The 109,044-nt window shown below is 38.7% G+C and overlaps 1 protein-coding gene across 2 annotated transcripts; it reads right to left on the bottom strand.

The window, feature by feature from the left end:
* Nucleotides 1-24,270: 24,270 nt before the first annotated feature.
* Nucleotides 24,271-107,157, bottom strand: PARVA (parvin alpha). Of its 2 annotated transcripts, none has more exons than XR_015697002.1 (14): nucleotides 106,276-106,522; nucleotides 54,814-54,903; nucleotides 54,644-54,714; nucleotides 52,182-52,284; nucleotides 51,331-51,471; nucleotides 49,222-49,337; nucleotides 46,182-46,240; nucleotides 45,679-45,698; nucleotides 45,220-45,281; nucleotides 42,325-42,393; nucleotides 38,831-38,932; nucleotides 38,512-38,584; nucleotides 30,022-33,029; nucleotides 24,271-25,214 (listed from the first exon to the last, which is right to left on the bottom strand). XR_015697002.1 is itself a non-coding variant. In XM_087718142.1 (14 exons), the coding sequence occupies exons 2-14, from the start codon at nucleotides 106,409-106,411 to the stop codon at nucleotides 32,953-32,955; spliced, it is 1,119 nt and encodes a 372-aa protein (XP_087574268.1). In that variant the 5' UTR covers nucleotides 106,412-106,485; nucleotides 107,068-107,157; the 3' UTR covers nucleotides 29,072-32,952. The 2 variants fall into 2 exon arrangements, 1 of the variants encoding a protein (XP_087574268.1); XM_087718142.1 differs by lacking the exon at nucleotides 24,271-25,214 and adding an exon at nucleotides 107,068-107,157 and having other exon boundaries at nucleotides 29,072-33,029; nucleotides 106,276-106,485.
* Nucleotides 107,158-109,044: the final 1,887 nt, after the last annotated feature.

Here is a 109,044-nt window from a genome sequence, read left to right as displayed (position 1 = left end):
GGACTGAAAGAATCTACTATTTTTGGAAATATATTTCCCGAATTGTCATGTTGAGGAATTCTATGAAAAATAATAGCACTATCTTTCTTTTTCTGATAGTTTTCCCTCAAATAAGTTAATCCTAAAAGTTGTTTGAATCTGGGTATTATTTCAGGGACTAGGCATTTAAAGCCTATGTGGGCAGAGATTATGAAGAGCCAGAAGTGTGGGAAGGCCAGCTGGTTTTTCTATAAAACAACAGTTGGAGACCCCCCACACATGAATGAAAAACAACATCCAAAAGAGTGACTATAAACATTTTTGTTCTCTAATTTTGTTCTTGTTTTAGGCACACATAGAAACACAAGATTCTGAAAGAGCCCATTTACATAGCAGCCATTAGATAAATCAATGTAGCGTGTAGGATTAAGGCCATTTTTAATCATGATATTCATGGGGGGAAATGCATTATATTAATTTTAATTTTTCAGTGCAACCGGATCAATTTCTAGGGAGGACCTATTTAAAGGTAGCTGGAAAAAAACAGAACTACAGAACGCAACTAGTGCAGAGGTGGGTTGTTACCGGTTCACACCAGTTTAGGCAATCCGGTAGTGGTATTTTGGCCTGGGTCGCAGAACCAGCAGCGACCCAGGCTGGCCACACCCCCAAACAGGTTTTAGTAAATTTTTCATGTTCTGCGCATGCACAGAACAATTTATAGTCAACTGGGCATGCATGCAGCAAAGCGCACACTAAGCAAACCGGCAGCAAACCACTCTTGACTAGTGGCCATTAACAGCTCATCACTCAAGTCATTCAAATACCTCATTAATAAGCTACAACATATACTGTACAAAAATACTAGAGTTTCTCATGATCTCTTATATACAGACCATCACACAACCTGAAACCAATACCCACACACGACAAGAAACAGTGGTACAATAATAGGAATCAGACCAGTGGTGGGTTCCGGATCCCGTTCCAACCAATATGGTTGGAACGGGCCAGGCATTGTCCACATGGACGTGCGCAGTGCACGCGCACACACATGCATGCATCTTACCACTTCCGCGAACCTCCGGAACACTTCAGCCGCTCAGCGGAGCATCGCACAGGCCCTGTATGTGCTGTGCACGGAAGTGCCAAAGACTTAAAAGACCGGTAAGGCGCTCAGGTAAGCAGGCGGGCCCTCCAGAGCACCGTACTGGAACGGCATCCGGTGCTCCGGGCAGGCTCTGGTACACCCATACTGGGGCATACTGCCTGCAACCCACCACTGAATCAGACCCTGAGATAAACCTGATGTCTACTTTGTGTCAACATGTCATAAACTGAAACAACTTTATAGACAAGATTAGAGGCACCTTTGTATATATTCCTCCTTCAATATGATATAGGTATTCCTTACTTAACAGTGATTTAAAGTTACAACAGTATTGAATGAGGGATAGTTATGGTACATTCTTATGGTTGTAGCTGTCATAATATCTTTGCGGTCAGGTGCTCACAATTCAGGTGCTGAGTGACCAACTCACAATTCATTGTTGCAGTATTTTGTGGTTACTTGCTCACTATTTGCAACCTTCACTCTGGCTTGCAGATCCACTCAGTTTTGCCAGGTTACAACTGAAGTTTTCCCCATATAGACCCTCACAGCCTTCACATATGAGGATCAGATATTCATGGCATAGCTTAATTCACCAAGGATGGATATCTCTATCTCTATCTCTATCTCTATCTCTATCTCTATCTCTATCTCTATCTCTATCTCTATCTCTATCTCTATCTCTATCTCTATCTCTATCTCTATCTCTATCTCTACATACATACATACATACACACACACACACACACACACACACACATATATAGTGTTTTTTTATTTGTGCTGATAAATAAATAAAGGGAGACTAGTATAGATCTATTTCAAGCTATTTAGCTCTCATCAGCTAGCCATACCCTTACTGGGATTTGAACCTGGGCTATATTACATACTAGGCAGACATCTTAGCCATTAGGCCACAGGCTCTTATCCGTTATCAGCGAAGCCAGGGTGAAAGGTATCTATTAGATTTTTACAACCCCTGGTAAGCCCCAATTATGGGAGGAAGCTAACTGCTTCCATCATCTGTCAATCGGCTCGTCACAAGAGTCCATCACGACAGAAACCCAATATTTTTACTGTTGCCTTTGTTATATTTTGTGTTTTTTTATTTGTGCTGATAAATAAATAAAGGGAGACTATATTATATATATATATAATTGGGTACTATCAGCTTCCTGATGATATCTCACCCCGTGGTAATAGAGGAGCTCATGCAGGAGCTTCATGAAAATATTAAAAAGGAGAAGAGACAGCACCAAATTCTATGGCATCTCACATAAGAGATACATAAGAGTTGAGAGCTAAACCTCTCCTTCTCAATCATCACCAGTTGGAATCAACTCCAAAGAAAAGAGGCAAACCAGCACAACACAGCACCATGCCACACAACCCCAATCCTCTGAGCCAATCCAGAAGGATACATGGCTGATGGTATTGAAATGCTGAGAGGTCAAATAGTGCAAGGTAGATGCACTACCACCATCATGCTCTAGCCAGAAGGTCATCCAAAAGCATGACCCATGCCATTTCTGTCCTATAGCCAGGACTGAATCCAGATTGAAAAGAATCCATATAATCCTCTTCCTCTAAGATCCTTTGAAACTGTTGTGCACCTTCTACATCAACTTCCCCAAGAATAGAAGATGAGATATTGGATGAAAATTGTCCACTATGGTAGGATCCAGTGGTGGTTTCTTGAGAAGGGGGCCAACCAAAGCCTCTTTAAGAAATAAAAGAGTTTAGGAATTTAAAACTTGTTAGTCTGTAAATTACCTGTGTCCTATCATCTGTCAGTAATCCCCTTCTGGATTCTATGTAGAACAAACACATCAGACTTCATACAAAAGATTCGGTGGGGACAAGTTTGACATTGTGGCTCAAAGCAAAGACAGAGAAATATCAAGAGGATTTTATCTGATTACATATTTCAAAGTTTCCATGCTAGAAGAAAGTAAGTGTGACACCTTCATAGAGTGACAGATTATGGAACTCGGCTATGTCAACAGGCTTTAGCCTATCTCAGAAAGTCTTAACAAACACAGTGAGTTTTAAACACGTTTTTTTGTTTCTGTGTGCCTTCAGGTCAGTCTTGACTGTTGGTTGAATGTCTGGATATGTCCCAGCACATATTTGGTAACATTTTCAGAAGTATTCTGCTATTGTCTTCTTCCTTTGGCTGAGAGTGACTGGCCCAAAGTCTCCCAACTGGCTTCTTGTGTAAGGCAGGACTAGAATTCACAGTCTCCTGGTTTCAAATTTAGCACCTTTAACCACTATATCAAACTGGCTCACTTTTAACACATAGCAATTGCTAATTAATGAAGTACTTGAAATTTGCAATAACATCCTTTCTTCTTCCCCCCTTGCCTCCTCATCTCTTCAAATGCTACATCACTTTAACCATTCTATACATCTTATGAAGAATGTGACTTATGCTTTTTAATAATAAGCATTAGTTGGAAAAGATGTTAACGGAATTCTGATTTTTATTACATTTATTAAAAAACATCATCTGAACAATAAATAACAAATTTTATTTGGGCCCAGGGTGTGTTCTTGCACTACAAGTGGGGGAGACCTGAGTTCAAATCTACTCTAAGTCATGGAAGTTCACTGTGACCAGTTCTAAGCCCAGCCAATCTTACAGAGTTGAGGGGGAAAATAGGAAGTGGGAAAGCAATGCATGTACTTTTGAATTCTTAGAAGAAAAACGAGATATTAATCTAACGAATAAATAAATAATAGCAATAGCACTTAGACTTAGGGATTTCATAGTGCTTTACAGCCCTCTCTAAGCAGTTTACAGAGACAGCAGATTGCCCCCAACAATTTGGCTCCTCATTTTACTGACCTCAGAAGGACAGAAGGCTGAATCAACCTGGAGGCGGTGAGAATTGAACAGCTGGCAGTGGGCAGAATTAACCTGCAATGCTACATTCTAACCACTGAGCCACCATGACTCTTAAATACATTTCATGAAGTTCAAAACCAGCTTAAATAGCTGTCCATTCAATGAACTGAAGAAGGTCAGTTTCCCCATAAGAATCAAATATGACAGTCATGGCTAACCGTTTTCGGATAGCATGCCAAAAAGTAGAGGAAGCGCAGGGGGGGGCATGCGTGGGCATGCTCACACCCACAATGCTATGCACGTGACACCCCACCCTCTTCCCGCTTTTGGCATGCAATGGACCATTTTTCGCCCTCCCCAGGCTCCAGAGGCTTTCTAGAAGCATGGGGAGGTGGAACAGCCTCCCCTGCCCCCCCCAGGCTCTCCGGAGCCTTCAGGAGGTTTCCCTGAAGCCTCCAGAAAATGAAAAACAGCTCTTTGGGCAACCCAGAAGTTTAGGAACAGTGACTTCCGGTTTGCCTGTAGGCCTATTTATCATTCTCCGGAGTCTTCAGAGAAGCCTCCTAAAGGCTCCGGAGAGCAAAAAATAACTGAAAAAGAAGGCCAAAGTCAGCTGGCCAGTGAACACATGCGTGCTGTAACTGATGGGGCAACACCTCGCGTGCCCTCACAAATGGCTCCACGTGCCACCTGTGTCACACGTGCCATAGGTTCGCCATCACGGAAGTAGGAGGTGCTTATTACAATACCATTCTAATACAGTATATGGATATAGGCAATATTTTCTCTCCAGGGGGCTTGATATCCATATCCAGGGTATTTTACCCTATTAATCTTTCTGATATAAGTTCAGCACATTCACAGATGTCGCATTAGGACAACATTTGCTGTTTGAGTGCTATGGAATTAATGTCCATATGGCTCATGGAGGGAACCATATTGGAAAGAATGAATTCAGTATTTGTAATCAGAGCCAATTTTGTTCTCCAGAACCTCTGGAAGGGGAGCTAGAGTTTGGGAAGAAGACTTCTGATTACCAGATAACTCTTGATACTTTTATTAGGCTACCTTCTTTTGTGGTAAGCAGTGCTATACAAAACACAGAAAAAGAATGAAAGGAAGCAGTCAAAAGCAATTATAAGCAGAAGTGATGCCAAGAGTTGGGTAAGGAGACAATCAAGACTTTAATCCATTGTCTGGAAATTTGAAACAACAGAACTTGTCAGTCTCTACTTCCAAATCCTGGTTTCATCTCCTGAATGAAAGCCCCATTAGCAAAGAAAATATACTGGACACCATAAGCTGATTATGATTAATTACAGACCCTGACTTGGGCATTATGCAGATTTATGAATATTGGACATACTTCATTATTTATTCATCCATTCACGAAAATGGATACACTTTATCAAGTATGAGTTCTTCAGCCAACAGCCCTATTAATTAACTTAAGGATTAAACTGCTAGCAGAAGCAATAGCCACCACTGGATTTAAAAAATAATAATCTGATCCCTCTGCTGGTAAAGAAGATAGACTAACCCTTTTTGCTTGTGGGCTTGTTTGTTTCAGAGTGGGAGTGACAGCATTATCTGCCACAGTAACTGATGCACCTTCATTGCTCTTGCCAATGATTGAGATCATAATGGGGCTGTTATCCTCTGTGACAGAAAAAAAAAAGCATGCAGGAAATCAGAGAATGAGGAGAACAGTCAAATGGAGGCTGAATATTTATGTCTTTTTATTTGATGGCCTGCTTGCTTCACTGGAAGTTGAAAGGTTGTCTGCTGTTCTAATAGAAAAGTGTCTCTTTTGTTGAAGTTAAATAATCTCTACAACATGAACTCTCTAGTCAGAAATAAGCATCCCTGGATATAATGGAGTTTGCTCTAAGGTAACTATGCCTTAGAATGCTGTATATAAAATGTGGCCGAGTTCACATATTGCCTTAAAACAAAGTGTGTATTTTGTTATATGTATAGATTTTAAGGCCTCTGGCTGACTACTGATGATGGCTAAAGGCTATAATAAACTGATCAGCATCTGATCTAGCATGGCTTACTCAAGTTCATTATAAGAACCATAGATGCATATAGGGAAGAGGTTAAGGCTCTGGTGCAATAAAAGTAACCTGGTTCTAAATATTAATAAAACAAAGGAGGTCATCGTAGATTTTAGAAAGAGCCAGCATAGTATACTCCACTCAGTATTAAGGATGCAGCTATAGAGGTGATCAACAGTATTAAGTATCTGGGGATGCAGCTAACTAACAATATGAATTGGTCTCTCCACATGTCATTCTTAGTGAAGCATGCAAACCAGCATTTGCATTTCCTGTGTCAGATGTGGAGAGCACATCTTTCTCCTTCTGCCCTGGCCACTTGTTACAGAGGCACAATTGATAGTGTTTTAACAAACTGCATCACTGTTTGGTTTGGTGGCTGCAGTGCCTCAGATAGAAAGTCCATACAGAGAGTGGTGAAGACAGCTGAGAAGATTATAGGAAGCTTGCTTCTGTCATTCAGGATACTGTTTATAAGTGCTGTGTACTGTAATAATGTTCAAAGCATTATTAAAGACCACACACCCACCCACTTCACGGTCTGTTTTTGTTGCTTCCCTCTGGGAGAAGGTTTCAAAGCATTTCTAGCAGGACTACCAGATTCTGTAACAGCTTTGTGTATATTAGAGGTGGAGACTCTTTAAGAGCTGTATGCAATGAAATTTCATTTTAATGTATGGCAATTAGTGTACATTCAAAGTGGCAATAAAGTTATTCTATGTCTCTAAGATGTCTGATACATACCCTTATACATCACAAGCATGACCACATTATTATAGGGGTGATCTCATTTGTTCCTTCCTGCTTTCCCACTGGGGAGGTCCATGCTTAGAAGTAAGAAAAAGAATCAAAAAGATAATCCTTCTCAAACTTATATAGCGTATACACCATGCTTGATACAACAAATTGAGAAATTATGTCAGGGTTATTTCCCCCCTTTCAATTATAGTAATAATGAGCTGTGTTAAATATGTATGGTCATAAAGGCATCAGTAAAATTTGTTTCAGAAACACTAGATTTAACATTGAAAAAAGGAGCTTATTTGTCAGTACATTACCTAGATGATTAAATATTTACTAACATAAATAAGGAAATAATAGTTATGGGAACCCTTATTCAATTGAAACACAGCATGAAAATTCAGGCTCTTAAAAACTATGCTGGCAATGTAATTTTATACAAAAGCTGGAAGCAGACAAAGAAATCAAATCACTTCTGACAGAGAAATGAAAAATGTTAACTTGAAGGCAGCCCACAACTCTCAACCTTGTATAAACATCATTGCAAGAATCTGAATGAGCATAAAATAATTTATTGTCATCTTTTATTTCCTGTCACATAATAGCCGCAAGTGTGGAAGTGTGTGTGTGTGTGTGTGTGTGTGTGTGTGTGTGTGTGTGTGTGTGTATCTATCGGGCTAGCTATAAACACAGACACACACACCAAACACGTCTAATCAAAAAGACATTTGATCCATGTCTAGAGATAGAGAAGAAGGAACAAGGAAAACTTTATGGTAAACTATTGTTCATTTTTTCTCCAGAGTCTGTCATGCAAAAGTACTTTATGGAAGGAAACACACCCTGTTACATCAGATACCTGATCATGTCCCTACAAATATTTCTTTTGAAATACTTGGGCATGCCACAAGTATTGCCATCAATATCATAGCATGTCTTGTTTCAAAATTTTACACATCCATAATTAGTTTTCTTGGTTAGCCCTTAGAATATTGGGGGGATCCAGCCATAGCTTATGGAATAAGGATGCTCCCAAGATCTAGGTGGCTTCCTCCTGCTGACATTTTAGAGGGGCTTTGTAAGTCCTGACTCTTTGCCAAGGTTTTTGGCTGGCGGGGAAGGGTGAAGCCCTTTCTAAGAAGTATTTCCCATTTTTGCCATTTTTCCTTTTTAAAAATATTCATTGGGTTTTTTTTTCTGTCTTTTACTTTGTAGACCACTATGAGAGTGCTGTAAAGCATTAAAGGGCAATATATAAATCTGTGACAAATAGCTATTCAGCCTCTACTTGAACACATCTTAGAAATGGGAAATCTACTGCTCAGGTAATTATTTCCACGGTTAAGGTGCTCCTATTTTTTCCTAAAATTTACCTAGAACTGTTTGTAATTTAAACTGTATATGTATATATGTATATGTATATGTATATGTACGTGTACGTGTACGTGTATCCAGTCTATGTGTCTATGCACCTATCCAAGAAACTCAGTGGGTAGTGAACAACAAACAGTTACATTAAAACATCCAAACATAAAAAGCAACTAAAATTACATTAAGGCTCAATAAAAACACAAAGCACCAGACAATACACCCATCCCATGGTTCCAAAATGAACATTCGGCCCATAATACCTAGGGGAAGAGTCTTCACAGTCTTGTAAAAGGCCAATAGTGTAGGAACTGTTCATATTCTGGAATAGTCTCCTGACTATTAATAGCATGTTAAAAACATTAGTAGAACTAAACAATACATTCATACATTAAATACATTCTGCACCAAGAAACAGGCAAGAGTAAAATATAAAAAAGCAAAGGACATATGAGAACGTACTTTTAAGAACTACAAACTTAGTTCTTAGCCTTCCTGTTCCAGTTCCAGAAACTGTTCCAGTTTCTGCATCCTTTCTAACATTTGAACACAGTACATGAGACGGAAAGCCAACAAATGCAGAGTTGGAAATATTAATTACTTGCTTCCTGTGATTTAGAAACAATATCTGTATTGATGCGGTCTAAAAATGCACATGCTTTTTCTCAACCAAATCACAGTTCTGACTAATATTCAGATTACAACAAATAAATATTCAGATTACATCAAACAAAAATGCTGTCTCTGTAAAGCTCACTGAGCGAGCAAATAGAGAAAACAAACAAGTTTGCCTGGGAAATTCAGCAGAAGAAAGACGCGGAAGAAAGAGGAGGAAGAAGACGAAGAAAGGAGCAAGGAAGGAAAGAGTCTGTTGACTGATTAGAGCTGCTGACTTGCTTCCTGAGTGCTGCTGATTAGCCATTGAATATGACTAGAGCATTCGTTTGTCCTAACTTCCTTGAAGGTGCACCAGGGGATATATAAGGAAGCCAGCTCCTCAGAAAGCAAACGCACAGAATGAGCAAACAGAGAAAGCACACAAGGGTTTTTCATGACAGTTCAAGGAAGAGACACTCTATTTGCTGTTATGATTGATGTTGTTTATTATCAGAAGAACATGCAGATGGAACAAACTGCTCTCATGACTGCAGACGTGACATGTTTTTATTTTCCTCCTTGAAGAAAATAAGACATACACTTTCTATACAGGCTGGCTGAAGGTGAAAGGACCTGAGGCAAATCTGCTTACCGCCCAACTTTTCAGAGAAGATGGGGAATTCCTTGATCGAACACAGGGTGTTCTTGTATAAAAGCCGCCCAGAAGAAAGAAGGCAGTCAGATGGAAGGAGTGAAGAGATTGAGGAATGTGACACAAAGAACCAAGCCAAGTTTTGTTCCTGGACTTTCAAAATTGATTCCATGGGCTACTTGCCAATAACGTTGTTGGATAAAAAGCAGTTAGCACAAGCCTCATGGACTGGGGATCAGGACGCAGCATCAACAATCTAAATCTTTCTATTGAGAGGGACCAAAGCAGTAGCCTGTTGTCCAGACAATCTACTAAGATGTGTGGAGTACACATTCAGGATGTGATAGAAAGACTACATTAATTCTGTTAGGTCACTGACAAATTTTCCTTCCTAATGCTACACTAGACACAACCCTGAAAATGACACAGAGCACTATGAAGCACTTGACAGGAGGAGGAAGATATATAGCTGAAGAAAAAAGTGAAGAGAACTGCAAGGGTTCTTTTCTCTATGCAGATGGTGCCAGTGAGAACAGTTAAGAAGTTCTGATAATGGGATACATTTCTGAAATGAGGGATTCTGCAAGAGATGGGTTGCACCTCATAAGAACTGAGGGGAATCTGTTTGGAAGGAACCTGACAAATCTAATCCAGAAAGCCTTAAACTGACTTCTGTGGTGGGGGAGAAGAAAGTTGACGAAATATTGTGACACCGAATACTGGGAACAATACTGGGAAAGATATGCAGAACATGGAGGTATCCAAAAATTATCATATAAAATTCAACAAAAAATGGGTCAACTACATGGATAGAAACTATCCTTGGACTGCAAGACAACCAAACCGGTCAGTCCTAAAGGAGATCAACCCTGACTGCTCTTTGGAAGGCCAGATCCTGAAGATGAAACTCAAATACTTTGGCCACTTAATGAGAAGGAAGGTCTCACTGGAGAAAAGCCTAATGCTGGAAAAGATTGAGGGTAAAAGAAGAAGGAGACAACAGAGAATGAGGTTGCTGGATGGAGTCACTGAAGCAGTAGGCGTGAACTTAAATGGACTCCAGGAGATGGTAGAGGATAGGAAGGCCTGGAGGAACATTGTCCATGGGGTCGCGATGAGTCAGATACAACTTTGCAACTAACAACAACATGGATGGGTATTCATATATATATATATATATATATATATATATATATATATATATATATATATATATATATATATATATATATATATATATATATTAATAATAAAAATAACAGAAATAAGAAAACAATACATATGAGATTATATAGTAAAAGAATAAGAATCATAGTAAATTGAAAGAGGAAAAAACATAACAAAATTTAATAGAGAATATTAATATATTTAGAACATCATCTTTAAATCATAAGAAGTGTATTTAGCATTTCTTAAAACCTAGGCCCGATTTTCCAAAATCAAATATACCAATTCTTTGTTCCACAAATCTAAATATTATCGACATTAACCTTCTTTTAAAAAATAAAAATAGTTAAGTTTATTTCAAATGCAACTTCTCTTAAACATTACAGTATTTTCGATGTCTGCTACAGCATTTCAACCATATTGTTTTGATAGTACATGTTTAAATCATAGGTAATACAAGGCATGTGATTCAAGTCACTCACCTTCTTTACATAATCTCCCAAAGCATTGAAAACACCCATTGCTAATTAATTGATTCAAGATAGTAATACTTCCTTCCTTTCTTATAGAAAACATTTATCCCCATCTTCAAACACCCACCCACCCACCCCCAATATCCCATAGCATCTATGTCTTAAGTTTATCTGGGTCAAATTTTAGTTGCTTCCCATTAATGTTCAAATACATTGAGCAGTTTTCAAGGATTCCTGTGTCAGATACACAAAATATGGGGAATTAACAGGAAAAATTAAAAATCTTAATGCAGGAGAGGACTGACTAACAATCATAACCAACAAGTGTACTTTGCTGATTCTATGTTAAGCAGGAAAGAAGTATCACATTATATTCTCTGTGCTCTTCCAGATATTTAAGTCATTGTTCTATTTTGCTCAAGCCTCACCTTATCTATTGCTCAAGCCTCACCTTATCAAAAACCTTGCATCTGGGGCCCAGATTTTAGGAAATATATTGATAATGTTTCCAGAAGAGAGCTAAGAAAATGATAACGGGCCTGAAATGAAAATACTTTTGAGAGATTGGGTACTGAGTAGCTTTGTCGTGTTAAAGAAAAAACTGTAGGGAGCCAAGATAAACTATCTTCAAGAATCTCAAAGACTGTCATGTGGAAATTGGAGAAAAAATGTTCTGTTTCTCCCCCCAGAAAACAGGAAAGAAACAATGTGCTTAAATGACAAGGCTATTTCTGTTGGACATCAAACAATGTTTGATAAATAAAGCTGTTCAACAGTAGAATTGATGGCTTTGGGAGATAGTATATTTTCCTTTCCTAGAAATGTTTAAATATTTACATTAAACAAATTGTAGTTAGCAGAATGCTTTGGACAGGTCAAAGAATTAAGGGACTATATGAATGGCAAATATTGTATACATTGAATGTATACACAGCGCAGTCCCAGCTCTTTGAATTGCTCATTTACAATGAAGATACTTTAAAGTGTATATTTAATATTGTTATGCTTGAAGCATCCCTATGTAATCTGGATTCTCGTATGGTAACAATTTATAAATGTACGTGTTTATATTGTCCATTGTTCAGGACAGTTTAGGGAGTACACTGATTTTCTCCCAAAACAATAACATGAAGTTGGTAGATTTGGAATGTATTCAGGTAAGCTAAAATATTTCCACAACTCTCTTTTGATCCTTCAAGGATCTATTAATAGAACAATCCTATTTATTCAGAGCATTCTGGCGAATGTTTTAGTGAAACAGATAATGTTGTTGTAGCTTCTGGTTGGGTAAAAATTCCCCCCATTGCTCACAGCAGGCATGAATTAATTTAGATCAGTCCAAGGATGAACAGCAAAATAACTTATACAGAATTACTGTCTGAACAGCACATGTGAAAGCAGCAGATGCTGATTATGTCAGAACAAGGCAACTAAAGTTTAATGATGTACTGTATCAAAAATACATTGAGCAATTAGAGGGGAGGGGACCTAGGAATGCCACCTCCAAATGGCATGTATGATGCCATATTTTAACAAAAGAATAGAAACGTATATCAACCCACAATCTCCTCTATTTTTGCGATCCTCTATTGTCTGAAGTGTCATATCCTTGGCCAGTGGTATCATCAGACTTCAAACATGTGGAATGGTGCCCATCCATTATTTGCAGGAGTTCATTTTTTATTTATATCTGCATATAAATGGGGACAACAGGCAAAGAATCTGGTCCATTGCTTCTGTCTCCAGAGATTTGATGTCATATTAGTATGTATTTTCTAGATATATTCCATATGGGTTTTACTTTTTCTCTTCTCTCCTCTCCTGTCCTCTTTTTTCCACCTTTTTTGATGCTGTTGCTTTCCTGCATGATTTCAGTCTCAATAACAGGCAGAGATTCAAGGAAATGTCATAGTTTTTTCTTTATCATTCCAAATCTTGCTGTTTTATTTAGATGGCAGTTCATACTTATAGAGACAAATGTTTAGCTTCACTTAAGCTGCAAACAGTCCTCTTAGCACTCAAATTGTTGCAAAACACCCTGGAGATACTGTGTCTTTAGCACTTCAAAATTGATTTCAGTATAAAAACACATGCTTATTGTGCCTATTGCATTTTTTAAAATCATGGAAAAGCAAAGAACAATAAAAGGCACAACCAATAATGTTATATGAGTACAATTGTTTTGGATAACATTTTATTCTTTATGACTTGATATGCTAAAATCAATCTAAAACATGCAGTCACATCTGCTATTGCCATCTAGTGGAGAGGTAAATTAAGAATACATTAGCCTGAAACAAATTCCAGAGGCTCTTCAGAATTCAATAAATATGCATTTTGACCTGATGTTAAACAATTTCTTATATCCAACTCCCACTTTTTTCCTTCATAGAAGAGATAATGTGGTCCCTAAAGCATTCCCTGATAATCACATTGCTTGTTTCTTCTTAACAAAGAATGCCATTTGCAGTCCCTCAGACTTCACTGGCACAATGGCAGGAATGTCATTTGCCAATGGTTTGGAATGGCAAACCTCTCATAATGTAAAATAGAAATAAGCCTGGGGAATGGGTTGCAAAATTAATCTGATTCTTTGCCACCCAGCTCTATTATGCCTTACAGTGACTGGATTGTTTTGGACTTGGAGGATTTTGTCTGACTATTATGCCTATTATCATGAATCAGTGAAGAACACTTTGATGTGGCTAGTCCGGGAAAAGTTAGTGGCAGTGGGAAACTTGTGCCTGGAAGTTGTCGTGCATTGCTTCACCAGGGCTATGTTGCTCTCCTCGCTGTCAGAGGCAGGAAAGAGTGGGTGTTATTTTGGCCTTGCTGAAATGGATTTTGTCATCTGGAGAGCCTGAGGATTGCATTAGGACTGTATCATGGATGGCAGATGGCTCCCCTCCTGTGGAAGGAGCTGTTTCTTCTTCCCAGGTGAGACCCAGTTGGGGGCAGCAGTAGAAGGGTGTGGGTGATGACTCTTAGCTAGCTGGTGAGAGTGGCTGGCATGGAGGGGAGAATGGATGGACAGATAATAAGAGGTGGTGATCAGAGTTCCTGGTGGTGTTGAGAATGGTGGCGGGAGTATCTGTGGATCTGGATACGCCACCCCCTTTGGTTATATGGCTACGGAGTTTGATGTGGGGATCTCAACTTTGGAACCTGGGAGGCCTGGATTGGGGGTGATGGGGATGGGGTAGTATGACGGAAAACAGAGGCAGCTTGTTCTCGGGAAATGTGATCCAGATGTCTTATGCCAGTTTGCATTCTGGCCCTCTGTACTCAATCCCATTACCTGCTACAAAGACCTAAACAGTTCTATTACAAAATCTGGAAGTCCTTTGTACTTGTGGTTGTGGTCAGGAGGGCGCCTCTGCACAGCATCATGTTGTGCACCTGTTGCGTCCTTTCCTGGATCATGTGGCTCTACTCTCTGTCACCCATGCCATAATCACCTCCAGAATAGACTGCAACAATGCACTTTGCACGGGACTTCCCTTGAATAATATTTGGAAACTTCAGATGTTGCAAAACACAATGGTGCAGACAGTTGTGGGTGCTCCAAGATCTACACACATTACAATTTTGCCATGTGAGCAGCATTGGTTATCACTTTGCTTCCAGGCCCAATTCAAGGTGCTGGTGATGACCCTTAACGCTCTACATGGCTTGGGACCAGGTTACTTGAGGGACTGTCTCCTCTCCATTACATCTACCTGCCCCATCAGGATGGGCATATTGCAGCCAAGAAACTTCATTGGAGGGAGGGGCAGAAGGACAGCCTTTTCTGTCATGGTGCTTTAGAACATCATTTCCCCTGAGGTGAGGTCCGGAAGGCCCTCCAAACTTGTTTTTTTGCCATGGTTATCTGAGGAACCCATGGAAGAGTGGAACATGTTAAATGGTTGGTATAAACTAATTGTTCTCTTCCCTGTATTTTTGTTATCATAGTTTTCTAATTGTTTTAACGGATAAATTATATTGTTTAACTTTTGTTTTGATTGTGTGCGCCATCAGTCGCATGCAAGTAAGTTGTGTAAATTCAAGTAAGTACATGCATACATACAATGTTTGATGCTAGCATGTCTCTGCTTCCTGCAACACAGCATTAGTGTAATGGTTGTCAGAGTGAAAAGAAATCTGCATGTCTTGTTAGTTTTCCTTAAACAAAACTATACCTGCAGTGGTGGAAGATGTTTTAATACATAAAACCACACTATTATCCTTCCCCCAACTGGATGAGTTTCAGATATATTAGACCACAACTTCCATCATCCCCAGATGTCTGAAAATGCCTTAGTGTTGGGAATCTATCAGCTGGGCTGGAAGGAGGGGTCAAATGAGGACCTAGCTTAGAGTCCTTGCACAGTTGCAAGTGGCATAAGTTTCAGCTCCACTGAGATCTCTATGAAACCTTATTTGGTTGTTTCCAGGAGAAGGCAAGCCGCCAGGGAGATTCTTGTAACTAAATAAAGCTGCTTACTTTAGTTATTGATAAATTGCTCTGGTTTCTTGTATTTGACAATTGGTAAAGGGAACCAAACTTTTTTATATGTACCCTTAAAAAAGATTAAAACTGATTGCTGAATCTTCAGTATTAACTAATGCTTGACCTGATCATCTTTCCCCCATGAAAGTGTGTGTGTGTGTGTGTGTGTCTTACATGTCAGGTACATATATTTTAAGTCACATTTTAAAAAAGAAAAATCCTTCTGTTTATAGCTTGAAGTTATAAAACTTTGTGGGTTCAGACTGCAAGTAACACAGAGATGTGTTGTGTGTGTGTGTGTGTGTCCAATGGGGATGCTTGTGAAATCCTAATAGGACATCTGTCTTGGTAACCGAGCCCTCCACAAAAGTATCAAGACTCATTAGTCATCTCCCCTATAAAGAGGATTCTTGATGGCATTCAACAATAAATAAGACAACCAGTACAGAAGCAATAAAAATCTAAACATCACAATAATAAATAGCATAAAACAAAAATACGGAGAGAAGGGAGTATAAAAATGGTTTTCCCTCAGCAATGAAATCTTTGGGACAAAACTCTAGTCCCCTGGGAGCTCCAGGCCTGGAAGCATAACAAGGTTCTGAGGGCCTTATGGAAAATCAAAAGGGATGGGGCCAATTTAATTTCAGGAAGATGTTGCTGATCATGGTCACTGGACTGAAACTGCAATCATAATATGTCTTGGGTGTTGGGTTTGTCTGAAAGATTGAAAATGGTATACTTCATAGTTATTTTGAAGCTTTATAAAGGCTCTTTGCACACAAGAAATGGAAAGAATTTACAGTAGTGTATACCACTATTCTTTGTGTACACAATCTGGTATCATTTTGAAAAAAAGTAGCCTTAGATGTGAGGGCAGCATTTCTCAACCATAACAAACTAAGCCATGTGGACTTCATTTCCCAGAACTTCCCAGCCAGCATAATTGACTGAAGAATTCTGGGAGTTGAAATCCATACATCGTGAAGTTGCCGAGGTTGAGAAACTTTGCATGAGGGGGGGAAATAGCAGAAAAACAGCAGCAGGCATTTGTTTTTCTAGGTGTGCTTTCCAAAGTAAATGAGATTTCCATCCACAGACTGGGCATTTTAAAGGAAGATTTGAATCATTTTCAGGGCATCCTAGAACGCCCCTCCATCTTTGCTTTTCATGTCTCCCATGCTCTATTCAACCTCTCAGCAACAGTTTTCCCATAAGAATGTGGTCATTTGCCAAGTATTCTCATGAACAGTTCATTAAACTTCTTGGCGCTAGTACAAACAAGGAACAGCAGCAATTTTCTCTCTCAGAAAATACGCAAAGATGTGATTTTTCTATCCTTTGCCTCTCCTCTCCCAGTTTTCAGTACTTAAATTCAGAAAATTGCTTTTATTAGAGTAGGGGAGCATGACCTGAAACTAACCAAGACCCCCCCCCTCCCCAATTGTATGCACCTCCTGCCAAAGCCTTGAATACAATTCTACCGAATTCCCAAAGTTGCTGCCAAAATGCACTATACGTTTGAAAACAACAAAATACAATCATTAAATACATCAGGCATAATCAGAGCAAGAAGATTTAAACACTTTAACCTTGTGCTGGCTCTGCCCAGTTTTGGGGACGTGACTCAGAGTCCTCAAGGAGAAAAACAGGTGGTCTTCCTTCCCTGTGGCAAAGGAGCAAAATGTTTTTTTGATTGAAAGTATTGATTGTCTGCCATCTCAAACCACTTGACATAGCAGAATATTGTTGATATTTTGAAAGTCAATGGGGCACTTCCCTTGTGCATATTTTTTATATAAAAAAAAATCAAATGATCTTTTAAAAAGTGCTTGGGCCTTAGGTGCTATTTATATCATCAGTCAGCGCATGGGCATGCATGAAGGCAGAGGTAAATATATCAGTACAGCCTACTCTGCAGCAACTATGCTGAACTTTTGGGTTTGATTGATTGGTTAAGATATTTTCTTTTATAGAGGATACATTGAGTTTAAGCATGAAAACCTAATTTTAAAGATATTTGCCACTGAAAAGTCAATCCCGAAATCCTGCATAAGATCAAAAACATTTAGCAGAGCTATAAGGATGAGGATCAGGAAAAATAAGGGGTCTGGGGGTTTGGTCAGCCCTAAGACAGGGCATAAGAATGAGGTGAGATCCATTTTTTAAAAAAGTAAGGTATCTTTTTGAAAACATTTTTGTAGAATTAAACAGCATTTAACCTGAATTTCACATTTTAAAAACATGGGAGGTGGTTTGATTTCTTTTTGCCAAAGGAAAAATTTTCTCCTCACTTAGGATGGACAAAAAAGACTCCCATTTTTAATACTATAACATTGGGAGAACAGTTACCCTGAGTATATTACACTGAGATGTAAATCTCACTAAATTCAAGGCTGTTCTCAGGTTCAGGAATGAAGATTTACAGCAGTCCTTATTTTAAGTTAGCAGATATTTTGGATTGGAGGCTGATAGAACAGCTAAAAAATATTCCTTCCTACAACAGATCTTCCTTTTTACAAAGCCTGAGATTCTAAGAATCTGAAAACGAAGAATCAGATTTCTCTTTTAGGTAGATGTGAATAACTTTCCCAAATCTGATGCGAGCTGAACAAAAAGCAATCAATATACTCTGTCCTGTGAGTCATTTGGTGCCATTTAATCATTGATTTAAACTGAGAGCTTTGCTTCAATATCAATGAAACAATGCTGCTCTTAAAAAATGGTTAGGACAATAGAACAATTAAAAGAAGAGGAATGAGGCAACAATAGTGTTTTCTAAATGTTTACATATAAAATGACAGCCTAAAAGAAATTGCTTTTTTTTTTTTTTTACTATAGCTAGCAATCTTCAACTACCATTCAGAAAGCAGTCTCTTTCACTTGTGACATATTATCAGTCAGAAAGCAGAGTTGATATTTAGATTAGAGCCCATTTCAAGGATGGTATGCTAATATATTAGCTATTCACAACTTTTACTGTACAAAAAAATATCTCTTAACTTCAAGCCTGGCACATTTAAAAAAACAAGTGGGGGGCGAGAAAAGTCTTTTATTTTAACGAAAACATACTTAGTAAGCAGTACCTAATGTATCCTGGCCCCAAGGACATAATGGTTTGCCACATGAAGTTCAATATCCTGAAATAGTTGAAATGCTATCATGTTCTGAAGAGGAGTGTCAATTATATTTCTTTTTCTACCACAAACTTCCTGAGAGCAATCTTAGAATGACATTATTATGATTTATTCTGGTGGTTCTCAGTCTTTTCTTCACCATGGACTCCCTTTCAATATCTTTTGTGGCCATGGACCAGGGCCACGGACCCCCAAGGCTTAACTCAAGATTTAAATCACAACATTCCTTCACGCCTTCATGGATCCCCTTTGGTGACATTGCGGGCCCCCCCGGGGATTCATGGACCACAAGTAAAGAACCACTGATTCACTGTACTTTACTATAGATAATATGTGTGAAAAAGGAGACAGAACCTTCACCAACAGAGCCATAATCACTACTAGGTTTAATTCTCCAAGAGTAGATTCAAAGACATTTCCTTCTAAAGATTTAGACTTTATTGCAGAGATACCTGCTGAAGTATTTAGTTATCCATAAGGAGATAAATACAACTTTGATTACTATTTGTTACTATTAACTGGGCTAATTCAAATGCCTGGTTTCTTAGTTTTTCTGGTTTCCAAAGGATTCCTAGTTTCTTTACTTAGCATTAAAGCAGAAAAATGCAAGACCAACACAAGCACACATTGATACAGAGATATAATGGAAGGGACAGTTGCAACAGAAAGGTGTCAAGCAGTGGTGGGTTGCCAATTTTTTTACTACTGGTTCAGGTGTGCATTTATATTCCTTTTAGAATTTTGGCCTGCCACACTTTCTCTTATTTCATTATGCTGTTTCTTTAAGTATAGTCAATAGGAGGGAGGATTAGAAGGAGTAGAATTTTGGAATGTATTGTTTTTCATTCTTTGCTGGAAGCCAAGGTCATCCTTTGTCTCCACACCAGTACACCTGACCGGAAGAAGCTGGGCATGGACGCCAGCGTGGAAGAAGGAGATTGGACCATATGATGGATTGTGGGTGTGTGGACATGAACTTTTAACTGGGTGGGATTCTGATGTAACTTCCAGAGTTGGGATCACACAGCTATGTGCCAACATGCCTGCTTTATTAAATTGGAACTTTAAGCATAGTTTTGCCTTCGATTCTGATTTGATTCTACATGGTATTTGGAACGCTGACACATGTGCAGAAGCATCCAGGTGGGTGAGCGGAGCCTCCCAGGGCCGCTACTACCAGTTTGCCCGATTCAGGCTGAACTGGGAGCAACCCACCTCTGGTGCCAAGCCATGGGGGTCCCTGATTTAAATCAAAAACATCTTTGTTCCAGCCCAGCTTCAGTAGTTAGCCAGTTAGTATGTAAGTCACAAGAGAAGGCATTTCTACCCTTAACCACTTCTCATTTTTCTTTTCTACCTAGCAAATTACATGCGAATAATATAACTGGATCAAACAAATCCATTATACTGAAGTTGTTCGTTTCAGTTGTTTTCTATTTTTAGTGAGTGGGAAATGTGTTAGTGGCAATTTGATCAATACAATGGAGAATTATGCTGCTGGTTTTGATTAGGGGCATACTCATGGAATCTAATTGCAACATTGACTGTTGCGGCCTCATGTTTTCAATTCTGTTTCAGTATGTTTTCAACAAGAGCTCATAAAACTCCTTGGAAAGCTACAACTTGTCTAATAGCTTTTGTTTGTAAAAAGTGCTTTTGTCCAAGCCAAGCTAATTAAAACTAACTAGTGAGGTAGAGTGATATGTATGTTTATGCACACAACGTGTGTGAGACAGATAGACAAACAATTTGGACACCATAACTTAAGATGTAAATCAAAAGTTAATTATTACTAGAATGCTAAAAGGACAATATGTTCAACAGATTGCATTGCATGTCTAATGCATACAGTTCTATATTTAGAAATTTTTATGTTCCTTTTCTCTTCATTTTCAAAGGACTAAAATATATACCCTTTTTCAGAAAATAAGACCTAGCATATTTTCATGTGTGCGCCTAATAGAAGCCATACCCGCCTCCCTCAAATAAGTCCTACTTAAGGGCCTGCGCAGCTGCCCAGCTACTCATTCCATTTAGTTGCTCGCAGTGCTAGGGCCACACTGCGAGACACAATGGTGGTGGAGCTGCCCCACATGCCCTGCATAGGCTTACCTCAGGCCCTGTTACCTCAGGCCCACTTCTGCTTGTTCGCAGCCGCAACAGAGCAGGAGGCCAAGGGGTGTGCTGGTATCATGGCTGAGAAGAAAGGGAGGTGTCAGGGCGTGAATGGCCCAGCTATGGAGGGCCTGAGGTGAGCTGATGTGGGGCACATGGGGCAGTTTAATTGCCCCCTCATGGCTGCAGCGCACTACACAGCCTCCTGCCTCACTGTGAGCAAGCAGAAGTGGGCCTCCATTACATGGAATGAGACACTCTCCCCCAAATAAGCCCTAGTGCTTTTTGGGGGTCCCAAAATAAAATAAGATCCAGTTCTATTTTTGGGGAAACACTGGTAGTACTGTTAATGGTATGATTAATAAATAGAATTAAGGTTTTAAAAATTAAATAGAAAAAGATCAGGGCTGTCATGCTCAGTATTGTAGCATAAAGAGGGGAGTTTAAGATGCTCTTCCCCAGATCATCTTCTCTTTAACTACCATCCTCAGGGCAGCCATCTTTCACAAGCATCAACCAGAATATTTTTCTGCTCTCGTTCTTCATAGCTGTCTGGTATATGGGAGACAAGGGGACGAGGAGAGTATTACTAAAATTACACCTGAGGAAGGTTTACATTCCTACTGTCCAAGAACTGATCACATAGATCTGGTTCAATCATTACACCAAACTGTAAAGAGGTTTGTTTGGTTTTAGCATAACATCACATGGATCCAGCTACTACCATTGATACACAATAGCAGACTTATATATTGCTTTACAGCCCTCTCTAAGCAGTTTACAGAGTCAGCATATTGCCCCCAACAATTTGGATCCTCATTTTACCCACCTTGGAAGGATGGAAGGCTGAGTCAACCTTGAGCTGGTGAGATTTGAAGTACCAAATTGCAGGCAGCTGGCAGGCAGCCTGCAGTACTGCATTGTAACCACTGCACCACTGTGGCTCAGTAATCTTAGAATATGCATGGATTAATGGATCTCATGGGGAGAAAAAAAAGGTGTGTTCTTCAGTATTCCAGAGTATAGAATATGCAGTCATGGATGGGAGTATAGATTTAGTTCCGTGATGGCACGCAGAGCCATTTTTCTGGGCACAGGAGCTGTCGCCCAACTCACCTGTGCATGCATGCATGCCCCAGCTGGTGTTCGGTGCACATGCACACAATTCAGGGGACCCAGCTGGCCTTTAGAGCTCTCCTGCAAATGCACACACATTTGCATGTGAGAGTACTTGTGCACAGCGCAGGAATGTACAGACAGAATTTGTGCACATGCATTGCGTGCATGAAAACCATGCACACGTACAGATGGTGCAGTTGTACATGCAACGCACAGGGGAAATGCTGCATGTTAGCATGTATAGCACGTGCATTTGCAGAGCGCATACCTGTTTGGCACTTGGGGAGTAAAAGGTTTGCCACCACTGATCTAATTGAATGTTAGGGGGAAAAAATCTCCCCAAACAATCTGACAATAGAACTAATTATCCAGGCAGGTAGTGGGCTTCCCTTCACTGGATGTTCTTAAGCAAAGGCTAGACAGCCATCTGCTAGGAACGCTTTAATTTGGATCCCTGCCCTGAGCAGCGGGTTAGATTGAGGGCTTAAATGACCCCTGCCAACTTTTGCTTCTGACCTTTTACTTACAAAGCTTGTATTTTGCTACTGAACTCTAGCCATGTATCTTCTGTGGCTCTTATTCATTGGAAGTAAAAGAGGGCTTCTCAAGCATCCTTTCCAATTTACAAATAAGAATTAAAAACAAAAGGCAATTTTGTGGATATGATGGAAGCAAGGATGGTTGAATGATAAAAAATGTAAGAGCTACAAATTGTGCAAGTGGAAACTAGATTTAGCAATGTTTTCTTCTCTGTTTCCTATCTTTTATTTATTATTTATTAACACTTCTCTGTATTTTACATAAGGTTGCCTATTCTGAAAAGGAATAACATACAGTATATGGGAATATAGAAATGACAAGCTTCATGACAATTTTTCCAAAGATGATAAATAAATATCATAGGCTTAGGGAATTTTAAGCTGCTGAAAAACAGCTGAAGCTTCATTTGAGCTGTCTTCTTACTCTCTTCATAATCTCCCTTGACAACTTCTATTTTGTCTTGTCCTTCATAATCAGTGACACCACTAAACGGTGTGCATAGAAAAAATCCAATATTGATAGAACTCTTAGTGGTCTATTTTAACTGATACACTTCTGATCATTTCAAATGTTGAACCATATGCTTGTGTGTATATATATATATATGTCTGTGTGTGTATATATACATATACATATACATATACATATACATATATACCGTATTTTCACGACTATAAGCCGCACTGAAAATCCTAAAATTTGATCCAAAATCGGCAGTGCGGCTTATAACCCGGTGCGCTTTATATGTGGAAAAAGATCTCCCAGCTGCTTTGCTCCTCGCGACTGCAATAGATGTCCAGAAGCGGCTTTTGGGGCTAATGGGGATTGGATTTCCAGCTCGATAGCTTCTGGACGTCTATTGCAGTTGTGAGGAGCCGAGGAGAGTGTGGAGAAGAGCGCGCGACGGTTCTTGGCGCTCCGGGAAGCGGGAGAGGCGCGCGGTTTGGTTTCTCCTCCCTGGACGTCGCAGCAGCAGCCCCAAGCGCACCGATCTCTGTGTTTTTCGCATCGGGGTGTGCTGCAAGAGTGTGTGTGTGTTTTATTTGTGCTGATAAATAAGCACAGGTTCGAATCCCAGTAATGGTATGGCTAGCTGATGAGAGCTAAATAGCTTGTAATAGATCTATACTAGTCTCCCTTTATTTATTTATCAGCACAAATAAAACACACACACACACACACACACACACACATATATTTTCTGAGACAATTTTAAGTAAAATGTTGACTTAAAGGAATTCCAAATTTTTAAAAAATCTACAGACTACATTTTAAAAATCTTCATCTGAATACATTGTGAAGAATTGTAGCTCAGCAATGACCAAAGTTGGTAGCTCAAAAATATCACCAATAATATGAAATGGGAGGTGTTCATTCCAAGATACCATTACTTATGATATCAAAACATATAGACGATAGTTAGGAGACAAAATATGGTCATGTTCAATATTTCTCTATTACAGTTACCTCTGGAAGGATATATTAAGTCTGATTTTGTCTTCAGCCTCCTTTTGGGGTATTTATAAATATCCCAGAAAAAGTTATACTTCTTTAAACGTTTACTTTAGGCTTTTTTTAGTTTAATAAAGCAAAAGCAAAATCTCAGAGGGTAACAAACATGCATTTCAGCAAGGAACATTCAGTCAAATTTCTGTGCTCTCTTTGAACACATATTCCATATCATTTAACACATCATCTTAGAACCTTCTCGTTTAAAAAAAGAAAAAAGTTGCTATGTGGCACAAGTGATCTATTTTTATAAGAAAAATCTCAAGCAGGCTTGAGTATGGGGGCAAAGGGCTAGATCTGCAGCAAAGTTAACTATTTTTACATTAGTTATTAATATTCTATTAAATAAGAACCACACATTTTATTTCAGAAATATGTATTTAAATAACTATTTTTCCTATGAATAATTCCACACATATAGCCACCAATTACAATTACTAGATTATGATTATGTATGCTGAAACAGTCTTAAAAATACATTATTGTTTCACAGTATATATAACAGATTAAAAAATGTTACTCAAGTAGCAATTGAAGGTGATTTATTAGACATAATTATTGAAAAACATCATTTTAAATTATCTAGATGACAGAGAATGATTTATAAAAATTAAAATGCACAGGAACAGGAGGTGTTAGATGATCATTAACATTATAGAAAACAATTCCTGCAGTTCTCACGTTATTTACTGAATGTATTTCCAGCACCAGCTCATTCCCCTGCCACATCAAACAAATTTTAAAATGTATTGAAATCTAGAGTTAGAAGAATTTTGCCAATTTGTAATTGACTTCAAACGAGTATTAAATTAACACACATACACAGTAGCAGCAGTTACCACAGTGCTTGCTAGTTTAGTTCAGTGGGTTCAATGCTTATTGATTATACCCCACGTAGTGCACAGGAGGGGATGTTAAATACTTGCTTCAAATTCCTGATTCTAACCTCTCAGCCTCATTAGATGACTTCTGAAAGAATGGAAGCATTTAGGTATGCTAGTTTACCTGTAACAGGAAAGGGCAGCCCATTAAAAAAAAAACACAATTATAACTGTTAGAATGCTGTAGTTTTTAAAGTTTTCATAATACAATCTGAATATTGCTATTCATAAAGAAACTTTGTTAAATTGATGTGATTTGTTCCTTACAATAACAAACCCTTTTGGTGAGGAAGCTTCATCAAAAGAAACAACAACCGAAGTTGGCCATAATGTGTTTTCAAAACACACCATGACATTCTGGCTACTGTGGTGAAATACAATGTATTTGCAATGTAGCAGGCTAATGCTGTACAAATAAAAGGCTGAAAAAGATCAAATAATAATAATTTGGAACATTAATGAAAAGGTAAGTTTTTAAAATAGTCCAAGATCAATTACACTGATTAAGTGTCTTTTATCTTAATATATAATACAACCATAATTGATTAGCAAATCAGGCTCATAAGCTTGCTGTATCAAAATCACTACGTGTGTATGTGTGTCTTTCTCATCTATATCTACTTATACCTACCTACCTACGTACCCATTTATCTCTCTCTCTCTCTCTTTCTGTATAAGTATGTGTGTATGTGTATTTGTTTTAGATTTTCAAGGGTGTAGGTATGCTGGTCTTGTTGTATTCGAGTCTTCTCCTGTTTTTAGATTGAGATTGTCTTGGCAACGTTTCGTCGAGGTCCCACTCGCCATCTTCAGGCTGGTGTTTTCGGCTTCGTGCTTGTGTGAGTAAAGCGTGATCGGAGCTGCCGTCTTTCTATATATCTTGGTGTGTGTGTGTGGAGTGCTGGCTTTGTCACTGTAAGTGGGTTGATTGGCTGTGTAGTTGCATCCTGATTGGTAGATGGAGTTGATGTTTGTAGATTGGTCAGCTGTTTCGTATCATCCTGTGTGGCTGAGGTGCTGGCTGTGTCCGTTGTTCTTTTGTGTTGTAACGACCTGGGTGGTGGGTGGAGCTCATTTGTTGACTAGGGCAGGTTTTCAGATGTCTGGTAGGCGGGAGATATCATCACGTTTATTCATATTGTGGGGGTGTTTCTCTATTTCGATAGCTTCCATAATTATTCTCTTGTTGAAATGTTCAGTTTTGGAGATTAATTTGGTTCCTTCAAAATCAATTTCATGTCCTGTTGCTTTAAGGTATGTGTGTGTGTGTATATGTGTGTGTGTATGTATGTGTGTATGTGTGTGTATGTTTTTATGTATGTATGTATGTGTGTATATATATATATATATATATATATATATATATATATATATATATATATATATATATATATACATACATACATACATATATACATATATACATATATACATATATACATATATACATACATACATACATACATACATACATATATATATATATATATATAATCAGCACAAATACAATATATATATATATATACACATACATACATACATACATACATATACATACATACATACATACATACATACATACATACATACACATACACACAATATATACAATACAAATGTAACAAAGGCAACGTAAAAAATTGCTTTCTGCCTGGATGGCTCCTAGGGTGAGTCGAAAGACAGAAAAGGAGAGCAGTATGTTCCCTCCCATATTTGGGCATACCAGGGGTTGTGACACAATACATATATATATATACATACACACACACACACACACACACATATCACAAGATGAACAGTACTGGCAAATTATTGTGGCAGAACAACAGTTGGAAAAATAGGATAAATACACAAGCCCGTAACTCGGCTAATTTAGAGCATTTTCATACTGTTCCAATTTTTCAGGCCCAATCCTCAAAAGCAGGTTCTGGCAATTTTGCAAGCCTGAGGCAGAGGGAACAGTCACTGTCCTCGAACAAAATACTCTCAACTCTCTTTCCACAGAAAATGATAAAATGAAATTTACATAATTTTCCTCAGGTTGGCTATATTCGTCGTGTAAAATAGGCTTGAGTGAATATTCTGAGGGGGGGTGCACAAGTATCAAGTCACCCTTCTCTTCAAAAGATCTGCAAAGGCTGTTGAAGCCCAACCGTCGGGAAGAGGTTTGAGGCTCTATGGAAGCTTAATCGAGCTGTAGCATTTTAAAGAAAATGTTAGGTTTACAGCAGTTTCAAACACCCTCTGAGCCAGAAATCAATTGGCTTAGTTCTCAAGCCCAATGAAAATTATACTAGCACAGATGTTCAGGAGTGCTTTCAAACTGGAACAATATTCTTGTCAGGAAGTTTCTTTAGCCTATCTGATTTATTTATTTATTTATATGATTTATAGGACTGCCCATCTTGCACTAGTAACCCTGGGAAGCGAACCAAGTTAAAACAACACAGCCATGACACCTGAGCTTAAAACAATAAACCTAAGTCATAAAAGCAGCATTACCAGCAGGGCTCACCTAACCTAGCCCAAATGCCTGGGGAAACAGCCTGGTCTTCACTGCCTTACAAAAAGCTAACAGGTTTGGAGCCATCTGGGCCTCTGCAGGGATGCTGTTCCATAGGATAGGCACTACCAGATGGAAGGCATGGCTCCTGGGTCCAAAAAGATGACAACTCTTGATGAGAGGGACTTGGAGCCCATCCTCCTTGGCACAAAGGACAAAGCATCATACACAGTAGCTTTCTCAAAACTAGTGCCTCTTGCACAGCAGCAGTGTTATATAGGTGAAATAAGAAATACCAAATTTAATTGTGCCACTGCATTCCAGACCAGTTGCAGCTGCTGAAAATTCTTCAAGGGTGGTCCCATATAGACCATGTTACACAGGAAGTGACTAAGGCATGAATCACTGGGATCCAAGAATGAGTATAACTGTTGCAGAAGAAAAAACTGTGAAGACATCTCCATAGACATAACTGAGTCCAAAAGGACACCCAAATTTTCTGAACTACTCCATCTGGGGAAATGCATTGCCAGGCAGAGTTAAAGACATGAGATCTTCAGTCTTAGATGCTTAAACCCAGTAGCCACTTAAGTCTTGCCAGGTCTGAGCCAAAGCCTATTTCTCCCATCCAGATCCTCACAGCCTTCAGATGCTGGGTTTAGGCCACTGGGAAAGGATGACAGCAGAATCACTTGGTTGGCCTGAGGTTGAAAGATATAATTAGGTATCATTAGCATACTAATAATATGAACCCCAAAATGGCATGACCTCACCCAGTGGCTTCTGGTAGATGTTAAATAGGAGTGGGAGGAGAGGAAAGTCCTGAGGCCTGCCACAGAGAGAGGTCTCAAGTTCAACTTCTACACTCCAACACCATTGACTGGAAACAGCCCAGGAGAAAGAAGAACCACTGTAATACAGTACTTGTCACTCCCAATCCCCTGGAGATAGCAGTGAAGGTTACTGAAATTAAGGAGGACCAGGATGAATGTACCACCTCATTCCAAATCTACTTGAGATCATCAACAAGGTCAATCAATGTTGCCTCAGTACTGGGTCTGATTGAACCTGCTTACAAAATTTAGCATTTTTCAGATAATGGGCATTAGATAAATGAAAATAGCAGCAGAGGAGTCAAGCACAAGACTCAAATAGATAAGCTGACTTTACTGCAGATGCCAAAGAAGCCCTTATAGTGAAGATCAGCTACTGCAGAATCTAGCTATATTTATTCAGTTCTAGTGTCTCCTCTGCCCTTACGTGATAACAGACTTTTTGACACTCATTTCTCAGCCTTGGTGTCAAGGGCACTTTCACAGTGTTCTCTGATCTATGACTCTTCACTTCTGTTATGATTGGCTGAAAACGTTCCTCCCACCACCAAACAATCAGAGAATCTGCAGCAAAGAAATTCTGAAATCACTGCATCATCAAAAGCAAAAGTGCAGTTTGCTGTTAACTTTATGTTCTGGTGTATTGCTTGTCTGTGCTCCTGGGGGTGGTGATAGGCAAGCCACCAGAATATAAAGCTGACAGCACACTGTACTCCTTACTAGCACTGATGATGTTACCTAGTTTAGGTAATGAAATGTCTGCAAGAAAACAAGCAAGCTCAGAGAGTACCAAAGAGCAATCACATTTTCAAAGGAATGTGCAAACTGTGGCGTTCATAGATCCCCCTTCTGTGCAGAGGCACCAGTTCAAAAATTTCTACTCCATAAGGCATGAGTCCACATAAGCTAAACATGGTCCCATAGGCATGGAGTTCACTAAGTAGGAAAGAGAAGCTGCAAACCAAAAAACCATCCATGACCATTTACAGAACTTCAGCGGTTCTTATTTCATCTTCTCTTTCTTCCCATCAGCTTTTTGGCCTATGGTTTTCAAAACCCAGAGAGTTTGCTAATCTTACACATAAGTACACTATATTTAATATATTTATCTCACTGAACAGCAAGAAAACTAATTGATATCATAGATTAGGCAGGGTTGGCCCAAAAGCTTTCATTAATTTCAATAACAATTAAAGGGACAGATCCTATATAAAACAGATCTTCAATTATCAGAGAAACATAGCAAATACATGCATTTAGGTAAACATGAATTTTAATAGATCTGAAACCTATATTTGATACAGAAATGAAGCTGTTAGCATAATAGTATATTTTTCCTATATTTTTTCAAATGCAATAAATATTAGATATAATCTATAGGTTCTGTTGCATATTAGCTTCATAGCAATGATATATCTCCATGAGAAATATAAGAAAGGTTCAATTTATGTAAGCTAATGCTTGGGTATGAATATTATCAAACAACTGCATGTTCATAATATATATTTTTATAATATAGAAATAGCTCTTCAGTTAAAACATAACTTGCTAGAAATATATTCACACATTTTGCAAAATCAGAGAAAGCACCTTCAATTGTCAACCACTTGTAGATTTGAAAATGGAAGGAACTCAGTATCCGTGAGTCATTTGTTGATCACATACCTAGTGTGTAATTTTGATCAAAATGCACTTCAAAAACTTCATTTTGTGGTTTGACAAGTTCATAAGAAAACACAATTAACAAAATCACGATTTGCAGAAAGCACTTTAAAGTTAGGCAATGCACTTGGGATGTTCAAGCATGGATATTATGGATATATAGGCTTCCTCCCTCCCGTATCACAGGGGCCTGTTGGCCAGGAACATATAGCTATATATCTAGCCCTCTACCTTGAACTAAGAGGAAAACATAACTCTTGTTTGATGAGAAACCAGGTTCATTTGTGCTATGTATTCTCCTTTCAGAAATACAATTGACGAAACTTCTTCAGCAATATATCTGGGAAAACAAAGTACATGAATAGAGTGGGTTGAATTCCACTTCACTTTCTTAATCCATCATATATGTAGATTAAGCTGCTGCAATTTTGCACAACTGAAAGTTCTGCTTTCACTTAGAAACTCAAATTACAATATAATACTATTTCCACACATACACACACCAACTACTGTTTTCTACGTGGCCTGATTAGAAACAGAAAGATGCTTTTTTTTGGTATAATTTTGCTGGTTTTACTTTTTGTTGACTAAGTAATCATTTTTCAAGAATTTGTCCCTTTAGTGGATAAAACACAAACCTTATTTATAAAACTAAACAGTTAAGCTATACCCAATAACAACAAGGGATGCTTATTGTTTCATCTTTACATGTTATTCTATTATGAGAGAATTGATTTTTTTTTTTAAATCGCTTGTTTGCATTTTGTGTAAGTTGGCTAGATTGCCATAAGAGTTCAAGCTTGTCAGTGTTGTGTTTTTCTCTCTCTCTCTTTTTTAAAGGATCATAAATGGTTGGCATAATGTAACTTCCCCCTTCTCCCTTCTTTAGCATAAATAATGATTTGATGAGGAATTGTTGCTTTTCTTGGCAATCACCAACTATTCCAACCTTTTCCCCCTCACAATATTAACTTTGATTTTGCAGTGTAAGCAGTCAGCATCCAGCTTTTCCCTGGAGCTTTTACATATGGCGAAACATGTTGCTGTTCAAGGAGGTTAAATCAAACTGAACATAAATCCAGAATCCAATATCCAAATTTTTTTTAGAGAATGGTCACTTGCTGAGCTAGGGTCTACTCAATATCTCTGAGCCTTAAACATAAAATCCTGTCTCTTGACAATGGGCAAAGTTCAAGGATCAAGAATTCACAGGGAACTAGTACCTTGAACATACCATAAAATAATTTAGACACATTTTATATATCATCTATATCACAATGGCATGTAACAAATCACATTCAAATATATGAACAAAGGTTTTACTTGGGCATATAACCATTAAAAACAATTTTTATAGCAACTTGAACAAGTTATAAACCCTATAAAATATCTCATGGCAAATTTACTACAAGTGAAGTTTTGGATTAAATTAGATTTGGGCTCTTGAATACTTATAGCACTGTCTCAGCTTCTGGAAGGCAAAAGGCATGACCTTATAACACACGGACAGTTTTCTTTGGCCTATGAAAACAAAGTTACTGTGTAAATACCTAAAGACACTAAATGAAAGATCTATTTAAAATCAGAATCTAACTTTATAAAATATGTAGAGATTATTATTTTACATTTATCATTTTCCATAGAGAATACACTTTTAAACTGCTCTAAAATTTCAGTACAAAGTAAGTGTAAATCAAGTTGAATAAAAATATATTATACTAAAAATTTATACTTTATCTGTATACAGGCTAATTCTGGTGCTCAAAACCAACAGTACAGCATTGTCTGGTTTTCTTTAAATGTTTAAAATTTCTCATTCATCTGAGGTATTCAGAAAACAAGTTAAACATAAACACTTCTCTTTCTGTGTTTTTGTTATTTCTTTTGTATTTTTTAAACCTTCTATCTTACTATTATCAAATATATTTTCCTTTTCATTATCATTAAGTAAACAAAGCTTATTTTTATTTTCTTTCAGTACCCTGGCAGAACTAAACCAAGTTATATCTCCAACGTTTATAGCACCGTACTGACTTTCTTGCTGTATATTTTCCACACTTTTAAAGTATGTACATATTTCGTACCTCAGTCTTTGCAAGTAAACAAGAGTCTTTTACCACAAAAGATACTATAGTGTATGTTATTTGAAGTGCACAGTTGCATATATTCATGCAGACTTTATAGGAATGAAAAAATATGTGGAATGTATATAACGGGAACAAAATGTTGGCCCCTTATAGTGACACAAGTTGTTTCATTTGCAATATCAAACTATACATGATCTTTCTATCTCTCCTTTCCCCTCCTTTCTTCCCTTCATATCCTTTGAATCATAAATAAAATGAATCATTTGTCCCAAATAAACATTTCACATGTGGGGTGGAGGGAGAGAGAAAGAGAATGTACAGTAGAATCTATAAATTAATTAAACTAGCAAATTTCAACTTATATCATTCTATGGACCATCTACACCTTAAAGAGCAATTTGTGGCATGAATGCTAAACGTTTTTGGGTGCTGTAAGAAGGGCATTGCTGCTATCAGTCATGACCTCTGTGGCTATAAGGGAAAGTAGAATAGACTAGAACTCTGTTTCAGCTCCAGTATTGATGAAAAAGCCCAATGTGATCAGAGTCTGGGTTTCCAATTATGTCTTTAGTGTGGCAGGGAGGAAACCTATGATGAAACGAGAAACACTAGAGAAGCTTGGGCAAATGAAATGGTGCCTTGCACAAGTAAACAGACCCTTCACAGATATATAAAAACAGTGTGCATGAGGTTTTCTCCAAATAGCTCATTGGAGCAAATTCTTATTTCTTTTGGCAGTAATTTAGCTTAGCTTGGTTGTGGATCAGGATTTGTGCCTGGTGCTTATTCTCTATTAAAAGACAGTTAAAACCAAGAGTTAATTCATATAGCAACCTGCTTTTTCCCAATCAAACCTATGACCTTCCAGCAGATTTCACTTTCTAATATTTCTGAATTCAAATTGTCCTAATAAAAATATTTAAATGTAACCACAAAGAACATTCCAAGAAACAGTGTCCTTTCTTTTCAAGAAAGCGTAGTGTAAATTGAGAATGACTGCAAAGAAAAGAGAGCTTTTTTGTTGTTGTTGTTCGGTTCCAATTTTGCCACCCGTGGTTTCCTGATGTGCTTTTCTTCATTCCAAGTTTCTGTATTTGGTGAACAGATTGTAGAGCACTCTCAGCGTTGACTTCAAGTCACAGTTGACAATGTCTAAAAAGGAGGAGAAGTGGGGGAAGGAAGGAAAGGTGAGCTTTTTAAATAGTCTGAAATCACAGTGAGCAAATCAAAAGGCCCACATTGGGAAGAAACATAACCACACATTCACATTTATAGGCCAAGACTGCAGTTTTTCCATGTAGTAAGAATATTGAAAGCTATTTGATTTTAATAGAGTTTTTGCACCAACCTACAGGATTATAATAAAAGCTGGCTACAAGTGACTAGTGCATTCCTTTGGAACAGGCCTGTGCAGCTTTGGACCCATGAAACCAAATGCAACCCACCCACTGTCTAATTACGGCTCATTAAGTGGGCGATAGACCTTCTGGTTTTGCTGCTCACATGGGATTACAAGCATATGGGATGATCAGGCACTTGGCAGGCTACAAGTGGTTCAAAAGATGTGTTAGACTCAGTTGGTCAAGTTGCTCTTAGCTCTGATTTTGTTAGTACAGCTGAAGCTGAAAACCTAGAAGCACAAACATTTCTCAGGCTTCTGCGTAGCCTAGGAGGACTTTTTGACTAAGCCCCAACACTGGGAGTTTTTAAGAAGCGATTGGATAGCCATTTGTCTGGAATAGTATAGGACTCCCAGTTGAGCAGAGGTTGGACTAGAAGACCTCTGAGATTCCTTCAAACCAGTGGTGGGATTCAAAAAGATTTATTACCAGTTCTGTGGGCATGGCGAGGCTTGGTGGGCTCTAGCTGGACTCCCACCATCCAGTGACCAAAACCAGACGTTTAGATTTAACATGTCTTTCATAAGCCATGCCATTCATTTTCTTGCTGCAACAGCAAAAAAGACATTGTCAGGGCCCTCCAAAGCATTTGCCAGCTCTCTCATTGAGCTTTCAGTGTGTGGTTTTGGCCAAACATGGCTCTCTGCAATGGTCACCCAACTCAATACTTCTTACTAAGAATTCCTCAGAGCTGTGCATTGGAGAGCAGGCTGCCACCAAAGGCTGCTCTGAAAAGTCTGACCTAAGTATGGAGTTAGTTGTTCCTGGCAGTGGGTTTCCAACCTGCCATTCTTGGTTTGCCCACTGAGGCTGGGATGTATGCTGAATGTGAGTCAGTCCTGCAACTTGTCTCAAGCTTTATCTTATCTCAGTGAATGTCCATTTGATTCTGAATGTCAATACTGAACACAGGATTTCTAAAACGACTAGCAAGTCCTTTTATGCTCTTTGGGATAATAACAATGTACTTTTCAAGAATGATAGAATCATAGAATCTAAACTTAAGAGCACTGACTTTGCAAATCAGACAACTGTCCTCAGTGTCAGTCTTTTGGCAAACCATACAGAGTAGTTTACATTCCTCCAGGAATGTAATGTCTCAATGTGCCAGTCTCACCCAAAGGACTAACTAGGTCTGCCCAAGTTTAGGCTTCTGAGATAGATTAAATTCAATTGGGTTTGCTGCTCAAAAACACAGGTAGCATTAAAACCAAGAAGCATTTAGGCTTATATATCGTTCCATAACACTTTAAAGCACTCTCTTGGCAGTTTACAATGCAGAATCCTTATTTGCATATTGCAAATATGGGTCCTCATTTTAGCAGGCTCAGATGGATAGAAGTCTGAGTCAACCTTGAACCCTTTCAGGATTCAACTCCGGGCTGTGGGCAGAGTTAGCCTGCAATATTGCACTTTAACCACTGCGCCGCCACCACGGATAATGCCTAGATTTAGTTTATTTTTGGTTTTACTCCAGCCTCATACCCTCATGATGAGTAGGCTAATCACTTCCCAAATTCCCAGAGATGTCCAGGGCTAACTGAGTATTCTGGAACCCTCAATCCAATTTCATCACAGCAGGTGGGCAAGCATGAAAAGCAAATGCTAGTTTGAAAACCATCACTATTTTTTTTTTCTCTCTTTGGGTTCCATCCACACTACAACATATTCATACTATGCATCGGGCTGGTACTAGGGAAAGATTCCAATTTATTGTGTGTTGTCTTTGGCAAATACATTCTTTATTAAGACATTAAGAAGAAATGAATATGAGATTGGATCTGCTGCCTGTGATGGCTTTCGAGACTGCTTATGTGTTTAGAAGGAACACAGATTAATACAACATTTGATTTATTCTGTCAGTTGTAGGTGCACAGAAGGCATTTTAAAATCGTTTGTTAAATGACCTTTATAACTTCAGGTTATTTAAATATTGGTTATTTCAAAAACCTTGACAATGAGATCCCAAGAGCAGCTTGTGGAGACTTCAATGTGGCTTCCCCCGACCATTTGTTATGCCTGTCAGGCTTTCTGCATTATCAGATTATCTTTTTCTTTTAATCATCATTTTCTCAATGAGAAATGGTAGAATGAAATGCTCCAAAGCAAAAATGCAACCCTTCGGCATTCCTCATCCCCTTCCGCTACCCGAATGCTTCTGTTCCCCATAAAAATGAGAATGAATGTGTGAAGAACAGTCCAATGCCTATCTTTGAGAATTGGTGTCCATGAAGGGGGAGATGGTGCAATGGACTACAGTGAAGCAGCAGTTTCCCAGGAAGTGAGGAACACATTCCAGAAAGGAGGGTAAGACAAGAGGCGGCACAGCCTGGAGCTGGTTGGAGACAGAGGAAGAGAATAAGGATAGCCACTACCCAGAATTTTTCAGAGTATATCAGTTAGGGCACAGATGTCAAACTCACACCGTCACATTGCCGTCACATGACAACATTGCAACTTTTTCCCCTTTCGCAGACCTGGGATAGGCGTGGCCTGCACGTGATGCTTCCGGCCCGTGGGTCACCAGTTTGACACCCCTGAGTTAGGGCAAGAGTAGAATTTGGCAAGATTCTGTCTATTGTGTTGTTGGAAACTAAAGAACTAAATTATGGCTGAATTACTCTTCATTGTTCTTATGCTTAAGTTGACATAAAAAGGACACATGTAAGGCAAACTAGGAGCACAGAGAAGCATTTAATAGTTTGGATACACACACATCCACACACACACATCCACACACACTAGCTTTGTAACTGCTTATACCAACAATTTCAACGTGTGAAGGGCAACCCTCCTGCTGCAAACATTTTATAAGAATGGCCAACACACTCTTAAATGTCCCACTGGTCCAAAGAGGCCAAGGGCTATGCTTTTGTCAATCATTCTTGGTAGAAAGGACAACATTACAGCCTTGAGGAAAGGTATTGCTAGATATTGAGTGGCAGTAAAAATAAATGTTTTTTTTTTACACAGCACTCAGGAAAAAACCTTTGCTGAACTTGCCTCTTTATTTATAAGAATTTGCCTCTTTAAAGCTGCTTGAAAGCTGGGAGAAGAACATTTTGTTTCATTGGTGACAAAGGTGTCGGTTCTAGTATACGCAAAAGATCTGATATCCAATTTCTTATTCTGTTCTTGTACCTAACTATTTTTCATTCAGAAAAACAAGAATTTAAAAGCTATTTTATGTGCGCTCCGCAATTATTAAAATGCTTTTCAGTGCACGGGTGCTTGCTGGAAAATTTAAGCATAGGCATTGTGCCCAGATGTAACAACATATAAAACAGATGTGTTTTTCCATTCATATTGAGCAGGAAATTTCATATTAAGCATGTTAATAATTGTACATGAATGCTGAAATGTCTCTACAGTTTGATTTATAACAGAGGGGGAAAAATCAACCATTTCTCTAAGCAGTAAATATCTGAAAAACTGAAATGTTGTAATAACATTAATGGGCCATAAGGGATAGGGAATCGTAATGTTTCTCCATTTTCAGCCGAACTCTACACTTCCCACTCTATCTTCACTCAGTTGGACTGATGCCACAAGGCAAAACTTGAATCCATAAGTAAATAGTTAACACAAAGTAACTTCTGCTAATCTTAACTCACAGCTCTTCTATTACTTGTTTAGGGCATTTTAAAAAATCTAATTCCCTCTCCCCAACACCTTTTAAAGGAAAAAGTGATTTAGGGTGAAAGAGTATTAAAACAGCAAATCCTAGATGACAGGTAATTTTATTTGTCAGAGAAAATGGAGTGAATTGTTGTAAGTTATTCCTATGACAAAATACTACAGCAATTACATTAATGTAAGTGATACATACATATGTTGTTACTTGTCCCTTCTTGCCCCTCTTCTACAAACTGTCATGTCCAGATGGGAAATAGTATATTCAGGGTATTCCCTATTCTATGCCTGGACTTGCTAACAAATTGTAACATTTCCATGGCTATCAACAAAGTCATTGAATCCTAATCTGAGCTGATGTTGAACTTCATAGAATCCCACAATCCAAAATGTGATTTCAGTCATATTAGAGAGATGCACAAGGATGAGCAGAACACCCCCCTGCACACACAAAATCCCCACAATTTCAGGAATTGCCACCTATCTGTTTGGCATTAAATTCGGCAGTGGAGCTCTTGGTAGATTCAGGAAAATAATTATTTCAACCACCTATATTTTGAATGTATAGGTCGTCCTCAAGTTAATACTATAACAGAGTCTGCCCAATAATTAAGTGATGATGGCTGTAAAGCAGGTTGATCATGTGACCAACCCTATTTTATGACCTTTGTTGTGCAGTCATTAAGCAAACAGCAATAGCACTTAGACTTATATACTGCTTCACAGTGCTTTACAGCCGTCTCTAAGCAGTTTCCAGGGTCAGCATATTGCCCCCAACAATCTGGGTCCTCATTTTACCCACCTCGGAAGGATGGAAGGCTGAGTCAACCTTGAGCTGTTGAGACTCGAACTGCCAAACTGCTGGCAGCCACCAGTCAGCAGAATTAGCTGCAGTGCTGCATTCTAACCACTGCGCCACATGCTGCAGTTGTTAAGCAAATGCCATACTTGTTAAGTGAATCGATACTTTGGCACCAATTTTACTAAAAATCAGAAATATAACTGCTTCTTTTGACAAAACAGTCGTAAAACATGGTCACGTAATTGCACCACCCTATAAATGGCCATCAATGGGGCCTGGTTGTTCAGCATCTGAAGTGCAGTCATGGAATCATCAGAACATGGAATATGGATTAGACTCCAGGTAGGTCCATTCGAACTTTGAATGGTCACTAAGCAATCAACTGTAAATTGAGGACTACCTGCATCTGTTACCTGTGGGAAATCTTGTGATTATGGTAGCATTATGATAAGTAAATTTCCTTTTAAAATAAAATCTGCATTTACAGAAAGAAGATCATTGATCATTGATACTATTTCAAAGCTATTCTAAACATCAACTCTGAAAATTATTAAATTTCCTCTGGGCTGAAAAAAAAGAAACTTTTAAGATTTACAGTATATCTACGTAAGATATTAGAATTTCATTTTTTTGTGTTTCTAAGAACGTAACAAACAGCAGTGGAAAATTAAGTAAAAAACTAATCTTCATAATTAGGAGACTATCAAATGAAAATAGGCATTTATTTCTTATGAATCTTTCCCTAAAATTTCAGGCGGCTTTACCAATGAAATGCATCTTCAAGACATTCAACAAATACCTTCTGGCCTTGGTTTTGGTTTTTCCAGCCCTCCATCTTGCATTAACTCAAATGCAAATGAGACATTGAGTACCTGATGGGTTAATTAAGAGAAAGCAATTACTCATAATTCTAGACTTGTTTACTGATACTACATAGCATAATGAAGCAGAATAATACCGTACTTTAAAAATAGAAGAGTGACATTTATTTAATCTTTATTTAAATCAAGTGTTATTGAGGTTTTTTTTTTGTGCAGTGCTATGAACTCTTTTAGGGTGATGACCAGTATAAACATAAACAGCCAAATTAATTCTTCTTTAAATGCATAAAAGTTTACCTTTTGTTCAAAACTGTCAGGAGTTAGGAAAAAGCTGTGAAGAGGTACAAAATAACCTTCAAGAAGACCCATCAGCAGCACCAGGTATACACCATCTGCAAACTTTTAAAAATAATACTTTTTTAGATCTAATCTTGTAAATATCACTCTTTGACATGATAAAAAAGTAATTTCTTGATTTTAAAGTTTTATTAAGTATAAACAGTTACGCAACACAGAAGTTCCTGTCATTAAGAATGGCAGGACTCAGGTGCTTATAAGTGGTTCAGAGGAACTGAAGTACCTGGCCCAGGGAAGCTCAATCATATTATAAATATCTGGTCTATATGACTTCAAGCAAACCAGGATTCTGTTGTCCACGTTACATAAAAAGTATTAACATACTGCATGTGGCATCCCTAGCAAAAGATTAAAAAAATAGCTTCCTTTGAGCTGAATTTGATTTCAAATGACTTCTGCAGACACATCCATACAATTCTCTTGTTCGCTTGGTATGAAAATGGCTTGTCATCACCTTTTTTCATTTTTTTTCCTTTGCAAATTTAGTCGCTAGCCCTGGATTTCCCAGGACACCTCCTATAAAATAGTAAGTAGGAATATTCCTGTTTTCTAGATCAGCCTAGGTCCATTATCAAGTGCTACCATTTGCTCAAACAGCAATTCTACCTGAAAACATTTTTAATACACAAGACAAATCACTGCAGTTTTGCTGGCATCCTTAAATCAGGGGTGTCAAACTCAAGGCCCGGAGTGCTTAGATCTGACCCGCAAGGCCGCCCTGGAAACAGCCCATTTTCACTGGCAGAGCTCTCAGGCCACCACAGGGACCCCATGATGTATAACTGGCCACCCCCACCCTGCTTCCCGAGGTCAATCACAACGCTGATACGGCCCTCAATGAAATTGAGTTTGGTTCCACCACAAAATCGCGGAGGACAAAATCGCGCTCGACGAAAGCGCGCATTTGACGTCATCACAGCGCGACGAAAACATCGCACTGTGATCGAAAAATGTAAAAATAAAGGTAAAACCTTACCCTAACCCCCCAAACCTAACCCTAAACCTAACCCTAAACCTAACCCTAAATCTAACCCTAAACCTAACCGTTAACGTAACGCTAAACCTAACGCTAACCCTTAACCTAACGCTAACGCTCTAAACCTAACCCTAACCCTTAACCTAACCCTAAACCTAACCCTAAACCTAACCTTTACCTTTATGTGAATCGGCTTGCTTTAATTTTAATTTTATTTCAATTTTTAATTTTTTTCATCGCGCTGTGATGACGTCACATGCGCACTTTTGTCGAGCGCGATTTTGTCCTCCGCGCTTTTGACGGGTCACGATTGAGTTTGACACCCCTGCCTTAGATTGTTTTTATTCTGCTTTTATTATTTTTATAAATAACTCAAGGTGGTGAACGTATCTAATGATCCTTCTTCCTCATATTTTCCTGACAGAATTCAGAATTTTCCTGAATTCACTATAAACTGAATTCACTGCCATTCAAAAGTCAAGGAATCTTTTTTTAAAAAAAATACCATACATGTATTGTTTTTTTCTATATTTAATAGAAAGGGAAGATACAAGACCCTCTTTCCTTTAATTCAAAAGGAGCAGAAATAGGGGGAAAACCCCTTTGTTGCATTTTAATATACAATAAATTGGCTTGGACCACATGATAAACCAGGGTTCAGGGTAATGCTCAAACTATGTGTTATATTAGCATAGTCATTTTCATTTTAGCATCATCTAACTCTCCCTAATGCTTCCCTTCATCAGTTTAACCTCCTTTAGTCAGACCTTAATTATTTCATTCCTCTGCCACAAATCCTCTTTCATTTTAAATCCCCATTATTTGAAACACTGCCTTTCAGATGTTATTGACCCTTAGCCTCTGGCAACGCAATCCATCTCTCTGTTCGGCTGATGCTACTTTCAATAGCATATTTTGGGGGACTTCCAGTAGATGTTGAGTCAGAAAATGACAATTGGGTAAACAATGCGACATGTCAGCCATCAAAACAAAGAAACATTATTCTTTTCCCATTTGAATATCACAATATTGTAATCTTCCTCGGTATCTTATTTTTTCTCCTCCTCCTCCTAAATGCAATTCCTGCCAAGGCTTCCTTCCTATCACCAGCTTTCACGCAGATGAGATGGTTTATGGGAAAAACTTGAGGGGGGGGTGGAATCAGTGAAGACAATAAAAACTATGCAAAATAGAATATGGCTGATGGACTTTTCACTGGGGTATTCAAGAAAAGGGGCCATTTCTAGATTTCTAAATTGGATCAAAGGCACTATTGTTTCTTAAGAGACAAACATTTTACTGCTTTTATTTTAAAGCAGGGCATAAAAAACCCTACAATACACAGTAGCTCTATGATACTCTCAACTTTGCCAGCATAGATTTATGCTCTGGTTAAAAATGGCATTTTCTTTTCCATAGGAATTTTCAAAACTTTAACTCCAATTATTTTTTGTTTTATGGAGAAATCAAGTGTAGATACAGTGGATTTTCTAGCAAATGCAAACAAAACAAGATCTTTCTGATTCTATGAGTTTTCTTTTGATAGAGTGATGAAAAAAGGTGTTCTGTATTAAGGAATATTAATACAAATACACATCATAACCAAAGGTGGGTTGCTCCTGGTTCGACCCGGATCGGGCGAACCAGTAGTAGTGGTGGGAGGCTCCGCACAAGCAAACGGGTAGTAAAAAAAAATGGAAACCTACCACATGATCACAAAATGTGATCATGACACATTTTCTCCTGGAATGTTCACAGAACCTGGAGAATCAAACAGCCCCAGTCCATTATTGCTAATAATGGGTTCCAGTTTAGCCATTCCATACTTAGTCAGATGGGTTCTGTCATCTAGCCGTCAAACATATCGAAAGTTTCCTGACTTTTTTTATATGGATGGCTTAGCTCTTATTTAATCTATTATTACCACAAATGTTTCAGTCATTCTATTATGTATCATGTTATAGCTTTGTTATTAACCAACAGGAGCCCAATTTGATTGTATCCTTCTACAAATTTAATAAATGAAAAAATAGCAGCAATAACAATAGCAGTTAGACTTATATACCGCTTCATAGGGCTTTCAGCCCTCTCTAAGCGGTTTACAGAGTCAGCATATTGCCCCCAACAACAATCCGGGTCCTCATTTTACCCACCTCGGAAGGATGGAAGGCTGAGTCAACCCTGAGCTGGTGAGATTTGAACAGCCGAACTGCAGAACTGCAGTCAGCTGAAGTAGCCTGCATGCTGCATTTAACCATGGCTATCAATAACCACAGTTTCAGCTAGTAAACATGATTTTTGTTTTGTACACATGATATAATTGTTAAAAAATTAAGGCTGGGTGAGAAAATAAAAGATAATGTTCCAATACATTTTCACCTCCACTGATTACATGGTACAAATTGGAATAATGTTAAGAAACAGTTCTATTTTTCTAAATACATCTATATAATCCTACCTGGGTTTCTAGTTCCGTAACTTCCAAATTCAGCTTATTGAGGTGCTTATTCACAAAAGTAATGAGAGTCTAGAAATTAAGAACATAAGCTTTAAAGTTTTTAAAAACATGCAATCTGAGCTTTAAAATAATTTAGCATTTAGTAAATCCACTTGTTTGTTGGCTTTTGAAAAAGAGGAAAATGCTATGGAACTCCCTCCCAAACACTGAATAAAGAATGACTACATATTGCTGGGAAATATTTATCTCTCACACACATACACATATATAGTATTGCTGCCATAGGATAATGCTGCAGCAGGATAACTGAGGAAAGAAAATAACATTTCAGCCACAAATAAGCTGTTGTAAAGTGGAATGCCACTGTTTTCTCTTCAAGGAAGCTGTGCTGATCTAGATCAACTGGAGATCATATAATACAAATGTGTGAAATGGCAATTTCGGTATTTCACTCCTTTTCTATACCACCTTTTACTAGAAATAATGTAGAGAAATGCATTTGTATTTATATTATGATACCCGTATTTTATGTACAGGGGAAAACTGGCAAAACATCTCAGATTTCCATCAAGTGCTCTTTCATATGGCTTTTTTTTTATACACTACCTCCAGTGCATACTCATAAGGATCAATGAAAAGCCAGAAAGCCAAGAGAGAATTGAAGTACTTGTACAGAGGGAGATGCAAGAGGCACACAGTTTCCAGGGGAAGATTGGAAAACTGGAGCCAAGTATTTCCTAAGCCCAGATCCTAAGTACCAGAATGTTGAAGGCTTTGACCTGAAACTGACATTGCTGAATGGCACATCCACATGTAGTATGATCACTTCCTCTACATATGAAGGAGAAAGTACATCTGTAATGTGTTGCTGAAATCTAGTTGGGCACAGATGGTGGAGGGAGTCCCTTTGTCTAAGATGTACCTAGTTATATATAATGCTGAGCAGATGCTGTTCTGCACATATAACTGGAGGAGAGAGTGCATGTCTATGTAATTTAGCACCAGAGATAACTTTTACTGCCTAGCACCCTCCCTGCTTAAGCTGTTTGACATGGCTGACACATGGCTGATTTGCCTTGATTTTTGGCTCTGGGATTCTAATATCCTTGACTTGAAGGTAGGTTTGGGATTACATGATTTCTATAAAGTATATAAACAGAAGGCACTGAATTAGCCTTTATTTAAAGAAGTAGGAATGTGATCTGAAAATCAAAGATATTACTCCCAGTTTTTTGCTCAGTCGCCTCATTTCCAGTCGGTACCAAGGATTAAGATTGCAATGTTGTGCGTGGGGAACAGATGAGGAGCCAGATTCCAGCAATACTGTTTATTCAAGATAAAAGCAGACTATAAACCAACGTGCAACTTCCAGCTGACAGCCCCTTTTATGGGAAGCTGTCAGCCATTAACCAATAACTTTAAAATACGTCCTGCACTTGCACGGCAGAAGGAAAAGCCTCTGCTCATGCCTGCATGGACATAACAAAGATAGTCAGCCACAGACACGGTATGGATACTAGTGGAGTAATAGCAATTGCTGGGAATTTTCTGAAAAGTTTGGATAGCAGTCCAACTATGCGCTCAGTCAATCAGCTTCTACAAAATGCAGAGATTATTCCAACTGCTGTAATTTGAGAGTTTATCCTTTAGAGCTAGAGGAGCTGTTTGGTTTATCATGAAACTTCATTATCTAATGATCCTTCAGCTCTGTATGGTAGTAGTAAGGTCCGAAAAAGTGTCAGTACTTTCCACCCTTAATGCACCTGTGGATTGCTATCTAGCAGTCTTACCAGATAGTAGTTACCATTTCCTTTTGCAGGGTTTTGGTCAGAAAAGCTTCCCTATACTTTTTTGCAAGATATTTTGTAGCCCAAATACTTTTGAATTAGATGCCACATAAACAGAATCCAGTGAGATGACAGAAGCAGTATCTTGTGAACATATCTTGGACAGTGGTGCGCTGCTGCCGGTTTGTACGAGTTCAGGTGAACCAGTAGTTCCAACAATCAGCTGGTCCCACCCACCCACCCCCGTCCTAATCTGTCCTATGTTTCCCTCTTTCTGCCTCAACTGATTCATGTGGCACAGCTGATTTCTGCGCCTCCGCTGTTCTACTTACCAGGACTGCCTTAGCAGGTAAGCAGCTGAACTCAAACTTGTTGTACTTTGAACACTGTACACAAGCACGTTAGGAGTGCACACATGAAGCACGCGATCACCAAACCAGTTGTTCAACCGGTTGCAGCCTACCACTGATCTTGGATTTACTCAAAATATAAATAGCGATAGCATTTAGACATATACCACTTCACAGTGCTTTACAGCCCCTCTAAGTGGTTTACAGAGTCAGCCTATTGCCCCTGACAATCTGGGTCCTCGTTTTATCCACCTCGGAAGGATGGAATGCTGAGTCAACTTTGAGCCTGGTGAGATTCGATCTGCCAAACTGCTGGCAGCTGGTGATCAGCAGAAGTAGCCTCCAGTACTGCACTCTAACCACTGCGCCACCGCGGTTCTATTAAATATTAAAGAAGTGGACAATGTTCTTGATTACAGAGCTCTCTCACTTTTGGAACTGATGCCTGCCTACCCAGTGCAAATTGGGGATTGGGTTCAAGGTATTGTGAAAGTTTTTTGAAGAGGGGTAATGCCATGTACCTTGAAATACATATATGGTGATGTATTGTTCATCAAGAGACCATCCTCTTGGCCTCAAGTTAAGGAACTTGCAAAGTACATACTTTGCTCTGTATCTAGATGACACACTGCAATTAAAAGCATACAACAAACACTAACATGTGCAATGTCTTGGCAACATCAAAGTTTAGTTCTAATTAAATTCACTGAGTTTCTAAGACAGTTAAATAGCACATGTCAAAAACACTTTTGACTCACCTTTTTAACAACATTGAGTTTGTCTGGAGCATGGTCAAATAGGGTGTCAAATGCATCTCGTTCTGCAATACAGTTGATGAGAATAACCTGTTAAACACTACATTACTGAAGGGTAGGAATTCCAAAACCAGAAGGTCATCGACAGTCATTTACATTTAATAAGGAATATTTGGTCTACCCAAATAATTCTTGGCCATTATTTACCAAATGCACATTCACATCAATCTATTTTGAAATCTATTGTTCTCTAGCCATGCAGGTTAGAAAGTATAACAAAGCATTGATTTAAGAAATGTAATTATTTTCTAACTATTAAGAAAATATTCTTCCTTGGAAGAAATGTACATTTACAGATCAATTCAGAAAATTCAGAATGTGAACTTTGAATTATATAATATTATTAGCTGGAGAAATAATTTACAAACATCTAGAAAATGTTGACAATCAATGTGTACTTACCATGTCGTCCTGACATTGCCCTATAGAAAAGAAATAATGCAATTAATTGTATGAGTCCTCTTAAGAGTCATTTAATACATTTTATTCAATGCAGAAATAGGCAAAGCAAATTAAAGATGCATCTGCCAATTACGTGCAAAAGACAAAAGATTGACTCTGAAAATTCCATTAAAACAAGCCACAGAAGGTGCTGTCTGAATGACCAAGGAGGTCTATAAATCTGGTGCCACTAAAAAGCCCTTGTTTCTAATTGGACTTCTCTCTAAGATGGTACACAGAAAAACTCCTTAAAACATATATGGGAAAATTACCTTCTTGTTTAAGGAATTACTTGATTTTAAAGCGACCTACATTGAGAACATCTCCATATCTCCACATCTTTACTTTATTTCTATTCTTTATTATTTGGAATGAAGCCTGTTTGAAATTTCCATTAGTGGAACCTGTAATCTACAAGGAAGATTTGGTAAAGCTGGTAGGTCTTAAACCTTGACTTGACTTACTCAGTATTGCCAGTTATTTCCTCTTGGATCTGTCGGGACTGGAGGATTCCTTCTCGTTTCTGAAAAAAATAACAATTAGCCATAAAATTGACTGTATTTAAATGGTAAGATTATGTCTTCTCTAGTTTGTTTCCTTATTTATACTTTTATTAACTATTAATTCGAAGATGGGAATCTTCCTGTATGAACCCTGACTCATGTATATAAGAATAGCTCAACAGCAATTTTTATAAGTTAATGGCAAGCATTCCTTATGGCTGAATATTCATGTTATTCTTATACCTATTCTAGGGGAAGGTCAGAAATTTTAAATTGGAAATAGAAGGCAGGAAAAGATCCTTAATAAAAGATGGAGCAAGAAGAGACTAGATGGAGACTTATATTTTAACCTCATGGAAACTCTTTTACCTGGTCATTACTCTAAATGCATTCATAACTCTTCTTCCATTTCCACATTAATAACTGCTTTTAATTACAAAAAAAAATTCTACATAAACATTCACATTTAAATACATTTTTTTTCTCAAAACCTGGAATTTCTTACATGCTTTCTGTCAAAGTAAGCACTTCCAAGTAAATGTCAAAATAATAATTGGAAATTGGTTTGAAAATCGGAATAAGCATTTTGATTTAGTTTTGAAATAAGAACAACCAATTCCAACAGACAGCCACATTCTATTCTGCATTTCCCCACTGGAAGGTACAGTTCACGCCTTGTGGAAATGTACAAGAAGCTTTACATATTCCTAAACCAGTGCTTCTCAACTATGGCCTATTCCAGATCTGGCGATTTCAGTTCAAAAGAGCGTTGATTGCCAAGAATTCTGTGAGCTGCATACCACAACCCTGCCAGTTGCTAACTCTGTCCTACCCTTTTAAGGATGCCAGTGGTGAAAAGGGAGATTCTCCAGAAGCAAAATTCAGAAGAAAAGCCAGTTAAATATCTAAATAAGAGAATTTATAAGGCTGACTGAAATAGTCTGAATACATGTGCAGCTTCTAAAAAGAAACAGTCCAAAGCCAAGGAACTACAGTAGTTTATTAAGATGGCCTTGGGGGCAAGGGAAAGACATGCTGCCTAGAGAACAATCAGGAGAGAGGGGTGGGGGGAGGGAGGGAAGGAGGGAAGGTGAGAGAGAGAGATGCAGTCACTTAACTGTCAGAGAAAGAAATTTAGGAAGGACTAGGCCTAATTGCTGAGATGGTTAAAAATGGCAGTGGGAAGATTGGCAAGTTTCTGTTAATGTAGCCTTACAATAAAGTGGAATTAGTTCATCTTGCTTTGTTTCCTGTCTTGTTTATTTGGGAGGGCTGACAGAAATGTTCTCAACACACTGAGAAGCAATAGCAGCGAGAAACAGAGCTCATTCCATAGCCGAACAATCAATACTTATGTCTGTATATATTGAATGCATTTATCTACAGTGCAGTGAATAAATAAAAAATTGTGGCCCGGCATGACAAAATCAGGATCTTGACAGTAAGCAGGAATCTTGCTATCACCAGAGTTATGACTGAAATTCCCAGTTTGCTTCCATGTGGCTTTGAAACTGTCCTCTGCCTTTTATGGAAAGAAGGACTTCAAAGTAGGGTGATTATTCACTATGGCATAAGGATAATAATGGAAGCTGGTTCTTTTACTCCTAGTGTAATTCTACAAATGTGGTATATTGTCCTACTCATTTGGTGATGTATTCTCATATTTCTTAAGTCTTAACTACAAGAATCAAAAGGTATTCCCCCTTCCACTTGAAGTAATTATCGAATAAATCCCAGGGAACCAATTTCAAGCAGGTATCTCACTTGTGTATGGTTACTTATACGAATTAAAGTTTGTTCTGCCTGCTATTTTAAGGAGACAGAAAACAGCTGTCCTTAGAAATATTTATCACAGAAGCTAGAATTTTCACAGGCTCATTCTCCAGAAAAAAAAAATCTGAAGAACTGATAAGAGCAAATTCAGTAAAAATAATAATTTTAAGAAGTGAATTTGAAATTGTAGGCAGGTCATATGACTGGCAGGCATTCACAAGCTGATAGAAAAATCTATATTATTTGCCAGATTGAACATGTAATATCAAAAGAAGCATTTATTAAACTTGTGTTCAGTGAGCAAATACAAATATTTGAAGTAGAAAGTAGAGCCATGCAAATCCTTTGAGGCAAATGCTTTGAACTCAAAGGAGCATATACAAAGCATCTCTTCAAATTACAAAGCAGACGCCTCTGTTTCCTGGCTTTTACAAGCTGCTTTCTACATGTGTTTGCATAAGTTGCCACTTTATTTCACGTTTCACGTATCAGTGGTGGGTTCCTGATCCCGTTGCAACCGCTACGGTGCAATAGGGCCCGGCATCCACCACATGAACGCGTGCAGCATGCATGCACATGTGTTCTTACCTCCTGCAATGCCTCCACAACTCTCCAGCTGCTCAGTGGAGCGTCGCGCAGGAGCCGTACGCTCCGTGTGCGGAAGCACCGAAGAACTCAAATGCAGGTAAAGAGGGCGGGCAGGTGGGATCTCCAGAGCACTGTACTGGAACAGTACCCAGTGCTCCCGGCAGGCACCAATATGCCTGTACCGGGGCATACCGCCTGCAACCCACCACTGACACATATGCAGAGAGAGCTGGGAGCAGGTTCTGAAGCAGCAATATAAACCTGGAAATTGGCACACTCTTTCATGATTTGAAAATTTGATTTGTGTGCATATTCTTTCAGAAGATTTGTATAGTCCCAATAGAATGACACAACATGGAGCAAGATAAACAGAAAGGTGAAAAATATTAACTTTAGGACTCTTGCATGACAACCTCAGAGTTACAATTTGCCAAAATCTGATTTAACCTTTACTATATTAATGTTACCGTTCCGCTGTTATGCTATCAGTAATGACAACAGTGCACTCAGCTCTAAAAAAGAAATGCTGTGCTTTTGCCTTTTTTTTTTTTTCTCACTGAAGAAAGATCAACCGGAAACATGCCTTTTTTTCTTATACTTTCTCTGGTTCAAAAGGATACAGAAATACATTCATTCATACCTGGACAACCACAACTTGAATAGACACATGATCTGGCAGCCTGATGGGGGCCCGAAAATACTGCGACAATGCAACCAAAAGATGCAGTATTGCAACCAGGCTTTTTGCATGGACAGCTGAAAGAGAGGAACTGAAATATTTACTTCCCAACTGCTATCAATATGCAAAATTTATCTTTTAACAACTTTGCCCACTAGAGATTAATACAAGAGTATTTCCTCTGTTTCTCTTTCCTGCCATAAATCAATGGATCTTATAAAAACAACTAAATCAACATTATTCCAGTGGGTTAGGTGTTGCATGCTTCTTGTGATTTAAAACATTTCGGCGGCTGAATTAAGTGCTATCTATGGATACCTCGGTGACATTCCTTTATCTGCACTATTCCAATGTTAATTTATAAAATATGAGGATATTTTTTAATTCATAACACACACTTAATTTAGTTTTAAGTATCATAATGTCTGCTGGAAGATGAATGAGTCCATTTAGCTAGTACCCTTGAGCAATAACTTACTAAACAGAATGACTCAAACATTCCTCACAAACTTGTTAAGAGGCCTTTCACAGTAGGCTTTGTATATGTACTCAACACTAACAGGGCTGCAAGGTATCAAAAGACTTATTATAGTAAATTTCTAATATGCAACTATCAAAAGAAATAATTCATAATGACATTCTAGCACTATTATCATTATTATCATTATTATTCATTTAACTTGGGATATCCATGAATACCATGTCAAAGTATTTGATGTTAATCATGCTTCATTTTAACATTACCCAAATATTATTGAACAACAATGTAATAGTACTAATGAACTATTCAATTGTATTGTTTGTCTATGTTTGATAAAAGGCGTTTTGTAAAGGTACATTCCAAACAATAGATTTTTTTAAGGCTACCTATAGGACAAACATGCTTAAGCAAAACAACCTAATGTATAAAAGGGTATTTTAAATCTTTATGGACAATGATCCAGCACAATATTTAGGATAAAGCATGGAGTATTGTCTCACATACAGGAAGTCCTTGGCTTACAACCATAGTGAACCCAAATTTGTGTTATATGTCATGATGGTTGGAAGCTGAGGCACCCAAATGATTTTTTTTTGCAGCAATAAATGAAAACCAGAACAAAACACTGGTTTCTGGCAAAAATGTTGTAAAATATAATTATATGATTATGGGATGCTACAAATGGCCATAAATGTGGGTCAGCTGTCAAGCACCCAAAAGTCAATCAAATGGCTGAGAGGACAGGCAACGGCTGCCATTGGAACTTCAAATTTGGGTCTTAAGTATCTTTTGGGGATGGGGGAGAATCCATCATAACTTAAAATGGTATTAAGTAACTGGTCTAAGTTGAAGATTCTTCTGTACTTGATTTGGATGAAAGAATTCTAGTGTTAGATATTATTTTAGCCAGGAATACTCCTGGGAAGATCTTTTTTTTTTCAACCTAATTCAGTTAACTGGGAATTGAAAGGAATAAATTCTGCAAAGAATTTACAATCATGTCCAAGAATTTAAGGAGGAAAATGTATTACAGGATTTGCTCCAAAATTTGTGAGAAAATTCTCTGTGCAAGAGACAATACGAAAAATAACAACTTTACATAAACTAGACTTTTTATTTTCCTGTGAACCAACTCCTTTGGATTTTCTCAGCTATAAGTCTTTTTCACACTTATTATTCTTCAAAGCCCCACAGCGAATTATATCAGAAATCAGAAAAAAGACCTCTCCAGTTTTGAAGAAAATATTCCTTGATGAATGCAACACTTTGCCTTCATTTGTGAATGCTACGTGGCACGCTCAATTGGAATTTAAACTTATCAACCTTTTAATTGCCGATTCTTTGCAATTACAAGCTTCTTTTTTTTTTTGCTCTCTCAGTATGTCTGTGTATGTATGTATGTATGTATATGCTTTTAAATGTATCTAAAACACTCATAAACATGCACAAATTCATGTCTTCATACACATACCCCGCCAAATTGGCTTCTGGTTACAAAACATTTCTGGCGTTTTTTCTTATTTAATAAATGTAACACAATTTTAATGCAATATGTACAATACAAATTGTACTGTAAATAAATAACTCACAGTCCACATTCCATTTGATGCTTCTTGGAGGAAGCTTAAGGGTTTCATTGATCTTTTCAAGGACTGTCTGTAGCTTCTGTTTCTGAGCTATTTCAGACTGTGTGACTTCAGCCACATTGAGTTTCTCACTCTCAAGCTTTTCTGAAGTGATAATGGAAGAAAAAAACAAGTCTTTGTCTCAACTCCATGTACCAAGTCAATGTGAAGACATTCTGTCCCACAGATTCCAAAATGGATTTTCTATAGAGAAACTAATTTAAAACTTCAAAAGTAACTGTTGACAATCCACCAAGCAAATCTAAGTACAGTAAGGAAAACCTTTCCTTCTATTGCAGATTTCAATACTTTTAATAAAGCACAGTGATTTCAATACATTTTACATTTATTTCTTCTAAACATTATAACTGACAGTATTGAATAATGAGATTCCTGGATAAAACAATCTAGAATATTTTACTAATGTTAATTATTAGTAACACTTTTTCAAAGCTTTATAATAGTTTTTCTCAAAAACCACCTATAAATCTGGATATCATAATTAAATATGGTCGCACTACTGAAAGACAAATTTCACAATATATCTGAAGTTTTCAAGTGTCAAACTTCAGAGAGATGTCTAATTTAAGATGCTGAGTAAAAATAATTTAAAATATAAAACAAATATAAAGGAAATGGTTATTTGCTGTTTAGACATTGTGACCATTCATTGGATAAAATCTGTGAAAAATAGGAAGAAACTATTAGGAAACAGAAGGAACCTATATTTTCTTATTTCTTGGGTGTTTTTTTAACCCATCTATATAAAAGCAAAATTTCATCACACTATGCATGAAAATAAAACTAGTTCTTACCAAAGAGTTTTTGCAGTACTTGTCCATCATACATGTCTTCAGCCAGATCTTTTACAATTATTCTTTCTCCTACTAACACATCGTTAATCCAGTCTATTAATACCTTTGTTAAGAGACCAAGATTTAGCAATATTAGCCATGCATCATTGCAAATGTGTATTATACTAAACACAGTATGATGTTTCAAACAATAGGAAAAAAACACAACATAATTCACCAAAGATGCAGTGTATCAAGTTAAATACAAGGATTAAAATCTTGATATTGAAATATTAATATTTATGACCGGTTCATGTTATGTTGCATCAAATATGTTAAGCTACACCATTAAAAAAAGCTATTTTTCAGTTTCATAAATATTGAAGTTACTTTATAGCAGAATCATATTTTTCTAATCAATTATCAGTAGACATTACAACTACTTAATGATGATTGCTGGATGATAAGTTACTGGGTAAGACTTAAAATATAAATTATTGCAATTCAATAGTTAAATTCAATGGAACTTAAAATATAATTATTATAATTCAGTAAAATTCAATGGTATTTAAGCACAAGGTAAAAGGTAAAGACATCCTCGAGTCATATTCAGCTCATAGTAATAACATGAACACAATTATGAAGGGGTTTTTTTTGGAAATGATTAAGAAGGGAGAAACAACATCAATTTTTTTCAGTTCTCCAATCAGTACTGAAGATTAATATACTTAATATACATGAAGTAAACAATGAAATTTTAAAGAAGGTTCTTCACATTCCAATATTTGCTCTCAGCAAATAAATCATTTACAGTAAATTTTATTTTTAGCTTTTTTTTGTTCATAGAAGAAAACGTTGGACTCAAACTCTAAATTTTCAAGGAGATACATTTTCCACTATTAAAAATCTATATGTGAGTTTTCAATAGCATACACAAAGTGGACATGGAAGTGTCTTTGAAATTATCTCAGTAGTGAGAACTTTTGGAATAGTTTGAGTTTGTTCTTAAACATATTGTTAGAAAAATATTAATTGCATAGAATTATTAGAACTATCATCTCTAATTTAATCAGTGCTAGAAGTTTAGCTGATCTTTCTTTTTTTAATCTTCAAAAATCACTAATATTGGATTCAGATGAAAGGTAGGTGGTCCATTGATTTTATTAAATTCCTATCAGGCTTTCAACTCACCAAAAAAACCTACCACTTGTCACATGAATTACTGTTTAGAAATTACAGTGGGAACTCGGGTCACAAACGGGTCGGGTCACACGACCAAATCGGGTGCCAACCAAAAAATCTGCTAAATGTTTCAGTCTGTTCATGAACACATCCTCAGGTGGTGATCACACAGTCACAGCGATTTTCCCTGCTGTGGCAATTTCCCCTTCCACACCTTTTTTGTGTGTGCGTGCGCATGCAGAGTCTGGTCATGATGCCGACCGAAGCCCTGGAATGGATTATGGTCGTGACCCGAGGTCCCACTGTATGGTAAAAACTCCCTTTGGTCAACTAAATTAACTAAATCTTATTTAAGCTCACAAAATGGGCACTCCATACTGGTTAATTTAAGGGAAAGATGATTTTCAGGAATTTCAACTATCTTTTGTAATCCTCCAAAAATCTGTTCTAGAAACTTGAGGGTTCCCAGGAGCATATGGGAGGGACTGCAGAGAGTAGGAAAAAAATGTTTCTCTTCTTTCCTTCTTTTAGTGAATTAAAATTAAATGATATTCCACTGAGGGAATATTCCTTTTTCAATTTCAGTTTATACTGGGGAATTCCCATTAAATTAAAAAATTACTTATTGTTTCTTTTAAAAACTTCAAATATGTCTGGTTTTAAATAAGTTAGTATAATCTTCATTGTCATTGTACTTAAATACAATGAAATTGGTTTGAAGTTGACATTCAAACCTGGGAAAAATACTCATCTCTGAGGAAATGAAACTGCAATACGCTCTTTTCTTCCCACATGCTAAAGAATATTAATTTCACAAGTCTTTAGTGCCTATGACTAAGATTTAAAAAATGCATATTGTTGATATTCAGTCACTTGGTATATTTTTAGTTCTGCTGTAAATTATTCCATTTTTATTCAGCTATCATCTGTTGTATTTCAAATTATTTATTTGTTTATATCTTGGAAAGTCTAACAGAGTTAAATAGCAAGATTAAAACTATTTAAAACAAATATCTAATTCATTTAGAAAATAAAATGTGGGAGAGCAATCAATGTTAAAGCTAAAATCGGCAAACTATTTTCTGCTAAAGAATCCAGTGATTCACAAACCATTTGTCTTAAACACAGGAAATGTTTTACAATGAGTAGTCTTGAGTAAATGGTGGTAGGAGAAGGCTGGATGCGATCCAGTGCCACAAAAGTAAAGTTAAGTTCAAGAGAATGAAACACAGCTCATTTTATTTTGCCTGAATTTTATAGACTACTTTCAAAGTGTTTGAAGGTGAAAGAACAAGTATTACCTTCATTAGCTCCTGTAGTTTTGGGTCACTTCTTGAATTGGGATCAATCATTGTTCGAACTTCATTTTCCTCTTTGAAAAAAAATGGAGAGAAATGAAGAAGGAATATTCCTCAATATAAAAAAGACATACTTATGACCAGTTTAAAGGGGGGAAAGTATTTCAAATTACCTAGCATAGTATCCTCAGGATCTAATTCAAAAGGAATTGGACTTAGTGGTAAATTTATGGCATTTATTCCTTCTTCTTGTAGTTCAGATACTGAAAGGAAAGGGAAAAAAAGGTTAGTGATTTTTTTTTAATGTTACAATGCCTTTTGGTAGCAATAAGGACGTGCACTTTATGTTCTTATCCAATGTTGAGAGATAACAGTAAAGTGAAGTGAACAGGAAACAAAATGCAAAACTGAGAAATAACAGTAAAAAGCAAAAATCATGGGTCATTGAGGACCTGACACCACTGCAACTTTCTGCTAGTTTCCAACAAGTAATGATAGTGGGGATGGAAGTTGTAAATCCTGGACAACTTGCAAGCAGGCCAGGGGACTTGTGGGTAATGGCCACTCACAAAACAGTTCTATTGCAATAATCATGCAAAGAATGCATGCACCCATTAAATCATTCAAAACAATATGTTTTATATGAGTGTTTTAAAAACTGAAACTTCACCACAACACTCCCTCCTCAACCCACATCCACCCATGTGGCACCACAACCTCTTCCTAGCCTGAACCAACTCCCCACAACATCTCTCTGCCTTACCCTGCAGCAGAGGTGGTATTCAGCAGGTTCTGACCAGTTCTGGAGAAATGGTAGCGGAAATTTTGAGTTATTCAGAGAACTGGTAAATACCAGCTCTGACTGGCCCCGCCCCCATCTATTCCCTGCCTCCCAAGTCCCAGCTTATTGGGAAGAATGGGGATTTTGCAGTATTCTTCCCCTGGAGTGGGTTGGGAATGGAGATTTTGCAGTATCCTTCCCCTGCCACGCCCACCAAGCCATGCCCACAGAACCAGTAGTAAAAAATTTTGAATCACACCACTGCCCTGCAGCACTCACAAGTCCTCTGAGGTGTTGTGAGGAGTTGGTTCAGGCTAGGAAGAGGTTGTGGTGCCACATGGGTGGATATGGGTTGAGGAGGGAGTGTTGTGGTGAAGATTCAGTTTTTAAAACACTCAAAACATATTGTTTTGAATGATTTAATAGGGTGCATGCATTCTTTGCATGATTATTGCAATAGAACTGTTTTGTGAGTGGCCATTACCCACAAGTCCCCTGGCCTGCTTGCAAGTTGTCCAGGATTTACAACTTCCATCCCCACTATCATTACTTGTTGGAAACTAGCAGAAAGTTGCAGTTATGTCAGGTCCTCAACGACCCATGATTTTTGCTTAACAATGGCAACAGGGAGTGTGGGATTGCAAGCAGGTAAGAGTTGTTAAGCAACGTGGTCATGTGATATATCATTTTATCATTATTTAGCTGCATAACTTAGCAATGGCAGTTGGGTTCCCAATTACTTTTGTTAAGTGAGGACTACCTTAAATGTTGCACATCTAAGATGCCAGTGGCCAGCTCAACGTCAGTCGTGTCAGGGCACCTGTAGTGGCCAAATGCTAATGCAGGATTTCCCTGAGACACTTCCTCACTCTCATTATAATCTATCTCCTTCCTTCCTTCTTTCCCCTTTCCTTATTTTTCCTTCCTTGTTCTCTTCCCATCTGTCCTTCTTTTTCTTTCTCTTTCCTCTTTCCGTTTCTCCTTTCTTGTCCCTTCTTGTATGCCCAAATGCAAAAAAGGAAATATTTCTCCTTTTGTTTTGTTTTTAATTTGTTTTGCTAGCCCTCTGCCGGTGAAAATGGAGCGGGGGGGGGCATGCTGGCAGAGGCACTGCAGGTTGGTCCTTCGCTGTTTCCAGGCTGACCCCCCGGGCTGAATCCGGCCCACAGGCCTTGATTTTGACACCCCTGTTTTGAAGGAATACCAATTCTCTTGCTCCCTTATATCTGTGGAACTCTTCGTATTTATGGAATTAAATCTCTAACCTAATAATATTCAGCAGCAAAACTATCCCCAATTTGAAGAACCTGACACAAAAATCAACAATGAAAAATACATTCCTGTCCATCACTAATCTAGAAGCAGCTTTATTTCCCCAAATAAAAGTATATAAATAAATTCTGCCCTTTAAAATCCCTAGAAACTGATGAATCTATCGGAAGGCATAAATAGCAGTGCCTGCAAGGTTTAAATTAGCTTAATTTCTTTAGTATATGCAGGCATGTCCTCCATGCTGTGCCTTATTAGACTTTTTCATGTCTTTTGATACCTATTTATATTTTCTTTCATTAGTGATTTCAAACATTCCATCTTGAAGGCTTCCTACTACTTTATTTCAGATTATAGGAAAGGGGGGAAAAAGGAGAAGCTGCTACTAACTGTTAACAACACACTGTGCTGCACAACAGTTACAGTTATTGTTTTTTAAAGCCTGGGAAAGTGGGGGGAAAAGTCTTTGTTTGCTTTGGCAAGCAATTACTGATCTTTCCTAACTAACAAAAAGAGATGAAAGAGGAAGCCACATATATTTTCCCAATTCTTTAAATATAATCCTTATTGTTTAGGCCTTGGGTACAGCAGGCTTGCTGTTTATTTAGCACAATTCTGTACCAATGTATAGTTTAGATTTCCAGGTGCTCCAAAGAAGAGTTAATGTACTTTAATTAGTATATAAGATGGGATTTGTCAAAAGCACATCTGACCAACTGCAACCTACACAAGAATATTGAATCCAGAAGCATCCAAAGATGCACATTGTGGTTTTAGGAACTGTATAACTCCATTCAACATCAGTGGTATTCCATTACTCAAATAATATTATTTCCAATCCAAAGAATGTTTGCTCTCCCTCATCCAAGAACTGAATATGTGCAGCAATTTATGAGTTCCATAGCTTCCAAAGCTAAGAATTAGTGGAAAATAAAGGCAGTGTTGTCTGTAATTCACAAACTGTTGATAATGAGATTCATTATACAAATGGCTTATTTCAGTGGTTTACATTGCTCCATGTGTGCCCATAAACACATCCTCTGAGAATTATCAGCCTGTGGAGTGGAAGTGAATCACCCCAAATTACTTAGATACACAAGTCTCATAATGTGCCTCATAAATCCGAGCCAGAAAGCTATGATAAGGGAACATCATGATCAATACTATCAAACACCACTGAAAAAACATATACGATTATTCTAGCCACATTTATTGATCAGGACATACAAGTCTCCTTTCATCTCTAAAGCAGGACATACAGTAATCTAGGCTGGAGAGATCTAGATAAAATGGTTTCCTCCAAAATTATAAATTATTCTAGCTCATGAACTTTTTGCTAGTCAGCTAACTAAGGTATGTAGGAAGCACACCACAATAGTAGTGGGGGATTTTAACTACCCTGACATCAACTGGGAAACAAACTCTGCACCAAGTGGAAGATCCAACAGGTTCCTAACAAACCTAGCAGACAACTTTGTTTCCCAAAAAGTAGAGAAGGGAACAAGGGAATCAGCCATATTGGACTTAATTCTCACTAACAGAGAGGAAATGATAGAAGGTGTTGAAGCCACAGGAACCCTGGGGGCAAATGACCATGCAATATTGGAATTCAACATTATGCAAACACAAGTAGTAGAACAAAGTGAAACAAGAGTCTTGGACTTTAAGAAAGCTAATTTCAATAAATTTAGAGAGAGCTTGGGAAAAATTCCATGGATGAGAATCCTCAAGGGGAAAACAACTCAAGAAGCTTGGGAAATTTTGAAAAATGAGATTACAAAAGCCCAGTCTAGCACAATACAAATGAAGAAGAAAAATAACAGCTCCCAAAAGAAATCAGCAAGGCTGCATAAAGAACTCTCTGACAAATTGACAAAAAAGATAAGTATAAAAAGTGGAAAGGGGAGGGACATAACTAAGGCAGAATATCAGCAAATAGCCCAAGCATGTAAAGATGAAGTGAGGTAAGCTAAGGCTCACAATGAAGAAAGGCTTGCCACAAAAGTAAAAAATAACAAAAAAGCTTCTTCCAACATGTTAAGAACAAGAAAAAAGTTAAGGGAACAATTAGTCCATTACTGGGAGAAAGTGGCAAGAAGGTGACAAGCAAGAGGGAGAAAGCAGAACTATTTAACTCATGTTTTGCATCTGTCTTTACACAAAGGAATAAAACAGTCCAACCTATCAAAAATAGCACCACAAAAATCAGGTTAGGAACACAAGTTGAAATAAGGAAGAAAATGGTAAGTGAGCACCTATCTACCCTAGACGAATTCAAACCACCAGGACTGTATGGATTACACCCCAGGGTTCTGAAGGAACTGGCAGACGAGATCTCAGAACCACTTTTCTTTCAGAGATCCTGGAGCTGATGTGGTTCCCATCTTCAAAAAAAGGGAAAAAAACAGATCCAGGAGACTACAGACCTATCAGCCTGACCTCAATACCAGGAAAGATTCTGGAAAAGATAATCAAGCAACGAATTAGCGTACACCTAGAAGCAAACAAAGTAATAGCCAAAAGCCAACATGGGTTTGTCAAAAACAGATCACGCCAGACTAATCTTATTGTATTCTTTGATAATATGACAAAATTAGTGAACCAGAGGAATGCCGTCAATATAGTTTACTTGGACTTTAGTAAGGCATTTGATAAGGTAGACCATAACCTACTACTAGATAAAGGAGAAGAATGTGGGTTAGACAGCATCACCACCAGATGGATTTGTAACTGGCTGACCAACTGCACTCAACGTATAGTCCTCAATGGAACTGCATCTTCATGGTGGAAAGTATGCAGTGGAGTACCCAAAGACTCTGTTTTGGATCCAATACTCGTCAACATCTTCATCAATGATTTGGATGAGGGAATAAATAGGGAACTCATTAAATTTGCAGATGACACCAAGCTGGCAGGAATAGCCAAAACTCCAGAAGATACGCTAAAGATACAGAAGGATCTTGACAAACTTGAACATTGTGCACTATCTAATAAAATGAAATTCAATGGTGAAAAGAATAAGGTTCTACATTTAGGCAACAAAAACGAAATGCACAGGTACAGTATAGGTGGTACCTTGCTCAACAGTAATAACTGTGAAAGGGATCTTGAAGTCCTAGTGGACAACCATTTAAATATGAGCCAGCAGTGTGCAGCAGCTGCCAAAAAAGCCAACACAGTTCTAGGCAGCATAAACAGAGGGATAGAATCAAGATCAACACGAGAAGTGTTAATACCACTTCATAATGCCTTGGTAAGGCCACACTTGGAGTACTGCATTCAGTTTTGGTCACCACGATGTAGAAAAGATGTGGAGACTCTAGAAAGAGTGCAGAGAAGAGCAATAAAGATGATTAGGGGACTGGAGACTAAAACATATGAAGAACGGTTGCAGGAACTGGGTATGTCTAGTTTAATAGAAAGAAGGACTAGGGGAGACATGATAGCAGTGTTCCAATATCTCAGGGGTTGCCACAAAGAAGAGGGAGTCAAACTATTCTCCAAGGCACCTGAGCGTAGAACAAGAAGCAATGGGTGGAAACTAATCAAGGAGAGAAGCATTTAGAACTAAGGAGAAATTTCTTGACAGTTAGAACAATTAATCAGTGGAACAGCTTGCCTCCAGAAGTTGTGAATGCCCCAACACTTGAAGTTTTTAAGAAGATGTTGGATAGCCACTTGTCTGAAACGGTATAGGGTTTCCTGCCTAGGCAGGGGGTTGTACTAGAAGACCTCCAAGGTCCCTTCCAGCTCTGCTATTGTATTGTATTGTATAAAGATAGTTATGAATAAATGTTAGGTGACTGTTAGTAAGGATTAGGTATTGGTATTTTATGCACGTTACAATTATTTACTGATTTGGATGCATTTACCTGCATGGTCCAAAGTATCCATAGAAGACAATATACCAGCTGTTTTAATATTGACTTATATTGACTAGCGTATCTGAACATGAATATGTGTAACCCTGTCTAAAAGTGGCATTGCCAATTGGTTACAGTCAGACTGAGTGCATAAAGCCATCAAGTACACCAAATGCATAAAGCCATCAGGTACACAGACTAACTCTGTGAACACTGAACATTGTGGGAAAGAAATGGCATCAATACTGCTTAATTACAGGTATAATATGCCTCAAGTTCCCCCCTCTCCATCTGTGTAAAATACCACCTTCTTTCTTATCCAGTTTTCAGAAACAATTATGCATGCAAAGGTAGAATTTTATTTAATATAGGTGGAACACTGCGGTTTTTTAATCAAGCTTTACAATTATTGTTTATTAATACATGTTTAAAAATAAAATAGGGTGAATAAATGTTGATATTTATTAAAACCAATGTACCATTCTAGTTTCAAAAATAAATATATTGTAAATGTTTCCTACAGTGATTATTTTATTATTATTATTATTATAGACCCATAAAGGGAAATTCATTTAGACCAGTCTCCAAACCATGCATTCTCACTGTGAAATATAGAATTAGTAGGCCAACACATCTACAAAATATCAAATTGGGGAAGTTAATATAAAGCACACTTTTCATTTGTATTGATCCTATTAGTTTTTGTAAGCAATTCAATATTTAAATTTGAAAAATCCCATGGTTCACATCAAAAGGAACAATGAAGATAAATAGAAAAATACTAAGAAAATGCTACATATTTAATTTGCAAGAATACTTGTATGCAAACATTAAATTTCATTTAGCTTGTTATACATAATGTGTAATTTTAAAAATATAAAATACTGACATGCACACAATATAAAAACTGTTTTGAGCTTAGCAACAAAATGCTAACAACTGATAATTAAAGGTGTAAGTGTATTATTGGGAACAAAATATTTATTTCACAACTCCCATAGAAATACATTTGCAATTTCACAGATGGTTGTTTATGAGGTGTTCATTCAAAACAGTGTCTTCAGAATGTAAACCATACATTGTTAACCAACAAAATGTCCATTCATTCTTAAAACACTTGATAAAGGAAGGAAGAGGAGATATGTTTACAACTGAAAATATTTTCCAGAAAACCATCTGTAGCAGAGCTGAGTCCCACATCCATTAATTGCTGACTCCAAGCCAATCACTTCTAAAAGTGAATACAGCATGCAAACAACAAACATCAATATGATGATGCATTACTACCTATTCTCAGAAATGCCCATTTTCCATGGTTGCATAATTTCTCTTTTAAATAAAACATAACTAATAAGAAGTCAGAAAAACAACAGCACAGAATTGTTTGGAATATAATGCAAATTACTATTTTATTCCATCCTTGTTTTGCTCTATCTTCAATTATATGGAGGCAATCAATGTCACAACGATATTGATTAAAGGAAAGAGTAACATAAGATGCCCACTATGTAATTATTCTTCTGGCAAAGATAATTAATTTCATTCTCATTATAACTTCAATACTACTTTTATACTTTACTTTTATAATTGTATTTTCAGCTGAAAAGAGAAAAACAAAATATGACTTGTGTATAGCAACTCTCCTTGTTTCCCAGTAAACATGTTCTCATATTTATTATATTTCTATATTGCTGGATTCAAAAACAACTTCAAGTACACAACATATAACAAAATGTGGATGATTCTTGTAAGACTGCACAATAAAGTACTGACCCAGAGGCTCGAAGGGGGCAGTTTTTAAAATGTCAAACCTTAAAAAGTTCTTTCCGTAAAGATGACCTAAGACATCATGACCATGGAAGAAATTATATTAATTAGAAAATCTGTCAACCATCTTTACACATTCTGAGGTCTCCCAGTTATCCTGGGTTTCAACTAAATTTTCTGCTAAAACAGCCAAGCTGAAGTTTATCTGAAGTTGACTATATCTAGGAAAAGATACTATGTAGAAAAAGTTGAAACTTTTCACCACCCCAGAGTAAAAGGCCAACAAAAAAAAATTGAAACCTGAAATTGGTATGTCAATTTGGGCAGGGGAGGGGAGAAAAATAGTTGATTGATTGATTGATTTACTGACTGACTGACTGACTGACTGACTGATTGGGATAAATACTCCACTTCTATCCAAGTAGTTTATAGCCTCTTGCAGAAAAAATAAAGTAATAAAAGAGAATAACAAAACAGTGGAATTACAATAGCAAAAACAGTAAATTAAAGATTACAAAAAAAAACCAATTGTGAGGCCAACAGAACAACAATATCCAAGCACAAGGCAGAGTGGGGGCTTCCAACTTGTACTAGATTCCCTCTCAGGGCTGCTCACATTGAAGATTTTTACTTTATCCAACTTTTCATTCTGACGAACAAAAGAAGCAGGAGGTGAAAGAGAAATTCAAATGCATTTGCTTGTGTTTTATTTATTTAAACTAGTTGTTTTAATATGCTGTCATGCCTACACCCTATTTTATTTGATCTTAATATATTTTATATTACAAATCACTTTGGGGAAATCACAGTTTTCAAAGGTGGCTAAGAAATCCATCATTAAAAAAAAAGCTTTAGGGGTCTGAGCCCTCAATCCTTGTCTTTCATGACTAGATTCTCAAATGGCAAAACTGGCTGGGTTTGGGTGAATTTTGGGAAGAAGAGAGAAGAAATCCTAAATAACAACATAGAAAAACTTGGTTTATCATTGGTATGCATGTATCTTTTAAACAGAAAACCTAAATCTATAGTGTGCAGATGATGTTTCAATGCTCTTAAATATTAAGATTGAAAGAAGAGCCAGATTCAAAGGTCTAAATATAGATTGGAGTTTTCATTGGGCACATAGATAGCACCTGATATAAAAACTAATATCCAAATACAACTTTTCCTGGGGTTGTGCCTCAACTGTGGAAAGCAGCAGTATGAGCCCAAGAAAAAACACAGCTGGTTTTAAGGTGGCTCCAATAGCTACACATGCATCCGTGTCTTCTGAATCCTAAATGTTTTAGTCTGAAACTCTGACAGTTCTACTAGGTTGTTTCCAGAGTAGTCTTTCTGTGGATGGGAATGCAGGAACAAGAGCCGTACTGAATCAAAGAAGAATTTGATCAATTTTCCTCTTACTCTGCAGCCTTTTGTACCACTTCTCATATTCTCTGGAGGACCACATATCCCTCCAGGTCAGCATTGGAAGAAGATGGGATTGGCAAAGATTACCTTTTCCCATTTCCAGTAGGACAACCCATTTGGGAAGTCAGCTCATGAGGATTTACATTTGACCCCACTGTGATTCTGAAATGATTTGAGCGCATACATTTAGCACATATCATTTAGCCGCCAGAAGTAGGACTGTTATCACTGTCAACTATTCTCTTTCTAGCTAGGAAATTAACTCTTTAAAAACTTCAAATAAAAATACCATAAACATGCATGCACCATGATATTAGTTTATCCAATATATTTTCCTCATTTGTGTGTGTGTGTTAAAGCATGAAGGACACATGCAGCTGTTCACAATATAGAGGCTCTTAAACACATTCAAAGGGATTCCTGATCTTCACATTGAGAAACCTCATCAAACACGTTCAGAAATAATAACACATAACTGTGAGAGGTCATCTGTTTCCAGAATAAAGAGGACCTGAAATTAAAAAGTGCTTTGTGATAATAAAAAAACCACATTGTTATTCTAAAACATAAAGCAATTTTGACAGAGTTGAGAAGGGACTACATTATGAAAAACATCTATTCCCAAGTTTCTTTTGTATGGCCCTGCATTTTAGTTATTGCTGATCTGAAATTGTTGGGAATAATATTCCACATTTCTTTGGAAAGGGACCCCCCCCCATTTTTTCAATTTATTTGAGGTAATTTCATTAAACTGTTGACCTCAATGGCTGTTACTACCACAATATCACAGCAAGGTAATGCAACATAAAAACAATATTAGCTAGCAGAAAAATTTAAATGTAGCAACCGAAAGAAAATATCCAAATCCTTTGGACAGATAATCAGTCACAGCAACAACCCTGGAAAAAAAATCAGCAAGCACTGCAGCATCCCTTACCTTTGAGGCAAAATGCTCCACATCCCATTGTACACTATCCAAGTCATCATTTTAACAGCTAAGTCCTCTTCTTAACCGCTCTCTCTTTTGCTGTCATAGCTGTATTATGCTTCCGAATCCATTTCTTGACAGAACACTCAATGCATATTGCACCTCTAAGCTCAATGCATTATAGAGTTGACTGACTGCCTATATAATTTAATATGATACCACAAGAGACTCGTACACCATCTGCAGAGCAAACAAAGTTTGCCAGTCTCATTTTGGCAAAATTTCATTCTGGAAAGCTGAACGTTTGACATACTGTGCAACATCATTTATCCAACTAGCTTACAAAATTCTTCAGTCATTAAATTTTATTAGGATGAATATTATTATAGCAGCAGTGAAGGCTGGGAGTGCATATATTGAGAAACCAGGGAGCAGCACAAGGTAACCCTCCCTCCTTTTTCCTTCAGTTCTCTTTTCACTGCTTGATCAATATCTACCTCATAATACAACTATCAAAATTATTCATTTTTTCTCTCCTGGATTGCCTGCTTTTTTCTCTCTTGCACCTCCTTTGTTTTTCTCCTCTCCATTTCCTATTTATACTCTCACACAGAAGTTTAAAAGTACCCCATTTTATTTAATAGTTTCAAACCAATCTGCAGGTCTTCACACTGACATCCAGGTAAATATAAGTCAACGACATACTATACATGACTAATTCATGTGCTTTGGTCTAGTGTGATGTTTCAAGCACTCCCCAATGATTTAAATTAGATGTTTATGAAAAATCTGTGCAGCTTCAAGCATCTCTGAGATTTCCCCCTCTTTTCTGTATTTCTCTATTTGCCACACATTACTCTCAACAATGGAGAGATCATGTGATAGGGTCAGCCGAGTCCCCTTTTTTCTTTTTCTGTAATGGTGCCAAAGCGAGATGGTAATCTGTGACAGCCACTGGAGTTAAATGGTTGAGTATGTTTGGGAGGGTTGTGGGATGAAGGTTGTGGAAGGAGCAGAGAGGATCTTTTGGAATTTTCAGTGGCAATTAGCAGGTGTAATTGGCACCTCCATAGCAGTTGGTGAGGAATGGTCCTGTGGGAGACCATTCAAAATTAGAATAAAAAATGGACCAAGAGCTGGAGAGGAAGCTAGAGCTGGAGTTGATTGGCTAGATCCAGAAATCAGTTCTGGTGGTAGCCATAGCAATGATACCAATGACCGTGGAATATGCTGGATTGGAACCATCCATTAGCTGACCAGCCAGATGCTAGCATGGTGGTAGAGAACTTGTCTGGTGGTAGAAGCGTACTTATTATTGGCTGATCCTTGGGGTAATGGAGCTTATCCAGTATATACAACCTCAGTGAGCTGGAGTGCTGGTAGAAAGCAGGGATGGGAGCAAGATCAGGCTAATGTGTGAGAAAACTCTTTTTCTATGTTCTGCCTTTTCCAATGTCTTGCTATATTTCATTTTCCGTTCATATTTTAAGGGATTAAATATATAACAGTACAAGTACTAAACTTCAGTTAAAATCACAGGAGGGCTTTTTTTAAAAGTCTGATTTTACCACTTCCTGAACTACATCATAGCAAATCAATTATATAATCAGTTCCAAAGGTGAAACATCCAGACAATCTCACCTAAAATTTCAGAGGAGTAGAATTACATTTATGATGTTTGAAAAACATTTCAATTTCCTCTATGACATTTATTTAGGGTACCAGATGTTCCTGTGATATCCCTATCTCAGGAAAAAAAACAGTTCTCAGTCTTACATGAAGTCTGTTCTTTCCATTTCTTATATGTTTTTTTCTCCCATCTAATTAGCATCTTAATTAAAAACTGAAATTTTATCAATAAGAAATGAAAACTTTCTGAGATGGTTTTGGTCGTCAGAAGTTCAGAGGTAACATAAAACTAATAGGTTAATTTGTGAAAATTGATGAATACAATATCTGCCATATAGCACTTTTAGCAACATAACAAATAAATATAGAAATAGGACCGGAATGGTTGGTTAAAAGGTTTTGTTCCTTGAATAGGAAATTGAATTAAACCATATAATGCCAATTACTGTCATTACCAATTATATTATGCCTTCCTAGAAATAATGCAGATGCAAGATTCTAAAGTTACCTAGATGTTTGATGTTAATAGGATAAAATTATCTAGGCCATGAGAAAATCCAGATAGTGGTAGAAAGAAAATACATTTCCCCCCAAATTATGTATTTTTCAATTGAATAATTACATACTTCAGAGCACTAATTGCACAAGAAGCAATGTGCCTCCAATGTATACATTAGCAATTTGCCCAGTTAGTATTTTTATTATTATTTTGCAAATAAAAATTATTCTAAAGAAATCTGGCAATTTTTCTCTTTTTGAAATTTATCACAACAAATCAAATTCAGTATTGTATTATGACACTTTTAGCCATAAAATGGTGAAAATAAAAATTATTTTAGGGAGGACATATTTCCCTCCTTCCTTCCTCCATTTTGGAAATACGATTAGTCAATTGATATACTTGTATATAGTTTTTACTATTTCAGTGCAAATAAATTTTATTTCTAGCTATCATGGCTAATAATAAGTTGCTTCTTGTAATGCAAGAAGATCTTTTGGCTTGTTTTCATACGTACCCCTTATCAGAAGATGTAGAAGGGACTACTGGCTAAGACAGATTCTGCATGGATTTATTCAGGTTATCAATGACATATCCTAACAGCTTTATGATATTTCCCAGAAACATTTCTTGGATCATTGTTTGTCAACAGGTTGCTAGATACTGGACTCTGGTCCTGTTCAATTAAAACATTTCATGCATGTTTATTAATTTATGTTATACACCTCAGTTTTTATAAAAACTTTATTAAAAAATTATTAGAATACAGGACTTTTATTCTTGGGTTATCTAAGTTGTATTATTGCAATAAATTGCATAAAAATTCTTCAGCAGATGAAAATTACCATTCAGCCCCAAATTAGAAAGGGCCGATTTGGTCTTTGAATATTATTGTGATGTATCTATCACTTTCCCCAAGGGTTCAAGACAGCTTACACAGCAATTCCTCATCCAATTCTTCTCTACAGCAACCCTGTGAGATAGGCGGGCTGACAGAGAATAACTGTCCTAAAATCACCCAGTGAGCTTCCATTGCTGAAGATAATGGACTATAGTTTATAGTTTAGTTTATAGTTTATTGGAATTTGTAGGCCGCCCTTTTCCCTGAGGGGACTCAGGGCGGCTCACATAAACTAGGAAGGGGGGGGATACAGACAACGAAATAGAGACAAATAGTAAAATGGTAAGCAACATACATCCATCATTCGGGAGGGGTCACTATCCTTATCCCCAGGCCTGGCGGGCGAGCCAGTTCTTCAGGGCTGTGCGGAAGGCTTGGACGGTGGAGAGGGTGCGGATCTCTACAGGGAGCTCGTTCCAAAGGGCCGGGGCTACTGCTGAGAAGGCCCTCCTCCTTGTAGTTGCCAGCCGACACTGGCTGGCCGATGGAATACGGAGGAGGCCTAACCTATGAGATCTTATTGGTCGCAGGGATGTAATTGGCAGAAGGCGGTCTCTCAAGTATCCAGATCCACTGCCATGGAGGGCTTTATGGGTGATTAATAGCACCTTGAAGCGCATCCGGAGATCGACAGGTAGCCAGCGCAGCTCGCGGAGGATAGGTGTTATGCGGGTGAATCGAGGAGCACCCGCAATCACTCGCGCGGCTGCGTTCTGCACTAGCTGAAGTCGCCGGATGCTCTTCAAGGGCAGCCCCATGTAGAGCACATTGCAGTATTCCAGCCTAGAGATCACTAGGGCCCGAGTGACTGTTGTGAGAGCCTCCCGATTCAGGAAGGGTCGCAACTGGCGCACCAGGCGAACCTGGGCGAATGCCCCCCTGGTCACAGCCGTTAGGTGGTGGTCAAATGACAGCTGCGGATCCAGGAGGACTCCCAAGTTGCGAACCCTCTCTGAGGGGTATAGAATTTGACCCCCCAGCCTGAGTGATGGTATATTAGTCAGATCTTTGGGAGGAAAACACAACAGCCACTCGGTCTTTTCCGGGTTGAGCACAAGCTTGTTAACCCTCATCCAGTCCATAACGGCCTCAAGACCCCGGCTCACCACATCCACCGCTTCATTGAGTTGGCACGGGGCGGACAGATACAATTGAGTATCGTCCGCATATTGATGGTATCTGATCCCGTGCCTGCGGATGATCTCTCCCAGCGGTTTCATGTAGATGTTGAATAGTAGGGGGGATAAGACCGACCCCTGAGGCACCCCATAATTTAGGGGCCTAGGGGACGATCTCTGCCCCCCCACTAACACCGACTGCGACCTGTCCGAGAGGTAGGAGGAGAACCACCGTAACACGGTGCCTCCCACTCCCACCTCCCGCAGTCGTCGCAGAAGGATACCATGGTCGACGGAATCGAAAGCCGCTGAGAGGTCAAGGAGGACCAGGATGGAGGGATGTCCTTCATCTCTGGCTCTCCAAAGATCATCCATCAATGCGACCAAAGCGGTTTCTGTGCTGTAGCCGGGTCTGAAGCCTGACTGGAAGGGGTCTAGGTAGTTTGCTTCCTCCAAGGACCGTTGGAGCTGAAAGGCCACCACCTTCTCGACAACCTTTCCCAGAAAGGGAAGGTTGGAGACAGGGCGATAACTATTAAGGACAGCCGGATCCAAGGATGGTTTCTTCAGGAGGGGTCTCACCACCGCCGCTTTCAGTGCGGCGGGGAAGTTCCCCTCCCGAAGGGAGGCGGTCACAACCGCCTGGATCCAGCCTCGTGTCACCTCACTGCAGTCCCTGACCAGCCATGAGGGACACGGATCCAAAGCACAGGTGGAGGTACTTACAGCTCTCATGGCCTTGTCCACATCCCCAGGGGTAACATCCTGAAACTCAACCCAGAGCTGTTCTACTTGGTCCCCCAGTGTCTCGGCTGGAACTGCAGGAATGGAGTCCAAGTCCGACCGAAACCGAGCAATTTTGTCCGCTAGAAATTGGGCATATTCTTCGGCTCTGCCCTGCAAGGGTTCCCCCGCCTCCCTTTTGTTCAGTAGGGAGCGGGTTACCCTAAACAGGGCGGCCGGACGGGACTCAGCGGATGCAACCAGGGTGGCTATATGTGATCTTTTTGCTGCCCTGAGTGCCCTGGTGTATTCCCTGGTGCAGGTGGTTACCATTGCTCGGTTCGATTCGGACTTGTCGGACCTCCAACGGTGCTCTAGGCATCTCCTCCGGCGCTTCATCTCCCGGAGCTCCTCGGTAAACCAAGGGGGTCTCCGGGATCCGCTGTCTCGGAGGGGCCGCAGTGGCGCAATCCGGTCGAGGGCCTCCGACGCTGCCGAGTGCCACGCAGCAGCCAGAGTCTCCACCGGACTGTGGGCGAGAGTGTCAGGAATAACCCCAAGCTCTGTCTGGAACCTTAACGGCTCCATAAGACGCCTGGGGCGGAACCACCTGGTCGGTTCCTCCTCCCTACAGTGGGGGTTTGGCCTCCGGAAGTCGAGCCTCAGTAGGCAGTGGTCTGACCACGACAGGGGTATGATGTCACTCCCCCTCAGACCAAGATCACAAATCCACTGCTCCGAGAGAAATACGAGGTCAAGCATGTGTCCCGCTGAATGGGTTGGGCCTCGAATTACTTGGGTCAAGCCCATGGCTGTCATGGAAGCCATGAACTCCTGCGCCCCGTCAGAGCTTTCACCGAGCGACGGCAAATTGAAGTCCCCCAGGACCATCAGCCTAGGGAACTCAATTGCCAGCTCGGCTACCGACTCGAGGAGCGAGGGGAGGGCTGCTGCAACGCTGTTGGGAGGCAGGTACGTTAGCAGCAGACCCACTTGACCCTTGAGGTCCAACTTTAACAGCAAAGACTCACACCCGACAATCTCCGGAGCAGGGACCCTACGAGGAACTAACGACTCCCGGATAACGGCGGCCACACCTCCACCCCTTCCCTGGGCTCTAGGCTGATGCAGCACCTGAAATCCTTCTGGGCACAGTTCTACAAGGGGGACTCCTCCCTCTGGGCCCAGCCAGGTCTCAGTAATACATGCCAGGTCTGCCCTCTCGTCTAAAATTAAGTCCCGGACGAGAGGAGCTTTATGGACAACAGACCTGGCATTTAGCGACAACAGCCTGAGACCAGGGTCCTGACTACTCACGCCATCTGGTCTTGGAGTGGGACTCCTAGGGCCGGAAGGAGGGATCTCTGCAATGTAGCGAACCCTCCTTCCCCGGTAATGGCCTGCCCTAAAGTCCCCGCCGTATCTGCCCCTCCCTGTTACGACCGCAATACCCCGACCCTCTCCTGTGTCGCTGGTCCCCTCAACCACCCCCATCGCCCCCGCCACTCCCGGCAGGCCCTCCGAATCATACATACTCAAACACTCTCCCAAACAATTCCCACGTAAGTTAAAAACATAAAAATACAACAATAATGGCAATAAAAAGTGGGATCATTCATTCAATTACATACATACCACTAACATATCCCATACAAAGTAAGAAAAGAAGAGGTAGAGAAAAGAAAGAAAAAGTGGATTGCGCAGTTGATTAGGGTGCGAGTCCAGGCAGAGCCAATTGGCTCTCGATAATAATTAGCGTCCAGTTCTGGTCCAGAGAGGGTATACAGGGGCGTAACTCACGTCCCCCTTTTTTACAGGTCTGAATAGGTCCAAAGAGTCCGGAACAATTGGGGAAAACAGGGGGTCTTCTTCCACAAGCGATGCCCCAGATATAGTCCCAGAGATGGTAACAGGTGGTCGTGTTAATAATGTTTAAAGCCAGATGGAACTGAGCTAGCGGGGCTGAAAATCCAAAGTCTGTGACCAAAGGTGGGCAAGGGTTAAAATGCCACAGTAGGGGGGCGTCAGATGGTAGATGGAAGACGCAGGGAAAGGCCTCACCGCAACCAGGGAGGGCAAAGAGTAAAATGCGTCCAGAGGGCCACTTGACCGAGCAGGGGCAAGGGAGGGAGGAGGCGATGCTGGAAGGAAAGTGAGGCTGGATAGTGAGGGCAGCTGTCCGGAGGGGCCGATGCAACATCAAAAGAGAAAATCGCCCATCCAATCTGCTCAGACCCCACATTAGTTCAATTCGTCCTCTCTCCCTCCAGAGCAATAATGGTCTTACAAAGCCCCAGTGAGGCAGCTCAATAGGCACGATGAAATCGCCTAGATCGCCGAAAAACGCTGCCGTTGTAGCAAACGTGGCGCCGCCCCCCCCACCGAGTAATGCAAGCAGCTCACGGCTTTCAGACCACCAAAGTTGTACAGTCCGGGGTCGCCCAGAAGCAGCGACCCCCGCAAAGGTCTGGGCTGGTTCAGCTGGTTCAGTCTGAGCTGGTTCTCTCTCCCTTTCAGGCCCGATGAAATCGGTTAAGGCGCTGGGAGACGCCGACATAACGCCGCCGCCCCCCACCGCCGAATAACGCAGGCCGCTCCCAGCAGACAAAACAGCAGGTAAAACAGACCTCCGAAGTTGTGCAGTCCGGGGTCGCCCAAAAACGGCGACCCCCGCCAAGGTCTGGGCTCCTCGGGTCCCTCGAATTCCGGACATCCCCAGGACCCTCCTGGAGAGTCGAAATTGTTTGATATTTAGGCTTTTTTTCAGCGTTTGCTCGCCTCGTCAGATCGGAGCAAAACGCCTGGGCGCCATCTTCCGGTCTCGCACATGCGCAGGACTAGGACCTGGGTCTCTCTACATTTCTAATCCAAAACCTACATAGAATCACTTTGCTTGAAATGGGCGGCCATATAAATATGACAAATAAATAAATAAAATAGAAATATGTAAATGGTTGTTATGATAGTTCCCAGAACCTAATTTAGGGGCTGGTTTCGACCGTTACAGAAAGGGAATGTACAGTTTTTCTCTGATCATGGACCACACTTGGCTTTGTGCAGCATGTTAAAGGAAAAATTTCCCCAAAATAGGAGAGACTAAAACATGTCTGAGATTTGAGCGATCACTGCTTTTAAATATCAGAAAGGATACCATGGGCTCTGTACAGTGACATGCGGTGAGGTTTATGGCTGGTGAGGCAGTCCTCTCCCCCGACACCCCACTGACTAAAGCACTTTCTTTCGCCTGCCTGAGCTCACGGCAGCCTGCCTGAGCTCTGCTGCGAGCACAGGCTGGCGAAAGAAAGTGCTTTAGTCAGTGGGATGTCGCGGGAGAGGAGGGAATGCCTGAGCATTGCATTTATTAAAGAAAAAAGAAAAAAAGGAAATTTGAAGGAAAAGAGGGAGCGTGGGGTGGGGGCATCAGAAATGGAGAGAGGAGGAAGAGTGAGCGCGACACTGCAGCTTTAAACAGAATGACAGAGTTGAAGCCTCTAAAAAATGTGCCCTCTACTATGAGGCATGAGAATTGCGTGCCTCCGTGACCCGATAAAAGGGAGAACGTCAAAACCGCACCCGACTAAACCGTGTCGCTAAAACCGTGACATCATCAATGTGGCGACAACAGCGCGGAGACAGAAGGGCGCTTTACAATAGCGCAGAGACAGAAAGCCGATTTCACTTAAGGTAAGGGTTAGGTTTAGGGTTAAGTTTAGGGTTAGGTTTAGGGTTAGCTTTAGGGTTAGGGTTAGATTTAGGGTTAGGTTTAGGGTTAGGTTAAGGGTTAGGTTTAACGTTACGTTTAGGGTTACGTTTAGCGTTAGGGATTAGGTTTAGTTTTACAGCGCACTTCTGTCTCCATGCTGTTGTCGGCGCGATTCAGCGCTCATTTGTCGGAGCGCTTTAGAACACGCGGTTTTATCAGGCGCGGTTTTGACGTTCGCCCTTTTGTCGGTGAACCGCGTGCCTCAACTACATCGGCAGTTTTTAGGCTTTTAACCCTCGCTTAACTCTGCTTGAGAGCCTAAAAAGTCAGACTAGATGAGACATGCAGTTCTCCTGCCTCATAGTAGAGGGCGCTTTTTAAGAGGCTTTTTTAAACAGGCAGTCATTCACAGTGTGGCAGCAGCTAGCTAGCCTAACCTCAGGACTTGCCTTTTCCCTTTTACATTTTTTTCCCTTTTCATGATTGACAGTGGTGAGGCTGTGCCTCCCCTGACTGTACGTCACTGGCTCTGTATGCATTTATTAGTTTATTTATTTGATTAATATAATCACACAGATCCTGAAGATGAAATTCAAATACTTTGGCCACCTAATGAGAAGGAAGGACTCACTGGAGAAGAGCCTGATGCTGGGAAAGATTGAGGGCAAAAGAAGACGGGGATGACAGAGAATGAGGTGGCTGGATGGAGTCACTGAAGCAGTAGGTGAGAGCTTAAATAGACTCCAGGGGAAGGTAGAGGACAGGAAGGCCTGGAGGAATGTTGCCATGGGGTCGCGATGAGTTGGACACAACTTCACAACAACATCAACAATCACACATCTCAACAAATGACTCCAGATGGCATCCAGGTGACATAAGACATAAAAATAATTTAACGAACATAATTAAACATATATTGCACTAAGTGAAAGGGTTAATATGGATGTTGATATAGTCAGGAAACTGGGTCCTTAACACGGTTGTGACTCAGGCCGCTGCACACAACCAAATACCCTTCACCTTCTGTATTCCTTAAAAAGACTTTCCTCAATTTAAGAGATGTCCATGGGGGCAGTGCTAAAAATGTCAAGGTGAGGGCTACAACTTCATGATTGAAATCCTGCTCTTATCTTTGGGTGTTACACCTGCAACCCAAGTTAAAAGGCTGGGGCTTTGTATACTTGAAAATGGCCATCGTAAACCCTCTCTACGTGCTCTACATGGGGCTGCCCTTGAAGAGTGTTCGAAGACTTCAGTTGGTCCAGAATGCAGCCGCACGAGCGATCGTGGGTGCCCCCAGGTACAGCCACGTCACACCTATCCTCCGCGAGCTGCACTGGCTACCCATTAGTCTCTGGATCCGCTTCAAGGTGCTGGTCATTACCTATAAAGCCCTTCATGGCATCGGACCTGGGTACCTGAGAGACCGCCCCCTGCCGATCACCTCCCATTGACCGATTAGATCACACAGGTTAGGTCTTCTCCAGATTCTATCTGCCAGCCAATGTCGGCTGGCGACTCCCCGGGGGAGAGCCTTCTCTGTCGCAGCTCCAGCCCTCTGGAACGATCTCCCCATGGAGATCCGGACCCTTGCTACCCTCCCGGCCTTCCGCAAAGCCATCAAGTCCTGGCTGCTCCTGCAGGCCAGGGGGCTTTCAAAATATCTAGCCCCTCGGAAATTGTGACTGTTGTGTATTTTAATATGTTGTTTTGTGTATTATCCTCTTCCCTTGTTTTATTGTAAGCCGCCCGGAGTCCTTCGGGAGTGGGCGGCATACAAGATCAATAAAACTAAACTAAACTAAACTAACTCTCCAAAGATCTCTACCCACTGGCTCTTGCCAGCAAATTTTAGGCAAAAATTTAGATCTGCTACATTCCTGTCCTATGTGGCACAGTCTTTCCTACAAACCCCAGAATACCATTTTAATTAGATTCTTCATCACTTTTATTGCCACATCAAACCCTGTTTTAGTCATATAATTTACAAACAATGTTATTTTAAATTCTGTATGTTGTATGAGTGGTTATAAAAAAACAAACTAAAATATAAATGAGGTAGCGATAATGGGCAGAGATGAGTACTGGAATATATTTAAAATGCTGTTAACAGGCATGTCATCTTTCTCTTAATTTGTCATGGAAGAAGTATAATAGATGATTTGTGGGATTTTCAGCAAGTAACAAAGAGACAGCTTTTTATTAAAGCTATGAAATTAAAAAATATGATTTGTTTAAAAATCTTACCCAAGAAATATACTTGAGTAGGGTAGGGGACACCATTGTTAGAGCAATCCAACAAATACAGAAAGAGACTTCAGATCTCATCTGTTTCTATCTGTTTCTATGACCGCTCATCCAAAATAGAACAGAGTATAATCAGATTTCGAGATCTGATTGATCTTAAAAAGAAAGGTAATGTTTGGAAATGGGTTGAATCTGGTTAACCAACTGAGAGAGAATGTTGTTGTTGTTAATTGCGAAGTCATGTCCGACCCATCGCGACCTGTTCCTCCAGGCCTTCCTGTCCTCTACCATCCTCTGGAGTTCAGAAAATACAAAATCCTATTTTTTTTCTCAATATATCCATATAGGACAGCAATTTGGAAAGCTGGTAGCTCCTCTACTCTAAGTCTCCTTTCTCCTTGTTTGTCATATGCTTATTACACATTACATATATGCACATACATATTACATACAGACAAAGATATGGTCACTGCTGGTAAAAAGGTTGGAAATAATTCCAGAAACCATATTCCATCTTTTTCCAATCTTGTTCTAAAATTGCATTTGGGTCTTTCTAAGTTATTGGCAACTCCAAAACCTTCTATTTTCCCCCCTTGGATTACTTGTTTCTCTTTTGCATACCTTCCTTATTATGGGCCTACTTTGATTATTTTTTTATTCTTCACAAATCAAGTGACATCCCAATAATTCTGAGAGATTGCTAAAAGATTTGTCCTGCTACCACCATTAAACCCTTTTTTTGGTTTAAAAATTCTTTTGTTTTGTCTTTTCTTTCCTTTTGTTTCTGAGGCAATGTGACCACGTAGAACATGCAAAAGATATAGAAACAATAGAGTTTTTATGTTAACATTTAAATGAACAAACAAATTACCAGGCAATTAAATGTTTTGCAGATGATGTTTCACCCCACATTCTTTCCTTTATTCAGACTGAATGTGTCATGGACCAGTATATAACTTTTTACAGGATCACAACCTATTTATTGATCTCCGCTCCTAAACAGTTTTGTGATTTATATAGAAATATTTGTATATCACTGTTGTCAGAGTCTTCTAAATCTAAAATGATGAATAGGAGGGGAGGGAAAAGCCATAAAATTAGAAAGGAAATTTTGCACCTTGCCTCTAACAACAATCTTATAAAAATGTATCAATATTCTAAGTGGTATTAATAATTCAGCATGTTCAATGAACGTTGAATTGGAGAAAATCTTTCCCTTCATGTTTTGCATCTAACGTTTTCTCTGTGCACACATAAATATGTGTCTGCCATCTCAGCAATGAAAAGGAATCAATATTTTAGTTAGACTATGTGCATTAGCCCAAACCCTTAATCTTGGCAGCAATCTCAGGCTGGCTAGAAAACACGTGCGAGTTATTCTTGATATAGGAAGATGCTCTCATCATAATTTCCATTATGTAAGTAGACTTTCACCAGGAGTTTTTGATAATTTCATTGTTGGTGTCTGTTTGCTCATGGTAGTAAGGCACAAGGGAATATAAACAGCACATTTATCCAATTTCATGTTGTAGCCAAATGAAATAGCTCCAAGAATGATCATTTTTCAGACATCTAAGTTGTTAATAATTAGAACTGTTGGATATAAAGGAATAGTACAATACAAGCAGTATATAAGAATAGATAGATTAGGAACTCTATCCTTATTTACTGTATACAATTATGTAATTAGGTTATGCTATTCTTTGTTTTATACCCAACTCTATCATTGTCTGTCTGTCTGTCTGTCTGTCTGTCTGTCTGTCTGTCTATCTATCTATCTATCTATCTATCTATCTATCTATCTATCTATCATCATCCATCCATCCATCCATCCATCCATCCATCCATCCATCTATCCACGCACCTTCAATGGGATGTATTCTTTCTTTGAAAATGGATATATTGATATATAGGTGTATATACTCATATATACAGGTAGCCCTCAATTTACAACCACAATTGAGCCCAAAATTTATGTTGCTAAGTGAGATGTTTGTTAGGTGAATGTTGCCATATTTTATGAATTTTCTTGCCAAAGTTGTTAAGTGAATCACTGCAGTTGTTATGTTAGCAACATGGTTGTTAAGTAAATCTCACTTCCCCATTGATTTTACTTGCTCAAAAGGTTGCAAAAGTGGTCACATGAATCACATAAATATAAGTCAATTGCCAAAAGCCTGAATTTTGATAATGTGACCATAGGCATGATGCAATGGTCATAACTGTGAAAAAATGGTCATAAATTACTTTTTTCAATGCCACTGTAACTTTAAACTGTCACTAAATGAACTGTTGTAAATCGAGGACTATCTGTACAGAGTTCACAATTCTACATACTCCAAATAACTCAAGGTGGATTATGATCCATAAAGTGTATAATAAAATAAGGTGAAACGAAGATCACAATACTTAATTAAATATAAATAACTTTAATAAATAGAGATTCTTTTACAAAGAATAATTGGGTCCCCTAACCTTTAAGTTCTGGTTGCAAAAAGCATACCCGAGATTTCTCCTGATACTGAAATGAAACCAATACTGATGCTAGCCAACTTCCTGAGAGAAACATTCCAAAATCAGGATGTTCCTCTCATAAGTAATTCACTGCTGATTTCTCCCCTGCCTCAGTTGTCAGACTGATTTTTAAATATTTTAATATTTTCTTAGGTACAAACTAGAAGAAGGTTTTTCTCTCAAGCATCAAGGTTTTTTTTGGTATGGACATCTCTGAGCAGGCAACCTTCTACATTAGAAGATAGACATAGAATCAAAGCCGCCTATCTTCTACTATTCTTGCACAGTTGACCAAATTCTCAGATGCAATTTCCATCTCCTTTTGAGGTTTAAATAGGTAGAAAAGATATTACTAAATGTTCTTCTTCTTGGAAATTTCCTGAGAGACATATAGCAGTGAGAAGGCCCATTTTAGGATGGAATAAAATCATCTAAAAATTTATGTCTATAATGTAGTAAGTAGGGAGACGGATACCATGTGTATATGTTATTTATTCTGGATAATTCAAAGCGTAGCTCTGATATCTCTCATTTAAAAACGAAGAAAAGGGAGTTGGCTGGCCAGATGGTATTTGAGGGCCAGAGGTGGTATTTAGCCAGTTTGGACCAGTTCACCTGAACTGGTAGCAGAAATCAGGGTGAGCCTTACAAGTTTAAATGTCATTACTAAAACCAGATATTACATGGTTTTCAGTTCCTAACTGTAATTTCCTATGGCCTAGAAACAGGTTGTCAGGTGCAGGAAATCAAGAGACAGGATAGAACTCAAAAGCACTCTGAGTTTACTCCATGCAACCTATACACAAGAATCTGATTTACTAATGATCAAGGAAAATTGATGACACATAAGAGTAAATGAACGTCATAGGGGAGGGGGGGTGGACTTTGGTCTCTTACAGGGACATAGAAACTCCAAACTGATTATGCATGTGACCCCAACCTCAGGCTCAGAAAGGTCATCTGTTATACAGATGTTCTTCCAGAGATTGCCATACAACACTTTAGTAACAATAGAAAAGAATACATGTAGCCCAAGTTTGAACTATGGAATTCTTGGCAATCTCTGAGCTTGGTTATTTGCTTGCACTTATGATGTTTTTATTACCTAGACTGGTAATAAAACATCTGCAAGCAAACTCAGAGAGAACCAAGGATTCCGCTTTAGTAACATCAACCAGCATGCTGGAAGTTGCAGTTTAATATTAATAGGTGGTCCACCAGTTGTATCTCCTTTAATTTGGGAAGAACAAATCTGCTTTCGTTTTTAGATCAAGCAACTTTTATTATAATAGAGGGGAAAATATTTCCAGAGTGTTTTCACAAAACATGGAAAATATGTAAAATGCAAAGTGCCTACCATTTTAAAAAATATATCCTCACAACTCCCAGCTTCTTAAGTCATCACCCAATGAACATACAACTAGTATGTTAAAATAACACTGACAGATGACCTAAAAAAATGTTTGCAAAATCCTGTCCCTCTCTAGAGGGTACAGAAAACCCAACAGGAACCTGCAATGAGACAAAGAAATAGCTGAATGATAATGGATGTAAACTAAGGCAGCCTGTATCTGAGAAGATTAAGGGTTTTAAACAGAAAGCAGCAAAAAGTCAAAAGAAGAAGTTAAAATAGCTAATAGGAAGTAAAACAATGGTGAAGTAATATTTCCCTCTTTATGATGGGTAAAAAAAGAGTGAGTGGTCTGGAAATCACTGAAACTTGGTCTAGTACAATCTAGCATGCAATGAAATAGTCAGGCCAATGTGTTGAAAGTGAAATTATTTGGGAGTTGGTCTACATAATTAACAGATGGTTTAACTACTGTAAAAAGGATGCTGCAACAGTAAAATTATATTAAAAAGAGCATAGATTTCCAACTACATTTGTTCCCTTGATTCTAGTGTCTTTAGTTCCTGGTTGACCTTCTAGTCCCTAGAATCTAGGGATTAATCATTTTTAATATTATTAAACTTGCATTTCTTTACTCACAAAAAATCATTGGGTGCTATGTTAAATGCAGGATGTTAAATGATTATGATTAGGAAAAAAGAATATTAAGATATGCAGTATTACAGATTAAAAAAAAAAATGCTCACAGCAACATGGGAACACGAAAATAACATGTATCTGTGTGAAACTCCTTAAATGCACATTTTCCTGGGATTATGGGCCAGTTGTAGCAACCAGGCAACAGCAGGAAAAAGTGTGACTACATTAGGGGGTTAGAGGGAGGGAGGGGTCACATTTTCATACACCCCCCATTCTGAAGCATATTTTTGCCCTTCTGAAGCACTTCCAAGCTGTGTTGTTTTCATTTATGCCATAGACTTTTTATTAGCTCAGCTTTTAAAAAAAAAACAAGGCAAGAAATGAAACAAGTGGAATGGGGGAGTTTGGCTTCTCTCAGACATTGCTATTGAGTTTTGATCCTGAGATAATTTTATCTGGAACAATTTTCATTTATTCCTCTTATGATTCACATATACCCTATGTTCCTTGATTTATAATATGCAGATTGGCTTACTTTTTTGAAATTTCTGCCTTGTTTGTAGATGAAGGTTTGGTTTCTGAATGGTGTTTCATGACTGGATAAATACAAACAATCTGTTTAGCCCTGTGGAGAGAGATTCTCTCATTCAGTTTCCATTTGCTTATGTTCCCTTGGGATTTTCACCCTCAGTGGCTCTCGCCTCTGAAAGAAGTTGATAAATTTGGCCGGAGTAACTCCCAAAGGGTTAGGCAAGTTTGAACAGCTGGGCATTCGGAGGAGCACCTGCATGCAAATGCAGTCCAAAAGGAAACCCTCCAGCCAGAAGTAAATGACCTGACATTAACCATCAGTAAGTGGAAGGAAATGAAAGATATAAAGGAAAATGATAAGAAACAAAAGGACTTTACAGAATAGAGTGCACAGCTTTTCATTTGTATTTCTCATTTATGCATTTACAAATTGCAGAATCGAGGTCTGATCCCATCTGAGGGGTGGGGTGGGGAGGAACAGTTTTATTCAGATAGATTTTTGAACTTATAGTGCTAATCCAGAGACCTATGACTAAAAATAAGCAATAGTCTGCCTAATTGGTTTGGCACAAGCTTAGCTTCTGATTGAAATCAAAGCTATATTAATAGCAGGTGTATGCTTTTTGTTACAGAGCACAAAAAGGAAAAAAAATCCTGAACCATACCCTTTCTTTTTAATTAGGAACTGTGCTTGAAGTCAATACACTTGGCTTCTCAGCCTCCCTACTTTAAAAGGGGCAAGGGAGAAGGATAATTTATGTAAGATTTATATGAATCATGTTCTACACACACACACAAAATGATGCATAAAGGAATGAAATGGGTAAGAGTGAAACAAATCACATCTGATTTATTTCAGATCTAACACTTAAGTTCAAGGCTCTAAAGCAAAGACTTAAATAGGCAATGTTAGAGAATTCTCCTGCAGCATCGCCAACATTTCAGTATTCGCTCTTTATCTGTGGGATCAAGTCTGTTAGGAAGGTTTGGTAAGTGTTACTCAGCCATCATTCCTGGTTATGTACATCTGTGGTCAATTTTCCATGCTTTTTCCCATAAAAGGTAAATTAGGCGCTGTACTTGCAACATGGTAATCTAAACAATATGAACAATGTTACAGTTACAGACCATCTGGCTCATCTAGTACTGCTCTGAATGTTTAACTCCTTGGAGTAAAATATGAACATTCAACAAGAGATGTTTTACTTGTTTCAATAGTTTCCAGGTAGCCAGAGTGCATGGCTTACCAGGACCTTTTGTCCTTACTTCTCTTCTCTCTTCCTGTACTGCCCTATCAGCTGTTGGAAAACATTTCTTCAGTTCTTTTGGAAAATAGTATCTTGGCGGCTTTTATAGGAAATGTACTGTATGTTACTTACAGCTTTATAATTAAAAGGAGTGAACATTTTTAGGTAATTGTATGAGTGAAAAAGGACTCAAATATCTTCCTCCCTCCCTCCCTCTCTCTCACACACACCAATTTTCCTCTATGGTATATCATTTCAAACTACAATCAAACTGTGGCCTCAACACATTTCCCAAAACTATTAAAATAGTATAGGTCACGGGAGCCTTTGTTTCTGAAATGCACAAGTCCATATGAAAAGAGGCATGTTACAGTCCTTCTTTCTAATTTTGCAAGAAAAGAGTTAAATGTTATCTCCACAAATCATGCAGCTGTACAAACTCTGGCTGCCTGAACAAAAGAGCAGAATTTGGCTCCAAAGACTCCTTTTCTCAACAACTCTGTTAAATAAAATGAGAAAGCATACTTCAACATAACTTCTCTTTTTCCTATTCCCTCCACCCCGAAAAAATTAATTTTGTTTCAATGGGGGGAGAAGGAAGGGTTAAATTTGATCTTATACATTTTGTCTGAACATTAATTGGAATACAAAGGGAATTTTAACATTCATTGGGCTTGTTTAGCTTTAAGTCTCTATGGCTACATTAAAACACAAGCGTGGCCATATCTGGTTTCCACATAAACATTCAGCTTAAGCCATGTCTTTTTCCACCTACTGATTTTTGCAGTGTTAATGTTAGCCCTTGTCCTCTCCTTCCTTTTTATTAAATGATACTTATATTAATTAATTAACACCCAGATGTTAACTGAAATTTATACAATTGTACGTGTGTGTGTATGTCACTTCCAAAATGGATAAACAATTTGCATTTGAATATATATATTTTACAATTATAAATCTGAATTGTAGTTGCATCAAAGCTTCACTTATTATTATTCACTTTTAAATTTAAATTGATTTAACATTTTAAAAATCATAATTAGGAACTTCTTTATTGAATGGAAAGTGTGAGGAGGTTTACAGGTAGCCCTCAACCTAAACAACCATTTGCTCAGTGACTGTTCAAAGTCACAACAGCACTGAAAAAGTGACTTAGGACCATTTTTACACTTAGAACCACTGTAGTAGTTCCATGGTCATGTGATCAAAATTTGGGCGTTTGGCAACTGCCTATTTATGATGGCTTCAGTGACCCAGGGTCATGTGATCACATTTTGCAAACCTTTGACAAGTAAAGCCAATGGAGAAGCCAGATTTACTTCACAATGTTACTAACTTAACAAGTATGTCAGACCTGGAAGCCATCTTTTACATTGGACCTTCAGGCCTGCCACATTTTCTACTGGGGTTAGAAGGGGGGAGGGTTATATGGAATATGGAAGATATATACCGTATTTTTCGGAGTATAAGGCACACCTTTTTCCCTCAAAAAAGGGGCTGAAAATCTGGGAGTGTCTTATACACGTTTCCACCACAAAACCGCGGTAGACAAAAGCACGCTCGACGAAAGCGCGTACATGACGTCATCACAGCGTGACGAAAACATCGCGCTGTGAGCGGTAAATTTAAAATTAAAGCGAAAACCTTACCCTAACCCCCCCCAAACCTAACGCTAAACCTAACGCTAAACCTAACGCTAACCCTTAACCTAACGCTAAACGTAACCCTAACGCTTAAGGTAACCCTAAACCTAACCCTAACCCTTAACCTAACCCTAAACCTAAACCTAACCCTTACCTTTATGTGAATCGGCTTGCTTTAATTTAATTTTAATTTCAATTTAATTTATTTTTAATTTTTTTCATCGCGCTGCTGATGACGTCACGTACGCGCTTTCGTTGACGCGGTTTTGTCTACCGCGGTTTTGACGGGTCACGTTATACACTGAATACAGCATTTTGTGTCTCCTGAAACCCTGCCCCTTCACCAAAATGGCCGTGCAGAGCCTCTAGGAAGCTTTCAGAGAGCTCCTGGGGGGCTGGGGAGGGCAGAAGTGAGCAAAATATGGGCCAATTTTGGCTCAATTTTGCCCCCCAGCCCCCAGGAGCACACTATAAGCTTCCTAATGCCCTTTTCTTGATGAAAAATGGGCCTTTTTGCACATTTCCCCCCCCCCCAAGGAACACTCTACAAGCCTCCTGAAGGCTATTCATGGCCTTTTTTTTAAAAAAAATGGGCCCGTTTTCACGAAAAATGGGCCATTTTTGGGAGGTTTGCAGAGTGTAAAAACTTTTGTTTTAAATTTGCCTCTTCAAAACCTTGGTGAGTCTTATACTCCAAAAATATGGTAGTCTTAATAACATTCCTTTCTCAGAGTCAAGGACATTTTGCCCTGCACCTAGAGTGGCGTGACTGGAAAGCATGTCTCTATTGGGATGGTGCCTGATTGGACCATGTGATAGACATGTGGGTGCTGGGCAGGGACTTGAACTGTTACGTGAGTGGGGAAAACTTGTAAACTTTCAGATTCCAGTTTTCCCAGAAGTGCCAATATGACATTTCTAATAAAATGAAACTTTGAGGAAACTCAAGCCTCCGAGTCTTCTTTTGTTAGGGGGTGTTACTTGGAATCCTGACACAGTGATTCACTGAACAACCGTGGCAAGAAAGATTGTGAAATGAAGCAAAACTCACTTAACTGTCTTGCTTAGCAACAGAAATTTTAGGCTCAATTGTGATCATAAATCAAGGACTATCTGTACATTATAACTAGAATGGTAGATCATGTCACGTTTATTTGTCAAGAGTAAAATTAGTAAAATACCACTTGGAAAATGAAAAAAAAAACTTTGACACATTCTTACTTTATACGTAACCACTTATGATTCATCTAGAATTAATGTCCTTATGCTAAATTTCATTGAAATTAATTTGCAATTGTCATGACTAATCTTCCACTGATTTTTATGTCAACTAAATATAATTAACATCACCAGGGAATAACCCATTGTATTCCAGTGTATACAAATCACATATGATTACTCAAATACTGTCAAGTCTAACAACTATGTATTTCATTGTTATATTCCTTTAATGGAGTTGTATGTAAAATAATTTTTTCTTGTCTTACCACTTCTTGGCTTGTCAAGAATTTTCTGTTTCTGGAGGTTTCTTATACTTTATCTCAGGAGAGATCACTCTTATTATACTATTTTTACATTTTCTAAATGTATATTTTTTTTGTCTAACTTGAATACAATTGAATTCTGCCTCTCTAGAAGCATCAAAATATAGATTTCTCTCTCCCATTCCTTGCAGTAGAGTCTGAATGAAAAATAATGTCCTGCTCATCTTTCATGATAATGCTCAGTAATTCAATAACTTTTGTTTTTTTTTATTTCAAAAACTGTGCAAAACTTCTTATGTTGTACTTGACATTAAATAATTATAATTATATTACAGACAGTTTGGCTTATTCCTTTCTAAAAGTATAATTGTGTGTTTTAAAATTAAAAAAAACATATTTTAATGCTTTATTTTGTTTCTCCTTTCAAAGACTACTTCAGTCCCTATTTTGACATTCCAATTATTTAATGACATTTTAAAAAAAGACTCCAAGAATATGAGTGAGAAAGATTATTGCCAAAAGAATATTGCAGCTGATTGGCTATCTCTGGATTTAGCATTCATTATTTAAGTTAAATGCATATTATAAAACCTTGGATATTATATTGACTCATCCTCTTTAATTTTCAATTTCCGGTAAAGGAATCCATTAGTTTTTGGCACCAAAAGGGAAATGACTGCGTTTTTTCATCTATTTATTTTGTTCTACTCGAATCAGAATAACATTTTTAAATATAGAATTTCTATATATGTTTATTCCATAATCATCACTGACTGCAGTAGGGTCCAATGAGGATAAGACTGCAAGCTAAATTTATATTTTGACTATTTCTGTAAGACTCTAATTTAAGATTTCTATTGTTCCATAAGCAAGGACATAGATTAACAATTCTTGGAACTATTCCTATATGTAATCATATGTCAAAGTAAAAATAAAATGAATGTTTTATATTTTTAGTGATCAAAAAAGGTAGATGAAAGAGAAGTTATGTATGCTCTGAGAGTATTGAGAAATGGTAAGGTATGGATGGTACAACTGAAGAAATATTGACTCTTGGATATAATTAACATTCAATTAAGAATTTGGTCTATATGCTTGAGATTTCCTTGGATCATTCCCTTCTTTGTAAATCAAACTACTACATGCTTCTTCCTGTGTATATTTCTTTTTGTCTCCTGGATGTTGTTCATCAGTCTTATTAGAAGTTCTAACATTTCTTCTAGATCGCTTGATTTAGGGAAGATATATAACAAAATGAATTGCCTTGAATTATGGAATGTTTTGCTTGGCATAGGATTGAAGGTGGCTTACTGAGTTCAGTAAGAATGGTATAAATGGAAGAAAAGCATGTATGAAACTAAATGAGATGCTTAGTGAATGGTTTGCCACTGAGGATTGAGTAAAAAAAGTTTTGTGATGCCACCTTAGTTTGTTGCATACTTATATAAGGAAAGTCCCAAAGGTGCTTTTTCAAAATGCATCTGGACTTCCTTTGTTTTTGCTTGGAGACGTTTCGTTTCTCACTGGACTGGGAATGTGACTGTGCATTTTGATATGCAGATGATATTTTGTTGGCTAAAAACTCGAACTATTTGCAATAAATATTAAGTTGTATGATGTACTATGTGATATGAAAAACTGGGGATATGATTGTGTATATTTAGATATGCAGATGATACCATGTTGTTGGCTAAAATGTGTGGATATGTCAGGAGAACCAAAAATAAGTAAAATGTGAGGAGTTAAACCAGAAATTAGAGGGTCAAAAATGGTGCATGATTTAAGAATGAGACTTGAGTAAATTAAGTATAAGAATTGAATTAAAAAGGGAATGTAAGTACATTTGAGTGTTTTGTTCATCCAGAGAGAAAGAACCGTGATCATACTACAACAATATTATATGAAAAGTAAACAAGTAGAGAGAATGAGGTAAACCAAGTCATGCATGACCAAGTGATACTATTTTTTTTGGATAGGGAAATGCTTTTATCAAAAGTATTATTTATAAAACAAAATACAAAATATACCAATGGGAGGCAAAGATAGTCACAATTTAGTCTCCAATCCAAACACAGACAAGCTATATCGTTTCATTCCAACACAGATGTTTTTGTGGCATATTTTCCAAGGAACAAGCCAAAATATTGCATTGGAATCAGTCCTTATAAACCTGACATGTTTATAGACATGCACATTGAAGTATGTCATACATACTTCTAATTTTCTAGAGTGGTATTGAGACTTAAAAAGCAGATGTGGAATTTTAAAAAAAACACCAGCTGTTTTATTTAACAATAAAAATTCCCTACTTTGTGAATTTTCTGGTCTTCACAATATGGCATAATGGTACAAATAAGAACTTGCTTATCAGCTATGTTTCCATAGAGCAGCGACACCTACATGAACTAAGATTGATAATTTTCTCCTAGAATATTTCTTTATCCATGGGAATTATGGTTGAAGCATGTCTTGTAGATATAGCACACAGGAGAGTATCAGAATCAAATGGATGAAGCAAATTAATGTATATTTCTACACATAAATTTCGTACCCGGATGGAAGTTTCTTCAGAGTTCCTATACTAGTTGTGGCCAGAAAATAAAACAAAACAATCCATGTAGTACTACAGATACCATAACCACACAGTATCAGAGTTATGGAGTTATCTTATTATTGCAAATAAATCTTATGAGGGCATTTAGAACTTAAAATTACATAGATAGGTCCTATTACTTAGGTCCTTCCTAGCCATAATAAACAGAGTGAAATAAAGATGGGGACAGATTTCAATTGGCTCCATCCAGGACGTCTAATTTTAATATGACTCTATCAAACAAAATTTTAAAAAGTGAAAAACAAATATAACCTGAAGCCAATTTATAATTCATTCTTATTTATTTATTTATTTATTTATTTATTTATTTATTTATTTATTTATTTATTTATTTATTTATTATTTCAGTTTGTATGCCACCCTATTCCCGAGGGACTCAGGGCTAACAATCAGAAAGGGAAGGGAATACAAATAAGAAAATAAAAGACAAACAATATAAAATACAACAACAATCGCAACCTCGGATGGGGCTGGAAATTCAACAGCCCCAGGCCTGCCCGAACAACCAGGTCTTAGTGGCTTTGCGGAAAGCCGGAAGGGTGGTGAGGGTCTGGATCTCAACGGGGAGATCGTTCCAGAGGGCCGGAGCAGCCACAGAAAAGGCCCTCCCCTGGGGAGTTGCCAGTCGACACTGGCCAGCGGATAGAATTCGGAGGAGGCCTAGTCTTCTGTGGGATCTAATAGGTCTTAGGGAGGTAATTGGCAGGAGGTGGTCTCTCAAGTACCCAGGTCCGATACCATCTAGGGCTTGAAAATATAATTCTTGAAAATATGTGTATGCCGTAGACAATTAAAAATTTTCAGAATAAAAATTAGCTTGATTGTGCTGTAAGAAACTTTCCATTCTGTTGTATCAATATATGAAATAGTCCAAAATTTTAATTTTATATGTTCATGAGGAAACATAATGCTTGTATTATGTTACCTTCAAGCAACTATAATGTACTGTAGTGTTTCAATATAAATTTAGATGGTGTGTCAGCATTAAGTCAGTGGGATGTGCTGGTTAGAAAAGAGACAGAGATCAAGTCCAACTTCTACCATGGAAGCTTACTGATTGACTTTCTTTTTGTTTAATCTCCTGTGTATGGTAGTTGTTCTGAGGAAAAATGGAGTACAGAATGCTATGTAGGTTATTCCAAACTACCAAACAAGATAAATTTAATAAAGAAAGAAATATCAGTGGGTGGCTTATGCATGTTACTATCTTTATCCCAAGAACTCAAAACATGACAAAAAGTAATATTTAGATTAAGTAACTCAGCAGGTAATCTGTGGTTTGCTTTAGCTGGTATAACAGAACAAAATGAACAATCTTTTATACTACTAATACATTTCTACTACACATACATTTACTGAACAATAACATTTAACTACAGACAACTTCAGTGGACCAGTGCCTAGCAATCAAAAGATTTATTCTTTTTATGAAACAAAATACAAGAATGTCAAGAATTATGTTTAAATTACAACTGAAAATATATGGATATGAAAGGAAAGCATTCCCCCGTTCTTTTTCCCATGACTCACAGACTCTGGTTATACCTACAGATTTTCACAATGCTTTAGATTTATGATTGGAGCAGAAGATTGAGGGTCTTTTATCTTCAGGTTAAATGAAGTTTAAATATAGTCTAGACGAGTGGTCCCCAACCTTTCAGGCACAAGGGCTGGTTCGGTGGAGAGAGGTTTTTCCACAGACAAGAGGGGGCATGGTTTTGCATGCTGCCTGCATCCTTCAGATGGGGCTTTGCTTGTTTGCACGGCCTAATTTCTGGCATGCTGCGCCCCAGTGCCGATCCACGGACCAGGGGTTGGGGGCCCATAGTCTAGACTAGTCCAGTTTGCCAGTGCCCTTGCTAGCCAGTGTTCTCATAAGCTCAGTATATAGCCTAAGCATTTTTAAGGATAACTTTAATTTGCAGAAGTACCTCCATTGACAAACCAGTTAGTATCTTCCTCTACCCCTTAGCTTTAAGACTTATTAAAAAGCTTGGTCCACCAAGATGGAAGCCAGCTAATTAAAATTACATTAAGTTCTAAATCTATCCAACAGATTTTGGACAAGGCACTTCCAGATCCCCTGTTTGGTCAAACTCAAAATTCACTTTTTATCATCACTTGCATCTTTTTCTTTAATTCCCAAAGCAGCAAAATTTTCATGTTGTGATTTCTTGGGCAGAATATGTTAATAAATAGTGAAAAACCAATACGAACTGCAAAATTCCTTACAATCATTCTGATGCACAACACGTAAGCCAGAATTGCACCCAAATAGTTGATTGCTGTGAGATATTTAGAACAAGTTCACTTTAGTATACTGTCTATCATTGTATCAAACAAGTTGGATATAAAGAAATAGACAAGTTCATGTTTTTAACCTGCATAAATAATAAAACTATAAGAATAATAATAAGAGAAAGAATTGGAGAAAATCACAAATAGAAAGACCTGCAAACAAAAGTTGAATGACAGTGGCAAAAGAAAGCAAAGATAGTACCAATACTAATAGGTTCCCTGGATAAAATTACAAAACACCTGGAGCACTATTTGAATACCATCAGCATTGACAAAATCACCACCAATCAATTGCAAAAGGAAGCTTTACTTGGGAACAGCTTGCGACGATACCTTCAACACCATCAAACAACATCTGCCTATCCCAGGTCTTTAGGAAAGGTTCAGTGTTCATTTTTCAGTGTACTTGATACCACTGTAGCAAGCTGTATTGGCTTCCAATATACTTCCAGGTGCAATTCAAGATGCTGGTAGTTACCTTTAAAGTCCTTCATGCCTTAGTATCACATTACTATAGGATCATCTCTCTCCAATTGTTTCTATCTCTCCAACCCAGTTTGGCAAGAGGAGCATACTCTGAATGTCAGCTGGCAGGCCAATGTGGAAGGTCTTTTCTGCCAGGGGATCCACCCTGTGGAACATCTTTCCATCTGAGATTAGGTTAGCCCTGATCCTGCTGGCCAAGGATCCCAAGGCCCTAAAAACCTGCTTTTATGCCTGGGCCTGGAGGCCTAGAAGTGTGACTGATCCCATCTCTTGGCTTCATTGATTTTTTTTTCCATAAAGATCAGCCGTCGTGTACTTTTATTTTATATTATTTGTTTTTATCTATTTCATTTTAAGCTGCTACATATGAGAGATGGGCAGCTATTGAAATCAAATGAATAGAGACTTGTTTAATGGGACCAGAAGCCTATCTCCTGTTTTGATTCCTGCTAGAAGCTCCAAATTGTGCTAACTTGATTTTTCTGTGTTGCAGCACAATGCAGGAGTGGTCAGTACTTAAAAGAATTTAGCCACATCATGCAGAGCAAATGTTTGCAGGTGTAGCAGTGAGCACCACCATGTAATTTCATGTACAATTACCTATTCGTTCCATGCTTTATAAGAAAAGAAATCAAAAGAAATGAACAAAATCTCAAAAATCTTGTCCGTGTGTTCGCTCTGGAAATCTCTGTAATTCTCAAATGAGAATGTGAAGATGTTAGGAAATCTTGGCCATTGAAATATTACTTTTAGAGGTCTGATAATGTTACTTCAAGTTTACATGCATGTCATGGCATATATAGGCTACACACTGACAATTTATGCAATACTAGAAATTAGGAAGAAAAGAAAGTTTTCAAACAATGGTCATCTCCTTCCTTCTACGCCTTGGACACTGAACATCACAAGATTATAGTAAAATGTTGATAGTAACTCAGAATTCATAGTTACTTTGCTGGATCTACCCTCTATGCCCACGATGGCAAACCTATGGCACGCATGCCACAGGTGGCACATGGAGCCATATCTTCTGGCACATGAGACATCAGCTCTGGCATACTGGCCAGCTACTTTTCAACCTTCCGGAGGGCCAGGAAAGGCCTTTTTCACCTTCCCCAGGCTTCAGGAAAGCCTCTAGAGCCTGGGATGGGTGAAAAACAGGTCCAACGGACCAACCTCCCTGGCATCCTGGAGGCCCTCTGAAAGCCGGAAAAGATCATTTCCGAACTTCTGATTGGCCCGTTGGACCTGTTTTTCACCCTTCCCGAGCTCTGGAGTCTTTCCTGAAGCCTGGGGAGGGTGAAAAACCCCTCTCCATGCAGGGGGGGTTATGCACACATGCATGTGGTCGTGCATGCATGCGCCTGGAGTTGTGCATGCATGCAAGTGGGTCATGCGTGCATATGTGTAGGTGGGCAGGGCGCATTACATTGTGGGTGTGGGGCACGCATGCACAATTTTGGCACGCGTTTACAAAAAGGTTCGCCATCACTGTTCTATATTCATGTATGGGCATGTGATGATGGCACACTTGACAACTACTTCTGAAAAATATGGAAGTAAAGAATAGGAAAGGAATAGATGTCGCTTTCCTGGAAGTTCTTCTTTTTGCTATATTTCTCTTTACAACTATAAGCTTCCATAATTATCTCTTAAAATACAAAAAGGATAATGTAAAATAGAAGGAAAGTCATTTGTTTTAAAAAGCAGATTAGAATGTTGAATCTTATGATACACCTCTGCATCCTTTTTGGGTTAGAAAAAGAACAAGCTAGGCCTTTGAGAAGCATTATATGATTCAAGAGAAAGAAAGAAATTGACGGCAGAGTGCTAGGCAGAAATAAAGCAATCGATATAACCAATGCAGAACCAAAGTGAGAGAACTGATGTAGTTAAGTGAGAGATGATCAATTATTACTATAGAATCAGAGAAGAAAAAACATACTTCTCAAATTTTATGAAAGAAAAGGAGCAACATTATTTGGGCAGAGACTGGTTAAGAATTAAAACCCAAACAACTGTTGTTGAGTCTGTTCAACAGAATGGATTGATGTCAATAGATAAGAGAAACAAATGAGAGAGAAAAATAAGATTTTTGGGAAAGTATATATGAACATTGGTCTTGGCAACTGTTTGATACAGTAATGAGTCTTCTAGCAGAAATATCTGATAGCTAAACACATAATGAAGAGGTAACATATATTGGGGGGGGGACACATCTGAGTTGCATAAGATATGATACAAGAACAATGAGTAGATCAAAAAGTAGCTTTATCAATTGTGTGTCATTAATGTTCTAGGGTTTTAGATCTTCAGTATTCCAGGAACAAAAGCATGTTGTAAGGGATGGAAGAAGGTTGGTGAGGGATGGGGGGATTGGAATTGCCAAGCTGTGAGTTGGTACTATGGGGGCAATATCAGGGATAATGTATTGGTGGTCTCCAGTAAATGAAGAGCTGGACAAGATTGTGCAATCAAACAGCTCCTTCTGGTAGAAGAATGTAACAGAAGCAATGCTCCTGATCAGCTGTTTCGTGTTGCTTGCCATTCGGCTGGAGGTACACAATGTTAAATATCTAAAAGTGCAGCTACAGAGTTGTGGTGATTCCCAACAAAATAACAGCAGAGGTAGTGTGTTCACTAGAGGTTGACTTCCCTCCTGAGAGACAATGCCAAAGCAATCCAAAGATTTCTGACCTTGCTTGGCATTCCAGAGGATGCAGGCATCTCAGTGATGGCACTCAGGGGCAACAAGAATGAGATTGGGATAATGGATGTATTGGAGAGTTGCTACTAGGTTTGTCACACTGGGCATTATCTAGCTTCTTTTCTGCAAGCCATGACTGGACTTAGAAGGACAGGAAAATACTGTGTGTTCCATCTATCAGCAGCTTATATCGGGAGTTTGGTCACCTGTGATATTCAAAAATCTGGATTGTGGAAAGAAACAATTTTTTTATACAGAAGATTTCAGAGAATGGTGTTGAGGAGATGTTCTCCCTCTTGATTGGGAGGAGAGGGAGCATTGATGAGCTCTACTTGCTGTGGTTTTGGATTAAGTATCATTAAACAAAATGACTGCTCTTTAGAAGGCTAGATCCTGAAGATGGAATTCAAATACTTTGGCCACCAAATGAGAAGGAAGAACTCACTGGAGAAGAGCCTAATACTGGGAAAGATTGAGAGCAAAAGAAGGGGACAACAGAGAAGGAGATGGCTGGATGGAGTCACTGAAGCAGTAGGAAGCTTAAATGGACTCCAGAGATGGTAGAGGACAGGAAGGCCTGGAGGAATGTTGTCCATGGGGTCGCTATGGGTCAGACACGACTTTGCAACTGACAACAACAAACAAAATGAAGCTTTTGAATAAATACCAGATATACTGTACAATACTTAAGAAGGAGTTTGTACAGATAATATAATTTAGTTATTAGATATATGTGCTTTAGTAATTTCATCTTAATTTTTTTTTAGAAAATTAGGAATTTGAAGGAACAAAATGTAAACAACTCAAAACCAAAACAAGCTCATAAAACAACAATGCAATTACACTGTAAATTGCCAAATCAAGCAACTGACAAGAACTTTCTCTTATTCATATCACAATCAAATATACTGTTTTTTCAGAAGCCCCTAAATAATTATTAGCAATTGTACCTCTCTATGACTATACACATTTAATCATTTCTTTAAAATGATTGCTGTTCATCCATTATTCTCACCAAAACTTACCTTGTGTGCTGGTTACTGGAGCCACCTGGTGCCCTATGGAGCACCTGCAGCTTATAAAACTTGAAATTACTGCAGGACAAGCTCATTGGTAGCAAAAGTGAATGAAATTTCTACATTTTGCAGATTCCATACCTAATGTACAAAGATTTTGTTATATCTTTAGAAAAATCTTATTGCATGTACTATTGGGGTCAACTTCTTGGTTTTAGGATTGCATATTTCTTTACAGAATACTGAACAATGAAATTTTATCATTAAAAAGAGACTAATTAATTAACAGCTTTTTAAAATGAAGATACATTGACATTTGGTATGGGAGAAAGTCCCTGTGAGCAGACGTTTAACAATTTATTTACCATAGATTTGGCACTGCACTACCCAAATCTCCACCTCCTAGAAACTTGGGAAAAAATTGTAACAAGGAGTTGTTTTAAATACACTATCATCAATAAGTTCTGAGAATAAGTCATAAGAACCGAACAATCCAAACACAACTATTCTACTGGTGTCAATTTGATAACTGAGAAATGTATATTAAGCCCATTCAGTCAATGCCTAATTCCCTTACCATTTATGAAAATCTAATGCTAGAAATGAGCGATTTTGACTCCATTTTCTGCAAATTCACTCTTCAGATCTCAATCTTGGAAGATAATATGTCTTGAGCATGTAGCAATTCAACAGAAATACATGGTAAGCAGCCACAAAACAACCAAGATCATCTTAAAGAATAACACTATTGAATAGATTCAGAGTATTTATGGATTACAGCCTATTTTGTCTAATGAATGTAGCATAAACAAGATAGTATAGTCATACGAATGGACTAATTCAAGGGTGTCCGTTGTTCATAAAAGTCCATTAGATGCTACAGCATATTATTGCAGCAACTTACATCATTTCCATAATGACATCATTACACTAATAATACCAATTATATCATTTGCATCAATTTGTATAATGATGTCTTTACCAAAAGATGCAAATCATTGAGGAAATTATTCCGTTGCATGCATGAATAATAATCCACTGTATCAAAGTTTCATTGTATGATACATTAGGACTGTGCAAATTATTTTAAAGAATTGCTTCAGAATGTACAGAAATATGTACAAAATAACTCTTTTTCCATTGTTAAAACAGCCACATCTTAAACTCACATGGCTCCTTTGGAAGCATGCAGTCACTTGGCCTTTTACTGGTCCCACTCTTACCATTCACATGAAATTGTATAGCAATTTCATATTTGCAACATATTCCCATTTTAATATCTGCCTCCAAAATAGACTGATAGGCAATTTTCAGAGTTGCAATATTTTTTTTTCAGTTCTGCACCAGCTACGTTGGGATAGCAGAATGTATTTACTACATAATATCCAGAAGTATTTCAGACTCTTCCCTCAAATTCTCAGATTTAGACTTTATTATATATATTAAAATTCAACACAAAGATGACTTTTTTTTGCAGTGAGTTATTTTCCTACAACTTACTCTAAAATGCTGCATTTCAAAGACTGTAATTCCCTATTTGGATTTACAAAAAAATGAAATGTAAAGTACCTCAAGAGCACCAACTGGAAACATATTGCCTATTTACGGCATGAATGATTTTATAACATTCCTTTTTAAAATATGATATTGCTCAGGAATCAAAATGTATCCATTAGCAATAGCACTTAGACTTATATACTGCTTCACAGTGCTTTACATCCTTCTCTAAGCAGTTTTACAGAGTCAGCATATTGCCCCCCAACAATCTGGGTCCTCATTTTACCCACCTCGGAAGGCTGGAAGGCCGGTGAGATATGAACTGCCGAACTGCAGCTAGCAGTCAGCTGAAGTAGCCTGCAGTACTGCACTCTAACCGCTGTGCCACCTCAGCTCATTAGAATAAAGATTTCCTGTATTCTAAAAAGGAGGGGGGGGGACATAGATTCTTAGTATCTCAGTTGTCTTATAAGTACTGGCAGTTTTTAAGCTAGTTAAATCATTGACTTCATGTATTCGCTTCATTCAATGAGGTTTACAATTAGTACAGCACAGTTTCCACTAAACCTTTTTTTTTTTTGACAAACTTAAAATGATTTTACCGCTTACTAGTTTCCCTGGTATTCAGCCATTTGGCTGTAAATAATATCACTTCCTAGAACATTCCACCTAATTAAACTTTTGAAAAAAGGTTATATAAGTTTGTTTTAGATAGAGCATGTGTTATGCCTTCCTTTTAATAGACATAGTTAGACACCATTTTCAACAGCACAGCAACAATGAAGTCATGGCAACAATTATAATCAAAATCCTCTTATTTTCAATGGTATTGGAGGTACAAAGCTGGTCACTAAATTGTATAGTTTAGGGGTGGGCTGCTATGGATTTGCCCAGGTTTAGGAGAACCTATACCTAATGTTATGGCCAGTTCGGAGAACCTCCAAATCCCACCCCTGGCTGGGTCCGCCCATTCCACCCAGGAGTCTCCATGCGGCCTGTTTTGGATGTGAGGTAAGTGCAGGGACTGCGCAAAGGCTTGGGGAGGCCTGGGGAAGGTGAAAACACCCCCCTGCCATGGTGCAGGAGGCCAACTAGGCCACGCCCACTATGACCACGCCCACCCAGCAACCAGGCAGAGAACCCATTGCTGAAATTTTTGAAGCCCACCCCTGTATAGTTTTACCAAACTAAGTACAGATGGTTCTCAGTTAACAACCACAATTGGGACTGGCAATTCTGTCACAAAGCAAATAAATCACATGACCAGAATGGACTTATGATGTCATCTGATTATTAAATCAGGCATCACATGATCACAACTTTACTTTCATGTTCTCCATAAATTCTCCTAATACTAATCAGCTTGGCTAGAGCTGCCTGAAAACTCTTGGTTACAATAGAATCTCTACTGCAGCCAGAAGAATATGAAACCTTTTCCTATTCTTCCAAATTTAGGTATCCTTGGAGCAGCATCTGCTGGCTGACAAATAGAATATTCAGAAAGCAACAGTTACTTTTTATTATAAATGTAAACTGTACACTTGTCTTGTTTGATTCACACAAGATAATCAAGCTAAACAAAGGATATCAAACTTGCAGCTTCCTTTAATGTATATTATATTAAATCAACATAAGCAGTCAAGCTTATGTTTGACTGCTTTATTTTCATAGATAGATAGATAGATAGATAGATAGATAGATAGATAGATAGATAGATAGATAGATAGATAGACAGACAGCAGACAGACAGACAGATATAGAGAATATAGATATATAGATAGATATAGATATAGATATAGATATAGATAGATAGATAGATAGATAGATAGATAGATACATACATACACACACACACACACACACACACACACACACACACACAAACTTAGGAGATGCAATTAAACTGCAGAGATTGAGTTAAGCTTAGAACACATAAAAAAATAAGAGTGAACCCCCCCTCACAACAAGCACCCCAAAAAAGAAAAAAGCAATTTTTAATACACAGTCAGTGCAATGGATTACCTATGTTTTGCTTAGGTGTACACAGTAATTTCCAATAATATACTGTATATTTCTTCTATTTAAAAAAGTAAGAGATATAGTATTTATAGTATTAGTGCAAAACCTATTACTTTATGCTTAAAGTTTACAAAACTGAAAATTAAAGTTAGATCATTCTTAATTAGGTATCTAATTACAGCAATATAGATTTTATTTATTAAATACAAGTTTTCAGTTTAGAAATCCTTATATCCATCTTTCACTTTACAAATAATAAATTCACTCACAGTGAATTTAAAATTATCACAATAACTTTACTTCTGGTTGTTAATGGTTATGTCCACCAGTTTAATGGGCTAGCTTATGTTTGACTGCTTTATTTTCTTTTCAATACATTTTTTAACTAGAAGTCCCTATAACAGGCTTGTCAAACTGGCAGCCCGCAGGCCAGATAGGTCTCACACAGGCCACGCCCATCCCAGCTCCACAAAGGCAAAAAACATCACAATACATCACGATCTGGCCCATGACATGATCAAGTTTGACACCCATGTTTTATAGAATTCATTCTATTAAGTTTTATGTCTCATTGTTAATTGCTGCAAACTTGTATGCTGGATTTTAATTTAGTTGCTATATGGTGATTTTTACGTTTTTGACACCAAAAATATTTTTTTATAATCTTACATCAAACTTGGTTCTTAACTTGGTTATTTTTTCAAAAATAATTAGGCAGAAAAATACTGGGTCTACTGCAATATCCAATCATGCTCCCAAATACTATCAATTATCAGTAAGTCATTCCCTTTTTTATGGTCGTATCTAAACTATGCATCATTATTAAAAGAAGAAATAGGTCGGACATCATTTTGGAGAGCTATTTTATAGAGAGGAACAGAAACCTCTAAATTAATTGTTTGGGTTAATCTTAAAGCAAATAATTGTGATTGTATTAGGTAAGGGTAAAGGTTCCCATAGTTGTTCCCAACTCTAGGGGGCAGTGCTGATCTCCGTTTCAAAGCCGATGAGCCAACGCTGTCCGAAGCCGTCTCCATGGTCATGTGGCTGGCATGACTAAATGCCGAAAGCGGACGGAACGCTGTTACCTTCCCACCAAAGGTGGTTCCTATTTTTTCTTCTTGCATTTTTACATGCTTTCGAACTGCTGCTTGGCAGAAGCTGAGACAAGTAACGGGAGTTCACTCGGTTATGCGGCACTAGGAATTCAAATCGCCAAGCTGCCGACCTTTCTGATCGACAAGCTCAGCATCTTAGCCACTGAGCAACCATGGTTGTATTATTGCATGCTTAATGGAAAAATATATTTTAAAAATGAACAATAAAATATGTAGAATGAAATCCAGAATACTGTAACAAAACCTTTTATGGGGGCAAGGGGCTTTGAGTAAGTGTTGAATTCTAGCAATTGCTGACTGCTTAGAGATTGCTATTGATAAACAGAAACTTAATACCCTTTATACATTTAATACAGATTATATAATTGAATTACACAAAGCAAAAATACTGGATGAGTGGTAACTTTCGAATTAATTTGCCAACAATTTCAATCTAATATTCTCTTCTCTACTGAAATAGAAACAACATTACATAAATCCAAATATTTATGTTATTTACCCACAGTATCTACTATTAAAAATATTCAGGGCAAATTTTATTAAAGACTTGGATTTAATAAATGAAGATTTTTAGGTTCGGACTTGGCATTTATGATAGTGAATCAAAGGTTACTGGGAAACATAGTTATATTTAAATAAGTTATTTCAAAAACACATATTGCCAGGATATTTATCAATCTGTACTTTGCTATCTTCAGGAAATAATAGATACCACTTAACTTACAAAAGCTGGAAACTATCCCAGTCTTGATGGCTATCCTGTGAAGCAATATAGGACATACATTTTTTTCCCTGCATACACTGAAGGTTTAAAATGTTGCTTTCCAACATGAGACTGTTTTCATTTTCTACTAATTGTGCAAGCCATTATTCAATTTTCTTGATATACACTGATGCCAATATTTTGATAGCAATCCTGGCATGTAAACTATAGATAGCATTGCTTTCATTTTCCATTGTGGGTACCGTATTCTGATTGCATTTGGTTTCATTGGATGCAGAGAATCTTTAACAAAGCATAGTTTTAGAGCTGCTTTTGCCAAACATAAATTTCCTTTTTTGTTTTTAAGAAAGTGGTATTCTAATTCTTTAGCAGGGAACAAATTATTTTCCTATCAAGATTCTCATGAAATTGTCGCAGAGGCTTTTCTTCTTATATTTAATTTCATACACATAGCCCGTCTAATTAGGCAGTCAAAGGACATTTTGGGCGTAATAGAAGCAGTTGAACACTTCGTTGTTATTATATATTTGGAAGAATGTTGAACCAAAGTAAAATTTTGATCCTTACTCACATCATAATTTTAAACTTTAGGTGAATTCCAGTTTGAAAATAGGTGTAATTTAAAGTCAGGAGGTAAAAGGATTAAATTTTAAATTATCTTATAATTAAGCATATGGTTTTAAACTACTTGAGCTGTGGCAAGACAAAATTAAAAGTAAAGGTTTCCCCTTTCCAGTCATGTCTGACTCTATGAGGCAGTGCTCATCTCCATTTTTTAATCGAGGGAGCCAGCTTTGTCCAAAGACGCTTCTATGGTCATGTGGCCAGCATGACTATAGGGCTATGATGGTGAACCTAGGAACAAGTGCCGAAGGTGGCACGCAGTGCCCTCTCTGATGACATGCGAGCTGTCATCTCAGTTCAGTTCTGCTGCACATGCGTGTGCCTCCCATCAGCCAGCTGGTTTTGGGGTCTCTGCCACGCATGGAGGGGCACATGTAAATGTTGGGGGCATTTGCAAGGGGCATGCATGCATGCACAAAGGCAAGCATACATGTGCAAGGGCCATGTGCATGTGTGGGAGCCGTGTGGGGGGGGAACTGTGTGCACATTGCATTTTGGGGGTTCAAGCATGCACACATGCTTTGGGCACTCATACTGGAAAAGGTTAGCCATCACTGCTATAGGGTGAGGCATGGACCGCTGTTACATTCCCACCAAAGTGGTATCTCTTTATCGACTTGCATTTATATGTTTTGGCAGATTGGCAGGGGTTGGGGCAGGAACAGGAGCTCACCCTATTGCACAGCACTTGGGTCTTGAATTCAGGCTGTCAACTTTCCAACTGTCAAGTTCAGGGTCTATAACCACTGAATTACTGCTTCCCTCAAGAGGAAATTACATGGTCTAAAACTGCAATGGCAAAATGTTCAATGAAAACAACTTTTGATTTCACAGTTTGGTCTAGGTGCATCTACTGCATCCAAATCTTGGTATTATAATCATTATTGAAATATAATAATGGGACAATAAGGGAATGAGACTGAAAACACCTTTGGGTAACCCATAGTGTGAGTGGGCAAGTAGAAGAAGAGGAAAGGGAGAGACAACAAGCAGACATGGAAACATAGAACTGGAAGGCACCTCAGAAATATTCTAGTCCATTGATGGGATTCAAAAAATTTTACTACTGGTTCTGTGGGCATGGCAGGGGAAAGATACTGCAAAATCCCCATTCCCTCTCCACTCCACTAACCTGCTTTCCAGCTCCATTCTCCTGTTCAGGGCAGAAGAAAAGAAGATCAGCTGGGAGGCAGTAGGGGCGGGGCCAGCCTATTTGCCTACTCAAAATTTCCACTATCAGTTCTCCAGAACCTATCAGAACTGGCTGAATACCACCTCTGTTCTAGTCCAACCCCCTGCTCAAGGCAGGAGATTTACATCAATGCAGTCAAATGGTTAGCCAGTCTACTTTTGAAAATCTCAATGATAGCGCACCCACAACCCTGGGAGGCAAACTATTTCATTGAGTAAGTGTTCTGTCACAAAATTTCTCCATACTTGTAGATTGGATATCTCTTTAACAAGCTTCCACCCTTTACTTCTTGTCCTTGTCTTCTTGTTCAGGTAGTTTGGAGTTTTGAATTCTGTTAATACTTATCAATAATGCTGTTACTTGACTAGATTCCTGTGCATAGACATGAATAATAAATCAATATAATTGGAACTTAACATGGGGCCCTAGTCTTCCATGGCTGACGACAATCCAGTTTATTCAGATTCTGATTATTTGATATTATTTACAGATCAATTCTTTTGCAGATTACAATACCAGATTTGCCTGTTGGATAGGGCAAAATGCAGTATTTTTCAACATCAGCAGCAAAATAAGCAGTCGGGTCAAAAAAACATAGGAAATATTACAAAAGTTAGAGCCAGAGTAATTTTTCTTCTACTATCAGAACCAAATAAGCCCATGATAAGAGTGGGCAAATTATTTCAATTATTTCAATTGGGGATACTGTCTGAGGCCATATACTGCATCATAATTGTCCATATAATTTATAGGGTCAAAGCGTCTGTTTTTTCATCTGTTCCTACATCAATTTAAGCAATTTTGATCTTTGCTCTCCCTTGGTAAATGTATCACAGCTTTCTAAGACTGTCAGGCTCCAATTGTTAAGATCCTTTAAGGCAGGTAATTTTACAAGATGTGAATTTTTGATGTCTGCCAGACAATTCCAGAAATGCTGAAGGACAATGAACTATGGCTTTACTTACCCTGGCAAACCATTATATAACATAATGAAATACTACAAGAGGGGAAAAGGATAGAGGAAAATTATTTTCTTCTACCATTATCTCAAAGACTTTCTTGCTAATGATTCTGATATCATAAAGAGATTTAAAGTAAACTGTACCTCTAAGTATCCCAAATGATATCTGCAAATATCATGGTTTCAGAGTATCCTCTTTATAGAGAATTGAGAATGTGCCCATCACATTATGAATGCATTAATAACTCTTTCTATAATCATCCTACTTACATAGCAACTCCATTAACTACCGTAATACCAGTATTTGCAGTTGTATTCCATCCAATACCTGTTCACTATATTTATTTGTAAATGAGCAGAATACATCATGAAACTAACAAGGTGACTTGGTCACAAATGGCTGTATGATAATTAACATTAGTAAGATATTTATGTTGCTGTGTTCTTCAAGGTGTTTTATAATATAGTGGAAGTGACCAATTAGCTTGAGTAATGAAAACATGGACTCTTCATTTATTTTTAAATATTTTATACATATTTTGTACAAAATACTTTGGCCACCTAATGAGAAGGAAGGACTCACTGGAGAAGAGCCTAATGCTGGGAAAGATTGAGGGCAAAAGAAGAATGGGATGGCAAAGAATGAGGTGGCTGAATGGAGTCACCAAAGCAGTAGGCGTGAACTTAAGTGGACTCCAGAGGATGGTAGAGGACAGGAAGGCCTGGAGGAACATTGTCCATGGGGTTGTGATGGGTCAGACATGACTTTGCAACTAACAACAACAATACATTACTTTTCATACTGCTTTGATTATAGGATACTGTATAATCAAGCTTTGTTATGTAAAACAAAGTAATAAAAATAGATTCAGAGTTATTAGAATATACTGTATATTGGATAGCAAAACTGTATTTGCCTGTACACAAAAAGAATACAATAATGATATCAAATGAATCACTGTAGTGTAGACAATTTGTAATAACTATTACACTGTTAAAGGAACCTTTATTAAATTAGGAAGATGATATTTAGTTTAACAGTCTCTCACAGTTTATAAATATGACTGGCTGATAATATGGATGGCCTTTGAATCGAATGCAATGTAACAATTATTTTAAAACAATTTCAATAAACTGAATAGGAGTGTTTTAGGACATACACAACTCCAAAACTTTTTTTCCCCGTGGTCTTCAACCTCCATCTCTAAGATCCAGACAAATATGGCAGTGTTAATTTAAAAAAATATATGACACCTCAGATGGGTATATTAAAATTTGAAAAATAAGAAAGGGTAGGAAATTCCAGCACCAGATCTTTTACTTATTATGTCATTGCATTATCACAGAGCTGTGATGGCGAATCTAAGGCATGAGTGCCACGGGTTGCACACGGAGCCATATTTGCCAGTACGCCAGCTATCAGCTCCAGCACGCATGCACATGCCCAGCCAGCTGATTTCCAGCCTTCCAGAGGGCCAGGGGAGGCCAGTTTTGCCTTCCCCAGGCTTCAGGAAAGCCTCCGGAGCCTGGGGAGGGCAAAAACCAGGCCCAACAGGCTAACTGGAAGTTCGGAAACATCCACACCAATTCAATGCGCCCTGTCCACGTGCACACACACGACCCCCATGCATGCGTACACGACCCCTCCCCACATAAAGCCCGGGGAGGGGTAAAAGCGGCCCCAATGGGCCCAACTGGAAGTTTGGAAACGAACTTCTGGTTGGCCCGTTGGGCCCATTTTTCTCCCTCCCCAGGCTTAGGAGGCTTTCCTGAAGCCTGAACCTTGCTGCAGAATCAAAAATGACGTTGAGCTAGAAGTCTTTGAAGGGGCAGGGGCAGCATTACAGCCAAAATCGGTGGCCAGTGGATGGAGACAGCTGCCATTCAAGAGTAGACTAGGAACAGAAATTTTTGCAGTTGGCTATGAGTGAAGCAGCTGGGAGTGAAGAGATTCCATCTATACGCAGTCATCTTTCTGCGTGTGTATGATATCATAGGACTAGAGAACAAGCACTACTGGACAAAACTGAAATTGATTTGAACTTAAGATTTTAAAATGACAGGCTCCAAAAATATGGGGAAAATTATATACTAGATAAAGAAATGAAACAAGCTGATGTTTTCATAACTAAAAAAGAAACATTCAAATAATCTGATAATAGATAAGAAATAAGTGATTATTAAGTTATAAATAATAAGAGTGGCTTAGATCATTTTTCTCTATTGTATTTACAAAGGAGACCTGTTAAAGTTTTTGAAAGACTTGGTGAGGGGAAAAAAAGACACCACGTTCTAGGACATTATTTGAAGAAAATAAAGATCAAGTTAGTTAATAGTAAAGAGACGGAATATAAAGTTGTTTTATTTGATTAAGATTAAAGAAGATGTTATTTCTGGCAATCTTTAATGGACTTTGCTGACCAAGATTTAAGGATCTGCCTTTAGATAAAGAGATGTGGCATGGGATAAAGAGATTGTCTTATTTTATAAGAGTGGAAGATTATTAAAACTGTTTATACACAGGAGAAAGTAACTTCTTTATACTTTCTTTTCTCTCTTTGGTATATTTTTCTTGTTTCTTCTTCTATGTGCATGTGCATTTTTTTCTACACTTATTATTTGTAGTAGTCTTGATTTGCATATAAAATTATTTTGAAAAATTAACCAAAGATGACATAATTGAAACAGCTTTACTTGGAAATATCTATAGACTTTCATCTCTATCTCTGTGTTCTGGAAGACAGAGGAACTGTGAAATTAGCCTTTCTTCCAGATCCATAGTAGGTCATGGGTTATACTGGATACTTACATCAGAATTACTAAGATTTTGCATTCAGGCAACATACTGGGCCCACCACTGATCTGGTTTATTATATCTTATGAATATAACTGATAGAGCCAGGAAGGCAAAACAAGAAGCTGCTAGAGGATTTTGATTTAAATAAAGTTAATAAATGTTAGTACAGTACAAATCTTGATGAGGAATGCTACAATACTATGGACTGATCTGAAGACTCAGATCAAATACCTGAGCATCACAGAACTTTGTTGAAGCAATTCACTAAGATAACTTTGAACATACTATGGTTTAAGGCCCAACAAACCACTGCATGCTCTACAAATCCAGACACTGGCTTGTACATCATGGTTTATTTCTTTATAATGTGAACTCTCTTAACTGTAGTATATTCAATAACCCATATTCAAAACCCATGTAGTTTGCTAATAGGACTGTGTGTCTTGCAAACCTAGAAACCTGAGTTGAGAGTTTCAATTTTAAACACAAATCCTCATGCAATATCCCCCTTTTTTCCACTTCTCAAGTTATGGGGTGCTCTCAATAAGGGTTATCCCACCCCCCATAACAATCGACACAGATGGTGCCTTGCCCCAAACCCCTTCTCCTCTTCCATCAACTTCTGACTGGAGGTTTGCCAATTTCGTTGTATTTATTTTGTACAATGACAATAAAGGCCATACTAATTTGCCAACCCAAAGAAATAAGGAACCACGAGCAGAAAAGACACAAAGCCTTTTGACTTGGCAGAGCCCAGCTGGCTGCGGGGCGGCCGAGAGGCGCGCTGCTGCCAACCAACCTCCCCACCCACCCCGGCCACCGGGCACACACTTTCGAGCCCCGCATTCCCATTGCGAGAAGTAAGCCCTTTCCGGTAGGCAGCGGACGGTGACGTCTCTCTCAGGCCCTTTCCACTATAAGGGCCGCAAGTTCCCAGGCGGTTGAAAACAATGAGCCAAGCGGAACATTGCCAGCCAGCCAGCTAAACGAGCCAGCCGTAACCTGGCCGCCACTCTCAAGGCTTTATGCCAGAGGAGAACTTCGCACGTTACGGACGGCCAACTTCTCGGGGAAAGAAAGCAAAAGGAGTTGCCGGAAGAGCCCATCATCAACTTCCCCAGCAGCGCTTCAGGGGACAACATTTTTTCAGCATGACGCGCCACAGCGGCGCACCCAGCCCGCCGGCCCCGCCAAGGCGCCTCTCCCAAGTCCCGCGGGGTCCGGGTTGGAGGGCAGAGCGGGCCACCTCTGCCTCCTCTCCCTCCCCCCTCCTCCCGCGTCCTCTCTCTCGCCCCTCCCCTCGGCCCGTTAAAGGCACCGCGCGCGCTTGGTTACCTTCTTTGGCTTTTTTCCTCCTGGCCAGGGTACCTCCGAGCTTTCCGAGGAAGGAGTCGTCTTTCTTCCGGGAAGGGGGCGACTTGGGGGTCGGAGACTTGGGGGAAGAAGGCGATTTCTGCGGAGAAGTTGCCATGGCGGTGGCTTCCTACCAAACGGCGGCCGAAAACGGAGAGGCTTCGCTCGGCTCAGTCACCAGCGGGCTCGTCCCTATTCCCAACGGAAGCGGAATTATTCCAAGCATCTGAGGCTGCTCTGGGTCTGCTCCTTCCCTCCCTCCCTCGGCCCTCCTTCCCTCCCTCCCCGCACACACCCAGAGAAGGAGGTTTCCCCCCCGCGCCTGGTAAACACGCGCAGAGCCCGATCGGCTCCGCTGGAGAGCCGCCGCTGCTCTTCCCGCTCCCCACCTTCCTCCGTCCACAACGCCCAGAGATTGAGAGCGTTTGCATCTTTGGCTCATCTTCGGGTCTTAAAAGATGCTGCGGCCTGGATCCTGGGCAAATGTAAAGGGGAAAGGTCCCGGCGTCCACCGCCTGCTTAGGCATAAGTCTGCCACCCGATCCCACTACCTACGGCCGCTTGACAGGAAAGTCGGTGGGGTTGAATCTAAGTTTCAACTCTTAACGTCTAGCTTTTAGTTTCGCTTGCAAAAGGGCCCTTTGAGGAAGATGCTGCGTGTCTCCATTCTGAATAAAGTAAACTCGCGTCTTTAAGTTGCACTTAGAAGGGGCGACTGGCAACTTAAGCAAACTTCAGCCCTTTCACACCCCTGGGCTGATTTATTCACCGTACCTGCATCACTGGCCGGGACAGTTTCAAAAAGTAGCGTAGTCGGTGCTCCCGGAAAACATTTCCCGCGACGTCATTTCCTAGCCCAGTTTCAGTTACACATGCCGCGTCTGTACTCTCTTATCAATACCAAAACTATGTCTTTGTTCCACTCGATAAACTATGCCGTCTCTTTCCACTCCGCGGCTGATTTTAATTCTCCTTCCCGGGGGGCGAGGGACTGAATCGGGCGAGGATCCAGATGTGCCGCCGCCGGATCTTCAGGATTGCATGCAGCCGAGTTCAGAATTCAAATATAATGTTAGAGGAGGTGTTGAAATGGGGGGTGGAAAAAGAGATTTAATGTAGCTTCTTTGATTCTGAAGGCTAAGCAAGCTAGCGAGGAAATAACGGAACGCAAAGTTGAATAAAAGTGGGAGTTACTCTTCCTGCTTGTAGGTAGGAAGATCTGCTTCTTGTGGCACAAGTCTCTTTCTGTGTTGCTGGCTGGTAATAAGCAACTGGGCCGTTTCCAAGATGTTGGTAGATGGGAGAAATTAGCCCGATAAAACGTTGAATTTTATTCAACATTTACATGAGACCATTGGAAAAGGTCATAAATGTGGTCAGATATCTTTGGTACCTTGATATTACAGCCCAGCTTTAGATTTCAGTCCCTGGCTGAAGAAGTACCTTGGAGGTCCTTTCCTAGTATCTGAAAGTTTGAATGAGGAGAATCAGGGTTTAGGTTTGAATCTAGCAAGATCAAATCACTTTGGTTTCAATAACATGCTTCTCATCATGAGTTACTTGAAGAAATGACATTAACTCATGGTTGCTCTTGGACTGTTAGCTCCTGCTCAGTGAACAACTCTGGTTACAAGGGCCTTTTATTTAGGGTTCACTTTAGATATCCTAAAGCAAATCTTCATAGCAAATTCTTCCTTGCAGAGGTGAGGCAGTGAAAGGAAATTGTCCAAAGTTACTGAAACTAAGTAACTAAGGATAAATACTATCAATTAATTATAACTAAAATCACCATTTTTAGACTTTACTGATTAATAGTGGTGTGGTGTCCTAGTGGTGAAAACACCTGCCTCCCACTTAGAAGGTTGAGAGTTCAATACTAGGTAGCCGCAAATGGTTTTCTCCTAGGGCCCAAAGAAAAAAATTTCTGCTGTGAACTCTGTGCATCATCAGACCAGTAAAGGCTCAGCTCCATCCTGTTGTCCCGTCAGTGACATGCAGGCAGGGGAGGCACTGCCACTGTCATCATGAAAAGAAAAAAAAAAGTAAAAGGAAAAAGGCTGAGGTAGTTGCTGCCAGAGTCACAGTGGATGACTCTGCTTAGTGGTTAACTGTTTTAAAAAGCCTCTAAAAAAGTGCCCTCTACAGGAGGAGGCGGGAGAACCACGTGCCTCATTTAGTCTGACTTTATGATCACCCGAGCAGCGTTAAGCAAGGGTTAAAAGCCGAAAAAATCCTTATGTAGATGAGGCACGTGGTTCTCTTGCCTCCTCCTGTAGAGGGCGTTTTTTTAAGAGGCTTTTTTAAACAGTTAAGCAGAGTCATCCATTGGGGACTCTGGCAGCAGCTAACCCAGCCTGACCTCAGCAGCTCTTGCCTTTTTCCTTTTATATTTTTACATTTTCATGATGGCAGACAAGAGCAGAGTTGAAATCCTCTGTGATTGTGAAACAGCTGGAAAAGGTATGTGGGTCGGAGGGAGGGGGAGGAATTCAAAATTAATGTAATTTGTAAGTAGTTGTAAGTAATTTGTGTGTGTGTGTGTGTTTGTTTGTTTCTTCACTCAGAGGGAAGGGGGTAGGAGAGGCAGGGAGGGCAGCCCGCCAGCTTTCTTTCTCTGTGTCGGGGCAGCCCGCCAGCAGAGGCAGGTCTTTTACCTGCCTCTGCTGGCGGGCTGGCACTTTCTGCCACAAAAGAAAGAAAGCGGCTTTTGCCCACCCCACTGCTATGTCCGACTCCAACATAGAGACGGGA

The sequence above is a fragment of the Thamnophis sirtalis genome, unplaced genomic scaffold (genome assembly GCF_051295495.1).
Source record: "Thamnophis sirtalis isolate CommonGarterSnake01/CBP01778 unplaced genomic scaffold, rThaSir2_p1.2 scaffold_1, whole genome shotgun sequence".
NCBI classification, from domain to species: domain Eukaryota; kingdom Metazoa; phylum Chordata; class Lepidosauria; order Squamata; family Natricidae; genus Thamnophis; species Thamnophis sirtalis.
The sequence above is the reverse complement of the archived record's forward strand: the minus strand, read 5'-3'. Positions and strand labels throughout refer to the sequence as shown.

Coding starts and splice junctions, on each gene's coding strand:
- PARVA (XM_087718142.1), bottom strand. CDS start 106,411: ATGGCAACTTCTCCGCAGAAATCGCCTTCTTCCCCCAAGTCTCCGACC. Junction 54,904..106,275: donor GAGGAAAAAAGCCAAAGAAG/GTAACCAAGCGC, acceptor CTTTCCTTTCAG/TATCTGAACTACAAGAAGAA. Junction 54,715..54,813: donor TCCTGAGGATACTATGCTAG/GTAATTTGAAAT, acceptor TTTTTTTCAAAG/AGGAAAATGAAGTTCGAACA.